Source organism: Sminthopsis crassicaudata, chromosome 2, assembly GCF_048593235.1.
Source record: "Sminthopsis crassicaudata isolate SCR6 chromosome 2, ASM4859323v1, whole genome shotgun sequence".
Classification (NCBI taxonomy): domain Eukaryota; kingdom Metazoa; phylum Chordata; class Mammalia; order Dasyuromorphia; family Dasyuridae; genus Sminthopsis; species Sminthopsis crassicaudata.
Window position 1 is genome coordinate 659333876 of NC_133618.1, and position 133082 is coordinate 659466957.

Sequence of the window (133082 nt, forward strand, 5' to 3'; positions counted from 1 at the left end):
AGGAAATAAGTGTCAAGTTGAAGAAACAAAATTCAAATCTGCTTTTCTACTTTCTATCCTCTCCAGTCGTTCAGTAACTCAATAATTTAATAATTACCCCTCCCAATATTTTTTGGAGTGGCCCCTCTGTCCACACTTTCAATCTCTCTTACTATCTGCCTCTCTGTCAGGTGTAGATACCCTTCTCAATTCCAAAGCAGCAAATGCATTTTCATAAGAGCTTGAAAGCAATTTAGGAAAAGGAAAAAATGCATAAAACAAGAATTGTAGAAATATCAACTATTGGAGGATGCTACCCTAGGAACCTGTCATCTTCTCAGATATGCCTCAGGGAACATAGTGACTGAACCCACTCCTACCCATTCAGCAATGCTGAATCTAGCATTTACAGGAAGCTTGGTCCCAGGGGATGGTGCAACATCTGTCTAGGATGACCCAATGGAAATTGAGAGAGCATTTCCTTCCACCAACATCTGACTCTGCCATAACTGCCACATTAGCGTAACCCTACCCTCTAAAATAAAGGCCTCTTTCCAAAGTCTATAATATATGTAAGTGCAACAGTAATTTCTATGATACATTTTATCTCTGTGGTGGACATGGGACCCCCTTGAAGTTTCTGAAGTGGGAGAACAGAATTGTGAGACACTAGAAAGTAACAATGTTTTTCCTTCCTTTCAACCATGAGAGACATTTGCTGATGGCAGTGATTGATTGCTGTTGCTACTGTGGCAAAAGCTAAAAGCAACCCCGATCTTAAGAGATGCTTCCTGCTCACCATGCTAAGTAGCAGTCAGAGTCACCTTTGGGGTTAGGACTGTGGATAGTGGCAGCGACCCCATTCCATTGCTGCTGAAACGTGCAACTTGTTCTTCCCTTGGACAGCTCCAGATAAAGAAGAGGCAGATATACATAAAATAAAAGCCATTCCCCAGCTAATAAATGGTCAAAGGATATGAAAAGGAGAAACCAAAACTACCAACAGTCATGTGAAAAAATTCTCTAAAATCACTGATTAGAGAAATTCAGATTAAAACTCTGAGATACCATCTTACATCTATCAGACTTGCTAACATGACAGGAAAAGAAAATGATAAATGCTGGAGGGGATTGTAAAAATTGTGACACTAGAGCATTGTTGATGGAGTTGTGAACCAGTTGTCCAGACATTCTTGAGGACAATTTGGAACTACATTCAAAGGGTTATAAATCTGCATACTCTTCAACAGCAATAATAACACTATTAGGTCTGTTTCCTTAAGAGAACAATGAAAAAGGGAAAGGACCCATATTTATTATAAATATTTATAGCAACCCTTTTTGTGGTGGCAAAGAACTGGAAGTTGAGAGGCTACCTATCAAGTGGGGGGATGGCAGAACAAGTTGTGGTGTAGGATTGTAATGGAATACTATTGTTCTATAAGAAATGATGACAAAATTTCAGAAAAACATGGGAAGACATGAATGAATGCAAAGTGAAGTGAGCAGAACCAGAACATTGTACATATAACAGAAAAATTCTGTTATCATCAACTTTGATAGGCTTCACTACTCTAATTAAAACAAGAAATCAAGGCAATTCCAAAGATCTCATGATATTATCTACTTCCAGAGAGAAAATTGATGAACTCTGAGTGAAGATTAAAGCATATTTTTAATTTTTTCTTTATGTTTGTGTTTTATTTTGTTTGTATTTTCCTTTGCAATGTGGTTTATGTGAAAACATATGATTCTACCTGTATAATCTATATCAAATTGCTTGCCTTCTCAAAGAGGAGAAGGGTTAGGAGGAAGGGAAAGAATTAGGAACTCAAAATAGTTTTTTAATCTAATGTTTGACAAACCCAAAGATCCCAGCTTTTGGGATGAGCTCACTATTTGGCAAAAAATAACTGGGAAAATTGGAAATTAGTATAGTATGGCAGAAGTTAGATATTGATCCACATCTAACATCCTATACCAAAATAAGGTCAAAATGGGTTTATAATTTAAACAAAAAGAGTGATGTTATAAGCAAATTAGAAAAACAAAGGATAGTTTACCCTTCAGATCTGTGGAGAAGGGAGGAATTTGTGACTAAAGAACTGGAGTACATTATTGATTACAAAATGGATAATTTTGATTATGTTAAGTTTAAAAGTTTTTATACCAACAAAACCAATGCAGATAAGATTAAAAGGGAAGCAATAAGCTGGGGAGAATATATTCATAGGTTCTGATAAAGGCTTCATTTCTAAAATATATAGAGAATTAATTCAAACTTATAAGAATTCAAGCCATTCTCCAATTGATAAATGATTTTGGGTTTGTATCCCAAAGAGATCATAAAGAAGGGAAAGGGACCCACCTGTGCAAAAATGTTCATGGTTGACCTTTTTATAGTGGCAAGGAACTGCAAACTGGGGGCATGCCCAATAGTTGGAGAATGATTGAATAAGTTATGATATATGAATGTCATGGAGTATTATTATTCTATAAGAAACAATCAGCAGGATGATTTCCGAGAGATCTGGAGAAACTTACACAAAGTGATGCTAACTGAAGTGAGCAGAACCAAGAAATCATTAACCACAGCAACAGCAAAATAATGTGATGATCAATTCTGACAGACATGGCTCTTTTCAAAAGCAAGATGATTTAGGCCCAGTTCCAAAGATCTTGTGATGAGGAGACCCACCTTTACCCAGAGAGAGAACTGAGTGTGTTTTACAACATAGTATTTTCACTCTTTTTGTTATTGTTTGCTTGAATTTTGTCTTTCTCATTTTTTTTTCCTTTTTGATCTGATTTTTTTTGCACATGTTTAACATATATTGAATTACTTCCCATCTGAGGAAGGAGTGAAGGAAAGGAGGGAAAAATTGGAACATAAGGTTTTGAAAGGGTGAATGTTGAAAATTATCTGTGCGTGTGTTTTGAAAATAAAAAGCTTTAATAAAAAATTAAAATAATTGTCCAAAAATTTTACATGTAATTGGAAAATGTCCAATAATTTTTTAATGGAAAGGCCTCCTTGTCCTTAGGGAGTAACAGGAAAACAAATGGCAATGCATTTTTAATGATATTTCTACTTTCTGATATTGAAAAAAATCCTGTCAGCTGATGAGATTAAGAGGATTGATGACTTATTCCCATAATCACCTCACATTTCCTCTGCTTCTCTTTAGTATGATCCCTAACCTTCTAGAGGGGTCCTAACCATGCAACATTTTCCTTAATCTTTCCCACAATTTTCAGATAGTTTGCAACTATTCCCCCAAGTTTCTACAGATCTAGGAAGATAAGTGAGAAGACTTTCAGGAGATGGTGGAAGGAGGAAAGTTGCATTTAGGGAATGCTGTTGTTTTTTTTCATTTTTGTTTTAATTAGATTTAATATTCTATCTGGTCAACATATGCTGAATAGCAAGATCTTGCTAACATGAGAAGTTTTTTGACAATTAGAGGAAATTCTGGATATAGGATGGGAAGAGCCATAGATTTCTTATTTTTAATATTTATGCAGCATTTCCTATCCTCTCCCAGCTAAATGTGAACTTGATGAGGTATATACCTAATGATGATGTATATACCTAAATAAAATTAGCATTAATTGAGGTCCCTTAGGATTTGGCGCAAGGATATACAGTTAAATGAGGTCTAGCGGCGGCACGAGAGTCCCTTGTAAATGAATTTACAGGCCCAAAAGCCTAGATTGATAAAAAGAGGTTTATTGTAGGGTTTGGAAGCAAGGTTAAAGTCTAGTTAGTAAAAGGTATTAGATAGAGGAAGAAATACACCAAAAGTGGCGGGACAGAGAATCTGTCATGCAAAGGATGGTTGTTGGCATCTTTCAACTCTGTGCCAAGGGATGATTCCAACTTGGCTCTTTTATTTGCTTCAAGGAGCCTAGGGCAGTGGCCAAATTCTTGGCGGGCTTTTCAGATAATGAAGAAACTGTTTTGGAGAAACCTGAGCAGATAGTGGGAGGGGGGGGTGAGAAAATCCAAGCCAGCTCAGATCCAGTACAAGCCCAAACTGGCTCAGATATGGATCTCTGCCCTTGGAATACAGAAGGATGGTTTTGACCAGATCTTGTAAATCAAAGGTCAGTCCCAAAGGAAGTTATAGTTAAAAAAAGGAATCCTAAAGAGGGCTACGCCTGCATCAAACTCAGTGAGCAGTTAACTTGCTCAGTGCTGCTGCTCAGAATTGCATGATGCATCAGTGAGAGAGGTTTTCCTACACATGTGCCAGAGAGACTCTGATGAGTCCACTTGGCTGGTGACTAGAATAGAACACCCTCTAATAGACAAATTAGATTTTACATTCCTCACTGGATAAGTGATATAATGACAAAACATCATCCTATGGGCTAAATAAAGCCAACATATGACTGTCACAACTGCAGGGCCCCAAGTTGTCTCATGCTATACTCACAAAGTGGCAAATATAACTCACAGATGTCACATGAGAACTGCATATCATCTGTTCCTCAACTGACTCAGGAAGAATAATTTCATGAAGACTTCTCCTTCTTCTGTTCTCTCCTCTACTTCTCTCCTCCGAAGTTGGACCAGATCACCTTGAGCCATCATATTTCTGGCTTGAGATCAACCTCATCCTCCAGTTTCCCTTAAATTACTTGCAAGTGGACAGCTCCCTATGAACACCAGAAGCAAGACTGTCTCCAAGCTGACTCTGAGTGATAATAAACTGACTTACTCCTTTGTGGACCCCAGGCCAGAATGTCCTCTTGCACTCCTGAACATTCCCAAACTCACATAAGTATCCCATAAGCTTCAGCTTCCTTTCAGATAATCAGCAAGCTTCACATGCAAATGTCAGACTCCAGTGATAAATCCATATTTCTACATAAGGACTTACATCTCCCTCTCCCCTTGTTGAGGGCGGTAGCCCCTTTGGTATTCCTTGTTTGATCTCCAACTTCCTTTGGGACTTGGACCTTTGATACAAGATGTGGTCATACTAGTTTGGGCTATCTGAGATGGCCAGGGTTTTACAGCCCCCCATTCCAAATCTGCTCAAACAGACCAAATGTCACAGCAGGGGAAGAGACTTCTGTCTGTCCCCAAAAGATAACAAGAGAGTACTTATCTTAATTTACATCACTCTCAGGAACCTCCTTACATCACTGCATAAAAGAGAGAGCGGGAATCTTCTCTTTGCAAATGGCCTTGTGCCATGCAACCATTTTGCCCACTGGCTCCAGTGTTTCCATTCTAATCAATAAAGACTATGTTTCCATACAGCATTAAGTAGCAAATTCCTTTGCTGCCGAACCCGCCATTGGTTACTTTGGGGAAGGAAGGAGAGAGAGAAAGGAACTGATCCATCTTTGTTTAGACCACAATTTACTACTCATCATTTACTACTCATCACCCTCAGAAATGAACGAACCTTGAAGAACTTCACTCTGGAACAATCCTTTCTATTATTATCTTTATTCAGTTGTTTCAGTCTTGTCTGTCGCTTTATAACCCCATTTGGGGATTTTCTTGGCAAAGATACGGGCCATTTCCTTCTCCAGCTCATTTTGCCAATGAGGAAACTGAAGCACCCAGGGTTAAGTGACTTGCTAAGGGTCACACAGCTAACAAGAGTCTGAATCTTGATCAGGGAGGTGAGTCTTCCTGGTTCCAGACCCAGTATTTGGTCAATATATATCCAAGATCAAATAAAGTTAATTCATTTCTCCAAACCTATAAGAGAGAGGGAGGAAGAGGAAAATTCTTGTAGAATTGAACTGAAGATGGGAGAGATCTAAGAGGGGGAGAAAGGAGATATTCTAGCCTCTAGAACAGAAGGAAAGGTAATACATATAAAGAGCCTTCACCCCTAGCTGGAGCATTCAGACCTAGCCTTTGTCAGATCTCCCATTTATTCCCAGCAGGCAATTCTCACCCCAGGAAGAAGGGAAGGGAAGGAAGACAGAGAGCCAAGAACCTTTTCCCTGATTCCACAGGGCACCGAACCAAGACTAAGAAGCAGGAAAGCTGGGACTTCTGATTCAAGGAATTAATAACCATGTACAGAGAAGCTGGACAACCTGGCATCAAAAGCCCAGCCTTAATTAGGGAGATTCTAGCATGGTAGGTTGAAGGAGCTGAGAAATGGAGCCTTGGGTTCCCAACATTCCAGCAAAAGACTATGGCTGCTCGTGCTGTCACCTCCACCAATCAAGTGACTGGACCAGAAACACTCAAAGTAATCTTCTCTTACTAATCCATTGAATTCTAATAAATCCTTTACTTCACTGAGTCATAGAATCCAAACAATTGAAAGGGACCTTAGGCCATCAAGTCTAATGCCTTCATTTTATGGAACAAGCCCAGAAGGGCAAAGTAACTTTTGCTAAGTGGAATTGTATACAATTTGAACAACTCCATATACTTATTTGTATTCCATCCTGTCTTCTGGGGCCTGCCTATCACCTAATTTTCTCTGCTCCTAGGCAAACAACTCAGTCTTATAATAACTTATAGAAAGTAGACATTATTTTATTAGGATCATATCTTTCTTCAAATTGTTCATTCATTAAATAAGCAAATATTGAGTACCTGTTGTATATGTAATATGCTTTTATAACCTTGTGCCCCCAGCTAGACTACAATAACTAATAATGATGATTATCAGTCAGTTAACAAGCACTATGGACCAGGCACTGTCCTAGGCAGGGGATGCAGAGACAAAAACAAACAGTCCCTGCTTTCAAGGGGCTTACTAATAAGCTCACCTGTATCTAGGATCCTTAAGTTTACAAAAATTCATAATGCATTTTTATATAGCCTTACAGAGTCACAAGAGGCAGCTAGGTGGTGCCATAGTTCATATAGTACCAAGCTTGGAATCAGCAAGACTCATTCTTGAGTCCTAGTGGCTTCAGATATTGATGAAGCTGTGTGACCCTGGGGAAGTCACTTAATACTGTCTGCCTCAGTTTCCTCATCTGTAAAATGAGCTAGAGAAAGAAATAACAAATCGCTCCAGTATCTTTGCCAAGAAAACTCCAAATGGGGTCACAGAGAGTAGTATACGACTGAAAAATGAAACAACAATAAAATAAAAACCTCACTACCAGCCTTTAAGGTAGGTAGCCTAATTGTCAAACTCATTTTACAGATTTGGAAACCAAAGCTCAATAGTGACCCTTAATAGTGACAGCTAAAATCCTACATGTACAAAAAAAAGAGCAAAAAAGCTCTTTTTGTACAAGTAGCAAGAAACTGGAAATTGAGTGGATATCCATCAGTTGGGGGATTTAAGTTATGGTAAATGAGAGTAATGGAATATTATTGTCTTATAAAGAAATGATGATCAGACAGATTTCAGAAAGACCTGAAGAGACTTACATGAACTGATGCTGAATGAAGTCAGCAGAACCAAGAGAACATTGTACCGGCAACAGCAAGATTATGGTGATGATCAACTTGGGATGGACTTGGCTCTTCTCAACAATGAGATGATTCGAGGCAATACCAATAGACTTGGGATGGAAAATGCCATCAGTATCCAGAGAAAGAACTAGGAAGACTGAATGTGGATTTAAAGCATAGTATTTTCATTTTTTTTCATTTGTTCATTTATTTTTTTCCTTCTCATGTTTTTTCCCCCTTTTTGGACTGACTTTTCTTGCACAGCATGACAGATATGGAAATATGTTTTAAAGGATTGGACATATTTAACCTATATCAGATTCTTGCTATTTTGGAGAGAGAAAAGGTAGAGGAGGGAAAGAGGAAACACAAAAATCTTATAAATCCCATCTTCTCCAAGGAGCCTCACCTAATCTCACTTAGATGAGTCATGCCTTCCCTTTTTGATTACTTCCTATTTATCCAGTATATATCTTATTTGTTCATATCTCTCCCATTAAATTGTGCACTCCTTGAGGGCAGGAGATTTTTTTTACTTTTTTTGTATCTTCATCAGTTAGTAAAATATCTGGCACATGATAGGCTTTTAATAAGTGCTTGGTGACTTCGTTGTGGTCATGCAAATAGGTAGTATTGGAAGCAAAGCTCCTACCCTCGTCTTTCCCCCAAGACCCAACTCCTCAAAGACAGGCAGGGACTACGTCATACAAACATACTTTTATATTCATGTAGTCCTTTAACAAACATTATTAACTCATTTGATCCTCATAGCCCCATTCCCTAGATGAAGAAAGTAAAACCTGTAGCAGTGACACGATTTGTTCAAATCCTATTGCGACTTGGTGGCAGAGTCAGAACTAGGTCCTGCCTAGGACTGCTGCTCTGGCTTCTTTCCATTACTAATTTTTAGCCTCAGACCTCTTACTGTACCTAGCGCCATGCTAGGCACATAAAGCACGCACTCTATAAATACTTGTTGAATTTCATTTAATTCTGCTAGTGAAAATACATAGCTTTCTTTCTCTCAGTCTTCCCAGCTTCAATCATCCTTGGTAGGCTGCCAGGAATAGCAGAGTGAGGGTTAACAGCTTGAAATAATATTTAGAAATCCTCTCTTCCCCCCTCCCCTTCATCCCATAAAAAAGAAGAAAAAAAAGCAATGAAAAGACACAGAGTGAGTACAGCCATGTCTAACCATGTCATGGTGTCCGGAGGCCATCTTTACATGGTATTGCACATGTATGTACACTAATTTCTTGCTCACTGTGGGGACAGAGAGGAGCAGATGTTATAGGGGACAGGCCTACAGAGTTTGGACTTCTGTCTCCATTACTCTCGGATTGGGAGTAACTTGGAACACTTTCTGGCTGGGACATCCATTTCTCCTCCCCCTACCCCCCCCCCAACCTCATTGGCTTCCTCGCCCCAGCCTGGGCCCCCGGAGTGCAGCAAACAGAACCCGTTTGCTCCTGAATTGTGTAATTGTTGGGAATAAATAACCCTGTTGAAGTCTTAGTCCCCCACCATCACCCCCCTTCTCTAGGCTGACTGAGTGAGGGATTTGTGTCAAACTTGGAGAGAGCCTCCTGTGGTAGTTTCCATCTGAGAGTAGGGTGTGGGGAAACCGAATACAGAAGCCTTACTGGCCTCCAGGGAGTCTCCTGGCCCTGCTTCATAGAATTCCCAGCTAAAGGGGTCCAGGAAATGGACTCAGACGTAAGCCATCCCAGACCCCCACTCTTCATCTCTCCAGGCCTTCATGCTCCAAGACTTCAGTCCCATCCAGCTTTTAAAGCATCAGACTTTCACTGTACCACAATTCCAACCCTCAACCATCCCAATCTTAGCTCTCCACATAGCTCCCAGACTTTTCTATAATCAATCCCCAGTCTCTTAGCTCCCAATCACATCCTTCCCTCACCGTCTACCCTTGACCACCAAGCAACTCTTCCAAACCAAGATCTTCCAACCTTTAACCATAACTCTTCATGCATCCAGCCCCAGTCCTGTGCCCTAAAGGTCAACAAAATGAATATTGGATATCTCAGCCTCCTTGCACCTCATTAGAAGAAGGCACCAGTCACTTATTTAGTGGTTCAGTAAATCTTTTCTGAGCTCTGAACTAGTTCTGAAGAGGATGACAAAAGAATAAGCTTCCATCTCTGCCCTCAAAGAATCCAAAGTGGGGTTGGAGAAACAGCATCAAAACGTAACTCAAGTCACCAGCCAAGAGAGGAGTAGAAATACTGAAGGTTGTGGGAGAATGGAAAGGGGACAGATAATCGAAGGCTCTGATAGTGAGGGAAGTCTCCCAGAAGGAGATAGGGTTTGATCTGGTCCTTGAATGCCACTGATCCCCTTCTGAAGCATAGTACAGAGGCTTGAAGAAGGGCAAGGCTCATTGATCCCTCGACAGCAAACGGTTAAAGCAGTCTTCCCAAAGAACATCTGACCACCTCCCTGTGCTATTCAATAAAATCCAATGGCTCCTCGTTCCCTAATGCCTCTTAATTCCAGAGCTTTCCCCCTCTTAATTATTTCCTATTTATCCTGTATCTAGCTTGCTTTGTATAGATGTTTGCAAGTTCTCTGCCTCTATTCCATTGTAAGCTCCTTGAAAGTAGAGGCCATATTTTGCCCCCTTTTGTACCCCTAACACTCAGCATGGCACCTGGCACATAGTAAGCACTTAATAAATATTAACTGAATTGAATTAAATTTTTGGCTTTTAAAGCCTTTTACTGTCTCTAGCTCTCTACCTTTCCAAATCTCTTTTACTTTATTTCCCTCCATGATCTACCTTCACTGGTCTCATTGTTCCTCCAACATAACACTCCATCTCTTGGCTGCCAGCATTTTTATTGCCTAACTCAATGCCTGAAATGCTTTTCCTCCTCTTGGCTTCTAGAGCTTCCTTCGAGTCTCCTTTGTTGAGAAGCCTTTCCCGATCCCTTTGAATGCCTGGTGCCTTCCCTTTGAGATTACCTCCAACTTGTCTTGTTTGTTCAAGACAGATTTTTTCGCGTGTCATGATTTCTTCTCCTCAGCTAGGTGGTGCGTTAGAGAGAGTGCCAAGTCCGGAGACAAGTAGATCTGAGTTCAAGTCGATTCAGATACTTACCAGCTGTGTGACCCTGTTAGATTGTCAACTTCTTGATACCAGGGACTATTTTTTATATGTTCTTTGTATCTTCAGTAGCTGAGACTTGCTTAGCACATAGTAAGCACTTAATAAATGATTTTTGACTTGAATCACCAGTTCCTAAACTCTATGATTCTAAATGAGGAAGCATTTATACAGTGCCTTCTATGTGCCAGGCACTGGGCTAAGCACTTTGCAAATATCTCATTTGGTCCTTACAACAAATCTTCAAGTTATTATCCTCATCGTATGGATATAACTGTAAAGTTATTACTCTCCCTTTACAGATTAAGTGATTTGCTCAGCATCTCAGGCCATATTCCTGACCTCAGACTCAATGCTCCATCCACAGCGAGCCATCAAACTGTGTCACCAAAGGCTACTCTTGATATAGCCTCCTCTCAGCTACTCAATTCCACCATGATCATTGTTTAAATTCATATCTCATTGATTATATAATCAATCCAGGTCTTCATACTAGATGAAGGCAGAAGATATATGATTTTGAAGCAAAGAATTAACACAGAGCAATAAGGTAATGTCAAATATCCAATACTCTTGGTGTCCATTTCCATGTTACCATCCCCAGCATGTCTCCTGGACTGCTTTCAACCCTACTGTACCCCCACATGGAAAGAAAAGGCAACACCAGTTCATTGGGGGAAAGCAGTCATTGCAGCAGGCTGAACTAGTTACTTGCCTTTCTTACTCTCCACAACGTTGGGTGGGACACAACGGAAAAGTGTCCTAGAGCCTTAGTTCTTATGACCCTGAAGTCTAGATTTTAAGCTATAGATAACCCACCAACCCCATTTGACTGAGGAAAATGTTGAGGGCTAAAGACAGTAAGACAGCCAAAATCACCCAGGAAGGGAGTAGCAGAGCTGGTCTCCCTGGAGAACTGGAGGTGAAGCCTAAATCTATACCTCACTGTCTCTTGACCAATGCACCTTGTACCACTTGCACTAGCATAGGCAGAGTCTGGAAGTGACTTTTTTTTTCACACTTCCCTACTCTAACCTACTTGATAAGACTTCAACATTTTTAAATGGCATCCACTGGAAACATTCCTATCTAATCACAGGATGTACTAAGTAACGTCACCACACTGGGGAGCCCACGAACAAGCTTCTGAGACACGTAGTACAAAGAGAATTTCCTTTAATTAGCAAGAATTTCTTGGCCACAAGCCTTGTGGGAATATTAGGTCCATGAATGAACACACATCCCTACACGGTGACACAAGTCTAGTCACAGACTATTATTGAGAGACAGCAGAATACAATTTACAGAGAATGTGGGTTCACATTCCAGTCATTTACTACTTGTGTGACCTTGTGTTGTTGACCTCTATTTCTCTTCTGACTTTATTACATCCCTCCCCTAATACTTTGTTTCCTCTCTCCCATCATGATTTGGTATTCTCAGTTAAGTGGTTCAGTGGAGAGAGTGCTGAGTCTAGAGACAAGTGGATCTGAGTTAAATCCAGATTCAAATATTTGCTAGCCGTATGATCCTGAGCAATTCACTTAACCTCTATTTCAATTTCCTCAGCTATAAAATGAGAATGATAATAGTAGTGCCTACCCCCCGGGTTGGTGTGAGGATTAAATGAAATAGTATCTCTGTTACATTTGGCACAGTATCTGCCACATAGTAGACACTTAAATGCTTTTTTCCTTCCTTCCTTCCTTGCTTTTTTCCTTTTTTTCCTTTCTTCTTTCCTTCCTTCCCTCCTTCCTTCTATCCTTCCTTCTTTCCTTTCTTCCTTCCTTCCTTCTTTCTGTTTATCTCTGCACTTGTTTTCTCTCTTCCTGATGATAAACCTTGGGACAGATATTCCAGGGTTCTGATCTTTGTGGCGGCTGGTGATCAGTTTGCCAAGCCTGAATCATACTCAGGTTGTAGTTGATTGTATATTTTGGAAAGCCCTCTGTGGAGCACAAAAAAATCATCAGAGTAATCTCTGCTTTTTGGAGGCGAAATCTGTGTCTTGAAGGTAGGTGTTTGGGGGTAGGAATAATAGTTTGGGGAGAAGGGAATATATGCTCCAGAAGTTTTCAAGTTCCAAGGAGCAAAACCCTAAGTTTTCCACTTGTATTTTTTTTTGTTCCTAAAAAGAAAGTTATTTTGGCTTAAACATCTCATCCCACTAGCCCCCGCCTCCAACTCCACTCCCCTGAGCCCAAACTTGGCTGGTAATTAGCATTTAATAAAGACCATGTGCCTGCTGACATGGAAAGAGGGAAAAACAACTAGAGAATTGTGGAATTAATGAAGTTATTGATGCACTGGCCTGCCATGTGCTGCTGGGCTAGGGGAAGTTCCAGTTACACGTGGTATCCAGATGGGGATGCTGAGTGACCTGGAACCCCTCTCGGGGGGACCCCCCAGATTTACTTGGAGCCAGTCTCCTCATGGCACTAGCAAGAGCCCTACTCAAAATTAATTACTGACATCTACATATTGTTGGGAAGATACCAAGAAAGCATGACGTGGGGAAGGAAAAAGCAGACACAGGACACTGCTCTCCAGCTGCCATCCCAGCACAATCGGAAAGATACAGACAGAGACAGACACACCCAGACTGCAGAAATTTCCCAGGAAATCTAGGCAATGGAACCAGAATCTTCTAGAGCCTACCTGCATCTCTAGAGCAAGGTTATGGCCAGTTAACTACTCACCAGCAACTAATGACCACTCTTCCCTCTCCTCCAATGCCCCCAACTAATGCCATCTCTGCACATCATGGATGGGGGGCGTGGGAATTGTTTCTCATTAATTTCATTTTTTATGCCTCCAGGGCTTCTTCAATTTCATTCCTAACAGACATGACAAAAGCGCTTTCAGAATCATAGAATCTCAGAGATAAAAAGGATTTCAGAAACTATCTAGTCTAAAGAACCAGTGTGGAGGAGTGGATGGAGAACAGACTGAATTTGGAATCAAGGAGAAATGGGTGTAAATCCCATTTCTGACACTTAATAGCTGTATGATCTTGAACAAGTCACCTAATCTCCAGGTCTCAGTTTCCTTTTCTATAAAAGGAGAGTTATACTTGATGAACTCTCAGGTATCTCCCAGCTCCAGATTTAGAATGTACAGTAATTCATCCCCACATAGGAACTCCTTCTACGATGTCACCCAAGAGGGGGTCATTTAATTTTTTCTTAAAAACTTCCACTTCCTAAAACCTACCACCTTCCAAAATAGCCAGTTCATCTTTGGATTAGTTCTATCAAGGTTTTTCTCCTTCCACCAAGCCTAAGTCACTGCCTCTGAAACTTCTACTCGTTGTCCCTAATTCAACTTACTTTAGCCAAAGAAATCAGTTCTAACCCTTTTATCATATCTTTCAATACTCAGACAGCTACCATGTCCACCAGAAGGAAGTCTTTTCTCCATACTAAATACCTCTAGCTTCCCAATTTGATCCTTTTATGGACTGCAGTGGAAAGAACATTGAATTTAGAGTCCAGGGAATTGGATTCAAATTCTGCCTCTATCATCTCCTATTAGTGTGACTACAGCTAGCTCACTTAGATTCTCTGGGCTTTGATTTCTTCACTTAAATAACAGGGCTAAGGAGGGGAGCTCCCTCTGCCAAGCTCCCAGAGTGCTGGACTTGCGCCTGTGAGGACCATCCCATGGAGAATGCGGAGAACTGGTCCTGTTTGTGCCGGGACCGCTGTGGAGAAGAACATGCCCTGGCTCAGTGCTGGAGGAAATGGACCTTGGGAAGACGGATCAGACCCTGTATTGTTCCCAGTGAAATTGTGTTTTGGGGATGACTCAGAAATGCCTAAATGGTACCTTGGCTCCCATGACAGAAAGAAGAGACTGAGCCAAAGGGAATTAGCCCCTGAGCCAAGAGGAACTTCCACTCAGGACATTTTAAGAGGAGTGACTCCATCTTCTCTTATTCTCTTTCTCTATTTGTATCTGTATCTCTGTCTCTCATCTACATCCGTGTCTCTATTTCTCTCTGTGTATCTATCTTTGTATGTGTGTCTATCTCTCTGACTCTGTATCTCTTTGTGCCTGTCTCTATCTCCCTGTGTCTCTGTGTGTCTCTCTATCTCTGTCTCTATTTCTGTGTCTATGTCTATCTCTGTCCTTCTGCATCTCTCTGTGTCTCTGTGTGTGTGTATCTGTCTGAGTCTGAGTATCTGTGTGTCTCTCTGTCTCTCTATGGGTCTGTCTCTGTGTCTGTGTCTCTATCTCTAAATATTCCTGTCTCTGTTTCTCTCCCTGTCTCTCTGTCTCTGTCTCTGTCTCTGTCTCTCTCTCTCTCTCTCTGTCTCTGTCTCTGTCTCTCTCTCTGTCTCTCTCTGTCTCTCTCTCTCTCTCTGTCTCTCTCTGTCTCTCTCTCTCTCTCTGTCTCTCTCTGTCTCTCTCTCTCTCTCTCTCTCTCTCTCTCTCTCTCTCTCTCTCTCTCTCTCTCTCTCTCTCTCTCTATATATATATATATATATATATATATATATATATATATATATATAGCCAACTCCACAGCAATGCTGAGATGGATGTACTTTGTTAGCTTTGGAGGCAGATATCTGTTCAACAATCTAACAAAATGTTTCATGTTTTACTGTTTTCATTGTTAAGTACCTCAGAGAGTACATTTTACATTTTTTGTCAATGAATGCTTATGAATCTTTTGTGTGCTGCAATCCCTTTTGTGGTAGAGAAAATAAATGGTTGTCCTTTAGTTTATCTACATTGTATATTAAATATCTTTCTAGATAACCCGTTTTGGGGAGATCCTAGACATGAATCTTTCCTAAATTTTGTTTAAGAAATTTTTCCTACAGTTCTATTCTGGGGTGAGGGCACAATAATCCCAAATATAGAAGAAAAAGTTTAATGTCCCCTTTTTGTAGAGGTTAAGCTTCCCCCTCTTCTAACAAAGATATGAATCTAATCCATGTGTGCCCAAATATATGTTTTCTTTGATGGGAAGAGCCTTCTCACTCCCACAGCCCCACAGCCCCACCGCCCCCGATCAGGTCTTATACCTGTAAAACGAAAGAGCTAGACTAAGTCCCTCCCTCCAAATAGAACTCCGGAGCTTTTATTCTACAAGCCTATGACCTTTTAATCGTTCTGGCCACCTTCCTTTTTGTGCTCTCTATTTTACTAATGTTGTTCCTAAAAAATGGCACCTGGAACTGAATGAAATACACCTGGCTGAATGAAACACCAGATGAAATACACCTGGTCTGGCCAAGCAAGCCCATAATGGGACCATTACTTCCCCCAGTCTTGTATCATACACAGTCCTCTAAAACTGCCAGATCATTTTCTCTAACGAGTCCTTTTTTAATATTTATCCCCATTAAATTTCATTTTATTAAATCCCTGAATCTTAGAGTTGAAAGATCTAGGCCAATCTATACCTAAGGAAGAATTCTCTCCACAGCATACCAAATTTCTCATAGATTTTTAAAACTAAACTGAAGTAATTAACTATAAAATCCAAGAAACTCAACTCTTTTTTGGGGGGTGGGGGAACACTGGGTCTCCCCATCTCACTTGGGCTAGAAGTCATTCATAACTTAATCTCACTTCTAATTGCCATTCTTCCAACTAAAGCTGGTTCACTCCTCCTTGGGCAACTTCTTGGTCTTCTATTCTAGGGATGACAGACTGTGGTGCTAGACAATGAGGATACCAAGTTGGCTTTAGCCCAGCGTGCAACTCAGAAGTTTGAAACTCATGGGATCCAGCCTCAGCCTCTCTAAATACCAAGGAGCGCCATCCCACCAAATTCAGCTCTTTCTTTTGAGGTGTCAATATTAAAGCAAAAGTACAAATATGATTGATTCTGAGTGGATTTGTTAGTATATTCAAAATACTGATTTTCCTCCCCCATAGCACTTTTTCGAGATCTATTAGGGATGCTGTAAAAATCTTCTTTGATAGCAATACTTTCTTCCTTCCTTCCTTTCTTTTTTTGAAGCAAACAGAGTTAAATGACTTGCCCAACTAATAAATATCTGAGACCAAATTAGAAGTCAGGTCCTTCTGACTCCAGCACTGGTGCTCTATCCACTGGAAGACCTAGCTGCTCTGATAACAATAGTCACCAGAAGTTTCCTGGAATCTCAGAGTTTCAAAATACCTCAGTGGTGACCCATCCAATAATTCCCCAAATAAGAATATTCTTTATTATGTACTCAACAACTGATCTCTAAGGCTTTTATACTCCATAAGGGGATCATTCACTCCACATCAAAGACCTATCCAATTTTTAAATGATTCTGAGTATTAGGAAGTTGTTGGAGTTTTTCTTTCTCATCAAAACAAAAATCCACCTATTTGCAATTTCTACCCTATTGTTTCAGGTTCTCTTTTTCAGAAATGGGAAAGATTGATGCAAAGGAAATTGGAGATAAAAAATATATAACTTATTCAAAGTAAATAAAGAAATAAAAGTTATTCAGTGAGGAAGGTGAGAACAAATCTGTAAAGTGATTCTCAATTCTACATTTCAAGTGGTTAAAAAATGTGCTTCAGAGGATATGAATATTTGAAAAAAAATAGATGATGCTATTATAATTTCTTTGAGTACAATCTGTCAAAACATTCCATTATTGACAAAATATTTCACCATTATACTTTCTCCTGGGCAAATCTCTTAATACGGTTTACCTCTGTTTCCTCATCTGTAAAATGAGCTAAAAAAAGAAAGAGCCAAGCACGCCAATGCCTTTGCCAAGAAAACTCCAACTGAAATGATGAAGAACTAGACACATCTAAAAATGACTAAACAACAAAAATTGTATTTTCTTCAACTATAATGATTCTATCAGATCTGAATGCCCATTTCCCATTTCAAAAACAGGAATAAGTACTAAACCATTCCTATTCTCAAAGATAACAAAAAAAACTGAGAACAATAACCTTTTATAATATTGAGGTCTTTATACATGGACTATTTGCCCTCTTAAACCTGCTTTCTGATTTTATCCTATTATTTAAGACTCTTCCCCATCTGATTTCAACCTACTTTTCAAGTCTCATTTCATTTCATTCCCTTCCTCACACATTGCATTCTGGCCAAACCGGAAGTGTTTTCCAAATTCAGTATTTCAGTTTTCACACCATACCTTCCAGAACCTCCCCCTTCCCCCACCAAGGATAGACAGCCTCAGTATCTCTGTCTTTCAAAATTCCTGTCTCTTTAAGGATGATTTCAGGTGCCTTTGACATTACAGAGCTTTCCCTGATCCCCATCCTTTCCCTTCAAATTACCTTGTTTTTCCTCATCTGGTACAGATTGCATCCACTCCACAAAAGCTCTTTAAGGAAGTGACTATCTCATTTTTGTCTTTGAATTTCAAGCACCTAACACCGTCCCTTGCTTAGAGTGAACAACGCCTGAATCATGTTGAAATAAAATGATATTGCCCACCAAGTTGATAAAACCTGGACAACTCCTAACCTAAGCCACCTGTCTACTGGAGACTGCACTCTCAAAGGCTATGCCAGCAGAGGGCAAGCTCTGACAGATTGTGCCATGCTGGAATGATATCTAATGTCATGAAGGGCTGGCAATAGGCAGAGCTCCTTTGCCTAGAGCCCACCTACCTGAGTAGAATAAGGCTCATCACCAATGGACCAGCCCATTAGTGGATTGACTCTTTAGCCATGGCAACCCTTAAAACAACAACAAAAACACACAAGGGCTGTTAGTCCTTCTTCTGATTCTGCCATGAGGGTGATGCAGTGATAGAGGAGGGAGGCAGAAAATACGAAGGATCACACGGTTTCCTTGTCTAGGGACTGAGAAATTGAGTTGTATTAGCCCCGGCCTTCTCACTGTCAGTAAGCATTTATTTATTTTTCTTGTTCACAAAAAGCTTTATTGTCTAATGAGACATATTAAAACATACAAAAACCTACATGATCCACTTTACATGCAACAGAACAATTTTCACTTTACAATAAGTGTCAATTACTTTATATAATGGTCACATAATTATATCATTATATAATAAGTATAACTTAACTATGAGTAGTTATATAACATATTATAATATAACAATTTACAGTTATATAATAATATTTTATAAAATAGTTGACACTTACTGTAAAGTGAAGATTGTTCTATTGCTTGTAAAGTATTCCGTGTAGATTTCTGGATGTCTTACTATACTAAATTAAGACATGTGAGACTTGGGAAAGACTTTAATTTAGAAAGACCAAGATCATCTCTGCATCCTGGGCTATCACCTGTCGTCTTGATTTATGTCTTGCCACTGGACTCGGCTGAATCTGGAAGAAAGAGTAAGATGATGACTTTGTACCACTCTGTCTCACTTCAATCTAATTCAATCTCAAAAGTCAAGACATGACCCTCATGATTGATTGTGATTGGCCCTTTTCAAAAAGGAAGGATGAAAAAAAAAAAAAAAAAGTCTTCTGTTTCCAGCTACATACATATGTGGATCAGATCAGAACAGATAAGAATGTAGTCCAGATAAAAAGAAAATAATAACCTTATTTTCTTAGCATTTTTATTTGTCCAGATAAATAAGTTATGGATGGAGGAGAGGAGAAGAGAGAGAGAGAGAGAAGAGAGAGAGAGAGAGAGAGAGAGAGAGAGAGAGAGAGAGAGAGAGAGAGAGAGAGAGAGAGAGAGAGAGAGAGAGAGAGAAAGAGAGAGACTCCATAGATGCAATTTGTGGGGTTCCATTAGCAGAACTTCTCAGAACAGGTTTGAGGGTACAGGATCCTCATAATGAAATTACACAGGAGTGACAAGGACTCTCTAATCCTAAATGAAATAGAAACTTGGGACAGAGAAGTGGCCTTCTTTAGCAGGAGAAAAGTAGATATCAAAGTCAGGCATGGGGCACTTAGCCATGTCTTTTACCAAGTTTCCTGTAAATGTATTTTCTCTCCATTACTTTTCAAAGATAACACTGTTTATAATCTTCCATCATCTTCCTCTATAAGATTTCTTTCAATGACTTTATATTCTGATCTGACTTGGCTCTTGGCTTTCCTATGTCTTCACCAGGAAAGGAGGTACAACAATTATTTATTAAGTACATATTGCAAGAGTTGTGCTAAATGCTAAATACAAAGGCAAAACCAAAGCCATTCCTGTCCTAAAGGAGAAAATTTACCTCCATCCCTTCTTTGTAAAGATCATGGCTATGGCTCTAGAATACTGTATTTGTATCATTATCAAACATATATATGTACATGCTTATATATTTTTCCAAAATATATTCTTTTCCAAAAAATATTTACCTTGAGTATATTTTGTATATATTTATTAATGCATATTAATTCCCTGAAAGAATGTAAAGTTCATGAAGGCAAGTATTTTCATTTTATATCTTTGTTTTCTCAACACCTAGCAGTGCCTGGAACAGAGTAGGTATTTAATAAATGCTTATTGAATGATTGATTGATTGTCAGATCTGGTTGTTGTACTAGTTTTGCTGAACTGATTTTTTTTCTCCTCTTTTCTATGCTTTGTGAGAAGAACAAGCTATCTGAGTGAGAGGGGGTGGGGAAGAAGGTATTTATATGGAAATGAAGGTGACATGAAAACAGAAGATATCAATAAATTTACCTTAAAAGGGGGAAAAAAGGCAAAGTAAAGTGCCAGAACTGATGAGGAACTGTGGCACACAATGGCAGAGGCAAAACATGTGACATGACTGGAATGGTTGTGTGGTACAGTAGATCAGGGATTCTTTTTGACCTTGAGTTGAGTTGAGTCTCTAATTCCATGATTTCATACAATTAGTGGAAGGAGGAGGAGGAAAAAGATGAGGAAGAGGAGAATGAAGAGGAAGATGAGGAAAAGAGGAGGAGAAGAAGAGGAAGGAAAAAGGTAGAGAGCAAGGAAGAGGAAGAGGAAGAAGAAGCAGAACTAACATTTATATAGTGCTTTAAGGTTAGTATAGTATTTTACAAGTTCATTTCTTTTGATCCTCATAACAATCCTGGGAGCCAAGTGCTATTATTATTCCTCTTTACAAATGGATATACTGAGGCTGAGAAAAAATTAAATGACTTACCTGGGGTCACACAGAAAGTGTGGAAGGTGGAATGTGAATTCGGGGTCTTCTGAATCCACCTACCCTATTCCACCTTACCTCTAACAACAGAAAATGGAAGATCTCTAAGGTACCTCCTGAATCTGAATTTCTGCTCAGCTGCTTCATTCAGCACCAAGGGGCACTTGAAAATATTCAATGAATGTTAATCAAGCAATCAGGCAAATGTCCAGACCCACTGAGCTGGGACTCTAAGTCTGACCTGAGCACCTGAGCCTCTCACTCAGTTATATATTCCTGGTTTCTTTAAAGCTTCATTTGCATGTTTTCCTTCATTTGCATCCTGATTTACATTTTCATTCACTTGTCCTTCAGTGGCCAGGAGTCCTAACCTTTTCTCTTTTTATCTGGTTAGACAAATTGAACCCACCTGGAAAAATAATTACTTGGGATTTGCTGAAACATGAATTAGCTTGTTTGGCTAACTGGTGCCCAAGTTAGCCTTGACCATGACATGTGAGGAGCACTAAGAAGGCTCCCCTTCAGTCTAGATGGAACACACCCTCCATTGTCACACTGTCTAACATTCCGCCATTAAGGCTTCATTGTGTCTCAACCCTGATCATTAATGCTCCAAGACATGATCCACAAAATTCCCAGGTAAGTCCTTGGGGTCAAAGGCCACTGAGCTCAGAATTCCACTTCTTCCTATTGTCCCCCATTAAATACCCCACAGAAGAAAGCCCTCCCTCATCGTACATCCATTCTTCCCAAGTCTTCTGTTTCTTCCTTCCCCAGTGGGAAGAAGGATGGACAGGGGCTGAAGGAGCAGGAGGAGATAGAATGATCCATATTTCAGGTATCTGATCATATTACCTAAGGCCCAATATGGAGAGGAAGATCAGGAAAAGATGGAAGCAGACTCAAAGAGGAAACTTCATCATTGCCTGCAAAAGGACCAATTGTCCAAGGATCATGGGTCTAGAACTGGGAGGAATCTTAAAGACCATGATATCCAAGCCCCTCATTTTATAAATAAAGAGACGAAGATAAGAAAAAGTAAAATGACATAGGCGGTCACACAGATAGCAAACACCTGTGAGGACTTGAACCCAAGTTCTTTAGCCCCATTCTACAGGTGAGAACATGAGAGCTCCACAAAACAATAGAGATCACATGGCCTGAGATCCTCATTTTACAGAAAAGGAAATCAAGACCCAGAGAGTGGAAAGGTTTGCTCAAGATTTCACAGCAAAGCTGGTGCCAGAGCTTCTGATTCCCACCCCACACTTTTTCCCCCCTGCTTTTCCTGTATAATGGCTAACCTGTGAGAATCCATTCATTAGTTCCCCTTCCCCTCCTCTCAGAGGAGATTAATCCATCAGCAAATATTAATTGTCTTAATTTTTTTTCAGTTCTGCATTTATTTTTTCCTTCCCACATCTTCTCCTTTCTGATAGGAAAAAGGGAAAAAAAAAGACTTTATAACAAATAAATATAGTCAAGCTAAACAAATTCTCATAAATGTATCTTTATCCTAAGTCCACCATCTCTTGATATGGAGGTGAGTAACATTCATCAGTGGTTCTCAACCAGGATTTATTCATGAAGTGCCGACCAAAGGTAAGGCATTGGACTATACAGGAAGAACAGAAGTAATATCTGCTCTCAAGGAGCTCACATTTTAATGAGAGGGGGGGGGGAAATCACAAAAATAATGAAGTGCATCCAAGAGATATACACAATATTCAGGAGGTGATCTTAAGGTACTAGAAGTTAGCAGGCACAGGAAAGGTCTCCTGTAGAAAGCAGGATTTGAGCTGAGTTTTGAAGGAAGCCAGGAATTTTAAGAGGCAGAGGTGAGGAAGATGTGGACTATTAGATAATAATATGGAACCTGAAGGACTGAGTTCAAATCTGTCCTCCGATACTAGCTGTGTGAGCCTAGACAAGTCACAATTTCCTCATTTGTAAAATGAGAATAATAACAACAACAGCACCTCCCTTTCATAAAAAAAAATAAAGAAGAATCAATTTGGCAACTGAGTCAAAATAGGGAATGAGAGACTTGGGTTCCCACCTCCAACAGGGAACTGGCCAAGAACTACAGCTCCCCCCTCCCACCATCTCTACCCCACCCTTCACACAGGGCCCGGCCTTCATCTCTACCAGCCGAGAGTCTCACACCAATGGACTTTGGGATAGGGGTTCCATGAGCATCCTTACACATATACCAGACAGATACGATATCACTTAAGGGGAGACACAAGCAAATGGGGGATCAGAAAAGGCTTTGTGTAAAAAAGGGGGTAGTTGAACCGATTCCTGAATGGAATTTTGGGGTCACAGACCCAGAGTGATAAGGAAGAAATGCATTCCAGGTATGGGGACAGGCAGGGCCACGGTGAAAGCTGGAATGCGATTTATGAGGAACACTAAGAAAGCCAAGCTGGCTGGATCGCAGTGTCGGTGAAGAGAGTCAGTGTGTAATAAGACTAGAAAGAAGGTTTGTGGCCAGTTTGGGAAAGGTGTGCACTGTACACACACACACACACACACACACACACACACACACACACACACACACACTAAGGCGCCATTCATTGGCCTTCACACCCAATTAGGAACACACGTACACATTCAAGGCCAAGTTCATGAGCAGACACACAGACGTGTGAAGTTTTAGTTCTTAGTGTCTAACCAGACCATTGCACAGAACATATCTGGGCATACACACTGCCCAGGTCTGGGAGGGGCTGTGTAAGTGGGGGCATGAGCAAGCGGAGCTTTTTGACCTAGACCCTGGACCTGAATTACAGATAGAGTCCTGGGCCACCTAGTAGGTGGGCAAGAGTGGTGAACTGCAGTATCCCTGACAGAAAGGCTCCTAGCTCTCACCCACGGTTAAGGTTAAGGGGAAAGTCAGCCCCCAAGCCCCAAATACTTTCAGGACACACTGGATATCTCGGAGGGAGGGGATTCCCAGGGCCCTCTCCCCATTAATCCCCCACACTCCCTCCCCACGTCTAGCTGCAGCCAGGAAAAAGGGGAAAACCTTTCTCAGTTCCAACTGGCAAGCCCTCCCCTCCCAGGGGAAAAGAAACCCAATTCTAGATCGGAGCTCTCCACTGGCCCTTTAAGAGGAGTTGGTGAGGGAGGGGGAGACCCAGCCTGAAATCTGAGAGGTGCTTGTTTGAACCCAGTCAGACTAGCGGGCCGCTGGCCCCTCCCCCTTGCTCTGAGCGCTATTAAATATAGTAGTTGTCCGGAGGAGCCCACTCCGCTTCTCGCCTCCCGAGCTCTCCCCGGGAATGCTCCGGGCATCGATCTGAGGCGCCCAGCAAAGATGCTTCCAGCCCCGAGCCCAGCCGAGCAGCGGCCGCCGCGGGGCCCGCGGCCCCGGCTTCCCGCCGCTCTGCTCCTCTGGGCGCTCCTGGCCAGCCCTGCTTCTGGAGGTGAGCGCTGGAGGCTGGGTCTCTCCTCCCCGTCCCACTAAAACTAGCGCCGTTATTGCGGGACGGGGCAGGGGGAATGGCGAAGCTGCGGACGGGGACGGAGAGGGGCGCCGGGCCAGGGCCGGGGGACAAGCGCAGGGAAGAGTCCATGTCGGGGCCGTCTCCCCAGATTTCCAGACACCTCGCTCCCTGGCCCCGGGTCCCGAGCCAGAGTGGGCAGACGGGCCCCAGGCCTGCTCCCGTCAGGGGTATAGGTATAATCACCTTAGATGGGTGATTACCTCAGGGAGGTGGTCACCTCAAGGTGAGGAGGGGGGGGAGATTACCCCGGCTTTTTATCCTGGAAAAGCCGAAATTGGAGAGTAGCTCTGGAGGCCCACCTCGAGGGGTGGGGCGCAGGGAGGGAGCCAGCGGGGGCTCCTCGTCAGGTGCCGGAATCCATGGAGGGTGGTGGGCTGGGCAGGAACAGCCCCGGGGCTCTGAGCCAGGACCACCGGGCAGGACTTGCAGTCTACTCACTTTTGCTCCTGTCAGGGCATCCGCCACTACCCCTACCCCCCCCTCCACCCCACCCTAGCCGAGCCCTACCCCACCCCCAGCCATGTGGAGTTTAGAAGCTTCTAAGCCCCAGAACCAAACAGATGTCGCTCTTTGCTCTCTCGTACTGACAAGCTGGGTCCCGGCCCGCCCCGAGGTCAGCTGGTTTATGAATGATCCTACTTGATCCCTAACTCAAGGGGCTGAATGGCGGTCTCTCTGGGGGCCAGGAACGCGCACTGCGGGACACGAGATGAAGCGAGTCTCCGCCTGTTCTTAGGACAGCGGTACTTGGCGCTAGATGATCCGGATTGTAGTTTGTTCAGGGTGTGGTTTGTCCGGCCCGTGGCTTATCCGGGCGGAGGATTGTCCAGCCTGCGGTTTATTGGGGCTTAGAGTGAATCATAGCGTGGTCGGGACTAAAATTGGAAGAGACCTCGGAGGCTAGCTGTCCAGCCACAGGAGAGGAAACTGAGGCAGGGAGAATGGAAGCGCCCGAGGGCAGTGAGCAGAGAGGCCATTCCGCCTGTGATTTGGCTAGGCTGTGCTTTGAGTCAATTTCACTTTCTCCCCCTCCCCAATCCCCCACTCCCCACCTCCCCAACCTGTCCTGTGCTCTCTCTACCAGAGAGGTCCGGGTGGGGGAGGACTGAGGAAGCAGACTCTAAATCCACTTCTTGACTTCTTTTGTGTCATGAGCCTTTTTGACACTGGGGAAGCCAGTTTTAAATTCATAAAATGAAAGGCAGGGGACTACAAAGGAAATCAATTATGGCCATTAAAATATTTTTCAAAAATAAATTCAAGGACCCTAGGTTAAGAACCCCTGCCAGTATAAGGAAATAGTGAATTTATTGGAAAACTTTGGAACAAAAGGATGTTGCAGTGCTGAGTACCAAAAAGATTCCCTCCCTGGCCTCAGATAATGGGGAATGGCTGCTCCCTCTCCCCAAGGGGCACGGAGGATGTGAAGGGGTTGGTGAAGGGCTGTGCAGTCCAGTGGGTCCAATGCCCCAGGTGGTGTCCAGGGACTGGACCAACAGAAGGGTCTATGGGAGCTTTCACCAGCCTTCCTCTGAGTTTACTGGCCTGGATGGTGTGATCCTGGTAGCCTCCTCAGCTGCTGAGGGGGTCTCTTAGCCCCCCCATCTCTCTCCTCCCTGAGCCTTCTGCTCTACCCCACCTCCCCAGTCTCACTCCGATCACTGTGTGTCTATGGCTGGCTGCCTCTCTCTCTCTCTCTCTCTCTCTCTCTCTCTCTCTCTCTCTCTCTCTCTCTCTCTCTCTCTCTCTCTCTCTCTCTCTCTCTCTCTCTCTCTCCTCCTTTCCTTCACTCTGCCTTCTTTCACTGTCTTGTCTCCTTCTATCTCTTTCTGCTACCGTCTTTTCCCTCTCTCTCTGGATTCTCCTTTCTCTAGCTCTAATACAGCCCCTTGCTCTTTGTATATCTATCGGCATCTGTGTTTCCTACTGCCTCTGCCTGTTGCTACCCTCATGTCCCTCTTTACTGGCCTCCTGACTCCCTCCCCCTACATGCTCTCCTTAGGAAAGCCTCTCCAAAGCAGGAAGAAGCCTTAGTGACCTAGGAGACCACCCATCCAGCAGCGCACTGGGTGGCTCCAGCTTCCTAATGCCCTTAGGCAGGACCCTGGACTCCCCACACACAAACCCACATACCATGGAGGACTCACCTTGGAGGGTGCTGGCCAGCAACCCTACTCAGAGATCTCCTCCCACCCCCACCTCTGGCAGTGCTTTTTGTAATTCTCCATCCCTGCTGCAGGGATGCACCACCTCAGACCGTGCAATGGATGACCTCTGAGAGCTTATACATACAGTGCAATGCGGGAGGGTCTGGGAAGACTCCTCTGATCCCCCAATTCTTTCCTCACTTCCCTTTCAGTTTCATTTCTTGTATGGCTTTGGTCAGTTCAAATAAAACAGTGGTCCGAACCAGCACTACCAACTCAAATATATCAGATACCTGAGTATCAATACATTTTCACTCCAGGCTAGATCTAATGGGTGGAGTTGGGGGCAGAATTGGATGGGGGACCTTACACAGATGAGCGGGTACCAACCCTGGGCAGCGAAGGAGTGTAAAAACAATGCTCCTTCCACCAGGCCTGGGGGGGAAGGAGAACCACACCCTTTTGACCACTAATCAGATGGGGAAGCCTCAGTACCCTGAGTGCTTGAGGGGAGAGGGAGAAGAATCATGAGTTTCCTCCAGGGGAAATGAGTCAGGGTAGGATACCCCATGAGTCAGGGGTAGGAGAGCCTTGGACTCCCGGCCCAGAGCTTCAGTCCTCTTAAGGAGCCCCCTGCTTGTCTCAAAAAATCAGACAGGGTCAAGATGAATGAAGATGTAGAGTCATGAAATTATTAGCTATGAATTGGGAGTAGTTTTATCCAGACCCCTGCTTCTAGTTTGATAGAAAAAGTAAGAATATTAGGATATACAAGGAAGAGACTAGAACTCTATATCTCCCTCCTTTCAGTTCTGGTATTTGACGGAGGGATCTAACCATCATGCCTCCTGCTTTGATTTAGACTCATTTGTTTTTATTGAAATACAATTTTATTTTTGTTTTTACATCACCTATATTCTTCCCTCCATCCTATCCCATTTTGAACAATCCATTATAAGAAAAAAGAAAAAAAGAAGGAAGGGAGGAAAGGAAGAAAGAAAAACTCAGAAGGAAGAAATAAGAGAAAGAAAGAAAGCAAATAAGGGAGAAAAGGAAGAGAAAAGAAAGAAAAGGAGGGAGAAAAATAAAAAGGAAGGAAGAAAAGAGGGAGAAAGAAAAAATAAAAAGGAAAGAAAGGAGGGAAGGACAGAAGGAAGTTCAGCAAAACTAATCAACAGTTGGAAAAAGTGTAACATTCTTTGTAGTTTTCCATATCCATAGTCCCTCACTTCCATGTGTGTACACACACACCACACACATACACACACACACACACACACACACACACACACACACACACACACACACACACACTTTTCCGGCTCATTTTCAATCAATGTTTTATTGAGTTTCTGGTACTTCTCTCTGTCCCACCTTTCCCCCACTGTTACTATCACCATGTCTGCCTTTGGCCAGCTCTGTCTGTATTCGTCTTCTTTGTTTCTTCTGACATAACCCAAAACCCAACCTGCTGGATCCCAGAAGGATTTCAAACCATCCAGTCTGGTTCTATAGCTCTCTTTCCTTTCCATCCATTCTATGATGAAATTGGGAAAGCTCCATTATCCTCTCCTGCAGGATCCTATCAGCTTAGTTTTCCACCTCAATTCTACCTTCTGCCCTTTCTGATTGAAGGGTAGAGCCATGAACTCTAGCGCTCAGCTCAGAATGGCTCCTCCTGGATGCCCTGCTCTGGAACTCCTCCGGTTTCTCCACCAGCCCCCTAGTCCCATCCCTCACCCTCCTTTTCAGCATCCTTTTGTATTTGGTCTTCCCAATTCAATTATAAGTTCTTTGAGGATAAGAACTGTCTTTCTTGTTTTGTACTAGTACTGACAGCACTTAGCACAGTGCCTGCACATCATAAGTACTTAATGAATGTTTATTGACTAATGTTATTGACATGGCCCATATAGCTGATCCCTCAATCTGCTCCTGGCTTAGTGCATTCTTCCTTTCCTGCAGTTCACTTCCTCCTCTGCTTAGAACTCAAAATCTTTCTCCTTCTGGCTTAGTTCAGGCCTTATCCCTTTCACAAAGCCTTCCCAATTCTTCCCCCAACTAAACTTTACTCCTCCGCCACTTTGGTTACAGTACTTTTTCTGGTTTCTCCTTTACTCCTGGGGTCATCCCACTCTGCTAGTGTGTAGTATACTTCTGTATGTATGCAGACCCATGTACAGTCCTGTTGGCAGTCACAGAGTTCTTGTCTTCCCATTCTCTTGTACATAGTAGGTTTTAAATAAATATTTGCCTGATTCTTCACTTAACAAGGAATTATTAAGTGTTTACCAAGGTCCATGCACCATGGTGGGCCATTATTATAAAATCTATTCTTGACCATCAAATTTATAGCCTAGCTGGAAGACAAAACTCAAATGTGGAAAGTCCAAGGCCATGTGGATGAAAAACTGAAAGGTCCAAACATTTCCAAGAATAGGATTAGAAGGAAGAGATCATCATTGTGGGCTGAGGGTAGTCAGGGACAGCTTGCTAAAAAAAGAAAAGAAAAGAAAAAAGAGGACCTTATTTAGACACACACACACACACACACACACACACACACACACACACACACACACACAGTTAACAAAATGTACCCTGCCTTTACCAGATACCATCATTGTATAAACTCCAAATCAGTAACAAAGTCTGTCCTCAGCCCCAGCACTGTAACTAGAGCCAGGTGGCCAGAGCTTTGGCCCAGGGTATCAGAATTTGGAGTGCTTCAGGAGATAGTAACAACTAGAACCACATAGTGACTGCCTTGACTTGGTGACTCTTTCTACTTCCTGCCCTGCTCAGTCCCTCAGAGATTGATCTTAGTAACATCAATCAATCAAGTATTCCTGAAATGCCCCTCATGTACCAACCACTTTGCTAGGTACAGCACAGACCTAAAAGGGTTAATTGACATGCCCAAAGTCACACAGCTAATCAGTTTCAGAAGGGGATTAAGAAGGTTTGAGGAGATTCAGAGAGGAAAAATAAAAATAAAAGGATGGTTAGAAAAATAAAAGTTTTCAAAACTGTTATGGAGGTTGTTGTTTCTCCTATCCCATGAGTTAAAAGCTGTGTCTACCCCGCCTCTAGCTACCCAACCCCTACCCCTAGGATACGTGTTTATTGTTGAGGTTCCTGCCACAGACACGGTATTTAATTGCTGGGTTTGCTGGGTGTGTTCACTATAAATTTTATTTAATCTAGGGTTTTTGTTTGTTTGGGATGATTGTTTGAGGGTTTTTTGTTTTATTTTATTTTGGGTTTGTTTTTAAATACTAAAAAAATTTGTCAAAAACTGGTGTGAGGTATGGGAAGGAAGACTGATTCTCTTTTAGGGATTTTTGCATCAGATAGGAGATTGGACCCTCAAAGTTTTATGATGATCTAGTCCCTACCCCTAAGGTTTTTACAGTCAGTCTGTGAAGACCTGCAACTTATTGGGTTGGAGCCAGCACCAGTGGAGGAATCAGGAAACTTGGGTTCAGATCCCACATCTATCATTTGGAGTCATATACCATTCAGCAAGTCATTTCATTTCTTAAAGCTAAATTTCCTAATGTGGAAATTGAAAATAATATTTCTCATGCTGACCTCACAGGGCTGTTGAGATATAAAAACCAAAAGGAATAACGTGCTTTAGAAACTGGAAAAACCTCTGAGAATATAAAGGATTCTTATTATTTAAAGAGACTAGTGCTGGATAGCCAGAGGTATAAACAGTGAGGACTGCTGGAAATTAGGAGAGGGAGAAATCCCAGAAGCACTAGTGGGGAGTCTAAAGAGAAACCTTCCAAATAACCTTTGTGTTTCAATCATGACCAACCTTTGGGGTTTTCTGGGCAAAGATACTGAAGTGATTTGGCATTTCCTTCTCCAGCTCATTTTATAGATGAGGAGACTGAGACAAATAGGGTGAAGTGACTTGGCCAGGGTCACACAGCTAGGAAGTATCTGAAGCCAGATTTAAACTTACAAAGATGAGTTTTTCTGATGCTCCATCTACTGTGCCACTTAGCTGCCTGGGTTGAGATTTAAGCTTTGCTCCTTGCTAACCATGTAGTCTTTGTTAAATTATTCAACCTCTCTGGGCTACAGTTTCTCACCCACAAAATGAGTGGTTTGGATTAGATGAATAAAGAGTTTTCTTCTAGTTTTAAAATCCATTAGTCTACCATGATTGAAAAAAAATAAAGAAAAACTTCCTGGACCTTGAAGGATGGCAAGGATCTGAAACAGCAGAAAGAAAAGCAGATCACGTCAGGCAGCAATGATGCTGAGGCAGGAATGAACATGGCTTGGGCGGGTGATAATAAGGGGAACAGCCTGGCTGGAAAAGAGGGTGTGTGGAGGGGTGTAGTTGGCTATCAGCCTGGAAAGGTAGGCTGGCATCAGATTGTGGAAGGCTCTAAATGCCAAGCTAAGGAATTGGAAGTCAGTTTTCTTGGACCATCTTCATGCACCCCCTAACCCTGTAAATGAAGAGCTTTGAGCAAGAAAATGGTATGAGGAAAACTGATCTGGCATCAGCATGCTAGATATATTGGGAGAGAATTCAGAGATTAAGAACTGAAGGAGATGTGGGAAAGAATAGAATCTTGGGATCTGGGAGGGACCTTAGACATGTCCTAGCCCAACTCACAAAGGAGGACAGGGAGTCCTAGAGAAGCTTAGGGATTTGTCCAAGATCACACAGCTGTCAGCAGAGCTGGACAAGTTAGCTTGGACTTTTTAGAGGACTTTAGGATTAACCCTTTCTCCCTGGATCTGTCAGCCTGTGGTTCCACCTCCTGACCTCTCCTTCTCCATAACCAGCACAGACCCTCTGCAGCTGTTGTCCTCCCTCTCCTCTATTATCGCCATCCTATCTGTATCCTAGGGGGTCAGAACAAGTCCTCCTTCCCAGATTGGGAAAAGCCAGACTTATAAGGAGCCCTCTGAAGCACCAGAATATAAGCTCCCCTCTCCCCAAAAAAGTCTACACTAATAATAATAATAACCAACACTTTATATTTTATATGAGACTTAATGGTTGGCAAAACACAAATATTATCTCATCTTATTCTCAGAACAACTCTGAGGTCAATGTTATAATCTCAATTTTATAGGGGGGAAACTAAGGTAGGCAGAAATTAAGTAACTTTTCTAGAGTTAAATAGCACTAGTTATGTCTGAGTCTTCCTGACTCCAGGTCTAGAGCTTTATCTAGTACATCAACTAGCTGCCTCTAAACCACCCGTATATTTACAATCAAATCCCCCAGCTCCAAAGCCCCAATGAAACCATCCCCAGAGCCATCATTCCACTGCTCCCTCACTCCATTTTGTTTTCACACAATCTTGGGGTTGGAAGGGATCTGAAAGAACCCACTAAAAGTTCTCCTTCAGCTCTTCTTAGCCATATAGAACTAGCTCCTTGTTAATACATTCACGCCCCTCAGGCTCATGCCCTTGAGTTTAGAAATATGGGAAAATTTATAAGGAATATCCAAACTACTAGAGAGCATGGTGTAATGGAAAGAACATGAGATTCTGGGTAAGAAAACCTAAGTTTGAGTCCCAAGTCTGCCACTTCTTAGCCTCAGTTTGCCTATCTCTGAAATGAGTGAATTTGGACTAGGTAATCTAGGATACCTTTCAACTTTTCCCTCCCAATTTTTAAATATTTTTATTTGAAGTTTTGAGTTCCAACTTTCATCCCTCTTTCCCTCCCTTCTCTCCTCCCTGAGATGATAAACAATCAGATATAGGTTATATATGTATAATTATGTAAAAACATTTCCATATTGGCCATTTTGTACAAGAAGACTCGAACAGAAGGAAAAAAAAGAAAGAAAATTTTAAAATAGCATGCATCAGTTTTTTTCTCTGGAAGCAGATAGTATGCTCCATCATTACTCCCTTGGGATTATCTTAGATCATTATATTGCTGAAAATAGCTAAGTCATTCACATTTCTTCATTGAATGATATTGTTACTATGTTTCCATTACACCAAGCTCTCTAGTAGTTTGGATATTCCTTATAAATTTTCCCATATTTCTAAACTCAAAGGCATGAGCCTAAGGGGTTTGAATGGATTAACAAGGAGCTAGTTCTCCTGGTTCTGTTCACTTCTCTATCTATCAGTTCATGTAAATATTCCAGGTTTTTCTGAAGTCATCCTGCTCATCATTCTTTTTTATTTTTCCACTTAATAGTATTTTCCAATTATATGTAAAGATAGTTTTCAACATCTGCTTGTCATTTCTTATAGTATAACATTTATTCCATTAAAATCATATACCACAGCTTGCTTAGCCATTCCCCAATTAAGGGGTATCCCTTTGATTTCTAGTTCTTAGCCAGTACAAAAAGAGCTGGTATAAATATTTTCATACAAGTAGGTCCTTTTTCCTTGCTGGACCAAAGTATTTGCAAAGTTTGGTGGTCCTTTGAGCATATTCCAAATTGCCTCCAAAAAGGCTGAAACAATTCACACCCCCACTAATAGTGTAGGGTCCCAGTTTTCCCACATTCCTTACAACATTCAATATTCCTTTTTTTTTTTTTTTGGTCATAATAGCCCCTCTGATAAGTGTGAGATGATGCTTTGGAATTATTTTAAGTGACATTTCTCTGATTTAGAACATTTTTTCATATGACTATAATAGCTTTAACTTCTTTGTCTGAAAACTACATTTTCATATCCTTTGACCATTTATCAATTGGGGAACAACTTGTATTTTTATAAATTTGACTCAGTTCTCTATATATCTGAGAAATGAGGCATTTATCAGAGATACTTGCAGCAAAAAAATTTTTCCAGTTTTCTGCTTTCCTTCTAATTTTTGTTGCATTGGTTTTGTTTGTGCAAAAAAAAAAGTTTTAATTTTATGTAATCAAAATTATAGATTTTACATTTCATAATGCTCTCTATATCTTCTTTGGTCCTATATTCTTTCCTTACCCATAAATCTGACACATAAACTATTCCATGTTTTCTTAATTTGCTTATGGTATCACCCTTTAGGTATAAATCATATAACCATTTTGACCTAATTTTAGTATACAATGTGAGATTTGGGTCTATTGTCTAGTTTGTTCCATACTATTTTCCAACTTTCCTAGAAGTTTTTGTCAAATAATGACTTTCTGTTCCAAAAGCTTGGATTTTGGAGTTTATCATATACTAGATTACTATGGTCATTTACTATAATGTAATTTATACATAATCTATTCCACTGATCCATGATTCTATTTCTAGCCATTACCTGATTATTTAGATAATTACTACTTTATAGTACCGCTTGAATTTTAATATAGATAGAACATCTTCTTTCATATTTTTTCATTGATTCCCTTTATATTTTGGGGCTTTTGTTCCTTCAGATGAATTTTGTTATTATTTTTTCTAGAACTATAAAATAATTTTGATAGTTTGATATAGCACTGAATAAACAGATTAATTTAGATAGAATTGTCATTTTTACTATATTAGCTTGGCCTATCCATGAGAAATGAATAGTTTTACAATTGTTTAGATCTGATTTTATGTGAAAAGTATTTTTGTAATTATATTCATATTGTTCCTGGATTTCTCTTGGCAGTAGACTTCCAAATATTTTATATAGTTTACAGTTATTTTAAATGGAATTTCTCTTTCTATCTCTTACTGTTGGACTTTGTTGATAATATATAGAAATGTTAATGATTTACATAGGTACATTTTGCATCCTGCAATTTTTCTAATAATTTCAAATTTTAGTTGATTTTATAGTATTTTCCAAATATGACATCATATCCTCTGCAAAGAGTGAGAGTTTTTCTTTGTCTTCTCTTATTGTGATAGCTAACTTTTCTAGTACAATATTAAATAATAGAGATGATAATGGGCATCCTTCCTTCACTTTCATTTTATTGGAAAGACTTCTAGTTTATCCCCAATACATGTAATTCTTGCTGGTGGTTTTATATAAATATTACTATTTTTAATTTTTTAAATATTTTTTTTATTTTTATTAAAGCTTTTTATTTTCAAAACATGCATGGATAATTTTTCAACATTGACCCTTGAAAAACCTTGCATTCCAATTCTTCCCCTTCTTCCCCCTATTCCTTCCCCTAGATGGCAAGTAATCCAATATATGTTCAACATGTTAAAATCTATGTTAAGTCCAATACACACACACACACATACACAGATTTACACAATTATCTTGCTGCATAAGAAAAATCAGATCAAAAAAGGAAAAAATGAGAAAGAAAACAAAAGGCAAACAGCAACAAAAAGAATGAAAATGTTTGTGCTCTACACACAGTTTCCACAGTCCTCTCTCTGGGTGTAGATGGCTCTCTTCATCACAAGATCATTGGAACTAGACTCAATCATCTCAGTTGGAAAGAGTCACCTCCATAAGAATTGATCATTGTATTACTTATCATTTTAAGATAAGCTCCACTTATTCCTATGGTCTCTATTGTTTTTAATAGAATGAGTACTCTCTTTTGTCAAAGACTTATTCTGCTCCTATTGAGATAATCATATGATTTTTCTTAACTTTTTAATGTATATGGTCCATTATGCTAATAGTTTTCCTAATATCAAACCAGCTCTGCATTCCTGATATGAATCCTATGTGGTCATAGTGTATAAATCCTTGAGATACATGGCTGTAATCTCTGTTGGTATTCTATTTTAAAATTTGCATCAGTATTCATTGGAGAAATTGACTCTTCCTAGTTTGGATATCAGGATAATATTTGTATAATAAAGGGAATTTGATAGGACTCCTTCTTCATCTATTTTTCCAAATAATTTATATAGTATTGGGACTGATTGTTCTTTGATAGAATTTTGGTGGAATTTATTAATGAATCTATCTGGTCCTAGGAAATTTTTTAAAGAAAGCTTACTGATGGCTTGTTCAGTTTCTTTTTTTAAAGATTGGATTATTTAAGTACTTTATTTCTTTTTATGTTAATCTGGGTAATTTATATTTTTGTAGATATTCATATATTTTAGAGTGTCAAATTTATTGGCATGTATATGGGCAAAATAGCTCCTAACAATTGTTTTAATTTCCTCTTCATTGGTGGTGAATTCACCTCTTTAATTTTTGGCAATAGTAATTTGTTGGGTTTTTTCTTTCCTTTTTTAAAATCAAATTGACCAATAGTTTGCCTGCTTGTTAAGGTTTTGTTTTTTGTTTTTTTGTTTTTCATAAAACCAACTTCTGTTTTTCTTTATTAGTTCAATGGTTTTCTTATTGTCAATTTTGTAAATCATTCTTTAGATTTTCAGGATTTCTAATTTGGCATTTAATTGGGGATTTTTAGTTTTTTTCTTTTTCTAGCTTTTTAAAATTACCTGTCCAAATCATTGATCTACTTTTTTCTATTTTATTTATGTGATCAATTAGCCATATAAAATTTCCCCTATGTACTGCTTTGACAACATCCAATAAATTTTGACATGTTGTTTCATAACCATTTCTTTAATGAAATTATCAATTGCATGATTTTTAGGATTAGATTATTTAATTTCCAATCAATTTTGATCTCTCTATTGCTCATTATTGAATTTGAAAAGAATGTGTTTACTTTTACTTTTGCTTTTTCTACTTTTGCTTGCAAGATTTTTGTGTCCTAATAAATGGTCAATATTTTTGTAGGTGTCATGTAACTACTGAGAAAAAAAATGTATATTTTTTTCATTCCCATTCAGTTTTCTTCAGAGGTCTATCATATATCACATTTCTAGAATTTTATTTACTTTCTTAACTTCTTTCTTGTTTGTTTTTTTGGTTAGATTTTTCTAGGCCTGAGAGGGGAACATTGAAGTTCTCCCACTAAAATAGTTTTATCACCTATTTCTTCCTGTAACTTCAAAAATTTAGAAGCTATCCTATGTGGTGTGTGTATGCTTATTATTTAATATTACTTCACTGTTTGTAGTACCTTTTAGCAAGATACAGTTTTCTTTCTTAATTAGATCTATTTTTGCTTTTGTTTTGCCTGAGATCATGATTACTACCCCTGCTTTCTTTACTTTAGCTGAAGTATAATAAATTCTGCACCAGCCTCTTACCTTTACCTGGTTCAAATGTGTTTTTCATAAACAACATATTGTGGGATTCTGTTTTTTTAATTCATTCTGCTACCTGCTTTCTTTTTATGGGTGAGTTTGTGCCATTCACATTTATATTTATAGCTACCAATGTATTTCTGTCCATGCTATTTTTCATTTGTTTATCCCTCTCTCTCTTACTCCCAACCCTTTCACTCCTCACAAGTGTTTTATTTCTGACCACTGCCTTCTCCAATGTGCTCTTCCTTTTATCAGTTCGCCCTCTTCCTTTTATTACCCCAGTCCCTTTTTACTTCCTTAAAAAGTAAGATAGATTTCTATATCCAACTAAATTTGTATGTTATTTCCTCTATGAGTCAACTTGATGACAGTAAGGTTTAAGCTTTGCCTGTCACAGACTCTATTCCCTCCTGCTCATCTTCTTCTCCATTATAATAACTCTTTTCTGGCTCTGTTATGTGAAATAATTTATCTCATTCAATCTCCTTCCTCCTTCCAGTGTAATTTTCTTTCTCACCTCTTTGTTTTGTTGGGAAGGGAGGGTACCTGAGGGAAGAGTATCATCTCATCAAAGTCACCCTATATACACCTTCTGTCTATATATACTCCTTCTAATTACTCTTATAATAATAAAAGTTATTAAGAGTTACAAATATTATATTTCCATGTAGAAATGTAAACAATTTAGCCTTACTGAATTGCTTATGCTTTCTCTCCTTTTTATCTTTTTATGTTTCTCTTAAGTCTTGGATTTGGAGATCAAATTTTTTATTCAGTTTGGTCTTTTAATTAGAAATGTTTGAAAGTTTTCTATTTCATTAAATATTTATTTTCCCCCTGAAAGATTATATTTAGTTTTGCCATGTAGATGATTTTTAGTTGTAGTCCTGTTTTTCCTTCCAGCATATTATATTCCAAGTCTTCCAGTTCCATAACGTGAAAGCTACCAAATCTTATCTAATCTGACTGTAGCTTCACAATATTTGAATTGTTTCCTTTTGACTGCTTGCATTATTTTCTCCTTGACCTACAACTTTGGAATTTGGCTATGATGTTCCTAGGAGTTTTGATTTAGGATTTCTTTTAGAAGGGAATTGATAGGTTCTTTCCATTTCCATTTTGCCCTCTGATTCTAACATTTTAGGACAGTTTTCTTGGATAATTTCTTGAAAGGTTTTGTTCAGCCTTTTTTTTTGTTATAATGGCTTTTAGGTAGTTCAATAATTTTTATATTATCTCTCCTGAATCTATTTTCTGGGTCATTTGTTTTTCCAAGTAGTAATTTTCTTTTTAAAAAAATTTTAATTTTGTTTTATTGTATCCTGATGCCTCATGAAATCCTTAGTTTCCACTTGTTTAATTCTAAATTTTAAGAAATTGTTTCCTTCAGTGAACTTTTATGATTCCTATTCTATTTGGCCAATTCTATTTTTTTAGGGCATTATTTTCCTCAGTAAATGTTTATATACCTTTTCCCACACTATTGACTCATTTTTTAATTGTTCTCTTGCATTTTCTTCTTTCTTTTCTCAGTTTTTCTTCTACTTCTCTAATTTGCTTTTTTTAATCCCTTTTATGTTCTTCCAGGAATTCTTTTTTGGTCTGAGGCCAAATTACACTTTTCTTTGAGGCTTCACAGGTAGTCTTTTTGACATTATTGTCCTTTTCTAAATTCATGTATTGATCCTCCTTATCAACATAGTAACCTTCTATAGTCAAGATCTTTTTTGTTCCTTTTTGCTCATCTTTTCTGTGTTTTTATGTAAGAAAGTTGGGCTCTATTCCTACACTATCCCAAGTTTTTTATGCTGGGGCTCAGGGTCTTACTGCTAACTTTCACTGGGCCTCAAGGCTTAGCTGATTGTTTTCTCTAGAAGGGAAGCTTTCCTTCTAATTTTCCCTGGAAGCGGATGCCCCTTGTTGGCTTCTTCAAGCATGGAGTTTATCTACTCGGGGTGAACCTTGCTGTTGGTTGCTTTAGAAACAATGCTCTATTGGCAGACCTAAAGTTTCATTGTTGGCCAGCTCTAGGGCAGGGCTTCATTGCTGTTCAGCAGTGGGGTCAAGGCCTTATAGTGGCTTATGCTAGAGATGGGGTCTTGCTGAGCTCCACAGACTGTTCACTTGGTTAGGGGGCTTCTGCCCCTTAGGGGCAGGAATGCTACTGGTAGATTTTCCCAGACTTGGAACCATGCTGCCCAATCCTTGCTGTAAAACTGGCTGCTCTTTATGCTGCTCTTGGATCTTACTCCCTTCCCAGAGAGACAGACCTTTTAGTTTCCCTGCTACTAGATCAATTCTGAGGCAATTTTCTAGTTATTTGAAGGGGAATTTTGGAGGGCTTTATAAGGTCCCTTCCTCACTCTACCACCTTGACATTTGGAAGACCCCTTGTAGCTTTAAAGGTCAATTATTCTGAGACATAGAAGCACCAAATGCTAGACGTAAACATCTTAATCATCTTAAGTCAGTCCAGCCTCCTCATTTTCCATGTGATACAAGAAAAATACTTCCCCAAGCCCACCCAATTAGTTTGTGTCCAAACTAGGATTAGAATCTTGGGCCCCTGACTTCTAGTCTAGTGTTTTTTCAATATCTCTTTTGTTCTCATCTACATAATGGGAGAATCAGGAAAAGAAAACACTATTCTTTCCCTTACGAAGCTCCCAATCTAACTACTATTATAGAATTTACTCACATTATACAGTTAGGCAACAGCCAAAAATAGTATAGGAGCAAGTAGCAAAGTGAGATGCTGATTACCTAGGGCAGTGGGAGGTCAGAACTACTGTGATCTCCATCCTTGGTATTTGAGAAAGGAAATGGCTGAAAGTAAGGGGACAAATGAGTTGGCCCTTACCAGCAAAGTGATCCAGTCACCCTGTCCTACAGAGGGGAGAGTGCTAAGTCTGGGCTGAGATACCATAGAATTCAGTTTTCACCCTAGTTCTAAGCAGTTCAATGGCTAAAGTAACTGCACTCCCCACTACTCACCCTCTACTCTGGCCCCTTGGCCCTCTAGCCTGCCAAGGGTTGAAAAGGAGGGGCTTTTCACTGGGGGGGAGGGGCAGCATCAGGTGGGGCAGGCAAGCTGGCTCAATGCAGGAGTTGAGGACAGACAAGGAGCATGGCTTGTGCTGAGATCACAGAGGAAGTATATATGCTTGGAGAACTGGGCGTGCTGCCACCGGGTCGGGGGAGTGGTAGGAGGGAAAGGGAGAGGGAGGGAGGTAGGGAAGGAAAAACTGGAAATAGACATGTATACACAGAGAGAGACTTAGAAACCTTGGCTCCAGAGGTGGGGGGAAAAGGGGTTGTGAAAGATTTTTTACCCAATGTTGTGAATACAAGAGGAATCACTCTCTGCCACCCAGAGTCAAGGCTACCCTCTGGCTGAGATCTCTTGGATGGGAGCCTGGAAAGGCTTTGGAAGATCAGGGATGGGGACAGTCCAGGGACCAAGAAAGTCTTTTACCACCTCACAGGGCCTTTCCACACAGTAGGCATTGAGTGAATATGTGTTGAAATGAATGGGCTCTGTGAAAAGCAATGCAATATGGGGGATAGAATGCTGGCCCTGGAGCTAGGAAGATATGCATCTGAAGAGCAGCCTCAATCATCTGTGACCCTAAGTGCTTTCATCCTCAGTTTCTTCATCTGTAACATTAAAAGGTGGGCTCCATAACTTCTGAGTTCTAAATCTATGATCATTTGGCCTCAGACAAGACACTTTTCACTCTCTGACTCTCCATTCCTCCTCCTAACAATCAGGAAGCCACAGACCCATAAGGTTTCCTCCAGCACACAGTTCTATGATGTGGTCCCCTACAGATGCATTCCCACATCGTTCAGGCCCCTTCTTCCAAGAAGACTTCCCTGATCAACCCAGCCCATATTATCTCTGCCTTCTTGAATTTCTTCCAACCCATTCCTGCCTACATCATGTTATTGTTCGTCCTTCATTCTCAAAGTGGACCATAACTTCAGGAGGTGATGCCGTGACCTGCTAATGAATTGGATTTAAGTGAGGGAGGGCTGAGCAAGGTCACCTGCCTCACTTTCCCCTCCAGAGCCATCTGAGCCAAGTGACCAGATCTAGATCAGGATAATGGAGATGGTCCTGAATGCAGTGCGGGGAGAGAACTTGGCCTTTTTAAGCTCAGCCCTTCATCAGGTCTCAGTTTGACTGAGTCTGCACCCATTTACTGATTAAAATTGGGTAGCAATTGAGGCAAAGAATCTCCTCTTTAGTCTAGTCCCAAAAACTCTGCCTATACCACATATCCATCTATTTAATCATATGTTGTCTTATATTTTTCTCTATAATGTTTCATGTGTGGTTTCCGTTCTCCTCCTCCAGTTATGATGTATCTTCTTCTCTCATTTCTCCCTTTAATTGTCCAGGAATAAATGCCTACTTTCAAAGGGACCTTCCAGAAATGATAAATGTCTTCTTGCCTTTTATTCTAACATCTTCATTGATTCTCAAGGGGGGAACTTCAGGCAAGCTGGAATAGAGAGTGGCGCCATAGTAGCTAGATGAGGAAGAGATGTGGGGGCGTTTTGGAGCCCCTCGGATCAAACTCTGCAGGCAATCTCCTGCTCCACCTATAAATAAGACCAGATGATCATGGATTTAGAGCTAAAAAGGATCTCGGGACCAATCGTGCTTTACTACCCATCCAAGATAAAGTTTGACAGACTCCCCCTCCCTGTTTCCATTTCCCCATCTTCCCTCCTGCTGATCCCTTTATCTAGAATATACTCTCTTCAGTCAGGTCTCTCTAAATCTCACCCACCTCTCAAGGCCTGGCTCTTATCCTAAGACTACTCCAGTCCCTGAAGGCCAACAAAGCAAAAAACCCTGTTGCCTTAATTGAAAGGCTGGGTTTGAGTGCAGGTGGTAGGGAAAAAAGGGATGGGTTGGGATGGGTTTGGGGGATAATCATTGCTATCAGAGCCTTCCATCACATCCCAACAAAGGATGGGTCTGGCCTCCTCTGGGATGGGAGATTTGTGAATGGCTCGCACTCCCCTCTCCCCACCCCCATTCCCTTGGCCGGCTCCCAGATGAGAGCAGTCTGGGCCCTGTTCTCACCGAGGTCTGTTCTTCATCAGATTTCCTGCCTTTATCCATGGTTTAACCATTTCAGTGTGTGGGGTGTTTCAAATGCCCCATCTCCCACCTCTTACTTTCTGGGGGGCATTATTCACCAAGGAGAAAGACTCCACCACCCAGATGTCCAATTTCCTCCCATCAGAAGAGGGAGTAAAAGAAGAGAGGAGGTGACTGGGCCCACTAGGGGTATAATAACCCCAAATTCTGGTCCATTTAGCTCCACTAGAATTCATTCATCACATGTCTTTTAGGCCTTATGGCTTGCAAAATATTTTAAATGTCTCCCTGTGGTACCCTGCAAGGAGTTTTGGTCAGGGACTGGTTCATATCCTACTTCTGACACTTCCTCACTATGGAACTCAGTCATTTATTGGACTAAATTAGCTCTAATGACCCTTCCAGTTCTGATATTCTGAGATTCTCCTATTCTGTGGAGCTATAACCTCCTGTGGAGAGCCTGGAGGTTCCCCTTGGCAGAATCAGGCCTAAATTGAGTGCTAGATGGAGAGCTCTTCTTCCAGGCTACTTTGGAAAGTCCTAATGGATTTATCTGTTGGATGTTAGTGATTCTATTCTTCCTCCTTCTCTCCCGCCCTGATTGGAAAGTACACCCCATGTGTCCTGGCCAAAATTCTGAGCTACTTTAAGAGTTTCCAGCTGATGAGCAGCTCCATGTGAGCAAAGAAGGATAAGGAAGCCTTGAGCCGTGGGAATCATGCTAGGCCCAGGCTAGCCCAAGTCAGTATTTATAGCTCCCACCCCCCTCTTCCTGGCTGAGCCTGGGCCTCGGGGTCCTGATGACATTCCTAAATAGGGGAACCAGGGCAAAACTGTCTCTTCCTCTGCCAGAATCTGGGACTTCATCCCAACAGGGTCTGTTTTCTTAGGGTCTCCACGCCTGATGGGAACGGAAATTGTTCTCCTTTATTCAGCTCCTGCCTTACCTCCCTCCACTCTGACAGCCCTCCCAAAGGGACAGGCAGACCCCAGACAAATGCCTCTGACCCCTCTTCTGTTAAACGGTTCCCTGGGGACTAGCCCGGAAGCAGCAGGGAGGTGTGGTAGACTCAAATCCCAGAGACAGCCGTTAGCTTGAGCTCTGCTAGTAGCTCGGTCTCCTTCGATCAAATGAGAGGATTGCCCTCACTGAGCCCCAAGATGCTTTCCAACTCCAGCATGCTGCTATTTGTTCATTCAGCCCACCAGGAAGCCGTCCTAGGCTCCGTTGCTAGGTTTGGGGCCTGAGGGAAAGTGAGGAGGTTTCTTTGGAATGGGTTTTGGCGGGTAGGTGGGTGGGGTCCAGACTAGACTGGGAGATGGGCTGTCTCCCCTCTCAGTGAGCTGGGCTTGACTCCAGGAAGGCAGACTTCTTGACTGGGCTGATTGTATTGGGACTTAAGCCCCTGTACCTTCCCTCAGCCCTCCCCAGCTCCCCGGGTCCAACAGGTGAGTAACCAGTCCCCACCCATTCCCGTTACAAAAGAACATTTCTTCTCCCCATCGGGGAGGTTCCCATCCAAAGCCGTTTCCCCATACAAGGCAGCAACAGCTCGAGCCCCTGAAGTTCCCCAACACAGGGAGAGAGCTTGTCTCTCCTTGCACTGCCTACCCTTTGACGTGGGCAGGGTCAGCTCAGACTTAGAATCCACTTGTTCCAGGGATGTTGGTCTATTTTTAGGGCGGTCATGGATTTCTTTAACCCCACAGAAAGACTCCCTGTCGCCCAGCAGGGAGAGGTCTGGCTGGATGACTCCAAACATCTGCCCAGGGGATGTAAGCAAACAGGACCCAGGATGCTTGGTGGGAGTACAGAGGAAGTCTCCCTGGGCTGGGACCCAGAGGATTTTGCAGCCCCTGCCTCCAGCAGGAAGGAGGCCAGAATGGAGACCCAGATTGCTTCTGTTGCCCTTTCTCCCATCCCTCATAGCCTGGTGAGGTCATTTGGCCCAGCCCCTGCCTTTAGGCTGGTGACTTGTCAAGTCCTCCGGGACAGCCCTCCCTGAATGGATAGTCCAAAGCTCTCTATCCCAATAACTGACCTTTCCTGAGAGTCAGGGAGTTAACTCTTCCATATGTCTGACTTCGAATTTCAATCCTTTGGTCATTATGATCCCCTTACCATGTGCCCACCTCTGTAGTGGATAAAAAGAAAAGAATTGCTATTTATAAAGTTTGAGTGGCAATATAACATGGGACTTGCTGCCTGTGACAATTCCTTAATCCCTCAGTGCCCTAGATCACTCTCTAAGGAAGAACTTCTTAACCCTTGTCATCCTGATAAAGGCTACCAACTCCTCCAGATTTATTTAAAAATTCCTAGTTGAGGGGCAGCCAGGTGGTGCAGTGGATAGATCACCAGCCCTGAAGTCAGGATGACCTGTGTTCAAATCTGTCTCAGACACTTAACACTTTGTAACCCTGTGATCCTCCCAACAACCCCTTCCTTCATAGGCTCATGGCTGAAGAACTAGAAGGACCTAAAGCTCAGGTAGCCCAACCCATTTGATTTATAGATGAGGAAACTGAGGTCCCAAGAGTAGAAAGGCAATAAGTAGCAGAGCTAGAAGAGATCCAATCATTCCAAATTTGAGGCTCTTTGCATTACATCATTTCAGCTGTAGACTGGAATACGTGGCTCCAGAGGTCATTGAGGGTAGATAATCGAAGATATTATTGTCCCAAACTTAAACACATGAACACTTACATCTCTGTCACATAACTTTCCCTTCAAGGAGGGGAAACCTCATTTTAGAAGTCCCTAAGCATGTGTCTGGTCAGATTGGGCGGGTCCCTGGCTGACAGCCCTTTCTTTGCCAGAAGGGAAGGAATAGCAAGAGCAGAAATGGGAGCCTCGGACCCCCGGATGTAGATGGGATCTCAAAGAGACAGGAGAAGGGTATCTGCCGTGGACCAGGCTCCAAAACCAGTCAACTGTATCAAACAACTCCATTAAATGGCAGCCACTGGCTGCTGGTCTGTGGTCCAGCATCTTGGAAGGGCTGGTCTGTGGGCATGTGGGGCAACCACAGACCAGGGAGTGGCCCCATCAGGGTGGGGTGTGGGGTAGCTGAGGAGGGAGAGAAGAGGGGTAATGGCTCCATGACACATTCCCTCGGATCCCACAGCCACCACCAGTGACTCAGATGCTTAAAAAGGCATCGTTTATGTTCCGTGAGTCATCTGGAGAAGGGGGGCAGGGAGTCTAGGGGTTGGGGCTGGGCCCTAAATGTTGCAGTTTGAACTTTATTTTTGGCGGTGTGTGGAGCTAAGCCAATGGCACTCAGCTCTGGGACAGCTCCATGTGCCAGGACTCGGCTTCAGGGGAATCTTTTATGGATCCACTACAAAGCTGGGATCACTCAACAGATGATCTCATGCCTTGTAATCTACCAGGTTCTGTACAAACAACTTGGGATTATGGGAGCTGTGAGATCATCTAGATGAGAGCTCTCATTTGAAAAGGAGACCAAGAGAGGGAAGGTGACTCTCAGGTGAGGGGACAGTGGGCAGGTAGTAAATGAGAAGACAGAGACCTGAACTCAAGTTCATGACAGCTAAGAGCAGCCCCATGGCAGAGGAGGTAAAGCCCTGGATTACAAGTGAGGAAGACCTGCCTCAATACTTAATAGCAGTGTGACCCAAGTCACTCAACCTTGGTCTTCCTTGATTTCTTCATCTGTAAAATGGAGATAACGCCTCTCACGGTTGTTGTGAGTTAATTTGTTTAAAGCCCTCTGCCGATCTTTAAAAGCTAAACAACAGCCTCCCACCATAAGACTATAGTGCAGTCATTCAAGAGAACAAGAGGCTGTCACTCCAAGTGCCAGGTCTAACTCTGCCTCCATCCAAGTTGCTGGACTTCCCCGGGCATCTGGGAGGGAGATTGACCCAGACTGTGGCTCGAGCATCTTCAACATTTGCCCAGCTTGTGCCCTGAGAGGTAGCAAAAAGAACGTGCCAGACCTGGCATCAGGAAGACCCAGTGGCAAGTCTAGGAAGCTCTAGCTAAGTCACAACCTCTCCAAGTCTCAGTTTCCTCGCTTTTAAAATGGGTTGGACTCAGTGGCTTACTAAGGTCTCTCCCAGTTCTGAATTTGTGATCCTAAGTCACACCTCTCTGAGCCTCTATTTTTATGATCTATAAAATGGGAATTTTATTGTCTATCTTCTTCCCATTCATCCCACCTCCAAGTCAGAAAAACAGTAGTCTCTTTCTCTACCACATGCTGTGTGACGTTGCACAGGCCACTTACCCCCTGGACAACCCTGTGCCGGAGACATCTCTAAAACGCAGAACAAGAGGCAACCTGCCCTGCTAGATGGTACTCCTTACCCCAGTGATGTCCTCCCCAAGTAATAGTAACAGCTAGTGTTTTACTTATAGACAATACTTTAAGGTTTGGAAAGTGATTTGCACATGATATTTCATTTGAGGCTCACAGCAACACTGGGAAGTAGGTGCTATTATAACCATTTTATAGAAATCTGAAGTCCAGAAAGTGATTTTCCCAGAGTCACACAGCTGGGAAGTGTCTAACGCCAAATTCTAGCTAAGGTTTTTCCCAAGCCCTGTCTTGGGACTTGGGACATTGGAGACAACAGCTCAATCCATTGGGCTGCCTAGCTGCCAAGTCCCAGGACCTACTTTACAGGATGGTTGTGAAGCTTAAATAAGATATACATAAAGTGCTTTGCAAACTTTAGATATAAATTATAGATTTTATTATTGCCACCTACTCAACCTTAACTTTCAAATGAGTCTGGAAGAGAAAAGGAAAGAGAAAATGAGACATTCTGTGCTCTGAGTCAGAGTTATCATGCTTGGGTGCCCTCCCTTGCCACCTCACCGCTATCCTCCCATCCCTACATCACTATTCCGTTACATCAAGACTTATGGCTTCTTGGACCCAGGGACGAGGCAAAGTTGGGGTACTAAGGCCAAGGCTGTTCCTTTCCCCCTCACTCTCACAGATGCCAGATAATAAGATGCCCTGGCTGCCCTACTCTCTGATCACTGGAGGTAAAGAGCCCCACCCTTCCTTGCCTAGAGGTGTCAGCTGGGTGCCAGATGGATGGCATAAGACTAGGGGTTTCTCAAGTACATACTCTTTGTTATTCCTTTTTTTTTTTACATATTTTTAAAATGTGTTGTTTTTCCAATTACACATAAAACCAATTTTTAACATACATTTTTTTTATTTTGAATTTCAAATTCTCTCCTTCCCTCCCCACTCCCTGATATGGCAAACAATTTCTTATAGGTTCTACATGTCAAGCACATGCTATTGCAGAGGCCTCCTTGGCTAGGAGCAAGGGTTTCTGGATTACATTTAGGATTCAACCCAGTGACGTAGTAATATGCCATCTCTCTCTCCGAGAATCTCTCTTCTCTTCAGTCCAGCCTCCTACGATGCCAAAAGGAAATTTTTCCTCCTCTCCTCAGATGACCCAGGAAATATCTCAGAGCACCCTAAAAGGGCTGAGGGAGATAGGCAGGCAGTGTTCCTGCTAGGTTAGAAACATCCCACTCTGACTACCACATGTAAAGGGGACTCTAGATTGGAAGTTTCTACATGAGTTTCTTTCTTTATGGGATCTGTTCTCCACATTAAAGTAGAGCTTCCTGGCCCTTATCCCTTCCCAGAAGTCTCACCCTCTGCCTAAAACTCACCATCAAACATTTGTCTCCTTGGGTTCTATATTGCCCTCTTCTGGAAACTCTTAAAATGGAATCCCCAACTTCCCTTATAGAGAGAATATGTTTAACTTCTCCCATCCTAAGGGGAATGAGTATAGTAGATACTTGCTTCCCTAAGAAGAGGGGGCCCCAAGGAAATCCATAAAGTCCTGGGACCTTTAACAGGGTGAATAGACATAGACACAGGAGATAAATAAATGTTATAGCTATTACCATTTGGCCCCTGAATTTGAGGGTTAAGTGTCTATAAGGTGCTTTGAGATCCTTTCCAGCTCTGAGGCCAGAGAATGATGAAAAATGTCTCCATTTGTCTTTGGTCCATCATTCCTTCCTCTTTCCTCCTTTTAAGACTCCATCATTGGGGCAGCTAGATGGTGCAGTGGATAGAGCACCAGCCCTGAAGTCAGGGCTCAGATACTTAACACATCCTAGCTGTGAAACCCTGGTCAAGTCACTTAACCCCAATTGCCTCAGTTAAAAAAAAATCCCCCCATCATTCTCCCATATACCCTACTGGTGTAGCCAGTTTTGAGGTGGAATTTTGGGAAGGGGAAAATAGTTACAAAATCACCACCCTGCTCCCAAAAAGAGAGGCCATCTTTCCCATATTTTGTTAATTCTTTTCACATAAATGTAGGATGGAAAGAATTCAGGGGTCCCTTAAAATAATAGCCTTCTCCCACTTCTCCCAGTTGCCAACTAATGCCTGAAATTCATAGAATCATTGGATTTCAGAGTTGGAAAAGACCTTAGAGATCATCTATTGCCACCTTCTGCCTACCGTAGGCATCTTCCCTCTAGATCATTGATAAAGCATCATCTGGTGTCCACCAAATCCTTCCAGGGACAAGGAACCCGCTAACAAGATATCCTAACCTTCCAAGTCTGGCTTGCGATCGCTTACTCTCATTGTTCCTAGCTCTTCCCCCCGGGACAAAGCATAAGGCCTTTGGCCCCTCTTCCGCCTGACAGTGCCTCTGCTGTTTGGACACAGCTATCCCAACCGCTGCCAGGTCTTCTCCTCTAGCCTCATATGACAATAGTTTCCTTCCTCTGCACCCGGTCCAGCTTGTTAACATCCTTTCAAAAATGTGGTGTCCAGAGCTGGACACAGTGGTACTCCATATGCGTCTGGACCAGAGCAAGACACGAAGGAATTATCACTTCCTGCTTTCTAAGCCCTCGATTTCATTAGTTTTGGGGATGGGTTTTAAGTTGGGATGACTCATAAGGAAACTGAGAGCTCTGGAGTCTCCCTAGTCAGGGGAGAGATGTAGAATACAGACAATGGGAGACGGCTGACCTGACCTGAAATTGGTACTCTGACATCGCCAATATTGAGAACTTGAGAACAAGTGCTCATACAAATCATTCTCTCTTAGTGTTTTAGAATTTACACTTTTCTCACCTCAGACTCTCAGAGAGGAAGTACAAGCAGATTTTTACAGATGACAAAACTCAGGCTCCTTGCCTCGCCTTGGGTCACACAGCTAGTGTCAGAGCCAGGTCTCTTGACTTCAACACTTGGTTTCTTTTCACTCTTCCACAATAAAGGGGAGAGAACAGCAGGATCTTGGGAACATGAAGGGGTTAAGACAAAGGAGACAAACTTCATGGACTCTGTTTTGTGGTTAATGGCCTGATGCTAAGATTTCTGGGGACTCCCTTGCTCTAATCTCTCTGCTGCTTAGGCTCTGTGGCATTGTCCTAGAAGGGGAAGAAGTAGCCTGGATACCTCACAGAACCCCAGGGTGAAGCAGAGCTCCCAAAAGCAGATTCAGGGAAAGGGCCAGCTAGATTATTCTTAGGTAGTACCAGGATCCACTCACCCCTAGAACAGAGAGTCCTAGTTTAAAGAAGGGCTGAAAGGGACTTAAGAAATAATCTACCTCAATCTCCCTCTTCTATATAGAAAAACCTGAGACCCAGAGAGGGACAATGGTCTGTCCCAAGTCTGATGGGCAGTAAGCAGCTGAGCTGAGGGATAGCCAGCACGCTGCCCCTCTGCCACGCTGATTCTCATATTCCTATTTGCTAACTGCAAATAATACCTGTTGAATTACTGAAGCTAGAACTCCTTTGCATATCTCTTACCCTGTAGACCTCCTTTCCTTGTCCTTCCCTACCTTTCTCTGGATCCCTTCTTCCTTCCTCTCTCTCCTCTTTCTCTTTCTCTTCCCTATATGCTAAAAACAATATAATGACTCACTTGATATAGCAATTTATGGATCCTTCATTAATGTTTCATCTGTCTTCCCTTTTGTCTGTTTCTCATCACTCCCTTTTCCTTATTCTTTTTTTTTTAATCTCCTATTTTCTTTCTGTCTTCCTAAATCTTGCCTCTTTCTCTTTGGCTGCCTCCCTCCCTTTTCCTCTCCCTTTATCTCCACCCAAAGCCTTCATTCAGAACTAGCCAGAGCCTCTCTAGGGAATAGGAAAGGAAAGATTCATAGTATGGACTCTGCCCCAACTTTACATCCTCAAACATTCTCCCAAGCCTGAGAAGGCGGGATGGGGGCAGGGAGGGAAAATTGTTCACAGGACTGAGAAACCCAGAGAGAAGTTTCCCATCCCTTCTTCCTCACTCCCCCGTTCCACCCCCAGTCGCTCCCTAGAAAGCAAGCTATACATCCTGTCCCACGGCTCCCAGGGCAATTTCTTATGGGGCAAGAGAAAGGAGGGAGGGAGAAGGGACCTGAAAAATGTGCTCCCCACCCCCGATGGATCCCTGTGGATGGAGCAGAGGTGTTTGTAGACCAAACAGAAATAAGAGGCCCCACATTCCTTTCTTCTAGAAATAGCCCAATGGAGCCATGTTTTAAAAGGGCCTTCCCCCAGGCCCTTCCCTGACTCAAAATTATGGTATCCTGCCTCCAACCTCCACTAGAGTCTGACCCTCATCTACCCCGTAGAGAGCTGTGATTATTCTGCGTCAGTAAGGAAAGGATCCATGTACCCTGAAATCTCTGGACTGAGTCCTGTGCTCTTGGCATTGCTTCAGACTGCCCCCCCAAATTTCCAGAATTTTTGTGACTCTCCATTGGTCAGTAGAGTGAGCAAGGCCCTGAAGAGAATGTTAAAGAAAGAATTTGACCTTAGATTAGGTTCTCTCTGGCACTTTGGTGCTACTCTGTGCTGAGGCTGAGGGGGTGAGATTTAATCCTTCCATGAGTTTCAGAATCCCGGTACAGGCCCCTCTCTACCTCAGCTAAGAAAGCAGTGGATACCATACAACGGATAGATCATCAAGTTCAAATCTGAGCCTCTGTTTAGCTGAGTTTCCTCAGTTGTAAATGAGAATAATAAAAGCATCTTCCTTCCAGGGTGGTTGTGAGCATCAAATGAGATATTTGTAAAATGTCTGGCACATAGTAGGTACTATACAAATACTTACTCTTTTCCATTTCCTTCCTTTCCTGTAGAATGAGAGGGGAAAATAAGTGAAACCTAAGGGAATACACCAGAATATTCTATGAATCTAAAGATGGTTAGACTTGGGAAAGACCTTAAACATTATCTGGTCCTGTTATTTTATAGAAGGGCAGCCTGAACCTGGGAAGTACCTGGCACAAAGTCACACAGCCACAGCAGCAGACTTGTGCCTCCAACTTCAGCTATGGACTCAAAAGCAGGCTTCTTGACACAGAAGGCAAAAAGGTCAAAGGAATAGGGGCCTGGGAACGCCAGGAAGGTACCGGGGGCTGAAATGAGAGGGTGGGGAGCCAGAAATGGAGCAGGAGAGACAAGGGAGGCAAGCCAACTCAGCCTGACTATAACTAGACATTGAGATCAGAAAAATGGTCTGTATACTCATCCATTTCTAGGTTTTTGTAAATATTTTCTTTTCCCTTGGCTTCGTTGTAAAAGTTCTCCTTGGAAAAAAGCCCAAACTGATCTCCTTGGAAATAAGAAGGGAAAGATCTATTGGAACCTAGGGCAGAGGAGGAGCAAAGGGCCCCTGAGGATTGGGTTTTGAGAAAGGGGAGGGAAGCCACAAGTTCCATTCTGAAACTAAGAAGACCTGAGTTCACAGCCTGCTACATATACCTACTAGCCAGGTGACCTTGGACCTCAGTTTCCTCATCTGTAAAAATGAGTGGATTAGAAGAGATGATCTCCCATATTCCTTCTAGCTCTCAATTTGTCATTCTATGATCCTGGGAGTTGAGAAGGCAAAAGCTTTAGGTAAAAACAAGTAAAGAAGGGAAACTGGGAGGGTAAGATTTCTGCCCAGCGGAATATGTCGGTCCTTTCCTACCTGGATCTTCTCCGTAGCAGAACGTGAATTTGGAAAAGGTGATTCTCTGAGGAAAACATACCCTGCCTTCCTTTCTACTCTCATGGCACCCCCAAAATTCAAACCCTCATCTTCTGGCCTAGATTATTTCAATAGCCTCCTAACTGATCTCCCTGCCCCAGTCACTCCATTCACCAGGAGTCTCAAACTACGGCCCTTAGGCCAGATGCAGCCCGCTGAGGACGTTTATGCTGCCAGCCGGGTTATGGCAAATGGGCTGAGGGGGTGGAGACAGAGTGTGAGCTTTTGTTTTTACTACAGTCCAGCCTCCCACAATCTGAGGGGCAGCAAACTGGCCCCTATTTTAAAAGTTTGAGGACCACTGCTTCACATCAAAGACAAAGCCTGATCTTCGTACCTGGAAAGTGATCATATTACTTCCTTTCTTAAAGACCTTCAAAGATTCTTTTTTGCCGCTGGCATAAAGCACTGGTTCTTTAGTCTAGAATTCAGGGCCCTCCACAACCTGGCTCCAAATTCATTTTCCAGATTTATTTTACCGCCCTGCAGCCAAAGTGCACTACTCACTGTTTCCTAATCTCATCCTACTCTTACCGGCCTCCATGCAGTTATACAGATAACTGTGCCCATGACAATATCCCTAGCAGTCTGAAAACCAGGTCTCTTTCTACCTACCTTCTTTATCTCCTTCAGGGCTATGTCCTTCAGGATTTCTTGCATTCCCCACCCCATTTCAGTTCATCCTTTCCTTATTCACACTCTAACCTGCGTCATAATTATTTGTGTACACTGTCTGTCCCTCTTTCCACAAGACTGTAGTGAAGGCACAAGACTGTGCCTTGCTCCATATCAATGAGATGACGAGAGGAAGCTCAGTAATCTGACAGCTTTCCATTTTAACTCCTTATTCATATTAAGAAGGTTCTACTCACGTTTGTAGAGTTCCCTGGAAGTGTGCACTCCTAAAGCTAAGCACTCCCACCAGTGAGCTTCTCCCTTAATAGTCAGCCAGTAGATACAATTACCCCAAAGCAATAACATTTATTAGGCTACAAAGTAGTTTCTCTTGTTACTAGAGCATCATAATAAACAGAGGAGTCACTCTCCCACAGATACACACAGATTCCATGGAAAGATTGACTCAATTTAGTGAGGCACACAGGTAGAGAAAGAATGCAGTCTAGGCAACATAGAGCTTAAAACTTCAGGGCTTCGGTGTACTTTTTCTCATCATGGAGCACTTTCTGAAGCTCAACCCGAGATTACCAGGATTAGTCCTTCCTCACATCCATGATCAGCTCTCTTCTCTGCTGCCAGGGGTCAAACTCCTTAAAGGTGCTTCCATCCTTAAGTAATTGCCTTCCTCTGGTTCAGTGCCCTACCTGATTCTAATTCCTTCCCATGTAATGTGATGTGAAAGAAGGGCTTCAAAGAGCCATGAAATATAGAAACTGGAAGGGAACCTAAGGAGTAGGTTAATCCAATCCCCTCATTTCACAGAGTATGCAGTTGGAGCCAAAGAAGAGTAAACCACTAACCCAAAATCACAGAGCAACTGTCAAGCCTGGATGAGTCATAAGACCTGAATTCTATCACTGACATTTTCTAGTTGTGTTATCATGCACAGACCATGGGTCTTCTCAAGTTGATGAAACAGGAGATAGTATCTATACTACCAACTACACAGGAGTATAGTGAATAAAAGAAATGATGAAAAAGGTTAAAAGTTATATTTAAACATAAATGGGGGGAAATTAAATAGTTTAAATCTTTTAAGTAAATTGATAAAAAGGATTTACCTAGGAACTGTAGACAATTCTTCCATTAGAAATTCACTACTTTGGCATACGGCTACTGTATACTGACCATAACTCTTAAAATGTATATCTATAGAGGGATAATAGGATCATCCAATTGTTTTCATTGGCTATCAGAAAAAGAGTTCTTAAGAAATCAGAGTAGGTAGTGAGCAAGTGTTGATGGGATAGAAAGGGAAGGGGAACCTTCATGAAGAAACCACAAAGGAACACTCTATTTCTTGAGGGTAGCAAATGAAGAGTGTTGACAGGGAGAATTGGCCATAGAAAATGGAGAGAATGAAGGATACTTAGGACAGTTTTACTTACTTTATCTTTTTCCAATATTTGACTTCCCAGAATAGTCCTGGTCAACTTGCTCCCCTACAATTAGACCTTTTGTTCAGATAATATTTGTAAAGTGCCTGGTACACAGTAGGTGCTTAATAAATACTTATTCCCTTCATTCCCTTCCCCCAATTCATAACATTCATTTTCCTGGAACTTCTTACTTTTTATAACATCACCTCCACAGAGGTCCCTCCAAGCTTAGGCCCTCCCTAAAGTAAAGAGAACAGGATTCCTGGGGACTTACAGATTAAAGTAAATCAACTTTGGGGACAATTAAAAGCTCTCCATACAGATGAGCACAGCACTCCGTAGGAAGTCTCCCTCTCTTGGGAGCTCAGAGCTCAGCCAATACAATCTCCTCATTTTAGAGAGAGAATCAAAAGCTGTGAAGAAGAAATAACTAGTGCAAGGTCACTTGATGAGGAAAACACAGAACGCAGTCTCAGCCTTGCAGTGAAGAGCTCTTTCAGTTATGACATATTGCCTTGCCTCCTTTTGACAGTCCCCATCAGCCCCAGCAAAGCCACATTACCCAAAAAAGAAAGTCATTCCCCAAAATATCACCAATGTACTATTTTGAAAAACATGTCAGATTTCACTTAGAATGTTTAACTTAGGCAGGTGTTCCCACCCAGTTACTGGACAGAAACACCTTCCCCAGAGGAAAACAGCTGCATTAATAAAACGTCTGCCAAGTGGACATGGGCTTGTGAAAGCCATTATTATACCGGGTTTTCTCATCCCAGCAGCATTTGTGGTATCCATGTCAACAAAGAAAGGCTGGGGTGTGGCAGTGGTCAGAGTGTTACTTAACCTGGAATGGAGAAAATGGAGGTTGCCATCTCCCCCCGGACACCTACGAGCTGTGAGGCCCAGGAAAAGTCAGCTAATCTCCAGGAACCTCACACAAAACTCTAAGACATCTGCTACATTAGAGAAGGGATTCAATCTGTTTTTGGAGAGACTTCCCACAACTGAGAAGCCACAGATTCTGGATCAACAAAGGGAAATTAGTACAAGGGTTCAGAAATATCCCCAGGTGGTAGACCTGGGAATTAAAGCAGGGTTCTTTCACCTACAGACCAAAGTGGACAATAAAGGGTTTAGGGTGATAAGAACAACGGCAGCTTAGTGTTATAGAACCACCTGGGATTGGGGATCAGGAAGCTGGGTTTATCCATTCATCCATCCACTTAAACAATTATGTATTAAGAACACCTGGGACAGCTAGATGGTACAATGAGCACTGGTTCTGGAATCAGGAGGACCTGAGTTCAAATCTAGCTTCAGACACTTACATAGTTGTATTGTTATGGCCATCCCCTCTTCCTTGTCATTAGTTCTGGGAGAATTGAGTCAGAAAAAACCCTGGAGCTCTGATCACCTTTATATACCATTGTATCATAAAATCCAGGTGCATTGTCTCGATGCTGTGTTTGAGTGTTGTCCCTCACCTGGCTGTCTCCTGCCCTTAACCTTCTTGTCTTGACTGTCAAGATTAAGATATGATCTTTTCCTGAAATTATGGCTTGTCTTTGCCTTCCTGATCTGCCTTTGTTTCCCCCATAAGATTGTTTACATAGATAATATATTCTGTTTGCAAACCCTAGTAGCTAAAACTCTATATAAGTTCTCTGCTTCAGTTTCTCAGGCTGAAATGATTTGGACATGAGTCCCAACTGGCCAGCTAGCCTAAAACTCTCTACATTAAAAGATTAAACATCAATCTCTATCTTGCCTCATTTTCTCTGGAATTACAGTATGACCCCTAGATAAGTCACTTAACCCCATTGCCTCAATTAAAATAAAATGAATTAATAAAAGAACACCATGGTGTACCAGATACTATGCTAAAGGTCAAGTTCTCCCAATGCATCTAGGTCTATCTCCCTCCAGTCTTCCTGATCTCTATCTGACCACTAGACAGGGGAAAGTAAGGCAGGTAACCTTACACAGCTCTCACTCACTTAAACCCAATTCACTTGCATGTCACAGCATCACCTCCCTGATGTCATGGTCCACTTCAATTACAATGGACAAATAACAAGGCATATAAAGACAAGGAAACTCAAAGCAGTCCCTGACCTCAAGGTATTTATTCAACTGAGGGTAAATGTTAATAAATTTGTGAAGTAAATAATACTAGCCAGTATTTGCATAGGCTTTATGGGGCAAAGTGCTTTGGTTATCTCATCTAATCCTCCCAACAGCCCTTGGAGATAGGGACAATCATTTTACAGATGGGAAAACTGAGATAGTGGCAGTTAAGTGCCTTGTCTAGGTCACATAGCTGGAAAATATCTGAATTCAACTTTGAAGCTCAATCTTCCCAACTCCAAGTTTGGACCACTTATCTGCCACTCAAAGCAAAGGTACAAAGTAATTTGGAGAGGAGGGAATGGCGTCAGCTACTGAACAGAACAGGATTAGGTCTCCAGGAGGAGATAGCACTTGAAGGAAGCGAGGGATTCTGTGGAGACCATTTCTGATACAGAGAAAAATCTTTGAAGGAAGATGGTCCTAGAAGATTCAAGGTCATGTGAGAGGAGTAGCACATAGCCCAGTTTGGCTGGAACAGAGAATTTATGAAGAAAAACAATATGTCGTAAGCCTAGAAAGGTGGCATTCATTGTTTTTGAAGAGGACCAGAGATATCATGACTTGTAAGTGAATTAGATTCAAGTGAGGCAGAATTGTGCAAAGTCATCAGCCTTCCTCTCTCCTTCCACCTGGAAAGGTGAGCTGGGAAATGTTTAAAATGTCTAAGAGAGAAGTTCGGCTTTGATCCTTAGCAGGAGAGACAACTGGGAGCCGTTTGAGAAAGATTTCTCAAATAGAGGTCTGATGTGGGAGAGTCAGATCTGAGCCTTAGGAATAGTGTCTTGGCAGTTATATGGAAGGCAGGTGGGAAGGACAGCCTGATTTGGGTCTTTCTACAAGATATTTTCCATGAGAACTTTTTAAGGATGGCTATGAGTACTCAATGGCCTAGAGTACTCTATTTCACACTCACCCCTGCCCAAAACCTCCACCCAGGAGCTCTCTGAGCCTCTTTAATTCAATCCTAATCATTGACCAACTCATCTCCACTGCTCTGTGCCCTCTTTCACAGACACGGGAAATCCCATTGACCGGGATCCTGAGTAATTAACAAACACTATTAAAATGGCAGACCTATTGACAGCCACCTTCTACCTCCCATCCTTCGAATAGAAAATAGTAGAGCTTCTAAGTGCATTTTAATACCATTGGCTTTCTTTGTAACTCATTTATTTTATGAATTTAAGAACTATAGGCTTTAGTGGACTACCAAAGGCCTAAATGAGGCAAAAAAAAAAGTTAGGGAACTATAGCTTAGACCAGGACTTCTTAAACTTTTTCCACTTGCCACCCCTTTACACCTAAGAAATTTTGACTCCACCCCACATATATAGGGATATAAAATAGGCACACAAATCAAACATTTGCTGATAATAAATCATAATTTCATGATCCCCATATTCAGTTACATGATCCCATATGGGATGCTGACCCACAGTTTAAGAAGCTTTGAAGACTGAATGTGGATCAAAATATAGTATTTTGTATTTTTCATTTGGTTGATTGTTGTTTTTTCTTGTGTTTTTTTTTACCTTTGGTCTGATTTTTCTTGCACAACATGACAGATAGGGAATTTTTTAAATTGCATATATTTAACCTATATCAGATTACTTGCAATCTTGGGGAGGAGACAGATAAGGGAGGGAGGGAGGGAGAAAAATCATGAACACAAATCTTACAAAAATGAATGTTGAAAAGTATCTTTGCTTATATTTGGAAAATAAAATACTATTGAAAATTTAAAAGGGAGGAGGGGGGCAGCTAGGTGGTATAGTGGATAGAGCACCAGCCCTGAAGTCAGGAGGACCTGAGTTCAAATGTGACCTCAGATACAACCTCTATGTGATCCTGGGCAAGTCACTTAACCCCAATTGCTTCAGGAAAAAAAAAAATAGAAAGAAAAAAGAAAATTAAAACAAAAATAGAAGTAGCTATAGACTACCCAGCCCAACCTCCTCATTCTATAAAGAATGAAACTAAGATTAGCCTAAAGTCTCAGAGAGATAAGACCCCCCCAAAATCTGGGCTCTTTTCACAGAAGACACTGAAGCGTTCCAATTAAGCAATGAACATGAAGCAGCTACTGTGTGTCAGACACTTCACTAAGAATTCCACCCAGAGTAATATATCTTTCTTCTCTTCCCCCATAAGCATGACATACATTTCCCCTGGGACACACCTTCCCTTCACCCCACCCCACCCCACTTCCAGCTATATTGAAAAAGGTTTCATTTTCCAATTCGTACTTAGTTGTTAATGACCAATAAGTCCCCAATTAGGGGCTATCTGGAACATGAAATGGGAGAGGAGGGGAATGTTAGAACTCTGGAAGGGGATGATCAAGGCTCCCCCCTAAAAACTGTGACTATCAAACGTGTCCTCTCCCTTCCTCCCCATCAATAGTCCTTACCTTTCAGTCTGACCCAATCTAAATCTGCCCTGGAGAAAACAAATAAGTTTGTCTGCCAAAGGTCCTGATAAATCATTCAACTATTATAGCTTATTCTGATAAACTTGAGGGTGTCAGCAGCCAAGAACAACTTCCTATTCGCTCATTCCCAGGGAGGAGATAATGCCTAAGGTGCAGAAAGAGCATTAGACTGGAAGTGCAAAGACATGTATCTGAGTTCCCCATCTACATCAAGTTATGTGCCTCGGTTTCCCCTTGTGGCCCTTTATTTTACAAATGAGAAGACCAATCTGGGTAGATTCTGAAGTCTCCTCCAGTTCTGACTGTGGTTCTGCCCCAGCTCCCAGGTTCTAGCATGGATCAGATGGGGGCAGGTCCCTATGTAGAAGTTAGGGGGTGGGGAGGTCTCCCTCTGGGGCTCCTCATCCACGATGAGAACAAAAACGAGACCTTTATAACCATTTCATGGCTCCATGGCACCTCAGGCTGACACTGGGCACATGTGCTCTCTGAGGAGGCTGGACTGGGGGTGAGAATAACTACACCCCACCCAATACCCCCCAGGCCTGGCAAAGACTTGGGAGCCCTTCCCCTCAGCTGCTTCTCATTGCTTTAGGCGGCAGACTACTGTATGAGCAATAGGGTGGGTGCCCTGGTGATGGGGAGGGGGCGGAAATGGAGGAATGGACAAAACCTTTCCCTCTGAGTCCTTTGGAGATATGTGGAAAGACCCCAATTGCCTCTCTACCCCCAGCCTCCTGCCTAGATCTGAAATTCAGAATCTAGCCCCTCCCAGGGCCAGGGGACCTGCCAAATAGAAAAAGCTTCCTGCCCACTCCTTCCTCTGTCTCTATTTCTGTGCTGGAGAACCCAACCCAGGTGAAGGCACTCACAAGTACAGTTTGTTTCTTAGAACTGCAAGGACCCTCAGACATCTTGTCTGCAGGCTCTTGTTTGACAGACGAACAAAACTGAAGGTCAGAAAGAAATGACTGGCCCAAGATCTCATGGTCAGTCAGTGGTTGAGTTAGCTCAGGAGCCTCCAGTGCCCTCCCCCCAATAGCTCAGGGAAAGTGCCCAGGTAGAAGGAGCTACTTCTCTTCCCCAAGCAGCTCCTCCTTCCCCAGGCTGACTCAGGCCTCCTGAAGAGCTTCCAACCCAGAGGAAAGGCAGGAGCTGCTCAAAGAGCCCCCAGCTAAAACAGATGTCTCTCTCTTCCTCCCCTTGAACAGCCTGCTCTCCCAGGGGCCAGCCCTGGGGACTAGAGGGGGAAATGTTTTCCTCTCCTTCTTCTAGGCCCTATTCCAATTCTGACAGCCTCCTCTCCCCCCTTCTCCTCTTCTCTCCCAGAGTGGGTCAGAACCAGTCATTTTTTCCCCATTCACACAATAGTAACAGAACTATCTACACATGTGTAGACACACATATGTTCTCATTCATATGCCAAGGACCCACACACATTTAAGCACATATATAGTCACTGCCACATGTGTTCACAGAGCAACATAAATTCAGTTGAATTTAATTCAACAAGCATTTAAATACCTACTATGTGCCAGGCACTTGTGGGAAGAAGGAAGGAAGGAAGGAAGGAAGGAAGGAAGGAAGGAAGGAAGGAAGGAAGGAAGGAAGGAAGGAAGGAAGGAAGGAGGGAGGGAGGGAGGGAACTTTCATGAGATTTATATTCTATTGGGCAGCAGAAGTAGACATATAATATCTATGTTTCGGAGAGGCTAACTATGAGGAAAGCAAAGAGCTATGGAAATGTGAGTTCCTGACACCTAGCCCAGGTCCATTTGTGTTGGTAATTTCTCGTGGAGAAATTCCACCCATTTCAAGCTGATGGGCAACTTCTGTGATTTGTTTTCTTAGAGAGTTTTCTGGGGTGCTAAGGGGTTAGACAATTTTCCCAGGTCACACAGCAAATGTGCATCAGAGGCTGGATTTGAGCCCCAACGGCCCCCTTGTCACTCCGCCCAAGCTCCCTCTGGTTAGTCAACATGGAATACATTCGAAAGAATTTGGAGAGAGGTAGGAGAGATGAGGGAGGGCCTCCCAGCAGAGCTATGGAGTTCAGGACTCTACTGCCAGATCTATGTAGAAATCTATGTCTGATCCCATTCAAACACCCTTCTTCACTCCAAGCCCCTGAAGAGCTCTTCCTGAATATCTGTTTTGTCCCATTTTATACTTGCCCATTTTATAGGTAGGGAGGCTGAGGCACAGTTCAGGGACACTGAAGCTGACCAGAGGAAACCCTGCTGGGGAGGGAGATCTCTGCCCCAAGCAGGAGTGGAGTGTTTCCAGAGGGGCCCGGCCTTGGGGGTCCTTTCCCTGCGTTGAGCAATATGTGTCCCCAGGCTAGAGGGCCAGAGACTGCCCAAACCCAGCATGGGCTGGCTGCTATAATTTGACAAGGCCTGCAAATAGATGTACTGTTTTCCATCTCTGTTCTTCAGTGGCTCTTGTCCCTTCCAACTCTGTTCCAGGTATCCTGCGGACTGACCCCCGCCATTGTCCCCTCCCAGATCTTGGCCTTGGCCAGTCTGGGTGAGAGCGCTTCCCCTTGTGCCTTATTCCGCTCTGATCAGGAAAATAGGGGAAGAAAAGGGATAGACGCAGGGAGAGGGGACAGAGCCCCAAGGCGGGCCCGGAAATCCGCCTGACTCCCAAGACAGGGAGAAAAATTAGAAGGGAAGAAAACATACACTGGCATCATCCCCAACCACAGCAGCAGGCCCAGCCTCTTCCTGCCCTGGGGAAGCAGAGAGGGATTTACAAAGGCTCTATTTAGCTCCCTCCTGTCCCCCACAATCCTCCCTCCCTCTGCCTGCCTCCCGCCTCCTCCGTCTCTCCACATTCCCTTTCTTCCTACCCCAAACCCTAAGCGGGTGCACCCTGCAAATTTCCTTCCAAACCCGCTTATTTGCCCTCACTCCTTTTCCTCGTCCAGACCTCATGCCCACTGAGAAGGCTGAGATCCCTCCTTAGTCTCATCAGTCCATCACCCTCTGGTGGACCCTCCAAGACAGCCAAGCCCCAGGTAAACATCCCAGCATGTATGTCCGGCTGTGGTTTCTCTGTTCTGTGCACAGCGCGTGGAAGCTCATCCTTCCTGAAAGTCGGCAGGGCTCCCTTGCTTGCCGGGCCACTCCCTTGGAAGCAGAAGATCCTTGCTTTTCTCCTCTTGGGTGAATTCCCAGCACAGTAGCTGGATGTGAAGATCGAGCCCCCGAGAGATAACAAAGTCAGCACTGGGGGTGATGAGCCAGACACACAAGACCTCACCCAATCCCCATCTGGAGGCCAACATGGGGGAATTCCCCTTCCTTTCCCCTGTCTAGGACACCAGGCCTCAGAGCTAAGGGTTCACAGGCTCAGGCCTTGGCTGAACCCAAAAGAGATATCCTAGGTCAGGAGCCAGACTGAGCACCCCCAGAGACTGGAGCACTGGGGCAGCTGGGTGGGGCAGCAGATAGAGCACTAGCCCTGATGTCAGGAGCATCTGAGTTCAAATTCAGCCTCAGATACTCGACACTTACTAGCTGTGTGATGCTGGGAAAATCACTTAATCTCACTTGCCTCACAGAGAGAGAAACAGACAGAACAGAGACAGAGTCAGAAAGAGACAGAGATAGAGAGAAATTCAGAGAGCCACAGAGACTGAGAGAGACTGGAACACATCATTATAAAATGGCAATAGCTGTGAAATAGAGGGAAAGAAGGAAGGGAATCTGTCATCAATTGGTCAGGTAATTCTGCAGGAAAGGAAATCTGGGTTCCCTGCTACCCCCAGCTCTGAGAAGGGCCACAGGGCAGGACTCTCCCAGGCCTCTCTCCCAGGCTTACTCCCTGAAGCCTCCTTAGCCATCCTGAATAGGAACATCTCAAAAAATAGCTTCACAAGTGCCATCCCTCTGAATACCCACCTTATGTACCTGCTGTACAGCTTTCCATATGCACTGTTGCATGCTGGCTCCCCCCGGAGCAGTTGCTCCTTAAGGGTAAGGACTACTTTTGCTTTTTGCTTTGTATCTCTAGGGACTAGCGCATAGTAGGTACTTAATAAAAAGCTTACTGACAAATGTCCAGGACTGGAGAGCTGCCATAATCTCAGGTCCAGCAAATTCCAATCTTGGCCAAGAAGATCAGCCAAGACTCACAGTGATTCAGGGAAATGTTTGGCAGTGATCTTTACCTGGCTCACTCTGAAATGTCTCCAGCCATAAACCATCCGTACTCCCAGACCTAGCCCCCACTTGTGCAAAAAGACATGCACATATTAATCTATGAAATGGTTGAATGGGCTCAGTAGGTAGATTGCATTTACAGGTATAAGTGACCAGGATTAGAAGTTACCATTTAGGGTTGTCTGTGGCCAAGGATAGATCTCAGGAGCTCAGAACTCAAAAACAGTGACTCTTCCATCTGGCATGGGGGAAGCAGCCTTCCCTGCAAAGGTCCCAGAGATCCCAGAGAGGCATCCAACATTTCTGACTCTGTCCTGGGCTTTAACCCCCTTGTACTAGGCCATAGATGGGAACTAACAGGGTATCTCTGGGTCAGCAGGTAAAAGCATTGTGTCTCAAGATTTTGGAAGGAAGGAAGGAAGGAAGGAAGGAAGGAAGGAAGGAAGGAAGGAAGGAAGGAAGGAAGGAAGGAAGGAAGGAAGGAAGGAAGGAAGGAAGGAAGGAAGGGAGGGAGGGAGGGAGGGAGGGAGGGAGGGAGGGAGGGAGGGAGGGAGGGAGGAGAGAGGGAAGGAAGGGAGAGAGGGAGGGAAGAAAAGGAAGGAGGAAGACTTCATTCCTATTGGTAGGACTGGTATCTGTAGGGAGCCATGATCAGGACCTGCTTTTTCTGTGGGACAGAAAGGATTATGACAGAGTCAGAAGGACCTCATCTAGTCTAAGAGTTATTAACCTGATGACAAGGGGTCTGGAAATTTAGATGGAGGAAAGATTGACATCATTCCGTTCACTCACCTCCAGCTAAAATTGAGTGTTTCCTTTGATTGCTTCAAATCATGATTTTGAGGAGCAGGCCATCAGCTCTACCAGACTGTTCAAGGAGAGCATAGTGCAATGAAAGTGGAGACTCCCTCTTCTCTAGTCCAACTTCATTTGTTTAATCTGGAATCTGAAGCCTGGAAAGGTCACGTACCAAATTAGTGGCAAAGCTGGGACGTGAGCTCAGGTGTCCTAACTAACTTCTGGGCTCCTTCCACTCCACCAGGTTGCACATGGGGTCCGTGTGACATAAGAGGCCCTAGGAGGGCCCCCTACTCCCAAATATTCCTCACATTCAACAGTCAGGATACTATTATTCCAGTTTCAAAATTCTATTTCATTTAGGTAAAGATCCTTCCTCCCCTACAAAAACAAACACACCCAGGAATCAGAGGACAAGTAGATGTTCTCAGCCACTATACATAGTTTATCCGTCTTATCGGAGTGACAGCTACTAAGACCTTCAGGTCTGATTAGGAAAAAGAAGGAAGAAAACTACTGAAAATAAGGAAACCATAGAAAAAAGAGATCATATGAAAAGAGATTTGGAGAAACTAAGGCCAAGAGAAAGGTTAAGTGATTTTGTCAATGTTTCAGAGCTGTGCTGGAGGCGACTGGTAGGGTACAATGGCTACAGAGTTAGATCTGGAGAGGAAGATCCAAATTCTGAAACTTAGGAGCTGGGTGATATTAAGCAATTCATTTAACCTCTTTGGGCCTCAGTTTCCTCATCTGTAAATTGGGGGTGGCTATAGCACCTACCTCCTGGGTTGTTGTGATGATCAAAATAGACAATAATTGCAAAAGGAGTTTACACATCCTAAATCACCCCATAAATGGTAGCTAGCTAGCTAAGTAGTAGTAGTACTAGTGGTGGTGTTGGTGACAATAGTATTAATAGTGGATGTGGTAGTGGTAATAGTGGGAGTGGGAGTAGTAGGAGTGGAAGTGGGGAGTGGTAGTAGTAGTAATAGTAGTGATGGGGTAGTAGTAGTAGTAGTAGTAGTAGTAGTAGTAGTAGTAGTAGTAGTAGTAGTAGTAGTAGTAATAGGTATCTGAGGCAGGATTGAAAATCACCTCTTCCTGACTGCAGATCTGATTGCTATTCACTATACCCCACTACTTCTCAAAAGGGAGAAAAACAAATTTGCCAAACTTTAGGAGAAGGGGTTTCTGATCATGCATCCTCTTAATAATGGATGACATCCACAAGCTCTTTAATGTTTACAAAATGATTCACTACTTAACACACATTATTACAGGAGGACCTCCCAGGAGTCCTCTGAGGCAAGTGGCTGCAGATGTTCCTAGTACTATTTCACAGATGAGAAAACTGAGGCTCAGAAATAATAAGTGACCTGCCCAGGATCGCGCAGCTAATCTCAGCAGTGGGACTCGAACCTCACTCTCTTCCTCTAAACCCAAAAGTCTTTCCACACTATCAGACTTCCTTCCCTAAGTGCTCCTAACCCCCCACCCTGGCCCCAGACAGTGCATTCTGGTGATGGGGGTGTTGGAAATGCAGGGGTAGTCAAGTCCTCCCGGAGTAAGGGAGATAGAGAAGTCCATGTTCACTTGGATCGTGGAAACATCAAGTGTCAGAAAGCCATTCAGGAACTGGCTGGCTGATAAAACAGAATCAACTCACATAATTCTCATCTGGAAGCTAGCATGGGGGATCTGCCTTTTCTCCTTGTTTAAGATGCCAGGCCTAGATACAAGGGAAAGGCCCTTAGGAACGGCCCGGCCCAAGCCCTCTTATTTTAACGTTGGAGACCAGGAGGCCCAGAGAGTGGCAAAGGCTCGAGCAGAGATCAGTGGCAGAATTTGGAGCGCAGCCCAGAGCCCCCTGACTCCAAGCTTGGCTCTCAGCCCAGGGCCGGGGACTCCTTGTACTGTGATCTTTCCTTACACCAGCTGCCAACCGTGCATGCACACACATCACATAGTGTGGCCATGTATGGGCCTGTGTGGGGTGACTGTGTGTATTCACCCGCCCGCCCTGCCTGTGTTTATCTATGCTAGCAACTACAGCTATTCACTGGGAGAAGGGGAATAAGAAGCTCCCTTCAATGCCCCAGTGAAAAGGCAAACCCCGGCTTCCTGCTGCAAAGCCAAGGACCATTGGAGAAAAACAGTTTGAAGGCTCCTCAAATCACAGATCTGGGGATGGGAGGCAGTTGGAGGTCATGACATCTAAGGCCCTTTTTTGTAGATGAAGAAAGGAAGTTCCAGATAGAAGGAAGCACTCACCCACGCTCAGGAACTGAACCCAGACTTTCTGATTCCATTCCTTTTCAATAGGGACTGGGGGGGGGGGGCAGAGACGGGGGTGAAAACCAGAAAGATGAAAGAACTCAGAGCAGGAAAGTCAGCTGAGAGCAGAGTTTCTTAAGCTTCTCCGGGTCACGGCTTGGACCCTTTGGTGGGCTGGTGAAGGTGCCTAAGATTACAGGAGAAATCAACGGTTAGTGAATGTAAAGATCTACGTATTTTTTCCATCCAAGTTCACAGACCCCCTGAAATCTCTCCAAGAACCTTCGAGAGTCCATGTTAAGAAAGGAAGAAGTTCTCCCTAGAGAGATCAGAGGCAAGAAAGGAAAGGCAACCAGATAGAAAATCCCGGCTTTTTTGAAGAGCCATGAGAGAAGCTCCTTGGCCCAGACTCCGGACTCTGTGCTGGACAAAGGCCACCAGAACTCAGTAGTCTCCAGAGACACATCTTCTAAGTTAGAGACAGATGGTCTCTGACAACCTCCTCTGAGCCCATGAAGTCACCCTGAACTGAACTCGGTCCTCACTCTGGGAAGGAGGCTTTGTTCCTGGCCTGGCGGGAGGTGGCCAAGCTGAACTTCACAATTAGGCCAGGTTTCCCTCTCTTTTTGGGCAGCAGCCCTGCCCAGAGACAGGGGGCTGGAGCAAATGACATCTTAAGAGAATTAGGTCATCTGATTTGTGAGAATCGGTGCTCCTGGCCTCCACAGATGAGCTGGTCCTGTATCTCTGCACAGGGTGGAATTTCTACCATTTGAGCAGAGAGTCCTTGGACATCATTTGAGTCTTCCGTCTATCCCACTTGCCCCCTAGTTTAGTTTTCCAAAAGGGCATCTATAGTCAAGCTACAAGCCAGACTCCCTGAATATGCTGCAAGGGTCAAAAAGAACTATATAATGTAAGGACTGGAAGCACCTCCACAAAAATCCGGCCTAATTTACACTTTTTATAAAGGAGGAAACTGAGACTAAAAAAATAATGGCAACATATCAGTTCACATTTACATTGTGTTTTAAAGCACAATCAACAAAGTGTCTTTCTCACAGTCTGCTTATGAGGTGGGTCACAAAGTATCATTGTCCCATCTTAAAGATGAGGAAACTACAGTCCAGAAATACTGGAAGTCACATAGGAAGGGAACAGAACCTAAGTTTTCTGATACTCTGCCAAGCCAGGGATTTCTCTAAGAGACTACTTGCCTCTCCTGCTGGTTCTGCTGTGAATGTTATTACCGTCTGGGGGCCCAGGACAGAAGAGTTTAGAAGACTAGAGCCCTGGGAGCAAGGGGATGAGAAAATGGGAAGTGAAAGGTTCCTCTGGCACCTTAGAGATTCCATCTCCTCAGAGTCAGGGCGCAGAACTTGATCTATCTCAGCAGTTGGGATGGAGGCTGCAGAGGCAAATCCTACCCCCAGCTTAAAACCCAATCCAGTCTAGAGTTTGTTAATAGTAGTGAAATAATGTCATCTGACATTTTTATAGAGTTCTAAGGTCTGAAGAACACCTTATATATTCACATATCTTCACAACAACTCTATATAAGCTAGGTACCTTGAGGAAACTGAGGTTGAATATAGTTAAGAGACTTGTCTGAGGTCACATAGCTAGTAATTGTCTGAGGAGAAAGATCTTGAAATCTTGATCTTAAATCAAGTCTTTCTGACTCAAATTCAGTGATCTAGTCACTATACCCAAGCTGCTCTAAGAACCCTGCTTTCTGGTCAGCCTAGCCTATACCCCAGGCCTGATCAACCAATCCTGGTGCCCAGAAGTGGAGGGAAGACACAGTTCCTGGAACACTTATCCCCATGGGCATAGACCATGGAGTTAATGTGAAATAAAATAGTGGAAAGATGGGATGGGATTAAATGGAACACCAGGCTGGAGACATTGTGTTTGATCCTGTGGGTCACTGGGAAGCAATGAAACTTTTTGAACAAGAGAGTGCCCTTAAGAAAGACGGCAAAGTGGAACTTTAGGAAAATCACTTTGGCAGATTATTATGTGAAGAACGAATTGAAGAATGGAATACCTGTAGGCAGTTGCTTATTACAGTAACCCAGAAGAGAGGCAAGACCTAAACTAGGATGGCAGCAACAGGGAAGAATGGATGAGTGGATAAATGGATAAATGGATGGATGGATGGATGAATGAATGAATGAATGAATGAATGAATGGATAGATGAATGTATGGATGATTTTTTAAAAAGTATTTCCTGAGCACTTACTGAGTGCCTAAGCAAAGTAAAGACAATCCTTACCCTTGAGTTTACATTATAGTTGGGCAAACAAGGAAGGGGCAAATGGAGAAATATTACGGGCATGGATTAACAAGTGATTGTATATAGGGACAAAAGAAGTAAAGGGTCAAAAATCATTCAGATTTTGAGCCTGAATGGGAGGATTTACAGAAATAGGGATGTTGATCTATAAAATGAGGGAAGCTGGCCTCCAAAATCCCTTCTGATACAATGATACCATGGCTTTGGAGAAGGGACACGTGTTCCTGGAAAGACTATGAGTTCAGTGTTGGCCATTATTTAGAAATAGTTAGAGGGAAAATGAACATCCAGGTAGAGATGTCCAATGGGCTATTGGAGAGGCAAGCCTGGAGCTCAGTGGGGCTGGAGATAGTGACCTAAAAAGCAGGGAGGATAAGCTGGGCTGTAGGAAGGCATAAAAGAGGGAGAAAGAGAAGAGACAACTGAAGACAGAGACATGGAATCTACCTCTGTGAAAGTTGAGCAGAATGAGTATTGTACGATGGAAAGGGCTCTGGATTGGGAGGCAGAGGACTTTTCAGTCCTTGATTTTGCCACTTGTGTGACTTTAAGCAAGTCATTTCTCCTTTTTTATTTATGCTCTTTATAAAAGAGGGGGATCTGACTAAATGACCTTTGAAGTCCTTTCTGATCTATTAGAAGGAGTTCTAATATGCTAGAAAGAAAAATTGCAGAACAGGCTTCTTCCAAGGGGCCATCATCATCTATGCTTCCCCTTGTAATGCATCTTCCTTATTAAATGGGATCCCAGACCTACTGAGAAATTAAGCCATGGATGAGGCACTGTGCTAGGGAGAGAAAGAGAGACTGATAACACAATTCTTGACCTCAAGAAGACTATGGTCTAATGAAAAGAGAATTTATTTATTTATTATAGCTTTTTATTGACAGAACATATGCATGGGTAATTTTTTAACACTGAGCCTTGTAAAAACTTCTGTTTCAACTTTCCCCCTCCTTCCCTCCACTCCCTCCCCTAGATGGCAGGTAGTCCCATACATGTTAAATATGTTAAAGTATATCTTAAATACAACATATGTGTACATATTTATGCAGTTCTCTCATTGCACAAGAAAAAATTGGATCTAGAAAGGTAGAAATAACCTAGGAAGAAAAACAAAAAGCAAGCAAACAACAACAGAAAGAGTACAAATGCTATGTTGTGATCCACACTCATTTCCCAGTTTTCTTTTACTGGCTGTAGCTGGTTCTGTTCCTCACTGATCAATTGGAATTGAATTGGATCCTCTCATTGTTGGAGAGGGCTACGTCCATCAGAATTGATCCTTATATAGTCTTGTTGCTGTGAATAACAATCTCCTGGTCCTGCTCATTTCACTCAGCATCAGTTCCTGTAAGTCTCTCCAGGCCTTTCTGAAATCATCCTGCTGGTCATTTCTTGCAGAACAATAATATTCCATAACCTTCACATTCCATAACTTATTCAGCCATTCTCCAATCAACGGGCATCCACTCAGTTTCCAGTTTCTGGCCACTACAAAGAAGGCTGCCACAAACATTTTTGCACATATAGGTCCCTTTCCCAGGAAGGTAATTTTTAAAAGTACACATAGCTTTGGGAAATATACACTCATCAACACAGGCCTAGTACAAGGGAGAATCATATGGGGATGTCAGAGATCCCACTACTTGAGAAATGGAGGAAGAAGCATTCGTTTTCATGAGGGCCAAATCTGGGAAGGCTTTATGGAAGAGATGGCATATGGGCTGGGTCTTGGAAAAAACAAAGAATTCCAGGCTGAAGGAGGTGAGGAAAGGATGCATTCCAGCCATCCAGGGCAGAGCAAAATCACAGAGCTTAGGAGGCCAGGACACGAATCAGGGAAGGGCTAGGATTCCATTTTGGCCCAGAACATAAGAGCATATAAAAGGGGAATGGTGTTAAATAAATCTGGAAAGGTAGATGGGAGCCAAGCTAGCTCGTTAACACGAGCAGATTTCATCTGATGCCTCAGGGCTTGGACAATGGGAACCTGGGTCAGAAGAGGACCTGGGACAGTGCTTTCCTGTGGCTTTTTCTGGGATCCAAGTGGAGGGAAGGGGGGGTGGGAGGAGCAGGCACAGCCAACTCCAGATGTCTTTCCTGCAAGGTCTCTTGACTAACTGTCCCTCCTGGAAGATTGGTCCTCTCTCTGGGGTTGCCTTCTATTTATCCTGCATAGATCTCCTATATATTTAGTCATTTACATATTGTCTCTCCCATTCCAATGTTGAGGCAGGAACTATTTTTGCCTTTGTTTAGCACTGTGCCTGGCTTAATAAATGCTTGTTGACTGACCAACAGACTTAATTTTCCAGGCGTCGGGGCTGTGCCTACTGTCTCCCTGTCTTGGGATGTTTCTTTAATCGAGGATTGGTTATATATACCCAGTGAGATCTGAGAGCCCAGGCTAGGGGGGAGGGAGAGGAGGGGTGGAAGGATGTGGGAGGTTTTATCAACTAATAACCATCCCTATTTCTGACCCTATCCTACTGTGCCAGGCGCATCGGGGTGAGGGGTAAGGGGGCATTTGTCCTCTCTCTCATTGTTCACCTTTTATGTCTCTCTCACTTTTATCTTTTGAACCACTTGATCTCCAAAATTTTTTCCTCTTCGTCTCCTCATTTTTATTTCAGAGTTGGCCCCATTGGGTCTCTCACCCTAATTTCCATCCCCCCCAATGCCTTCCTGTGCCTTGTTCTTGATAACTCTGGGTCTTTTGTCTTTTAGAGCTTTGATGAGTCTTTTTCTATAACTCCCTGAATATCTCAGGGTTAGCGTTTCTTGCTGTCTGGCCCTTTCCTTATCCGAATTTCGGACTCTCTCCTCTTATTTGCGCCTCTGTGATCTTGGATCCATGCCTAACGTCTGTTTCTGTGTGTGGCTCTCCGTCTCTTGTCTCTCTACATACATGTTGGGAGTTTTCATCTCTCCGTGGGGATGGTTATCTATACAGATCTCTTTCTCTTCCTAACCCACGGGCACGAACCTCCCAGGCTGCCGGAAGGCTTAGCTTCCAGTCATGCCCGAGCCGCACCCGGCTCACGCTCCCAGAGCTTTCTCCCTTATAAAGTAACAAGGCCACCAGTGCCCAGGAATGCTCCTGTTGGGCTGCCAGGGGCCAGCCTGGCTGCAGTGGTGCAAAGAATGTGGCAGGGAGTGGACCGGCCTGGACAGAAAGGGGCCTGGGAAGCTGCAGGAGAGGCCTGAGAAACAGCAAAAAGACTCCTGGAACAGGGGGTCAGAGAAGTCATTCCACTGCAGATTCTACAGTGGCTTTTGACAAGTAATTTCCCCTTTAGATACCTCAGTTTGTTCAATCAAAAAAATGGGCACAGATACCTCCCTTTGTCCAGCCAAAATATGGGTATAGATATGTTTGTCCAGCCAAAATATGGATGTAGAAACTTGTTTGTCCTGTCAAAAAATATGCATCTCAGTTTGTCCAGCTAAAAACAGGCATAGATATCTCAGTTTGTTCAACCAAAAATGGACATAAAAACTTGTTTGTCCTCTCAAAAAAATGTACATCTCAGTTTGTCCAATCAAAAAATGAGCAGAAGTATGTCAGTTTTTTAAGCACAAAAATGGGCATAGATATCTCAGTTTGTCCAGCCAAAATATGGGCATAGAAACTTGTTTGTCCTGTCAAAAAATGTGCATCTCACTTTGTCCATCCAAAAAGCGAGCGGAAGTACATCAGTTTTTCCAAACCAAAAAAATGGATATAAGTTCCAATAATCTTAAGATAAAGAGAGCCATCTGCACTCAGAGAAAGGAACTGTGTGGATATATAATATCTTCACTCTTTTTGTTATTGTCTGTTTGCATTTTTGTTTTCTTTCTCATTTTTTTCTCCTTTTTGAAATTATTTTTCTTGTGTAGCATGATAATTGTGGAAATCTATATAGAAGAATTGCACATGTTTAACATATATTGGATTACTTGCCATCCAGGGAAGGGAGTAGAGAGGAGGGAGGGAAAAAAATTGGAACACAAGGTTTTGCAAGGGTGAATTTTGAAAATTATCTATGCACATGTTTTGAAAATTAAAAGTTTTAATTTTTAAAAAGCATGTATATTAGAAGAAAAAATGGACATAGATGCCTCAGTTAATCCAGTCAAAAAATGGACACCAAGACTCCCTTCTACCTAAATTGGTCATTAAATGCTTCCAAATCTGTGACTGGAAGCAAAGTATGAATTCTAACTATATCTTGGGGGCACTTCAAACCTTTACCTCCCCGCCCCACCTCCTGACTTGAGCTCTGAGGAATGGAGACAACAAGGGAAATAGAAGGCAAGAGATATTTACAAGAAAGAGACCTAGAGGGAGAGAAGAGAAAAATATAACTTGATAGGGAATTCATGGAAAGAGAAGGGGAAAAAATGAGAAAGTACAAATAGACACAGAAAAAGACAACGGGACCTAGAGGAAAGAGGAAAAAAGACATGGAGAGATAGAGACGGAGAGATTAAGAGTGAAACCAAGAGACAGAGACAGCCATACATGGAGAATGGCCAAGAAGTGTGAGCAGCTTCCAGGTTCTTGCTAACAGGAGCAGGGTGTGCCAGATTGCCCCTGGCCAGAGATGGGCAGGCTTACTGTACTTTGGCAGGTGGAGGAGAGAGTTGGAGACACTCTGGCTGCAAAGGCATCAAGTGTCTGTCTGTCTGACGGGGGACATCCCTGGGCAGGAGGAGGGATGGGTCAAGGGCAGGGCAGTCCTGCAGGCTCCTTCTCTGGGAGCAGGGAACAGCTGGGGCCCAGATTGGACACAGCTCCCAGCTAGATTTCTGGGGACCAACCTGATCGATTTTCTGGGGTTGGGCGGAGAGTGCTATGGCAAAGGCCAGGCCTAGCAGAGGGAGCCTCCGGGCTTCTCGGAGATAGGTGTAGGAGTTCTTCACCCATCCACACACACACCCAGGGAGAGCTGAGGGAGAGTTAGGCTGACCACGAGACTCAGAGATGACAGAACAAGAGGATTCCTCTCCTGCTCTAACACTGACTTGTATGGCCTTCTGGGAGTCACTGTTTTTTCTGAATCTCCTTTTCCTCATTCAAATTCATTGGGGGAGAGGGAAGCAAGGTAATGTGGGTTCAGTGATTTGCCCAGAGTCACACAGTTAGTGGCAAATGTCTGAAGTTGATCGCAGAGTCATTGCTCCCTCCACCATGCTACCTAGCTGTCCCCTCATTCAAATATTAGCCACATGTCAGGCCAGTTCAAGGAAATGATATTCTATTCATCTCCAAAGGGAGGGACCTGGTGTTCCTTGCCATATGATCAGGGGCTGGGTAAGAAAACACTGATGTTCATTGTATCTTCCCCCTTTAAAATATTAATCTTAATAATTAATCGGTAATTAAAATAATAAAAATATTAAATAATATATGTGGAAAGACATTGATTATATGGAGCCTTTTGTCCATATGAGAATGGACTTAAATCTCCTCTATAGTACTCTAAAATTTTCCCATTCTTCTTTCTCCTAGGGATATTTTATTCCTCAAGTTCCTTAAGAATCATTTCTAAGTTTCTTCGATGTAGACCAATCCGGTTTAGTGAAAAGCGCTCTGAGTTTTGTCATGAAAAACCTCCCTCTGCTGCTTACCTGATGTGAGACATTGGGAAAACCACTTAGCCTCTCTCAGCCTCAGTTTCCTCATCTGTAAAACGAATGGCTTGGGCTAGCTGACCTCCGAGATCCTCCTAGCTCTGAGACTGCCTTCATAGATGGTCCATACCTTCCGAGGTCTGGAGGTGGGGCTTGAGAGGGGGGAATATGGAAAGCTGGGGTGACTGAGGTGCAGTAGAAAACCTTTGGCATTTTCTCTAACATCAGTTTTCTCTCTTGGATTATCAGCAGCTGGTGGTCTGTGTGTGACTCCGGCCCCCAGCCCTCTGAGCTGACTTCTCTGGCCTCACGGCCCCCAGGCCAGCCTCTGGCCACTGCAGCTCTCCTGTCTTGGGAGAGGGGCCAGAACCCCAACCCAGTGAACATAGACTCCCTCTGTACAGCCGGGGTCTGTGCTGTTCAGGAAGGGGGTGGGGGACAGGAAGGACTCCACCTCTAACCCTCAGAGGTGGGCGGCCAGGCCCCAGACAAGCAGGTCTTGTGTGGAGCTGGGAGCTGAAGCCAGGGCTGCCCCTTGGCCCACCGGGGCTTTTTTCCACCTTAAACAAACCCCAGCTGTGAAAGAGGTGGGGACCAGCCTGCAACATACAGCCCCTTTCATGAAACTTAACGTGAGGAGGGAGAGGACGGAGGGGAAGTGACAGCCCAGATCTGGGGCCAGATTTTCCTGAATCCAGTTCAACTGTAATTAACTCCTGGTACCCAGATCTCTTCCTTACTCATCCTCACACACACACCCTGGGAGACACCCCCATAAACATATAGCCCCTTGTCCAAACACACACACTGACCCCCACAATCACACCTGCACCTTGGCTGTTCTCACACACTCACCAACGCCCACAGCCTCCCTTCTCATACATTCACACTGGAATCGCAACTGGGCGATCACAATCCCTATGTATCACACTCATACTGACACCCCCAACAAACACATCCCCTTGCTCGTCCCCCTGACATCCACAAATACACATCTTTGCATGTGCTCCTATTGCAGAGACTTTTACAGATGTCAGCCCCATGTGTGGGGGAAATACACCCACGTGTTCATGACAATCACACACACACACACACACGCATACACAGAGTCCTCACACCAGAGTGTGAGCACACAAGCTCAAGGTCATACATTCATATATATATACATGTAGAGACACACGTACACCTTTCTCTCTCTCTTCAGAATCTCCACCTGCCCTATTCCTAAGCCTCCTTTCTCTTAGCCCTCTCAAACAAAACTGCTCCCCAATGTCCCCAAGCAAATCTATTCACTCACCCATGGCCGTCTCCCCAAAAAGTCTGCGCCATTAACCCTCTGGTTGCCAGCATCAAGCAATCTATGAACAAGCATTTGTCAAGCACTTCCCCCGTGCCGGACACCATGCTGAATACTGACCCTGCCCTCAAGGACCTCACATTCTAATGAGGGAGGCTACCTATATATAGATCCATAAATACAAGATGAGTAACAGAGTAAATGGGAAGTAGAGTTAGAGGGGAACATATAGAAGAGCCGTCTCCCTGATTGTGAAGAATAAAGATGAGATTTCACTTCCTCATTACTTCACTATTTTATAAGGTAGTGAGCTCCCCAACTTGGGAATGTTCAGGCACCTAACAAACATATTGTAATGGGGGCTTTTATACTAGTTGCAAAATTGGACTAGACAAGAGATATCTGAGATCCTTCCAACTCATAGTTTGATTATTTTAGAACCAGAGAATTTTGGATCTGGAGAAAAGCTAGAAGTTGGAATAGCCCAACCTTATTTTTTTTTTAATGTTTTGGTGATTTATTTTTAACTTCTTTTTTTCTTTATTAAAACTTTTTTATTTTTTCAAAACATATGCATGGATAATTCTTCAACATTAACCGTGGCAAAACTTTGTGTTCCAACTTCCCCTCCTCCCCCAACCCTCCCCCAGATGGCCAGTAATCCAATATATGTTAAACATGTTAAAATAAATGTTAGATCCAATATATATACATATTTATACAATTATCTTGCTGCACAAGAAAAATCAATTCAAACCAGAAAATTATGAGAAGAAAAATAAAATGCAAGCAAACAACAAAAAAAGTGAAAATAGTAGGTTGTGATCCACACTCAGTTCCCACAGCCTCTCTCTGAATATAGATGGCTTTCTTCATTATATAACCATTGGAACTGGCCTAAATCATCTCATTGTCCAACCTTGTTTTAGAGGAAAAAGAATTACCTCAGCAAAAAAAGAAAAAAAGAAAAGAAAGTCAATTTTAAGTGGAAAAATGTTAAGATTTTAAACAATACATTGATTTTTTTATTAAGAAATGAAAAACTACTTAATACTTCCTAGCTGTGTGACCCTGGGCAAGTCACTTAACGCCTATTGTCTCAGAAAAAAAAAAAGAAAGAAAGAAAGAAATGAAAAACTTATGTATTAACAGTTGTGTGAACATCTTCATATTAAATAATGTCCATCTTTTGATAAGGAGTAAATGATAATGTTATTTGGACCAAAAATAAATGACTCGAATATTTTAGGATATTCCAAGTCCAATAAGAGTCAACAGTGAATTGTAGCAGCTATGAAACTCCTGAGATCTTATGGGATCTGAGAGGACCCATTAGAAGCAAAGCACCCAAATCTAAGGAGGGCTGGGTCCATGGAATATGTTGGATTCGATATTGTTTTCAGTTCTGGGTACCAGATTAAGACGATATGGACTAGCTGGGGAATGTGCAGGAAAGGGCATTCAGAGCCAGCCTTTTGGGAACTCCATTAGTGGAACTAAAGATATTTATCTGAGGAAGAGAAAACTCAGGGGGACATAAAAGCTTTGAATACCCAATGGGTTGTCACATGGAAAAGAGTTCCGATTCATTCTGTTTGGCCCAAACCAAAACCAGGGGGTAGGAGTTTCAAATCAACAAATATTAAGTGAATACCGTGTGCCAGGCATTGTGCTAAGTGCAGAGAATACAAAGAAAGGCGAAATCCAGTCTCCAGCTCTGAAGGGGCTCAAAATTAAATTGGGGGGGCAACATGCAAAGGATTAGGTGCTAATGAGCTACAGACGGGATACACTGGAGATAATTAACAGAGGGAAGGGTCTAGAATTAAGGGGAATTGGGCAACGCTTCTTGGAGGGGTTTTAGCTGAGGCTGAAGGAAGAAGCCAGGAAAGAGATGAGGTGGGGAGCATTCTAGGCGTGGGAGACAGTCAAAAGAAAATGCACAGAGATGATGGATCTCAGGCTGAACATCAGTGCCATTAGGTTGCAAGTGTTCAAGGACACTAGTTTGCTCTAAGGATAAATATCCTAACAGTAAAAGCCATGCCTCCAAAGCGGAGGCAGCTGGGAGGAGGGACACCCCCCCCCCATGGAAGATCCTCATTTGTCAGGTTTGGAAGGCTGGCAATTCTTTTTTCAGGTCCAGAATGCTTTTGTAGCATCTGTACTCTTCCTCTCTGAGATTCTCTAAACTCAGGACTGAAGCTGGAAGGTTGACCCCTTTAGCTCGGGCTCCAACTACTGGGCAGAACAGTCAGAGGGCCTTTGCTATGAATGAACTATAGAGGAGAGATGTAAAGAGAGAGATCCTTTTGGAAGGAGAAGCAGGGGACCACTGGCCATGAGACAAGCGAGCAAGAGCAGGGCAAAGGAGAAGGGGGCTGGAGGAAAGGTGAGAGAAGACATTTTCCAGAGCCTCCTGGAGCCTGAATTGGTCCATTGAGAGCTCCTGGCCCTGCCTCTTTCCTGTGGGTGGGGGCAGAGGGGTGCTTACAGAGGACCAGGTTGTGCTGTACCCCCAAGGGTGGGGCAGGGAGATGGGAGAATTAGGGGGCAATGGGAGCAGGAGAGGGGAATCGGGGGCTCCGCCCACCCCACCCCTTTTCACTGAAAAACAGCAGCTGAGGAGACCTGGACTTGGGCCTAGAGTCTGGAAACTGTGACGACCTAAGAGCCTGGCCTGCACTCACCTTCCGACTCCTCTTCTCTGCCAAGCCCACTGTCTCTTGTCTCTCACTGAAGTGATCTCTGTCTCTTTCTCTGTTGCTCTGTCTCTATTTCTTGTGTATCTCTATGTGTTTCTCTTTGTCTTTGTATGTGACTCTCCCCCACTCTCTTTCTTCCTCTCCCCCTTTCTTCTATTTCTCTCACTCCCACTTTTTCTTCCCCACCCCTCTGTTTTCTATTTTTCTGTCTTCCCCTTCTTTCTCTCTCTCCCCCTCTCTCCCCTTTCCCTCCTTCTCTATTTCTGTGTATGTGTGTCTCTCTGTCTGTCCTCCACTTTTCCTTCTTCTCTCCCTTTCTCCTATTTCTTTCCCCTACTTCCTTTTTCTTCCTTCTTTCTCTTTTTCCCTCTTCCTTTCCCCCACTCATTCTCTTGTTCTATCTCTGTATATGTCTCTCCTTTGAATCCCTTTGCTTCTGTCTCTGTGTGCTTAGACCCCTCTCATTCTCTTTCCTTCTATGTCTCTTCAGGCCCTCTGTCTCTAGCTTTCAGGATATCACTCTGTGACCTTCTTTCTCTTTCATTTTTACTCTTGCTCTATATGCCTCCTCTTTTCTCCCTTTAATGTAAATATCTCTAGCTCTGATTCTCTGTATATCAGCTTATCTCTTCAGCCACCAATTTTTCATTCTCTGTATCTCTGAGATCCTTGCTGAACTCTCCTCTCTCTCTCTCTCTCTCTCTCTCTCTCTCTCTCTCTCTCTCTCTCTCTCTCTCTCTCTCTCTCTTTCTCTCTCTCTCTCTGTCTCTCTCTCTTTCTCTCTCTCTTTCTCTCTCTCTGTCTCTCTCTCTCTCTCTCTCCCTCTCTCTCTCCCTCTCTCTCTCTCTCTGTCTCTCTCTCTGTCTCTCTCTCTCTCTCTCTCTCTCTCTCTCTCTGTGTCTCTGTCTCTCTTTCTTCTCTCTCTCTGTCTCTCTCTGTCTCTCTCTCTCTCTCTGTCTCTCTGTCTCTCTCTCTCTCTCTCTGTCTCCCTCTCTCTCTGTCTCTCTCTGTCTCTCTCTCTCTCTCTGTGTCTCTGTCTCTCTTTCTTCTCTCTCTCTGTCTCTCTCTGTCTCTCTCTCTCTCTCTGTCTCTCTGTCTCTCTCTCTCTCTCTCTCTCTGTCTCTCTCTCTCCCTCTCTCTCTCTCTCTGTCTCTCTCTCTCTCTCTCTCTCTCTCTCTCTCTCTCTCTCTTTCTCTCTCTCTCTCTCTCTTCCTCCCTCCCTTTCTCCTTCTCCCTCCCCCCCATATATATCTCTCTCTCCCTCTCCCCCTGATAAATCACAAGAACCTAGTTTTCTGTGCCATGAGTGTTAAGGTGAGGAGCATGAGGACCATGTTTAAGCTGGGCCAAGCCAGGCCTAAGGACACTTCCACCTCCAGGCACAGATCATTGCTATCTGCTCTGCCCCCAAGAAGCCCACAGGCATTATTGCCTCTGCAGGGCATAAGAGAAAGTGACTCTCCCATCCCACCCCAACTCCATAACAGTCAGTAGGATCTGACTGACCTTAGAGAAAGCCCATCAGCATTCCTGCTATCCCAGCACCAGAACTCCCCCAAATTCAGCCATCTGTCTTTCCCTCCATACCCCAAGATGAAGAATCCCTAAAGGACAGAAAGAAAAAAAAGGAGACAAGAAGGGACCACTTCTACCTAGAATAAGAACCAATTCTCTTCCTCCCAGAGAATTATTCCCCCTCCTGAGAAAACCATGGCAGCCCACCAGCCCAATGGCAGAACCTCAATTCAGCATTTCCTGAATCGCCTACTCTAGACAAGGCACTGTGGTGGGTTCTAGAGAATATTTTGATGGGGGTCTGTGCTTTCATCAGGCAGCATTTGGTGGAAGGAAGGTTTGGTCTGGAGTCCAAGTTCGGTGCAGATCCCATTGATGCTAGCTATGTACCTCTCCACGCTACAGTTCCAGACAATAAGGGGGCAGGTTTCAAAGACCTTCAAGGTCCCTCCTAGGTCCAGATCGATGCTCTCCTCATCATCAGGGTGGATCTCCTCTGTTACACAGATCCCAACCGGTCACACTTCCTTATTCTAGTAAATGTTATCCATGTCTTTCCAAGAACCACTGGTAGACAACTCTCCCAAGATGTTAGAAGTCTTCCTTCCTCTTGGTCTGTCAATATTTCATGCCCACCAATGTGGGGGAGGGTATCTTTTTCTGCCTCCATGACTGGCCTGCCCGACATGTCCTTAGCATGTCCCTAGACCTGTGAGGTTCAGACTTTTAAGGCGATCAGTCCCCATCATTTCAAAGCAGAGACCATTAAGGGGAAAAAAAATCAAAGTATCTGTAGTAATCTGCCTTTGGCAATGTCCACAGGGGGACAGAAAATGCGGGCATCTGTCGCCAAGGACCTCACAAAAGCCTAGAGCAGAGAAGTGAAGCTGGAAGGAGAGTTTCTAACCCAACCCCTTCATTTTACAGATAAGGAAACTAAGATCCAGGGAGGTCATAACTTTCCCAGGATAGCTCAGGTAGTAAATATCAAAGCAAGTATTCGGACTCCCGACGACACAGCCGAGATTTTGTATGAGGAATCTTATCACCCCAGCAGGAACGTGAGCTCCTCTCTTTTCCCACTCCCTCCCCTCCCAATGGCTTCCTCAGGATGGGGCATGGACACAAGTGCCTCACAATCAGTCTGTAAGAAGCAGCAAAGGAGATTTTCCCAACTCTGACAATCCCAGTCTTTGATTCTCACCTTGAAACCTTGGGAAACTAAGGCATCCCCCTAAACCAGGAGCTCCTAACTTGGAAGAAGGGGGATTTAAATACTTTGCTAACTATATCTTAATAGAATGGGTTATTATCTCATTTTATGTATTTAAGACATCCTTCTGAGAAGGGGGCTGCTGTTGAGGTCCATAACAAAGAAGAAAGAACCCCTGCTTTGACAAGACTAGGAGCATTGCCCAAACCTTTGGCTCTCACAGCTCCACAACACAATGTGATGGCCCAGTCACCTAACTTTTTCCTTACCCAAACAAATTGGGTGTGGGGCAACTAGTGGATAGAGCACCATCCCTAAAGTCAGGAGGACCTGAGTTCAGATCTGTTCTCAGATATTTAACACTTCCTAGCTGTGTGACCCTGGGCAAGTCACTTAACCCCAATGGTCTCCGCTAAAATAAAATAAAATAAAATGAGATGGGGATTGGGTCCCCTCCTATTTTAATAATACCTGATCTCAGATGATCTTTCTCAAATAGAAAGAGATGCTGATTTAGAAAATCCACTTTCTGTGCCCAAGGAAGGGATCTGTGCTAGGGGAAGGACACATGTATGGCTAGGTCCATTTTAAGGGCCTTAAAAAACCTGTTTGGGCCTGAACAAATACTTCTTCCTGGAGCCAGATGTCTCCCATGTCCCCACCGAGGACCTCTCTTTCCCTTATTCGGCTACTGGCACAGCTCCTGCCAGGTGGGGGGGGGTCATCTAGAAACAGGGCACATGCCAGTTCTAAAGGTAATCACAGAAAGAAAGCAGAGGCCTTGGATCTTCAGGCACTGGGAAGCTGGAGAGAATCCATCAGTATCAGGGACTGAGGGAGAAAGCCCTGGTCAGTGTTCTCAGGAAGCCTCCTCTCTGGGGGGGGGGGGGGAAGTCCAAGAGTCCCACCCTTCAGGCCACTCCCTGTGTAGAAAAGTGAGGTGAAACCATGGGGAGGTCACTGGCCTTTGAGCCAGGAGACTCCAAATCTGGACCTGCCTCTGACCCTTACTGTCTGTGGGACCCGAAGCAAGTGACCTCTGTCCTTCAAGGTTCAGGTTTTTCATCTCCAGGTGCAGGCTGCAGTCTCTTCCACCTCCAATTTTGTCTTTCTCAGGAAGCCTTCCCCAATCCCACCCAGTTATTCATACTTATCTTCCTCTTCAAAGGACTTCATATTTATTGTATACATGTACACACACACATAAACACATATACACACATATACAGTAGACTATAAGCTCCTTGAAGGCAGTCGATATTTCATAAATGTCTTTATCGCCAGCACTGGCACATAGTAAGTGCTAAATAAATAATAGGATTTAGAGGGGAAAGGGCCCTTAGGGGACAAATAATCCAAATCCCGCAAATTACAGAGGAGGAGATGGTCTCAGAAAAGCTCAGTGACTTGCCTAGGATCCTATAAGTAGCAACAAAGCCCAGATTTGAACCCCGAGTTCCTGACACAAATCCGGCCCTCTATCCATGTTGGGAAATGACAGAGCGAGGGCGACCTCGGGCTCTGCCGGAATGAGTCACTAGGGAAAGATGCCACTGGCTGAGTCAGGATCAGAGGAGAATGACTTAAAGAGAGGCAGGCAGAGAGGTCAGCGGAGGACAAAGACCTGCCAGGGATTTCAGAACCAGGAGCACCAGTCCAGTAGAGGAAGCTTGTGCAAGCTTGGAGCCAAGGTCCAAGGCAGACAGCAAGGAAGGGCAGCGAAGCTCTGGCCTTCACAGCCTTCTCAGGGCCAGAGTCACGAGGGCTTTTCCCAGCCCTGGAAACTTTCTTCATTGTTCAACCCAGGCCTGGTTGTGAGTAGGGATAAAGACAGACAGGAGTCTGAGACAGGTTTGTTTATTCCTGGTCCCCGAGCCCAGGATCCTCCAACCAGAGCACCAGGATGTCCATATTGGCCAGCCTTCCCCCTCGAGGTGTCACCCCCACTCAGCCGCAGACTGACCACTGAGCTGTGGCCACAGGCGGGCTTCTAGACACAGGTTCCGTGTAGTCTGTTCTCCCAACAGTAAACATCATTCAGCACTGACCTCTCTGGAGGAGATACTCCATCCCCTTCCTAACGTTCTGATAAGGGTTGGTTTGGAGCCTCTGGAGGTGCCCGACTCTGTTATCTCCTCCATGAGGACATTTAAAGCCAGCCTGGGGCTCAGAGCAAGGCTTTTAACAAAAAGCCAGGCCTCTCTTTCATTTTCACTCCTTGGATGACCATTTCTTAAGTAGCCACCTTTCTCAAAGCACAGTGCTAGGCACTGGAAATAAAGAAAAAGGGGGGAGAGAGAAAGAGAGGAGGAAAAAGGGGGACAGAGGGGGGGAGAGAGAGAGGGAAGAAAAGAAAAATCAGCCAACACTGAAGGGAGGGAGGAAGGAAAAGAAGGAAGGAAGGAAGGAAGGAAGGAGGGAGGGAAAAGTCCCTGCCTTCAAGGAACTTATGATCCAATGGAGGAGACATATGTAGATAACAAGCTATCTGTAAATATACATATACATATACATATACATATATATATATATATATACAGAAAGGTCTTTTTAGGAAGACACTCAGACTTGGGGGGAAATAGGAAAGATCCCCTAAAAAAGGTGGAATTTGAGGTGAGTCTTAAAGGGAGACAGAGAAACTAAAAGGCAGAGATAAGAGAGGAGAGCTTTCCAGGCATGAGGCACAGCCAGTGGACATGAATGGAGAGGGGAGATTGCATCATGTTGGAGGAGCAGTAAGTAAGCCAAGGTCATTAGAAGGATTAAGTATAAAAAAGATTGGAAAGGTAGGAAGAAGCCAAGTGATAAAAAGCCTTAAATGCCACATAGAGAATTTTATTTTGGATCCTGGAGGTCATAGGGAACCACTGCAGTTTATTAAGAAGATTGTTGAAGCGGGCAGATCTCTGCTTTAGGAAAATCACTTCAGCAGCTGAGTGGTGGCTGGATTGGAATAAGGTGAGACTTAAGGCAGGTAAACTAGTTAGAGAAAAGTGATGAGGACCTGAGCAAAAGTGGTAGCTGTGTGAGGAGATGCAGGTAGAAATCAGCTGACAGAATGGCTATGTGGAATAAGTGTAAGGGGTCAAATGCATAATTAACTGTGAGCCTGGGTGTTTGGGGTGATGGCAGTGAAGGGGGGAAGTTTGTAAGGCAGGGTGGTGAGTTTGGTTTTGAACATGCTGAGTTTAAGCTGTCAGTGGAACATCCAGTCTGATATTTCCAAAAGGCAGTTGGTAAGGGACTGGAGTCCAGAGATAAGGAGGATAGATAGATAGATAGATAGATAGATAGATAGATAGATAGATAGATAGATAGATAGATAGATAGATAGATAGATGGATGGATAAATAGATGGATAGATGGAGATAGAGACAGATGTAAATCTGAGTGTCAGCTAAATAGAGGTGATAGTTAAATCCATGATAGCTATGGAGCTTACCAAGTGAAATGAGAGACAGAGACAAAGAGAAAGAAAGACAGAGACAAAGGACAGAAAAAGACAAAGATAAAGACAGGAACAGAGACAGGGACAGGGAGAAAGAGAAAGAAGAAATCATAGGACAGAATCTTAGGGATTATTCACAGTAAGTGGAGGGGACAGTTATGAAAATCCAGCAACAGATCTGAGAAGGAGCAGTCAGATAGGTCCTGTGTCATGAAAACAGAGTGAGAAAAGTATCAAGCAGAGGATGATAGATAGTGTTAAGTTCTACAAAGGAACCTGAGAGTAAAAAGCCTGAGCAAGAAACAAGAAAAGGGCCAATTGATTTAGTAATTAGGTCATTAGTAATCTTGGACAGAGTGGGCAGGTCTAGCATTGGAGTTAAATACCAATCACAGGAGACCCAGAGGTGAGATGAGGTATAGGGTTTTTCCAAGCGTCTGTCAGTAAAAAAAGAGGAGAGATATAGGATGATAGTTGGAGGAGGAGAAAAGTTCCAGTGAAGTTTTTTCGAGGATGGGGTGGACCTGGGTACATTTATAGACAGCAAAGAGAAGACAGTTGACAAAGAGAGGTGGGGGGTGAGGGGAAGTTGGGGAAGAAATAATCAAAGGAAAGAACTTCCAGGGAAAATAAGATAGGATGGAATTGGGGCAGGAGTAGAGACCTTGATTTTGACAAGAGAACTTTCCGCTCTTCCTTTGCTGTAGTTTCTGAAGAAAAAACTGGATCAAATGAAGAGAAAATGGGGGATGATGATGTCAAGGGCCTTTGAGATGTAGAATAGGGGGGGAATAAAAGGAATTCTGTGCAGCAGTGAGGGCCTAGCTGGAGTTAGAGACCAGGAATTTCTAGTGGATACTCTCAGCTCCCCTGTATCTTCTACACTACTGAGCAGGAATTGTAAAGGTGTAGAGTAGGGATAACCCAGGGCTTTGGCAAGGAGGGAATGGAAAACTGGGACAAGTCTGGGACTGGATTGAGTAACTAAAAGGTCAGGACTGAGAAGAGAGGCCAGAAGGGACTAGAAAACAGGAAAAGGAGTTACGTGAGGAGGAAGAATCAATTTAGGAATAAGGCAGAGGGAGAGAGAGACAGAGAAGAGACCAGTATCCAGAGTCACAACAGACATGGCCAAAACTGGTACTCAAGGACAAAGAATCCTGATACCATATTGCTTAGGTCCAACCGTATCACCTTCCAACTCAATAAACTCCAGTAGGCTCAGGATTACCTCTAAGACTGAATACAAATCCCTCTGTTTAACTTGTAAAGCTTTCCACAATTTAGATCTCACCGACACTGTGCCTAACAAACACATTCCTCTAATCCAAGGACTCTGTGGTCCAGCCATACTAGCCTACTTCCTCTTTCTCAAACACACTGGTCTGTCTCCCACCTCCATGCCTTTGTTTGGGCAGTGCTACATGCCTGGAATGCCCCCAACGGTACTGAGAAAAGAGACTATCTGTCATGAGCAAACTCTTCGCCCCCTATCTTTGTTCTTTCCTTTGATTATTTCTTCCTATTTTCTCTGGAAGTTCTTTCCTTTGATTATTTATTATATCTTTCTGATATTTGATTATTTTCTTCTACAACTTCCCCTCACCTCCACCTCTCTTTGTCAACTGCCTTCTCTTTGCTGTCTATAAACATGCCCAGGGCCACCCCATCCTTGAAAAAACTTCCCTGGAATTTTTCACCTCCTTCAACTATCATCCTATATCCTCTCATTCCAAACCTTTATCATATAAAACCCCTTTAAAATTCTTTAAAATTCAATTCAAGAGCTACCTCCTCCAAAGAGGCTTCTCCCAGGCCCCCACAGCCATACTCCCTTCCCTTCCATGGTGGTTGTTGTTATGTAATCATTTCCAATTCTCGATGACCCCATTTGGAGTTTTCTTAGCAAAGATACTGGGGTGGTTTGCCATTTCCTTCTCCAACTCATTTTATAGATGAGGAAACTGAGCCCAGCAGGATTAAGTGCCCTTCCTAGGGTCACCTACCTATCCAAGACTGGAACTTGGATCTTTCTGTCACCAAGTCCAGCTCAGGCCATCTCACTGCCTCGAGCCACATTCTGATCAGCTCCACAGAATAAACCCTTTTTGTGTGCAGGACTTGGAGGCAACCAAAACAAGGTGGAAAAAGTCTGTCCTCATCAAGCTTATAAACTAGTACCTGGGATACATAAGAGATAACACAATAAATATGATACAGGGTGGAATAAATAATAAAGATGGACAAAGAGTTCTAAGAAAAGGAAGGAGACATGACTTCCAACTGTGGGTAAGAAGGAAAGCTTCTGGAAAGAGAGACAGGATGTTGAATGTCAAGGTCGGAGAGCTGGTGGCGGGCTTGCACTGGAATGTAGCCTGTAGGAGAGGAATAGGAAATATGGTTGGGGAAACAAAAGAACTCAGACAAACAGGGCAATTTTGTAGGTACCTTATTCAATTTAATGTATATTTTTAAAATAAACTACATAATACAAGCTCACATATATAATCTTTCTTTCCTATATAACCTTCTTTTTTTGTGTTTTGTCTATTTAAATGTGCCTGTTTGTTAATGATTGCTAAATTCATAGGCTCTACTTTTTGAGACCAAGTATGTAACCACCCCCGCTTCTTCTTTGGGACTCTTAAAGGACTGAGGATTCTCTTCCTCCTGGCTCAAACCCCCATCACTGTGTTCCCTGTTTTAGGAGCCAGTGACCAGCACCCTAGTTCCATTTCACTATTTAACATGCATAACTTTTACAAGGGAATATTCACTACCAAGGCATAACAAGAACAGAATTCCATTTTGGGGGCATAATCCCCTCAATAGCACCTGTCTCTGGGGAGAATAAAGGGATTACACCCAAGGCTTAACTCAATTCCTACATAGCATTAGTCTCATCAAGTTCAAGTCCAAACCCTACTGAACTAGCCTTTCCCTGCAGGATTGGATGTAACACTTGGCCTGGAATACTGGGATACAATATCCCCATAGCTCCAGCTCCAGGGTCAGGGGCTGCCCTCCCTACATATAGAAATAAAAGGACAAATGAGAGAAACTTAAAACCCTAAACTTATTTTCCCAGGACTTAAAGATGGGGGTGGGGATGAGACAAATAGCAGGGCATACCTGGTTCTCCAGATCTCCAAGGAGCAAGTCCCCAGTGTTTTCCACATGGGTGCCACCATTTAAGATGATCTTGGCATTTGTCAAACACCTATCATATTAATTTTTAAATGCTTTTAAAAAGAAAAGGTATGTTGAATTCAGATTCTGAAAAGTCTTAAATAACAAGGTAAAGAGTTATATTTGATCCTTTAGCCAGGGGTTCTCAAACTACTGCCTGCCAGCCAGATGCGGCTGCTGAGGACGTTTATGCGGCCGCCGGGTTATGGCAAATAGGCTGAGGGGCGGAGACAGAGGGTGAGCTTTTGTTTTTACTATAGTCCGGCCTCCCACAGTCTGAGGGACCGTGAACTGGCCCCTAGTTAAAAAGTCTGAGGACCACTGCGTCTAGACGGCAAGTTGCTGCTAAAAATTTTTGAGCAAGGGAGCAACACTTAGAACTTTGCAATGGAAAGATTATTTTAGCAGTGCAGTGAAGGATGAGGTGGATGAGATTACAGAGATTAAAGGGACCAAAGCCAATTAAGAGACAAGAAAAAAGATGAACTAGGATGCTTGTGGTATGAATGGGGGGAAGGGAGACAGAGATAAGAACTAGTATGAAGATAAAACCAAATAATTCTTGACAAATGATTGGTTATGTATTATTAGGGAGAGAAAAGGTTCTTCAGTGACTTCAATGTTCCCAGTCAAAGTGATTAGAAAAATGTCAGTGCCATTAACAAAAATGAGAAAGAGGGAGGGAGGGAAAGACAGAGACAGAGAAAGAGAAAGAGAGAGAGTGAGAGGGAGAGAGAAAAGGAGAAAAATTAGGGGAGAGAGTTATGAGTTTTTCCTGGGACATATTGACTGAGATGTTGATGGGATGTCATCAGATAAAGATAGCCACCAAGAGCTAGAAATACAGTTGGGGAGATGCCAGAATTTGGGTAGCTTCTACAGTTAATAGTTCATCCAGTAGTTAATAATAGACTAGAATAGTAAATTAATAGAGATTGCCAAGAGAGACACTATAGAGAAACAAGAGGTGGGGCAGTTAGGTGGAGCAGTTAGGTATCGAAGTGGACAGAGCACCAGCCCGGAAGTCAGGAGGATCTGAGTTCAAATGTGGTCTCAGACATATAACACTTCCTTCATGTATAATCCTGGACAAATCACTTAACCCCAATTGTCTCACCAAAAAAAAGGGGGGGGGAGAAATAAGGAAAGGGACTTCAGAAGTTATGTAATGGAGCCTCCTTGTTTTATAGATAAAGGAAAGCTAATAATCAGAAAGATTAAGTGACTAAAGCCATAGGATATAATCCAGGAACTGAATTCAGAGCCATCCAATCACAAGATCATAGGATCAAAAGCTTCAAAGAGACCATCCCAAGTATTTCTCTCTGCCCAAAAGATAAGATTGGTCCCATAGCCAAGGCTGCAAGTAAGGATCGTGTGGGCCCCCCCTTGGAAAAATGTCAGGACAGGAAGCCAGCCTAGCAATGAGAACATCTTATCCTCCTCATTATCAGAAATGCTTACCATAGCTTACTTCCTCCATCAGTGCGAAAATCTCCATTTTTAACCCCATCGTTTCAGTCAGTCACTAAGTGGGGACCTAGAGGGAAATCTAGACAAGGTTCTCACCCCGTCTTAATAAAGAGAGACAAGATAGAAAAATATACATGGCAATGCATGGCTCCATATTCAAATCCTGCCATTTCCATGTGCAGGCCCCTTCTCCACAGAGAAACAGTTAAGTGAGTAATTCTGACTAAAAAAGCATTCATTCTGTGAGCAGCTGCCCAAGGTTATCCAGTTCTTACAGATGAGAAAACCGAGGACCTAGAGAGGTAATGTGGTTTGCCCAAGATTCTGCAGGTAGCAAATGAACGGCAAATCTTAGATTGAGCCGAGGCCTTCTACCTGCATATTCTGCCTTCTTGCCATGGTTGCACTGCCTTTTGGAACAGGATGACTGAGATGGTCCCAAGGTAGCAGATAATATATTTTTAAAGCAATAAACTGGGTGTTTAGAATATTTAGAAAATATTTAGAAAATACTGGAATTGTAGATTAAAAATATGCCAGATCCTAGACCAAGAGCTAAAAAGAGAGAAAGACTAAAAAGAGAGAGAAATTAGTCAGTGGAGAGAATGTTCCAGATGCTGTCAGGCCTCTATACAGCTTGAATGACAAATTAGTAGGTGTCCAGGAGGTTCAGTGGTTAGAGCACTGGAGTTGAAGTAAAGAAGACTAGAATTCAGATACTTACTGGCTAGGTGATTCTGGTCACTGCAGTAGCTGGCAGACTGCAGGTATCCCCACTTAACTCTCTTAAGTTCAGTTTCTTACATCCATAAAATGGGTATGATAGTGATGGCACCTAAACACGGAGTTTTAGTTGAAATAAAATATATAAAATGCAGTTAGATGGTACAGTGGATAGAGTGTGGACCCAGGAGTCAGAAAAAACTTGAGTTCAAATCTAGATTTGGAATAAAGAAGAGTACAGTTCAGATATTACTAGATGTGTGACCCTGGCCAAGTAACTTCACCCTGTTTGCCTCAGTTTCCCCATCTGTAAGATGGCAAACAACTCCAGCATCTCTGCCAAGAAGACCCCAAATGCATTACAAAGAGTCAAAAAACAACTGAATGGCAGCAAAATACATACAAAGCACTTTGTAAACCATAAAACGCCATAAATGCTACCTGTTATTGTTGATTTAGGAGAGAAGAGGTAAAACATGCAAATCATATCATCAAATAGGCACGCAACCCATGAAGCACCTGAGGCGGGGAGTTCTTGTAAGCTCATGGCAGAGATGACCAGGGGGCACTGCTGGGTTGGGAGAGAATGGAGTTAATCAGAGGAGGTGACTTAAAGTCAGGGGAGAAAGACAGGCTGCTTTGAAGGAAAAGAAGGATGTCAGGCAAGACCACGACCGCCTGGACACAATGCTCCACAATATGTGACATGACAAATTCTGGCTTCTCTCCCCTGTCCAGAAGGCAACTGAGACCTAGCTATTCTCCTTGGTGTAATCAGGAAAAAAACCTCTGCATGGGTCTGCTTACTCATCAGGGGATTCTTAAATCATTCAATAACAGGAAATCATTTCCCACAATGGAGGAAATTCTCTCCAGAACCGGGCATTGAGCAGACTCATTAACTGCCTTCTAATAAACTCTCTCTGGGGTCTATTGTTCGCTAATTCAGGCCAACTTTCTAACCCAACAGCAAAGGTTTTAGAGAAGCCAGATCCTAGCCATGGGACCTCCAAGCCCTGAGAGGAGGAGATGAGTGTTTGCCCATACATGAGCCATCCTGTCTAAGCTCATTCTATTCAGAGTCTCAACATTGGAAGAGAGTTGACCAACTTTCATCCCTGCATGAACAGGAATCCCCTTATTATCCCTGACAAAAGTCTTCCAGACTCTACTTGAAGACCACCAGTGATGGAGGACTCACTATCTGTTGAAACAAAACTCTATGATTTTGGAGACCGTTGCTTATTAGGAAGTCATTGCGCTGTTTGCCCCCTAGATTGAACTTTTCGGCAACTACCCCATGGGGGTGAGCAAAGCAAATGTAGCATCCCCTCCATGTGACTTCCTGCTACTGTGTTCTCTTTTCCAAGCTAAATATTCCCACATCCACATACTAGTTCAAAGGGGGATTCTGAATAAGGCCTCTGCCAGTTCCAATAGACTAGGAAGTAGTGTTCTAAACCTCCCAGGATTCCCATCCAGCCTGATCCACATCTAATCTTTCTCCTTCCGCAGCTTCCTTCTTTGGAGAGAACCACCTGGAGGTGCCCCTCAACGAAGTCCTGAATGAGATTCATGTGAAGCTCCAGTTCTTTACAGCCCAGGCAGATGCCCTTCTCCTCCTGTTGGCCGGACCAACTGACCACCTCCTAGTGGAACTCCACGCTGGCAGACTTCAGGTCAGTATCCCCACTCTCAACTCCGGACACTCACAGGAACACCCCTGAGACATGGCCAGTTAGGGGGTGAGAGAGGCCCCAAACTTCAGGACCTAAGAAATCACCGTTAATTCCCAGTGTCTGAAAGGGTGGAGAACCAGCCTCCTGGTAGGAAGAGAGCAGGAATGGGAGTCAGAAAATCATGGCCCAGCCATCAGTTAGCCCTATGATGTTCCACAAGGGCCTTTACTTCTCAGGGATGCCCATTCCTCCCACAAAATGAAAACAAGCTTCCCTGCCCTATCCCTGAGCCTCCCTCATCCCCGTCCCTCCCACAGCCCTTCTCGGAGGCCTCATCTGATCCTGGGGTCACAAAAGCTCCCCCTGCCAGGGGGAAAGACCGAGCAAGACTTTGTACATGTAGTGCAGGAACCGGCCCTGCCTCGGACTTCAGAGGCTCCTCCCCCAGTTGGCTGTAGGGAGATTAGAGCTTACCCCAAAGCCTCCCCGAAGAGCAGAAGTGGCTTTGGTGAGCCAATGTGGAGCAGGGATCCAGAAAGGCTTGAGTTCATCCACCCCGACACGTGCTGGGAAAGACACTCTATATTCTTTATGTGCCTCAGTTTCCTCTTTTGTAAAATGGGGATAACAGTAAGGTTTGAATGAGATGTCAGTGATGTTCATTAGGATTATGACCAAGAAGTAGCATGGGATAGACTCGGGACAAGACGGCCCAGATGCAAGTCCCGCCTCTGACCCACACTGCTTGTATGACCCCAGGCAGGTCATTTCCCATTGCCCCAGAATGCTCTCTAAGATTCATAAGTTGCTGAGCGAGGGCTGACCTGCATTCCTTCCACTGATGAAATCCCAGGTCCAAACTTCAAAAAGCTCTTCGCCATTGCCCATCCATAGAGGTGTCATGACCTGCATCAGAGAAGGGGCTGTCCCAGCTGAGAGCCCAGGCCCTTGAAGGATCGATTGCCTGCTCACTTCCAGGGCTGCCTCAGAGACTGCCCACTTGCCCCCTTGCCCAGGGTGCCCTTTGGGTAGGGAGTCTGGCCCTGGGAATCACCTCGGGGGGCAGCCTGACCCTCTTCCTCACTCTGCTTCCTCCCCTGCAGGTCCACCTGGTCCAGAGAAATGAAGAGACCCTTCTGCAGTCCCCCGAGGAGATGCCGCTCAGTGACTTGGGGACACACGACGTGGCAGTGACGGTGGCCGATGGCCAGGTCTCCCTAACCGTCGATGACCTCTTCAACTCCTCGAGCACTGTGGCCCAGGCACCCCTCGAGGCCTCCTATGGCATTTTTGTGGGAGGCTCCGGGGGCCTGCACCTGTCCTACCTAGCTGGGGCCAGCCGCCCACTTCGAGGCTGCCTCCAGGAGGCCTCCCTCAATGGCCTCGATCTCCTGGCCCGGCTGACCGAAGGAGTGAGGGATGGTTGTGCCGCCGAGTTCTCGGCCAGTGAGGACGAGGCCCTGGGCTTCACGGGGCCCCGGGCCCTGGCCGCCTTCCCCACCTGGAGCACCCGAGATGAGGGCACCCTGGAGTTCACGCTGACCACGCGGGTCAAGCGAGCGCCGCTGGCATACCAGGCAGGCGGCCCCCAGGGAGACTTCATCTACCTGGAGATCTTTGATGGGCACCTGCGGGCCATAGTAGAGAAGGGCCACGGTGCCGTCATGCTGCACAACAGCGTCTCGGTGACCGATGGGCAGCCCCATGAGGTCAGCGTCCATGTGGATGTGCACATGCTGGAGATCTCCGTGGACCAGTACCCCACTCGCACCTCCAACCGCGGCGTCCACAGCTACCTGGAGCCCCGAGGCAGCTTGCTCCTCGGCGGTCTGGATGAAGAGGCCTCCCGCCGTCTGCGCGAGCACAGGCTGGGCCTGGCATCTGCCATGGCCAACGCATCCCTGGTGGGCTGCCTGGAGGACCTGATCATCAATGGGGAGAGGCAGGGACTCCAGGGGGCCCTAGTTACCCGGGACGTGACCGCGGGCTGCGGGCTCCCTGAGGAGGAGTACGAGGACGACGCCTACGAGGTGTATGAGGTGCCATCCACCTTGGTGCCCGAGGGCTGGCCGCTGCTGGAGATGCCCGAGCCCTGCACCCTGGAGCCGGGGCTCCCAGCCATCTTTGCCAACTTCACCAAGTTGCTGACCCTGACCCCCTTGGTGGTGGCGGAGGGGGGCACCGCTTGGTTGGAATGGAGGCACGTCCAGCCCACCCTCGACCTAAGCGAGGTGGGCATCCGGCAGTCGCAGGTACTGTTCAGCCTGGCTCGCGAAGCCCAACACGGGGAGCTGGACTTCAGCAGCATCCCTGGGGCTCAGTCCCGGAAGAAGTTCACCCTCCTGGATGTGGTCAATCGGAAGATCCGATTCATCCACGATGGCTCCGAGTACCCTGAGGACCAGCTGGTCCTGGAGGTCACGGTGATGACCCAGAGCACTGTGCCTCAGTGCCTGCGCCAGGGCCAGACCTACATCCTGCCCATCCGGGTGAACCCCTTGAACGACCCTCCCCGGGTGGTCTTCCCTCATGGAAACCTGATGGTGATCCTGGAGCACACCCAGAAGGCCCTGGGGCCCGAGGTCTTCCAAGCCTACGACCCGGACACAGACTGTGAGAGCCTCACCTTCCAGCTCATCGGCAGCCAGCACCTAGAAGGCGGCACCGTGGAGCGGGAGGGCCAGCCGGGAGAGCGGGTGGCCGAGTTCTCCTGCCCAGAGCTGGAGGCGGGCGCTCTGTCCTACGTCCACCGGGGCGGCCCCGCCCAGGACCTCCTGTTCCGAGTCACTGACGGCCTGGACACAAGCCCCGTGGCTGTGCTGCGCGTGGTGGCCATCCAGCCCGCCCTCCAGATCCTCAACAACACCGGGCTGCTCGTGCCGCAGGGCTCCTCGGCCGCCATCTCCACGGCCAACCTGTCGGCAGAGACCAACGCGGTGAACCAGGAGGTGACCGTCTTGTACCGGCTCAGCGGGAGTCTGCTCTATGGGGAGATCCAGAAGGCAGGCGGAGCTGCCGGCAGCGACTGGAGGGCCATTGACGCCTTCTCGCAGAGGGACGTGGAGCAGGGGCAGGTGCGCTACCTGAGCACGGACCCCCAGCACCATGCCCAGGACATCACAGAGAAGGTGGTGCTCCAGGTGCAGGTGGGACAGAAGGTCCTGGCCAATGCCACCTTCCCGGTCACCATCCAGAGGGCGGCCATCCGGATGCTGAGGCTCGCGCCCCTGCTGGCCCACCACACCCGGCAGGAGGTGCTCAGCACCGAGCACCTGGAGGCTGCTCTGGAGGACGAGTCGGGCCCGGGCCCTGCCTCCTTCCACTACGAGATCGTGCAGGCCCCCAGGAAGGGCAACCTGCGGCTGCGCAGCCTGCGCCTGACCGAGAAGCAGGGCTTCACCCAGAAGGACCTTGAGGAGGGCCATGTGAACTACCGCGCCACAGCGCGGGCCTCTGAGGAAGCCCAGGACTCGTTCCTCTTCCGCGTCACGGCGCCCCCCCACTTCTCCCCGCTGTACACCTTCCCCATCCGCATCGGCGGTGACCCCGACGCCCCCATACTCACCAACGTGCTCCTCTCGGTGCCCGAGGGGGGCAGAGGCGCCATCTCCCGGGATCACCTCTTTGTCCAGAGCCTTAACAGTGCCAACTACCTCTACGAGGTCATAGAGCAGCCTCGCCACGGCAGCCTGGTGTGGCAGGGCTCCGGCCCCAAGGCCGCGCCCGTGACCACCTTCACCAACGACGACCTCCTCCTGGGCCGGCTGCTCTACCAACACGACGACTCGGAGACCACGGAGGACGACATCCCCTTTGTGGCAGTGCGCCAAGGCGAGGGTAGCGGGGGCATGGCCTGGGAGGAGGTGCGTGGGGTCTTCCGCGTGGCCATCCAGCCCATGAACGACCACGCCCCAGTCCAGACGGTCAGCCGCGTCTTCCACGTGGCCCGAGGCGGGCGGCGGCTGCTGACCACAGAGGACGTGGCCTTCACCGATGCCGACTCGGGCTTCACTGACGCCCAGCTGGTGCTGACCCGGAAGGACCTGCTCTTCGGCAGCATCGTGGCTGCCGACGACCCCGGCCGGCCTGTCTACCGCTTCACCCAGGAAGACCTGAGGAAGAAGAGGGTCCTGTTCGTGCACTCGGGAGCTGACCGGGGCTGGATCCAGCTCCAGGTGTCGGACGGCCAGCACCAGTCCACGGCGCTGCTCGAGGTCCAGGCCTCTGAGCCCTACCTCCGGATCACCAACAACTCCGGGCTGGCCGTGCCCCAGGGAGGCCAGGGGACTATCGACACGTCCGTGCTGGGCCTGGACACCAACGTGGACATCCGCAGCAGCGAGGAGGTCCACTACCGCGTCACCGCGGCCCCCCGCTGGGGGCAGCTGCTCCGAGCCGGGAAGCCCGCCACCGCCTTCTCCCAGAGAGATCTCCTGGAAGGGGCTGTCCTCTACCAGCACAATGGCAGCCGCAACCCCCAAGACGCCCTGGGCTTCTCTGTGGAGGCTGGACAGGTCACTGCAGAGGACACACTGAAGGTGACCGTCACCCTGGACAGGCCCCTGGCCCCACTGCAGATGGTGCATCAGGAGAAGATCTTCGTCTTCCAGGGAGAGGCTGCTGAAATTAAAACGGATCTCCTAGAGGTGAGGATCTTGTCCTGGGAGGAGGCTGGACTTGCCTCCCAAAATGAACATCTCCAGGGTGTGTGCAAGGACCAGGGGTGGGAGACTTTGGAAAGAAGGAAGGGAGAAGAGAGAGGAGAGGAGGGAGAGAAAGAGGAGGAAAGGAGGGGAAAAGAAGGTCGGTCCTGGTGTTTCAAGAAAAAGTTCTTTGGTGAGTGGGAAAGAGTTTCCTTTGGCTTCCAAATTTCCCATCAATCCTACTGCCTCTTAGGATTGTACTTTCTCTGTCTCTGTGTCTCTTTGTCTCTGTGAGTGTGTCTGTCTCTCTGTCTCTGTGTCTGTGTCTCTTTGTGTATATCTGCCTCTCTTTGTCCCTCTGTCTCTGTATATCTGTCTCTCTGAGTCTTTGTCTCTCTGACTCTCTCTCTCTGAGTTTTTGTCTCTCTGACTCTCTCTCTTTTTCTCTCTCTCTCGCTCTGTCTCTCTCTCTCTCTCTGTCTCTCTCTCTCTCTCTCTGTCTCTCTCTCTCTCTGTCTCTCTGTCTCTCTCTCTCTCTCTCTCTTTCTCTCTCTCTCTCTCTCTTTCCTCTCTCTCTCTCTCTCTCTCTCTCTCTCTCTCTCTCTCTCTCTCTCTCTCTCTCTCTCTCTCTCTCTCTCTCCCCCTCTCCCTCTCTGTCTCTCTCTCTGTCTCTCTGTCTTTCTCTGTCTCTGTCTCTGTCTCTGTCTCTCTCTCTCTCTCTCTCTCTCTCTCTCTCTCTCTCTCTCTCTCTCTCTCTCTCTCTTTCTCTCTCTCACACACACACACCATGCATTTATGCCTGTGGCAATCCAAGGACCCCAAAGTTTGAGCAGCAAGGGAGAGGGCTCCTCACAGATAGGAGAATGCAGTAATCCTGAATTTGGTACCAGCCGTCTGGTCTGTGTGACCTTGGGCAAATGACTTCTGGGCTTCAGTTTCCTCGTCTGTATGATAAGGAGCTTGACATGATGGACTCGGAGATCCAGTCCAATCTTCTCCTTCAGAGAGCAGAAGTCGGGGCTCGGAGGGAATTGGTGCAACCTGGAGCTGGGGGGACTGGGATCAGAGGCTGATGCTAGCTAATGAGGAAGCAGCTCCCTTCTTCTGAGCCCAGGATTCATAAGCAAATCTGTCCAAGTTCCCTTCAGGACTGGTAGTGGTAGTGAGTAGAATGGGTCCCGCAGCCGCCTCCAACCCTCCTTATCCCAAGATCTTTCTTTTTGTCTTTTGTGTAAAAACAAAAGTGCAGCCTCATTTTCAGACTCAGCCTGAGAAGAGGAAGGGCACCCCCTTGTGTTTTGAGATGGAACCCCCAGTTGTGTTTACTAGCCTAAGGAGGGGAGGGAAGGAGGGAGGGAGGGAAGGAGGAAGGGAGGGAGAAAGGATGGAAGGAAGGAAGGAAGCAAGGAAGGAAGGAAAAAAAGGAGGGAAGGAAGGAAAAAGGAGGAAAGGAAGGAGGGAGGGAGCAAAGAAGGGAGGGAGGGAGCAAAGAAGGAAGTTAAGGGAAGAAGTGAGGAAGGAAGGGAGAGGAAGGGAGGGAGGGAGGAAGAGAGGGAAAGAGAAATGATGGCAGTTCCTCCTCCCTCTTATTAAATGCTCCATTTTTTGCTGCACCCCTCCCAATCATCAACCCTCCCTCTCCCCACAGGTGGCCCAGGAAGATGTGCCTGCTGCAGAGATTGTCTACAAGGTGACTGACTCTCCAAGAGCTGGCTACCTAGTGACTGTCTCTCAGGGAGCCTCAGCTAATGAGCCACCCAGCCTGGACCCTGTGCACAGCTTCACTCAGGAGGATGTGAATGAGGGCCGGGTCCTGTACCTCCACTCGCAGGCAGATGGCTGGACTGACCGCTTCACCTTGGATGTGGCTTCCAGCGTGGGGGACCACACTAGAAGGAGTCCAGGTTGAGTTACAGGTGCTGCCTGTCACCATCCCCCTGGAGATCCAGAACTTCAGTGTGCCTGAGGGTGGAGCCCATACTCTGGCCCCTCCAGTGCTGAGGGTCACTGGACCCTACTTCCCCACACTGACTGGCCTGGAGTTCCTGGTCCTGGAGCCACCTCAGCATGGGACTATCAAGAAAGGAGACACACCCCAGGATGAAAACCTCAGCACCTTCACTTGGAAAGAGGTACCATCATCCCCAGCAAGAAAGTGAGACTCCTTACCCAGCAGGAAAGGGCAAGGGTCAGAGGCAATATCCAGTTGGCCCCCAGAGTAGATATTAAAAGATTCCCTAACAAACCAATCAGTAAAACAATTCTGAGCAGCAGCAACAGCAGATATGTATTGGGAATCTATTGTGTGCAGGATAGGAAAAAAAAAAAGTTAGGTCAGATGGGGTCCTTTCCCTCAGGGAGCTTACATTCAGATAGATAGATAGATAGATAGACAGACAGACAGACAGACAGATAATCAGACAGATAGATACATAGATGAATGGATAAGATGATGGATGGATGGATAAATAGATATAAAAAGATGTCTATATGTATATTTAGATAGATGATAAGTAAATGATAGATAAGTAGATGGATAGATGGATGAATGGATAGGTGATAGATAGATAGATGGATAGATGATGGATGTATAAATAGACATAAAATATGTTTATATGTATATTTAGATAGGTAGATGATAAGTAGATAGATGGATGGATAGATGATAGATGGATAAACAGATATAAAAAGATGTCTATATGTATATTTGGATAGATAGATGATAAGTAGATGATAGATGGATAGATAGATGGATAAATGATAGATGATGGATGGATAAATAGATATAAAAAGATGTTTATAGATAGATAGATAGATAGATAGATAGATAGATAGATAGGAAGATGATAAGTAGATGATAGATAGGTAGATGGATGGATGATAGATTGATTTATAAATAGATAGATAGATATAGATAGATAAAACATCAATACTGACAGCTACAATATAGAATTGCATGATAAATACCTTAACAAGTAAAAAAAAAAAAATGGGAAAGGGCAAGGCTCACTAGTGATGGGACAATCAGAAACAACTTCCTAGAAGTGGCATCTGAGCTGGGCTTTAAAGCGGGGAGAGTTCAGTGTAAACCTAATGAGCTCAAACGTGGGTAACCAAGAGTCACCAAGTTTGATTGGAGCAGGCTGATGAGAGAGAAGTTGAGAAAGGTGGAGGTCACCAGACCCCCTGGGGCCTCGACTCCAAGGAAGAAGAGTTTGGGGCTTGGCCCCACACAGGGTACTCTGGTAATAAGAGGCATAGACATGGTCTCTGTTCCTGGGCTACTACTCATCTGATTGGGGAGACAGGACTCATACCTGGAAGGATGTGTCCATAAGTTTGGACAAGTCCATAAGGACTCATACCTGGAAGGATTACTAGTAGGACAGGAAAGGATTTGCTAAGCAGCACAGGGAGTGAATAGTAAAGGTCTGAGAAGGAAAAGGTGATTGTAGTTTGGGGTGCTCAGGGAAGGCTTCCTGGAGGAGGCAGAACTGACCTGGGCCTTGAAGTATGGTTTGGGTTGGGCCAGGCAGAAGAGAGAGGAGAGGAAAGGGAAAGGAGGGAGATTCAGCAGTGGAAGGAGCCTGGTATATGTGAAGGATAGTGAACAGCCCAGCCTGAATGAAATGGAAGATTGATGGTGGGAGGGAAAAGAAAGGGAGGCTGGAGAGGTAGAAGGAGGCCAGATTGTAGAGGGCCTTGAATGACAAGGTAGCACATTTCACTTGCCCACTGTGCTGGCAAGAGACACCGCTGAGAAAAAGGGGAAAACAAATGGTGGCGAGGAGCAAGAGGATAATTGGTGAGGTGATGAGCAGTTACCCCCACAGAATGGGGCAGCTGGATATGATGCAGCCAAAGATGAGGTCAGAGGGGGTGGGATTCCCAGAGGGCTCCTGAGAGGAGAGACCCTCATAGGAGGAGGGAGGTTAGGCTGGCTCTGACGCTTGTCTGTGTGTCCTCCTCAAGGTGGAGCAGAAGCTGATCCATTATGTCCATGACGGCAGCGAGACCCTGATGGACAGTTTCGTCCTTGTGGCCAACGCCTCCGAGATTGACCGACAGAGCCAGCCTGTGTCCTTCAGCATCACTGTCCTGCCCCTCAATGACCAAGTCCCAACCCTTCCCGTCAACACCGGGGTGCAGGTAAGGCCTCCAGGGGGTCCCAGAATGGCTGAGAAAGCTATGGGAGTCAGAAAATTCTCCCAGAATCCTTCCCTGATGCCCTCCCACGTGCCCAGAGTAAAAGTTCAGAGGTCCTGAGAGCAGAACAATAGCTTTCAGGCAAGCACTCCTGCATACACGATGAAGGGCTGTCCTTAAACCAAGCAGCTAACAGCCATTCACAGAATCAGTGACCAAGTCAACAGTGTCACCAACCTGAAGCACTCTGATAGACACCTGAGACTCCCATTCACATGATTGACTTTCTGAGACTGTTAGAAGGACTTTTAAAGCAGGACCCCACCCACCCACCCAGCTCAGCTGGGCTAGACTCAGGAACAGGTTCCTCTCACCTTTCATTTATTCATTCCCTAAGCATTTATTAAGCACCTACTGTGAGCAGAACACCATTCAAGGTTCCAGGTGCGATACAAAACTTTAGATAAATTATGATCCCAGCCCTTCTGTGGCTCCTAGTCTGGGAGTGATGAGATACGGACAATTGTAATACACAATATTACATGATTAGTAACCCGTTGCACTCTGATCCTTGAGCCCACTCTCCTGTTGCTATTGCTCCCTAAGGTCCATAGGTCCTGCAATTTTCCCTGAATTCTTCCCAGCCTTTCCATCTTCTATGAGCTGAACATGAACTTGAGCCCTCCTTTATGTGAGCTCTGCCCATTAGAATGCAGCTCTCCTGACAACAAGGATTGGTTCCAGTTTTTCTGTTTGCATTATAACCCCAGGGCTTAGTGCTTGGCGCATAGTGAGTGCCTTTTCCATCCATTCCATTAGAATGCTGCAAAGCAAAGCCTTCTATGAGATCTGAAGAGTCCCATTGGGTAAGGGATGGGGGAAATGAGAGATGATGTCATGGAAGAAGTGACATTTGAATTAAGTTTAAGTATGGGTAGAACTGCATTCTAGGTTTGAGCAATAGACAAGTACAGGCAGTATTCTGAGATTGTGAAAAGTAATCTGGTTTGCCTAGATGGACTAGGACTATGAGACAAAGAAGGAAAGATAGGACCCTGGAGGATTGTGGGAGACAAAATAATGGGACTAAAGTCATGTACGAACAGGATGAGATAGGGACATGTCATCCCTATTATCTAATCTGCTACCACAGTTGTAGCTGAGAGCTAGGTGGAACAGTGGGCAGAGGAAAGAGCTTGGGGTCAGGAGTTCTGAGTGTGAATTCTGCGACTGATTCACTGTGTACTCTGGACAAGTCATTAATTCATAAAATGAGGATTATAATAGCACCTCCTTTGTGGGATTATTATAAGGAATGCTGGTTTGATAAATTTAACATATACTTACTTGCCATCTAGGAGAGAGGGTAGAGGAAAGGGAGGGGGAAAAGAATTGGAATATAAGGTATTACAGGAATGAATGCTGAAAATTATTTATGCATGTGTTTTGAAAATAAAAAGCTTTAATTAAAAAAAAACATTTGATTGAAAGATGTTTCCCATGAAACTGCTGGAAATAACCTTTCATCCCAGAATACCTTTGCTCAATTACAAAAAGTGGTTATCTTATCCCTCTGGGCCAGAGTCCAGAGAACATCCAGTTATATATATATATATATATATATATATTTATACTTTTATATGTATGTATATATTTATTTTCATAAATGGCAGAAGATTAACTTGTCCCAAGACTGTTTCTATCCAAATTCCATTGAAAAGATGAGCAGAACTAGATAATAGCAATAACGCTGTCCTATGTCCTGATTATTTTCCCATCTCTTCCTTGGAGTGATCATCTCTGAGATCTTCAGGGCAGTCATTAAGCTGATCACTTTACAGCTGAGAAACAGGTCTCCGGAGCGCTGAGAGCTGCTCACGTTCCCAGACTAGGCCAGTGACAAAACTGGGCCTGGAAAGCAGGTCCCTGGAGAGCCCGCCCAGTGAATCCCCCTTCCTGCTTCTGAGGAAAATGAGTCATTTTCTCCCAAAGTCTCTCTGGAATAGACTCAGTCAGGAAGTCTAGGGTAGGCCAGGATGCAGGGGGTGTTTTGCTATTCCTGAAGAAGGATGTGCCTGAGTGGGGGAGGAAAACTCACCCACAGAGGGGAGGCAGCCCATAAATCCACCAAAAAGCATTTGTTAAACACCCACTAAGTGCCAAGCACTGGGCTGGATGCTAGGGATACAGAGAGAAGATGCAAGAGCCGGCTTGAGTTTCTGCAGCAGAAACTTGTTTCCCCTTAATCCCTAAAGCCAGGAGGAGAACGGGAAATCAGGTGTGCCAGCTGGGGAAGGAGGAAGGCTGCCGGCCAAATAGACCCAGCGCCAGCTCTCGCTGGGAGAGCAGAGGATGGTTAATACCTCAATATGACCACACGGTGGCAGGCTCAGCTCATATGTCAGAGGAGCTCTTAAGGGGAGAAACCCCTCCCATTCTCACCTCCACTGAGGATGGAGGAGAGGGGGAAGGATAACCAGCCTCCTTGCCTCTGCCACCAGGGCCATGGAACCCTTACTCCTTCAGATCTGTCACTCAGGCTTTCCTGAGACCCCACATCTACTTCAGTCACCCTCACATTATAACCGACATGAGGGAAATTCAACATCTTGGCCCAGGGTCCTGCACTCAATCTGTAAGGGACCCCCCCCCAGCCATGTAGTCCAATCATTTAATAGATGAGAACCCAGAGAGTCCAGAAAAGGTCATCTGGGAGCTGGGGGGGTAGAGGACATAGAGTCAGGCAAGCCCAAGTTTGAATTTCACCTCTGTGTGACACAGGATAATTCTGTGCCTCAGTTTTCTCATCTGCAAAATGGGAGTAATAATAGTCCCTGTACCACATGGAGTTGTCGTGAGCATCAAGTGAGATAATATATGTAAAGTGATTTGCAAATTTAAAAGTGCTACATAAATGTTACATCATTATCGTTGTTGCTACTATTACTACTACCACCATTATTACTAGTAATAGTACTACTACCACTACTATCAGTACCATTACCACTATTATTATTGCTACTAGTACTACCACTATTACTATCACAACCGCTACTACCATTACCACCACTGTTATTACTACTACTATTAGAGATGAGGCAGGAGATAGAGGGCTAGGCTTGGAATCTGTTTGCCTCGATTGAATTTAGCCCCACCTCCCAGGTGAAGCTCAAATGAGACAATATTTGCAAAGCACTTTGCACAGAGCCTGGAAGACAGTAAGTGCTATATAAATGTTATCTGGGGTGATGGTGATTGTTATTATCATTATTATTATCGTGATCCTAGTATACCATCAGGTTTTAGAACTAGCTAGGACTTTAAAGATCACCCAGACTACTCTCACACACACACTTTCAGAGCACTTTCTTTGCCTCCTCCTTCCCCGCCCTTTACCCCCAAGCAGGCCCCTGTAAGCCTGTGCTCATTACTCTTCCCTGTACCTCCACTCTACTCTCTCTGGGGGCCTGGGCCTGATCCCTGGGTCCGACTCCATCCCTGCGTTCCCTAGCCAATGATTGTGTACATTCTGGCTGAGATCTCCCTGGAGAGTGAGAGGCTCTGGCTCCTGGGAGGATCTCAGCTCCCAGTCAGAAGGGAGAAGAGGGATGGGGGTGGGGCAGTGGGAGGAAAGATGGGGGGCAAGAGAGGAAACAGACAATGGGGCCTCCTGAGCTTCCAAGTATCGTCTTCCTCGGGTATACTCTGCCTTTGAGTAAGACCGTCCCTGGTTCTAGGGAACCACCCTCTCAGGCTGGGGATACAGTGACTAGGAAGGGCAAGGAGAAAGGGGGCAGGTGCATAAACCAAGTTGTGGAGGACAGGTGTCAGTAACATGAAGGAACTGGAACTGGCAGCCACACGGGTCCCTAGGGAAGCTCCACTGACTGACTGGCCCCAGCTTGGCGCCTGGGAGGGGGTGGAGGGGACAAGGGCTAGTGAGCTCTCTCTCCCTTTTAGCTTTCACCTAGATGTGCATATTGGAGTCCCAACTCTTCTGAGGTAGTCACAGTCAGGGATGCACTGTCTCTGTCCCTTCTCTCTCTCTCTCTCTCTCTCTCTCTCTCTCTCTCTCTCTCTCTCTCTCTCTCTGTTGTCTGTCTCCTCTCTCTCTCTCTCTGTCTCTCTCTATCTATTTATCTATCTTTCCTCTCTCTATCTTTCCTCTCTCTCTTTCTATCTTTCCTCTCTCTCTTTCTCTCTATCTCTATCTCTATCTTTCCTCTCTCTATCTTTCCTCTCTCTCTATCTCTATCTTTCTTCTCTCTCTATCTATCTATCTATCTCTATCTCTATCTTTCCTCTCTTTCTCTCCTCTCTCACATATACACTGCTGACCTAGTTTCATCTCTCTGTATCTCCATTCCCATTCTCTTTTAATTAATTTATTTATCTGTTCATTTATTTTCTTATTACCAGGCAATCAGGGTTAAATGACTTGCCCAGAGTCACATACTTCATGGGTCTGAGATTGAATTACAACTCAGATCCTCCTACCTTCAGGGCCAACTGCATCACCTAGTTCCCTCTTCTTTTAATTTAGATGTGAATATCTCCATATGTATTTCCATAATTCTATATGTCACCCAGTAAACTGCCTCAAATATTTTGGTTTCTTAAAAAAAAATTAACTTTAAGTCTTTTTTTAAGTCATAGAATTTCAGACTTGGAATGTGCTTTAGCAGCTACCTCCTCCAACAACCAATTTCATATACAAGTAACTTAGAAATCACCAGGGTCTTTTTTTGTTCTGTAATCTCAATCAGCCTCAAAGTCTTCATTTATAAAATGAGAAGATTAGATTTAACAATTTCTAGGATATCCTTAAGCTTCTAGTTTCTATGATCCCTTAATATCATCACACAGCTTGTCATTTCTTCAGAAATCAATCAACAGGTATTTATTAAGCTCCTACTGTGTGCTTGGACATTGGGGAAGAGGATGAGTATACAGAGGCTCTAGTCTGTACACCCAAGGAGTTTACATCAGCATCAGCACATGTCAGAAGATATATGATATGTTCAAAAGTAATACAAAATAATTTCTTAAGGAAAGAATCTAGCTTTGAGGAGGGAAAGGCATGCTAAGGGAGGAAGCTCAATTAGCACAGTAGATAGGATATTGGACCTGAAGTAAGGAAGATATGAGTTCAAATAAATAATAAGCAATAAGTAATAGAGACAGCATTTGAACTGGTTCTTTTGAAGTTAAATGTAGCACTCTTTACTTTGTATCACACAAAATATGGGACAGGACTGTCTTTTGCCTCTTTGTATTCTCAAAATCTGCACAATTTCTAGCACATAGTGGGAGCTTAAAAAATGTTGGTTGGTTAACTGAGAGGAGCGGTACTATGAGATAAGGTTTCAGAAGAGACTTGTTAGGCTATGGGGATTCAATTTTTTTAAATAGGCAATGGGGAGCCATTGAAGGGCTTTGAAGAGAGGAGTTACCATTCTGATACTTTGTAAAGATAATAAGGCAAATCTATATGCAGAAAAGAATGATACAAGGCAGTATGTGATCCAGTCCTGAGTATTGTGGCCAATGGTAAGCATTACAATATATATCAGAGGAGGGGAAAGTCAGTCTGGGCTGAGTGTTCAGGGAATGCTCTCTGGAAAAGGTGGGTCTTGAACCTTGGACTTTAGGAGATGATGGGATGGTATTCTAAACAGGAAAAAGCAAAAAGCACCAAAGCAGAAATGAGCCTGGTGTATATGATAGATAGGAGCTGGATCTGGCTAGAGAGCTGAGAGGGTTAAGAATGAAGAGATAGCATGACTACTGGATCAAAGCCAGAAGGTACTTTAAGGTCCCTTCTTCCTTCCCCATCATTTCACAAGCAAGGAAACTGAGGATCAGAAAGAATGACCGGCTCATTGAAGACCATATAGGTAATGAGTGGAAAAGTCAAGATTCAGACTTAAGTTCTTCAAATTCATGATGCTCACCATGGGGCCATGGCCCAGATCACAAAAGATTTTGAATGTTGAGCTGAAACATCCAACTCAATTATTTTATCTGTGGAAAGTTCCTGGAGTTTGGGAAGGGACAGAAGTAGGAGAGGAGGTGATCATGTAAAAGAGGCAGCCCTGACTCCCACATAAATAAGAGAATGGTAAGCAGCATCACCTATGTTCTTCCTCTCATCAAAAAAGACCACCATCTTAGTTAGCAATAGGCCCCCAACAATGGGCAACTGCCTCCTATTAGCAAGGGTCCTAGGTCTGCTAACTGGGTGAGCTAACTGTTGGGATATGCTTACAGATGTGGGAAGGAGCCATAGCCCAGATCACCCCTGATATCCTGAAAGGAGAAGATGCTGACTCTCCACCTGAAGATTTGGTCTTCTCCATCGAACCGCCGACCAATGGGAAGCTGGTGCTGAGGTTGTCACCAAGGACGGAGATCCAGCAGTTCACTCAGGCCCAGATCAATAATGGGCTTGTTCAGTTTGTCCATGAAGGTTAGTGGAGATATAAACCAACAGAAAAACAGACAGACAGAGAGAGATAGACACAGATAGATAGAGATATACATACATTTAAATACAAAAGCATTTACTATGTGCTAGGCACTTTGTATATACACTGATGATACACAGCACAGTAAACAAAACAGACCCTGCTCTCAAGAAGCTTATATTCTTTTTCTTCTTTCTTTCTTCCTTCCTTTCTCTATTTCTCTCTATCTTTTTTCCTTCCTTCCTTTCTTTCTTTCATTCATTCTTTCTTTCCCCTCAAACTAGATCTCCCTATCTGGTTTTCCTGAAAATACCCAGGTCCAATCCCATTGCTGACCGTAATGGAAGCTTTGACCTGTTGTGTTTCTGACCTGAGCAGATTTACCCCCTCGAGGCAACTTGGCCCTCACTCCTGATGATGCCATACTGGTACTATGCTTAGTTTTGGGAGATAACCTGATCACCTTTAGTACAACTATAGCTCAGACCTTCTGAACCCACTCAATGAACCAGCCCCAGCGTCCCCAGGAGCAGGGCTTCCAAAGGTTCACAACCATCCCCAGCCAAGAGCCTACATTCAAATAAGGGCACATACTTGGGAGCTGAAGGGTTGAGAAGAGTTACACACATGATGGTATAATGATTAGCCCCTCCCAACCCTGTCTGCTCTCTCCCCTACCCCCATCTCCCACCTACCACCACAGCCCCCATCTCCTGCCATCTTCATAGAGTAGGAGGAGAAAACAGTTACTTCTACATTCAGAAGTGAAAGTCAGAAAAATAAAATGGCATGTCAACAACCTAGTTAGAACTAGAACCCAGGCTACTTGTGTTCTCGGTACTCCTTCCACCCGCCTCACAAACTTTCCCACCTCCCTGCAGCCCCACTGCAACTCCACCATTCCATCAGAAAGGATCTGATACCTACTGGGGAGCCACTAGGTTACCATCCCTTGCCATCTAACATCTCTACCCATCACAACCACAGGGTTTTCCCATCCCCCGGGGTCCATGTCTAAGGAATAATGAGAAACCAAAGCCGTATTCATGGAGCCACTTTCTGTTATTCCCCAGGGCCCCTGGATGGTGGATTCCATTTCAACCTTTCCGATGGAGAGAATGTCTCCCCAGGACACTTCTTCTCTGTGAAGGCTCAAAAGTTACGACAAATCACTGTGGAAAGCAATCAAGCCCTGACCATCTGTCCAGGTGGGTCTGATTTAAAACCGACGGTTAGTTTATTTACTCTCTGGCTGTTGTCTTTATTGGGGCTATCAGCCTGTCAGAATGGTGCTGCTGAGCCTGGCAAAGTGATGGATTAGGTTTCTGCTTACTCCTCTTACCAGCTGAGAAGAACAAAGAAATCCCTTGACCTCAGCCAATCAGATTCAGAGCCCTCGTTGTCCTTTTGCCTGTAGCTACCACATGGTCCCTGGACAGTTTGTCACTGTGGAATATTGGAATCTCCCTGCATTTAGAGTCAAAGGGTATTGGTTCAAGTTCAAGGTTCAGAGGGCAGCTGGTGGCACAGTGCATAGAGCACTGGGTTTGAAAATCAGAAAGATTCATCTTCATGACTTCAAATCCAGGTTTCAGACATTGACTTGCTGTGTGACTGTGGGCAAGTCACTTTAATCCTGTTTGCCTCAGTTTCCTCATCTATAACATGAGTTGGAGAAGAAAATAGCAAACCATTCTAGGATCTTTGTCAAGAAAATCCTAAATGGAATCATGAAGAGTGAAACATTGCTGGAAACCACTGATCATTTTGGTTCAAAAATCCCAACTCTATTATTTAATATATATGTGACCTTGAGCAGAATATTTCTCTCTGTGCCTCAGTTTTGTCATCTGATATAAGGACTTCCAGGTTCTTTTCAAGCCCCAAATCTGTGGTCCCATAACCACCCAAAAGCTGATGGGCTTCCAAATTGCTTCTCACAGGAAGCTTCCAGACCATTACCAATCGGAACCTGAAAGTGACCACCAATGAGGATACAGATCCCCAGCACTTGTTTTACCTAGTGGAGCGAGGTCCTCGGCTGGGGCGACTGGCCCATTCTCGGCTGGGGAGCAGTGGGGATGCCCTGAAAAACTTCACACAGGCAGAGGTAAGTGGAGAATCCATTCCTGGGCCCACCCTCCACCGCCTTGACACCAAAAGATTTTCTGTCTTTGTTCAGGCCCAGAAATCCAATAGAGAAGAGTCCCAAATCTGTCACATCCACTTATGTATATACTGACACAGCCCTGACTGTATCTGCACAGCCTGTGGAACATTCATTCCTTCACCCAACAACCTTTTGTTAAATATCTAATTGTGCAAAATGGGATTGCTGGGTGACTAAATGAATAGAGTGCCAGACCTGGAGTCAGACCCAACTTTGAGTTCAAATCTAGCTTCAGACACTTACTAGCTTGTGACCTTGGGCAAGCCATTTAACCTTGAGTGCCTCAGTTTCCTCATCTGTAAAACGAGTTGGAGACGCAAACTACTCCAGGATCTGACAAGAAAACCCCCAATAGATCACAAAGAGTTGGACATAACTGAAACATGTGTAATCAAAATGGGAACTTTCCAAATAACTTGCTATAATAGCAGAGTTCAAATAAAGCTCAGCAGGAAAACTAGCACTGAAGCTAGTGGATAGAGCACCAGCCTTGATTCAGGAGGACCGAGTTCAAATCTGGTCTCAGACATTTAACACTTCCTAGCTGTGTGACCCTGGGCAAGTCACTTAACCCCAGCCTCAGGAAAAAGAAAGAAAGAATGTTTTTCATTGGACAGAAAGCCAGTTTTTGCTAAGAGACTGACTAGTATAGTGGCAAAGTCCTATTAGGGAAATGGAGTCTGGCACTGCGAAGAGAATGTCTTCTCAGTGGGCAGGGTCCTAGCAAGCTGCCTGGGCCTCTGCCAAGAGTAAGTTTAAAAACTGCTTTAAAAGGGTCTTGAGGCTTCAGGAAGCCAAGGTTCCCAGGCCTAAATGCTTATCAGTATCTGGCCAGATCTCCTATTGGAATTAGAAGTGCTTTTTGACCAGGATTTCTAATTGAATCAAAAGCTCTGACATCCTCAAAAGATAACTTAGCTAGGGGGACATGCCTTCCCCAGGAGGGGCTGAGACTCCGAAAGGGATCAGTTTCAGAGTGATAATCTTAAAGGGAACACAGCTTCAGTAAAAGGAACAGTTTCCCTCCACCTTCAGTAACTTCTTTATTTATTTACAATGGCTGCAGACCCATCAGAGGCTATTTATAGTTTTTAAACCATAATTACCCTTGGAATGAGAGTTAATGTAAACCCGATCTATATTTTGCCAGGTTCATAACCACTCTTCAGGCTGAACTAAAGTACCCCTAATTAATAGTAAGACTTAATAAATGTTTACTGAATACAGACTGGCCAGAATCATCCATTAATGAAACACACCATTGTCTTTTTGTTTATTTTTTTAAGGAGGATGGAATAAGCATTTAGATAATACACGTATATATATATATATATATATATATATATATGCATATATGTGCATATATATATATAACAGTAGATCTTCATCACAATCTTGGGAGGTAGGTGCTATTAATATTCCCATTTTACAATTGGGGAAACTGAGACAAGCAAAAGTTTGTGCCCAGGATCACCCAGTTTATGCTAGAGGCTGGGTTTGAATTCAGGTTTTCCAGACTACAGGTCCCCTGTGCTAGCCACTGCTCTACACCTATTAAAGGTCAGCATAATCCCAAACTACTAACTCAGTGATTTGTTGCAAAGTCTCACTCAGCATTACTAGAAAGTCCATCTCATTCATTTTAACTGGAATTCTAGAACTTTGAGATTGAGAAAGTTGTTTTCCTAACAAAGAATGCTGTGAGCTTATAGGAAAGAAGTTATTGCCCCTATCTTACAGATGTGAAAATAGTTATAGAGTTTCTATGTGTTGCTAGAAGCAGAGTTCTTCCTATTATAAAGCCTGCTTACTTACCACTTATGAAGAGGTCCCAAATGTTGCTCTGTAGAATGAGGCTTCTTAAACTGTGGCTCACTACCCCATATAAATGTGGGGATTGTGAAATTATGGCAAAATGTATGATTTATATACTTATTTTATATGCCTGTATACCCAGGGTCATATAAAATTTTTTTGGTTGAAAAAGAGTGACAAGTGGAAAAAGTTTAAGAAGCTGTGGAGGACTCCAAGAAAGGCTACTATCTTTTAAAATAGGGAAACGCTATTAGTTAATTCACTCATTTGTCTTCTGTCTTTTAGTTCTCAAATGAAGGATAATCAGGAGACATATTTGTGACATTCAGATTCATTCTCTCTTATGGAAAGGCTGTACTGGTAAATGAAACCACAGATTGTTATAGAGGTGGACATGAGTGGTACAGTGGATTGTTTTGGACCTGAAGTCATTAAAACTTGAGTTCAAATCTAGCCCCAGACCCTAACTAGCTTCAAGAAGCTGGTTTAATCTTTGCCTCAGTTTCCTCATCTGTAAAATCTAACATTTACCTTCCAGGTTTTATTTAAGAATCAAATGAGATAATAATTGTAAAGCACTTAGCACTGTGCCTACACATAGTAGTTGTAGTATAAATATTAGCTGCTGCTACTATTGCTACTGTTACTACTATTGATGCTATTGCTACTGTTACTACTATTGATGCTGTTGCTACTGTTACTACTACTGCTGCAACAGCTGCTGAAGCTACCATCACCATCATCTACTATTAACTACTACTTGTATTATGTATTACTATTGTTAATTACTCCTGCTACTGTTAATTACTACTACTGCCGCCACCTAGTAACTATTATTAACTACTATTATTACTATGTATTACTATATCACAGTATATTACTATCATTATTAACTACTATTACTACTATCATCTGTAATACTGGAGAAACTGAGGCAAGATAGAGATTAGAGAGTTTTTAATATTTTGTTTGGATTTCTGAGAGGGAAAGGTTGTGCTAGGGCATGTTGCCCCCAGGGCTGATGTCCAAAGCATCCAGCAGCAAATGTGAGTTCTCAATGACATATTTATATAACTCTAAACTCGGGTAGATACACAAAGGCAGGGGGTGGAGTCCAAACTCTGGTGATTGGGAATCTCCAGGCAGAGACCATCAATCCAGTTCTGACAGGTAGGACCATAAATTCTTATTCTAGTTAGAGGTGTTTAGCTAGAACCAGGAAGTCTGAACTTAAAGGGAACCAATGGCAAGTAGGTATCTGAGTCTTATCTTCTAGAAGGCCAGATCTCCACAGCCCTAATTATCTCAGTTCTAAAGAGATGAAAAGGAGGGGGGTTCCAGCCAGGACAATTAGGGAAACTGAGGCAGAACAATTCAGGGGAATTGTGGCACAACACACCTAGTAACTTATTAACGAATTATTGCTATTATCATCATACATTGCTATTACATTAGTGCTATGTATTATTATTAACTACTATTACTACTATTAACTTCCTGTGAGGAGTAGCGAGGTGTAAACTGCTTGCAAACCTGAAAGCTAATTAATATTATTCCAGGTTACCCAATGTATTGACTTGATCTAAGCTTCCTAGTTAATCCAAAGTCATCCCTGATACCTGAATATTGGGGGTGACCCACCTATCCTGAATGGCTGTAATAGAGTGGAAAATGTTTTGGAAGTGACACTGAATAGATGTTGGACATGAAATAGATTCAAACATAAGTCACTTGACTGATCTCAAACTTTGTTTATTGGTTCAATGGGGGCCAGCTGTAGGCTCTTGTGAATAATCAGCAATAATACAAATATCAAGTCTTTGTAAACTCCATCACCTATGTACAGGCTAGCTATTATTAGCTCAGAGATTTTTAAGATCTAGGAGTGACTAGTCCATCCAATCCCAGCCATCCATGAAAGGGAACCACACTATTAGAGGCCAGATGTATGATCATCCAGCCTCCTCAGCTTCAAGGAAGGGAAACTCACCAGCCATTCAGTCGGCTTTTACTAAATGCCCACTCTGTGCCAAGCACTGTGCTAAACACTGGGAACTCCAAGAAAGGCAAATGACAGTTTCTGGCCTCAGAATTCATGAGAGGCTGGAGTGGTTTGCCATTTCCTTCTCTGGTTCATTTTGATGAAATGCCGAACCCAAAGCATATTGTAATTCCAGGACCCTCCCCATATGGACCACCAAATATGGGGGTAAGGGATTGAACCCAAAAATATATTAGTTTTGGGCCAGTGTTGTGAGATATTAATTGCTAACAAATAGAAAAGTCTAATCCCTCTTCTAAATGAGATATTTATAAAAAGTGCTTAGCCAGAGCACATAGTAGATGCTCCATAAATCTTCCTTTTCTACTTACCAGTCCTTTTAATACTTGAAGACAATTATCCCTTCCCCACCATCCCCACCCACCCCTTCTCTTCTCCAGGCTAAACAAGTCTAGTTTTCCTTCTTGTTAATTTTTTTTTGTTTTTTTATTTATTTATTTATTTTATTAAATCTTTTCCAAGCCTCCAGGGTCACCAACACATGTCTGGCTTCTCCCCCTTTTCACTCTCCCTTCTCCTCCTCATGAAATTTTCAACAGAGCTGCCTTAGCAACTATTGTTTTCAACTCTGTCACAAGAGAAATGGAAGATTTCCCTGGGGGGTTCCTAGGATCTTGAGAAGAAGGAGAGGAAAAAGAATTTTGACAACATAACTCTCACTTTCCCCAGAGGCCACCCAAATTACTTCCCCTTCAACTATACCTAGAGTTCTGAGCCGAGGGTGTTTATTTAAAAGGAAAGACACCCCCTAGAATAGCAAGATGAGGAATTTCTGTGACATAATCTACCCCTTCCTGAATAGGACTGCTCTCTACAATACTCCCAAAGTAGTCAACCTGACCTTAGTAGAAAAACCAGCCCTCTAGTAATGGAGGATGCCCACAGAAGTAGAGAGCTAAAACAATGGTTTTTCCCCTAATATTTGAGACAAAATTCATCCTTCCACAACAGCTTTCTACCCATCATAGTATATTCATCAGAACCCAGTAGAACAAATCTAATCCCTTTTTCACATGACAGATTTTCAAATATTGAAGACATAGTACCAAAGAATAAAAATATTCATACTCTATTCTATATTTTGGGCACAAGTCTGCCAGAAACAATTTTGTTAGATTTAATATTAGTCTAATATTCAAACCATTTCTTGCTTAGATAGACGTCCAGAATAGATCCTCCATATCCTCCAATATATCTCTGTTCCAATAAAAATTTAGATAACATAAGAATTCTTTTTAACTATCTAATAGTATTTTATTGTTTTCCAGTTATATGTAAAGAGAGCTTTTATTCACTTTTATAAAATTTTGAGTTCCAATTTTTTCCACCCCCTCTCCAAAATAGCAAACAATCTGATATAGGTTTTATACACACACACACACACACACACAAACACACAAACACACACACACAATAATATTAAACCCATTTCCACAATAGTCAGGTAACATAAGAATCTTGAAGAAGAAAATCACAAAGTATAAAAAAAAGTGAAAGTTAACATTCCAGTTGAGTAACTAGTCACCATGCTATTCCTTCTGGACCACTCCCCTTAAAGAATCACTTGGACTCCTCCCAAAAGGCAATTATCTTTAGAAAAGAAGAAGGCCCTTCCCTTTAAAGGGAATAGAAGGCACTTCCCATGAGTAGCTCTTTGGGGAATTCTTTCTGGGAATAAAAAACTAGAGATAGTCTTCGGTTGATAGCCCATCCCTTCTGGGGTGGAAAAGACAATGTTGTCAGTTATTCTTTGTTCCAAATTTGAATTATCTTTTTTAACCTATTTCCTTACGCAAGACCTTTCTATCCTCAACCTATGACTTCTTTCCAAAGGGTTTTCTGCTCCCTCTCCCTCATTCCCCAAGGCTAGGAATGACTTTTTGGACCAAAGAAAAGTATTATTTCATAATATTTTCATAAACAAGGAGTGACGTGCTTCTAGATCAGCCGTCTCCCCATCACAATCTTGCCTCTCTTTCCTAGCACCCTACATGCCGTGGTCTCCAGTCCTCCCATCATTTTGGTTGTGTCCTTCCCCAGGGGCTTTTTTTTGGGGGGGGTCTCCCACATTCCTCAGACGTAGTGTCCACAATACTCCAGATGATATCTGACCAGGAAGTGAGCCTTATCACCAACCTAGTCCTAGCATGCTGCTGCCTTTCCTAATATGATCAAAGATTGTGTAAGCTCCTTTTAGCCAGGAGTCCAGGAGCTGAAGAGTTACTGGATCAGTCAAGAAGCATTTACTCTGTTCTTGGCACTGAGATGGTATAAGATTTGAATGCTAACATAGTTATTTGCTCAACTAGTTGGCTTCCCTAGCCCCTCCCAGCCTCCTCAAATGCTCCAGCCTAGCCCGCCCTTCTCTGTGCAGAAACAGGTGTTCTGGCCTTCCCTTCTCCAATCAACCCTTTAAAGAAGGATCTAATAAATCCATTTGCATTAAAGATTTAGTAATGTTACTGTTACTTGGTACTTAGTATTGGCTACAGATCTCTGTCTTGGTTATTGGAAAAAACAAATGGAGAAAGGAAAGACATTCTGGGAAACATTCTACTTCATATTCTACTTAAAGAGTCATAAAAAAATAAAATTAAATAAAAAAATTTAAATAAATTTTAAATAGATTTTTATAAAGAGTCAGCTCTTTCCCTTAGTCCAGGATCAATTCTGAGGGGAAAACCATCCCAACTCTGGAAGCCTGATGAGGAACCATAGAAACTCTAACTACTTAATTTCCCAGTTTGAGAGAGGTACCCGCTTGCTTCCAAACTCAGAAACTATAAGCTTCCCCCCTGCCAATCACACATCCAAAATGATTCTCCTCTTCTAGGTGGATGCAGGAGAGATTCTTTATGAACACGAGATGCCTTCGGAACCCTTCTGGCTTGCCCAGGACACCCTGGGCCTCCGGGTATCCTCACCTCCAGCCCGAGATGTTGCCATCAGCCTTTCTGTTGCTGTGTCCTTTGAGATCCCCTGCTCCCAGCGTGCCAGTCGCCTTTGGAAGAATGAAGGTAAAAGCTACTTGCAGGTTTTTAGGGAAAGTGCTGCCAGGTTGGGGAAGGTGGGGAAGATATGTTAATTAATGGGGAGCCCTTGAAAGTCAAAGATCCCAGAATATTCAAGGAAAGGATCTGTTGAGGAGTCTGAGGTGGTGCTAAATGTGTGTGGGAGATCCGGGACCAGCTACCGCCCCGTGATGCTCCCTGCACTCTTGTTCTCTGCCTCAGGGACTCTGTGGATAGAAACAAGCAATTCTGTGGCTACCAGAAGTTTCCCTCTCTCCTCCTCTCTTTATAATCCTGCTAGGGACAACTCTGCTCCTACTCCTAGGCCATCAGAAAGCCTCACAGAATATCCCATCTTCTAAACCCACTAGGGAAGAAACCCTGTCCCTCTCTTCAGAGAGATCCCAGGCTGTCAGGAAAGACCCTGTCCCCAGAGAGCTCTCAATCAGATGGACTTTACCTTCAAATTAGCTTAAAAGAAGAGGACCCATAAAAATGGAGATCTGGACAGAAACAACTACACCCAGAGAAAGAACACTGGGAATTGAATGTAAATTGTTAGCACTACTGTCTATCTACCCAGGTTACTTACACCTTTGGAATCCAATACTTAATGTGCAACAAGAAAATGGGATTTACACACATATATTGTATCTAGGCTATACTGTAACATATGTAAAATGTATGGGATTGCCTGTCATCTAGGGGAGGGAGTGGAGGGAGGGAGGGAAAATCTGGAAAAATGAATACAAAGGATAATGTTATAAAAAAAAATTACTCATGCATATATACTGTCAAAAAATGTATAATTATAAAATTAATTTTTAAAAATGGGGATCTTCAGGGATCCTCTGGTATAAGAGGCAGAATGAGTGGTTCCTGCCCTCTAGGAGTGCAGTAAGAAGATCTACTCACTTTTCCCCCTCTTAGCTAGCCCCAATCTGATGGGGAAACACTTTCCCTGCCCTCCAAGTGGCCAGTCAGGCAGGGGCTGCCCCCCAAACAACAGTTCTTCAGCCAGTAACAGTTAGGCTGCACTCACATGTGCCAGGCCTTGTGCTAGCCTGGCAATTCCAAAGCATAACTGTCTTGGGGAAGAAATGAGGTTCTCAATACAGTAAGCATCTATAGGAAACATACAAAGCAAATGTGAGATAATTGGGTAATTAAGGTGGGAAAGAGAGGGAGAGCACTACCAGCTGAGGAATCGGGAAATCCCCAGTTTACTAGGCCCTGCTTGAATGAATAAATTCTTTCACTCGTTTATTCCATATCTGGGACACACTCCCACCTTCCTTCAGTCCTTGCTTTCCAACCACTACTGCTCCCTCCCCTCCAAAGATCCAGAGCAGCACTGATCTCTTCTGGCTTTCCCCCTTTTTCCTAGGTCTCTGGGTCCCGGAGGGTCAGCGGGCAGAGATCACCAGGGCATCTCTGGACGCCTCCAACCTCCTTGCCAGCATCCCAGCCGCAGATCGGCCCTCCCACAACATAGTCTTCATCGTGACAGAATTGCCTACCCATGGCGAACTGTGGGTGGGCAACAATCACCTGGGGGGTAGCCAGCCTTACTTCCTGCAGTCTGACCTGGCCAGGGGGCAGCTGGCCTATATCCACAGGGGCTCAGGGACCCAGAGAGATGGCTTCCACTTCCAAGCCTCTATCCAGACTGGACAGCGAGACTCGGCTCAGCCCCCCATCGCAGACCATGGGCCTGTGATCTCTGAGACTTTCCAAATCACGGTGCGGGATGTCAATGAGAAGCCTCCTCAGCCCCAGGCCTCCAGACCTCTGCAGATTGTTCGGGGTACACAGGCCGCACTTTCCCGGGCTCAGCTGAGTGCTCTGGATCCAGATTCTTCCCCTGAAGAAATCGAGTACCAAGTGAGGAGGGCCCCCCACAATGGCCACCTCCTGCTGGTGGGCAGCCAGCCTCCCCCCGTGGCCCGATTCACCCAGGCAGATGTGGACGCCGGAAGGCTGATCTTCGTGGCCAATGGCAGCAGCACCCTGGGTATCTTCCAGCTGAGCGTCTCGGATGGGGCAAGTCCCCCTGTAGACACCTCCCTTTCCGTGGACGTCCTGCCGTCTTCCATCGAGGTCCGGACTCGGTCGCCACTCGAGGTACCTCAGGGCTCCAACTGGGCAGTGGTGACCCAGCAGCACCTTTTTGTGATATCTGATCAGGAGGAGCCGGACGCCACGTACTCCCTCACCCACATGCCCCAGCACGGACATCTGCTGGTTAGTGGGCGGCCCCAGACAAGCTTCAGCCAGAAGCAGGTGGAGCAAGGAGAAGTCGCCTTTTCCTTCACCAATTTCACCTCGGCCTCTGACCACTTCCGCCTGCTCTCCCTTGCCCGTGGCGCCAACGCTTCCGCCGCAGTGAACGTGACCGTGCGGGCACTGGTGCAGACACGGGCTGCTGAGCCCTGGCCACAGGGTGCCACCATTCTTCTGGACACAGGCATCCTGGATGCTGGAGAGCTGGCCAACCGGACACAGAGCATGCCCCAGTTCCGGGTCCTGCAGGGACCGCGGAGAGGCCGTGTGGTGCGGATCCCCGAGGAGAGGGACCAGGAGCCTCGGGCACAGCCGGTGGAGCTGTTCACACTGCAGGACCTGCAGGAAGGGCGGATCGGGCTGGAGCTGAGCAGGCCAGAGGGCCGGGAGCCACCCAGGCAGCACGACGGCATTACCTTCGAGCTCTCCGCCAGGGGCGTGCCTCCGGCCGTGGCGTCCCTGGACTACATGACAGAGCCTTATGACGCTTCTCGGCCCTATGGAGTGACCCTGCTCACCTCTCCGGGCTCCTCTGAAGCCAGCAGCAGCTCCCGGGGAGAGGACAGCTCCTCCCGGACAGTCACGGGGCCCAAGGGGCCTGAGAGACCCACCCCCGACAGCAGGGAGGCGGAAGCGGTCCCCACTAGCGGGCAGGGCCAGGCAGCACCCACGAGCGCCGCACCCGCAGAAGGGAGCACCTTCTTGGGCTTCATCGAAGCCAACATGTTCAGCATCATCATCCCCATCTGCCTCATCCTGCTCCTGCTGGCCCTCATCCTGCCGCTGCTCTTCTACCTGCGCAAGCGCAACAAGACGGGAAAGCACAACGTGCAGGGGCTGTCGGCCAAGCCCCGCAACGGCCTGGCCGCCGACTCAGAGACCTTCCGCAAGACTGACCCCAGCCAGACCATCCCGCTGACCTCGGTGCCTGGCAAGGGCCCGGAGGCCAGGAGCCCACAAGACCCAGAGCTGCTGCAGTTCTGCCGGACACCCAACCCTGCCTTAAAGAACGGCCAGTACTGGGTCTGAATCCCTGCCCACCCGGGACAGCTGACAGATGATCTTTTCCCTCCCTGGGGTCCGAGGTCCCACTTCTACCTCCCGCTTCCATTTTCCTGACTCCCTTTACCCATTCTAGCTCTTCTCGATCCTTCTTCTCAGTGGGTTTCTCAGATTGACCATGGCGCCCGCTCCATCCTCATCATGTCTGAGGAGAAAGAGAAACTCAGTCAGTTGTGGGAGGAAGATGAAAGGCCTAGGGGTAGAATGCAGACCTCAGGGCTCAGGGTGAGCATCAGGGATCTTCCCCTTCCCCACCCCCTACCTGGGAGCTCAGAAGGGTTAGTAAGAAGAAAAGAAAGTGGGGGCAGGATGGGAAATTTGTGCCAAGGAGATGAAGCTGGCCCCTCTGCCTGGCCGGTTAGGAGGCAGGGTAGCCTATGGGGAGACCGGTGGGAAGAGGGGCTCTTGGGTCTATCAAGTTCCATCTCTAGTTCCTGGCATGACGTTGGATAAGTCATGTTCCCCTGTCAAGGGAAGGGCAAAGAGAGAACGCTCTCTCCTCCTAGAGAGCCTTGGCGAGGGTGGAGATCGGACAGATGGATTATACTTCAGGGGTACTCGCCTCAAGGCTCCACCCCCCCACAGCCCTCCTGCAGGCCCGCCCTTACTCGGGAATGGGGGTTCCAGTCTGACTCACTTGGGGTACTGGGAAGGGGCTTCCCCTCAGGGCCCAACAATGCTGGTGACCTGGGCCTTCCCTCTCATGGTGGGGCTAGTGAGGATGGGGAGAAGGGAGCGATGATTCCTCCTCTGCAGGAGGGGCCATAGGGTCAGTAAGATAATATATTTAGGGTTTGTGGGAGGAGAGGGAGTTCCCTGGGGGAGGGTTCCACATTTATTTAAAGGACATTGCACAAAGATCTATTTAACACATTGCTAAAATGGACCAGGTTGGGAGCTTGCAAACAGCTTGGGGAAGCCGGCCTTCTGGGCTGGCAAAAGCACCAGGACCCCAGCCCCGGGTTCCAGGTCTGGAAGTGAGCGCCCCACAATGTGACAGCAGGGGGTTGCCTTGCCAGCTCACAGAGCAGCTGAGCCAGACAATAGACCAGGTGCCACCTCTGGCATTGGGGTCCTGAGAAGATGCCACCAGAAAGACCTCATCTGCGGGGGACCAGGGACCAAGCCCATGGAGAAATCGGGGTCTCCAAGTGTGGGCAGAGCTCCCGCAGGCTCTTGGGATCTCCCACCTGGGGGAGAAAGTATTTCTTGGGACTGGGTGGGGAATCCCCAGGGCCTCTATAAATGGTGCTTTGGTTGGTTCCCAACATCTTGGTGTCCACACTGCCTTTATTTCCACGATGGGAAGAGGGCAGGGGGAGGCAACACAGATGACCCGTTCGGTGCCGGACCGGAGGGCGACTGGGCCCAGCACAAGGGCCAGACAAATCACAGACTTAGTGCTAGAAGGGCCAACTTCCCCACAGCATCCATCATCCACAGAGGGAGAGTCATTTGCCCAATCATGGGGGAGCAGGCTGGGACTGCAAGCCAGGTCCCCTGACTCAGTGCTCTTCCTACTTATCTTGGCCTAGGAAATAATAAAACCATCACTGGCATTTTGTGTGTATTACCCACCTTGATCCTCCCCATCCTGTGAGGGCAGTACTATTATCCCCATTTTAAAGATGAAGAAACTGTGGCTCAGTGACTTGCCCAGAGTGATATAAGTAGCATTCAACTGACACAGGATTTGAACTGAGGTCTTGACTCAAGCTCTACCCCCTGTACCACTAACATACAGAAACATCCCCCACAGGGAACCATTTTCGCTGGTGATGCACCCAGGGGGGCAAAGAAAGGTAAAAGGCATCGCCCGCCCTCGAGGAGCTCACAGTCCAAGGAAGGCAACCTGCAGCTGTCTGCGTACAAGCAAGTTCTATAAAGAATGGACTGCAGAAGTTCAGCGAAGGGGCGCGCTAGAAGGATGAGGGCTGAGGAAGGAGTTTTATTTGGGATGTGAAGGAAGCCTGGGAAGCCGCTGGGAGGCAGAGGCGAGGAGGCGGGGTGTTCCAGGCATGGGTGACAGCCAGGGAGGATGTTCAGAGACAAAGGCAAATCGCCACATTGGAGGAGCAGCTTGAGGAGCGGGGCATGAGCTGTAAAAAGGTACCTGCATAGGGTGGAGGATTGGAACTCAGATCCAGGGCATTTCCCACTTCACCACACAGCCTTAAAGCCGCCCTTGCCTCCAGACATCCGTTGGGTCCTAAATCCAAGGTTTTAATGTTTCAGATGGTAATTCTGGATGGCAAATGGCACAGGCATTATTATCCCCATTTCACAGACAAGGAAACTGAGGCAAATTGACTTGTCCCAAGTCACACAGCAGAGAAGTGATGGAACCACAAGTGTTGATGTTCAATATTCTAACTTCCAGTCTAGCACCAGAGGGGAAATGGAAGGAAACTTCCGTCTTCTCTGCCCAAAAGGGATTTTATATGAGACTAAAATAGTAACTGACCTTTCAGCAGCAGCACTTTGATCTTCATAAAGTACTTTTTCTACATGGTCTCTCCTCCCCTCCCCCCACAGGTCTGAGGTGGTCCTGAAGGTATTATTAGCCCCATTTCACTGATGAGGAAACACGGGCTCCCAGTGAGGGAATGGCTTACCCAGGCATACTGTCATAGCACAGCACCTAGCTGCAATGACTGCAGTCTGTCACAGGGAAGAGACAGCAGAGACCCAAAATAAATTCCTGGAAAACTTGCAGAACTGTCTTGCTCATTTGCGGGTTTTGCGAGTGCTCTCGCCCCCTGACCCCCTGGGCTAGGAGTTAGGACCAGACCAAGCACTGCACCAACCCCAGAAAGTCACAGTACTGTTGACTGTTAGGGCTGAAATGAGTCCAGTTCAGCCCATTTTACAGATGGAGCTGAGGTTCTGAAAAGCCTTTCCCACCATCCTTCTCTATATCCAATCCCATTGTGGATTGGAAAGATGGGCTACGGGGAGGAGGAAGAAACTGGCCGGCAGCTTTACATGCACACACACACTGCTCTTGGCCTTGATTCCCCACAATCCTTAGGTTAGAATCGTGGAAAATCAGAGCTGGAAGGACCTTCAAAGCTACTTTAAACTGCTCATTTGATAGAAGGAGAAACTGAGGCCCAGAAAAAAAGGAACCTGTCTACGGTTGTCCTAACAGTGAATGGATACCAATTTTCTGACACTCAAGGTCTGTTCCATCCACCTACCTGCCTCTGTGAGTTCAAAGAGTGTTCGATTAATTCCTATATGACACACCTGTATTGTGATAGGTCGTCCTCCCTAATCCCTGGGGGCCAAGTACAATTTGGTGCCTGTCCCTCCTCTATAAGTTCGGGGCCAACATTCTGTCCCTGTCTTATAAAAATCAAATAATCTTGGCATATAGTAGGTGCTTAATAAATGCTTATTGATTCATCACCCAAGGTCAATCACCCTTGCCCCTGGCACTCATATGGTCCTCTGGGTTGATTCCAAGGGTCATTGCTGATGGACTAAAGCTCATATGATGTTGGGGAACTAAGCCTAGGATTCACATTCAAGGAGGAAATGTGAGGGACAGAAGAAACAGTATTCACCCTAAAGTCAGAAACCTGGATTCAAATTTACCACTACCTCTGATTCCAAGAGCCCATGTCCTATAGCAAATGACTTAGTGGCAGCTGGATAGAGCACTGGGCCTGGAGTCAGGAAGATCTGAGTTCAAAGCCAACCACAAATGCTGGATGTATGACCCTGGGCAAGGTTTTTTAATCTGTTTGCCTCAGTTTCCTCATCTGTAAAATGGGGGTAATAATCACATCTACTTCCCAGGGTGGTTATGAGGATCAGAGTAAATATGTGTTATTTTTATATAGTCTCCTTGGGACTCAATTTCAGCCCCAGTCATGACTTTCCCTGTGGGACCTTGTGCACCAAGTGCCTTCTGTGCTGAGCACTGTGCTGGGCTATGTACCCAATTACAAAAGTGAGATGATCCCACCTCCAGAAGTTTACATCCTATAGCAAATCACCAAATAGATAGATCTTGGTCTCAGTTTCCTCCTGCAAGAACTAGATGAAGCAAGTAGTCTCTCCGTTTATCCCAGGTCTGATGTTCTATGATTCTAGTCTGAGAGCATTTGGAATTATTAAGAACTATTGGCCGGCGGGTAGGAGATCCAAGTGTGAGGGTTAAACTGCCAGATGCATTCCTCTTCCTTCTCCCTGTCACTTCTAGCAAAGGTACTTCAGTGGCTTTAAGGAACCAAGGGAAGGTCATGGGAACCAACTGCTCCCCACTTCCCTCCTGCTCAGCCCACCAACGTCCTGCTTCCCAGAAGTTCCTGCTCAGTTGCAAACTGATCTCCCTCTGTTCCAGAACCATCCCTGGTCCCCTGGCTTCCCTGTACACATCACGCTTCTAAGCTGGTACTCCTGTAACCTTCCCTGTGGGCAAATGAGGCAGTCAGCATGATCTGAGGGGCTCTGAATGGCCTCTGGGCCTCAAAAGGCCCATCTTGTCCACCCACCAGCCCAAACTCCATTCTTAGAAGGCTTAGCAGGCCACACAAAGCACATGAGCGAAAATACTTATGAGCAATTAAAGCAATCCACAAATGCAATGGGTTCATGCATTGGTCGTCTTGGGAGGCCATTAAGAAGGAACTCTGTGAGTCTTTGTTGGGGATGTTATAATGTGGGCTCTTTCAGGTGTAAAACTAGACAGGATGTCAGGCCCAAGTCCTGCAAGTAGGATCCAAGCCATATTAAAAGATAATTGAGAAATAGTTAACAAAATTTTAAAAATATAATAAAACTTGGATATCATTACATTTTGAAACAAAATCAAAATGTGGCCTGTCTGGATCCTCATGTGTGTATTCATGGCCCTCATTTCTATCTGACTTTGGGCCCACTGGACTAGACCACCAAGGTCTCTTGTAATTCTGTGGGATCACAAAGAAGACCTTATGTCCAGAAGACCCTCCCCTCTTTAAACATCACATTTGTTACCCGGGGGGATTTGCCCTTTCCAGTTAGCACATGGCAGAGCACAGATTAATCTTAGACACAGAAATTATCTGATCCAATCTCCGTGTCTTTCTCAGAAGGAAATTGAAGAGCAGAGCCTTCCTTGTACAAGCAGACGTCCTGATTTGTAGTCATCGACTCAGGAATATGGGGGCATCCTGGAGGACACAGAATTTCAGGCCTGCTACTGGGAGGCTGAGGCTGAACTGTGTCTTAGGTATAAGAGGGTGAAACCTATCAGTTGTCCACCTTAAGTGTGGCAACAAAATGGTGAACACCCCAAAATTCAAATACTCTTACTCCAAGGTTAAATCAACAAGCTGCTACATCCTGCTACATCCACTGTGGACGCAAAGAAAGGCAAAAACAGACGCTGCTTTCAAGGAGCTTATGGTCCAATAGGAGACACGTCATGCAAACCACTACAAAGGAACAAAACATGTGTGAGAGAATTTGGAGATCAGCAGCAGAGAGAAGGCCCTAGAATTAAGGAGAATTGAGAATGTTGCAGAAGGCGAGATTTTAGCTGAGACTGGGGAGATAAGCAAGGAGAGAATCCCAGGCATTGGGCAGTGGAAATGCACAGAAGGGCCTGGGTACAGTGGCAATTATTCATAACCTCTGTCAGGGGAAACTGAGGCAGGAGGATAGTTTGAGCTCCAGGGAGTTCTGTGCTAGAGGAGGCCTAAAGCTGATCACGAATTTTACACCTAATACCATTTAATAAGCTCTGGAGAGTAATAGGGAAGATGGGGGCCACCAGACTATCTAAGGAAATGTGAACCAGGCAGCCTTGGTCAGAAATAGAACAGCTCAAAACTTTCCCACAGCTCAGGGGTGAGAGAAGGCCGTGAGCGGCTGCCATACTTCCAGCCTGGGAGAAATAGGAAGCCTCAATCTCATTTTAAAATATATTGGGGGGGGGTGCAACAAGGTGGTACAGTGGATAGAGCACTAGCCCTGAAGTCAGGAGGACCTAAGTTCAAATCTGGTCTCAGACACTTCCTAGCTGTGTGACCCCAGGCAAGTCAAGACCCTAATTGCCTCAGCAAAACAATATATATTTGGGGAAGCTTTCCCTACATTGGTACATGATTCTAAGATATTTCAAAGAGAATTTCTAAGCTTCCACCTGTATCAATCACAATCTGACTTTGGGGAAATCTTCCTTCCCCTACTCCCTTGGGTTCTCTGCCTTTGGGGTCCAGACAAGTCAGTCTCCCTCAGAGCAAAAAGAAGGTCTTATTCTAGGAAACGCAGGAGGCAGAGACCTTGGTGAAGAGCTTCTCAGGGCAATCAGTGTCCAGCCAAGCTTCTAGCCCCCGACTTCTTTTCTTGCCCTTGGAAGGTCAAGGTGGCAATTAAGAGACTCAGGCCTGGGCCAGACCCAAGTCCAAATGCACTCTGGGGTAATGAGTATCCCCCAAATCTAAAGGAAATCTTTCTTCCATCTTCTTCCTCTTTCTCTCTCTCCTGATCCCTTCCTCTCACAGAAATGAATTCCTCTGGCCTGCCTATCATTCTTTCCTTGGCTCCATCCTGCCTAGAGCCTAGTCCCCACCCCTTCTGGTTCCTGACCTCTAGCCTCTGGTTTCCTCTGCCCAGAATCCCCCGGGCAATGGAACGCCCTGGCATCAGCTCAACCCCCCCCCCAGGAGCCCATTCCCTGGAAGGAATCTCAACCACCTTGGCTTCCTCTGCCAGCCCCTGTCATTTCCATTCCCCTTTCACCAAACCCCAGGGGCCCAGCACTACTCTCACAGTGGCCCAGCCCGGCCCAGAACTTTGGGAACCAGGGATTTGGCAGGAAGGAGGCCAGATGCCTGCTGGCACCGAAATCACTGGCCCTGGGTGAGAGCCGGGTCAGTCCCCGCCCTCCGGGGAGAATAGCCAGTTTCAAGGGAGACAGTAAATGGAACCGGCAGAGGGAGTCTGACCCGCCAAACAGGATGTAGCGTCTTCTCCCGCTTTCCTAAGGATGCTGTGTTCAATCCTGGGGCCTCAAGCCCTGCTGCCCTGAGCTAGACGGATATCAGGCTGGATGGCCTGCCTTCCCCTAGCCAAGAGATCAATGGCTACCTCAGGATCTCCCCTGCTCGCCCTAAAAGCCAAAGCCCCCAAGCAGCAGGCTTCAGTGTGAGCAAACCCAGTATATGAAGTGAGGAGGGAGGGGAAGAGTTACAGAGCCCAGTTAAGAAAGGGTTGGCTTAATGGTGGAGTTCCTCCAAATACACTTCAAAAGGGATGTTGTAATGCAATCAGCTGTGGCAATCAGTCAGTCAGTCATCAGATATAAAGTAGGGGGTGTCCCAAAACTCTTAGGACACCAAAATGCCCTAAGATTTGGGGGACATTCGGTGTGTCTGTATGGTGGTAGCAGCAGCAGCTGGCTCACTCTCTAGTATCCAACTTGCTTCCATATATGCAGCCATGTGGCATTTGTAAATAAGTGTCACAGAGGCAAGAGACTCATATTTGGAATCTTAGGTTCAAATGAGAGCTCTAACACTATTTAAGTGTCAAGTCACTGGCACTTGGAAGTTCATTGATCTACTTTGTCAAACCTGAGGATAACATGAAATGATTTCTAACTTGTAATTGACATTCCAAAAATATTATATTAATATGTTAATTGTGTAATATGATAACCAATATCCTATCAGCATATCATATTATAATACATAACATATTGTATTTTAATAATTGATTATATACTATTATTAACTAATCCATAAAACCCAGAGACATGTACATGTGCACATGCTAATAGACACGCATGGATAAATGCATATATGAAGGTCAGGACCTGACTTCAGGAATTCGAATCTTGTCTCAGACACTTAATAAATGTGTGATTATAAGTCACTTAATCTTTCTGAAACACAGTTTCTTCCCCTGTACAATGAGGGTAGCATCCAAGTGTGGAGGCACGGTTCTGAGAGGAAGATTGACATCCTAGGCTGGCATATACTCATTATTATAGGACTTGACATCTTGGGGCCCCAAACAGCACTCCAAGATTCCAACAACTATAATAGTAGTAGCAGCTGACCTTTAGGTAATGTTGTCAAGTTTACAAAGTACTTTGCACATATTATCTCATTTGATCCAATTAACAAAGCTGGGAGGAAGGGTTCTAATTATCCCCATTTTACAGATGTACAAACTGATGTTTGGTCACAGTTATAAGTTACAGAAAAAGAGGTCTGCCTTGACAGAAGTTTCTTTTGTGGAAACTCCCTACACAAAGGATATCACAAGTCCAAAAAATTTAAGGTGTCTTCCATTAACATCCTCCTCGAGATTTCATTGAAACAAGGAAATAATCTGGGTTTTTCAAGGTTATCCCAGTGGACCACAAGTTTTGGCCAATTCAATCTGAAAAGGCCACAAGAGCAGGCCCTGGGGTGGATTTCATGACTTTTGCCTCGAAAAGTTGTACCAAACTAAGAGGCTTTTGCCAGCTCAGGACAGGCCCCTCTCAAAAAGACCATTTATGTGCTCAGCTGCAAGGGGATGTCCAGCTGCATGAGGGAAGGGAGGGCTCATCCTAGGGAATCACAGATAATTAGAGCATCAGTGTGTACACAGACACACACACACAATTAATACTCAATTCAACAAGCGCTCCTCAAATAACTGCCTCATTCATCATCCTCTGTATCATCCGGTAGAGTTAGACGCCTCATCGTAACATGTATTGACCCAGAGCCTCTGCCCAAAGAGTGGAAGGGGGGCCTACTGAGAGAGATTTGGGAGAATGGCACCAGCAATGGACAACGTGCCTGTCATCTGGGCATCAGCCAAATCAAGTGTCCTGGGATTTATCATAAGAAGTTGGTACCTGAGTGGGGGATTTGTTATCTGTCAACACAGTCTCCAGAATAAGAGTCTTATTTGACACCTCGTCTGGGATGCCATTGCATCATTTTGAAATTTTTCATCTCTCTAGAGATCTCAAGATCCAGGAAATAACCCAAAGATAGAGATAGATGGTATAAAAATTACGAGATACTATTAGAATTGACTGTCCCTACTCTTACACTAAGAAACAGTTCTGCTCTGATCTTGCTCTGGGACAGAAAAACATATTCATAGGGGTGCCATGTATATCTAGGAGGCCTTCATGTGATTTCTAGTCTTCTGTCCCCTCAAAAAAAAAAAAAAGGCAGGGGGGAAATGTGAGAGGATCTCTAATATGCCGGAGGAGGAGAGTGGAAGGGTCAACCCCTTCTGCCAGGATGATCAGAAATTACCCTGCTGAGTATTTGTCTCCATGAGTCACCTCCTTAGAAGCAGAGGGAAACAAATAAAAAACTTAAGTACTGGAGAAGGAGAATACTCCTACATATTTGCAATGACTGAGCTCAATTGGCATCCCTTGTAAGCACCTTAGGTCTACTATGCTGTGTTATAGTAAACTATTTAACATATATTATCTCATTTGAGTGTCATAACAACTTCAGAAAGTAAGGATAAAAGCTTATATTCACTGGGCTAGGTGCTTTACAATTATCTCATTTGATCTTCACAGCAACCCTGAGAGATAAAATGCCAGAGAAACTGAGGTAAGACAGAGATTGGTTTTTAATCTTTTTAATGTGGAGAGTTTAGACTAGCCAAGTTTGGGATCAGCCGGCTGTAATGGGACTCTGGTCCAAAGCATTCAGCACTGAGAGACCGAAGTAGGGAATTTTTATAGGGCTTTAGCCATAGGGGAAACAAAGGCAGATAAGGGAGGGGAAGACTGGGTGAGCAGACATAATTCCAGGAAAGGATCATAACTTAATCCTGACAGGATAAGGATCAAGATAAGAAGGTCCAGGGCAAGAGACATCAAGGGGAGGGGCAATACTCATCTTAGCAAGGATTGAGATAATGCACCTGGAATTTATGATACAATGGAATGTAAAGTGGCCAGAGCTTCTAGGTTTTTCCTGACTCAATTCCCTCAGTTCAAATGGCAAGGAGAAAAGGAGTGGGGCTATAATAATTTTATTCAGGGCATAACAATAAGTGTTATTACTATCCCCATTTTATAGATAAAAGAAACTGGGACAAATAGAAGTTAAATTACCCAAGGTCACACAGATAATAAGTATCTGAAACTGGATTAAAACTCAGGTCTTCCTGACTTCAGACAGGGATTGCTATCCACTGCATCTCCTAGATGTCTAATTTTATAGATTAGGAAATTAAGGCTCAGAAAGTTAAGGTGATGATGATGTTGTTAAAGTGCTGCCCTCAATATGCCAACAAATTTGGAAAATTCAACAATAGTCATTGAATTGGAAAAGATCGGTTTATAACAAGGTTAAACTTAAGATTCTATAAACTAAGCTTCAGCAATTTGTGAACTAATAATTACCAGAGGAGCAGGCTGGTTTCAAAGAAGCAGAAGAGCTAAAGACCAAATTGCCAACATTTGCTGGATTATGGAGAAAGCAAGGAAGTTCCAGAAAAAAAAAAAATCCTTTTCTGCTTCATCTACTACACTAAAACCTTTCACTGTGTGGATGACAACAAAATGTGATTAAATCCTCAAAGATCATCTCATTTGTCCTCTGAGAAACTTGTATGTGGATCATGAAGCAACAATTAGAACCCAACAGGGAACAACTGATTACTTTAAGATAGGGAAAGGAGCATGACAAAGCTATATAGTGTCCCTTTATTTATTTGACTTATATCCAGAGTACAGCATGCAAAAGGTCAGCCTGGGTGAATCAAAAATTGCTTTTAAGGTTGCCAGGAGAAATATCGACATCTCAAATATGCAGATGACACCATTCTGATGGGAGAAGTGAAGAGGAATTAACGGGATAAAAGAAAGGAGTGTAAAAACTAGCTTGAAGCTTAATATTTAAAAAAAAAAAAAAAAAAAAAAACTAAAATCTTGGCAACTTGTGCCATCACTTTCTGGCAAATAGAAGGAGTAGAAATGGAAGTAGTGTCATATTTTCTATTCTTGGGCAAAGGTTAAAAGACACTTGTTTCTTGGAAAGAAAGTGGAGGCAAATCTGGACAGCATACTAAAAAGCAAAGTTATTCTGCTGACAAGAGTCCATACAGGCAAAGCTATGACTTTTTGGTAGCAATGTATGACTGAGAGTTCAGAAAGCTGAGCATGGCAGAATAGAAGCTTTGGAATTCCAGTGCTATAAAAGGCTTTTGAAACTCTCTTAGATCTTACAACTCTCAGATTGACTAAAATGATAGAAAACCATCATGATAAATATTGGAAATATGGAGATAAATTATTGAAAATAAACATTGACTCTTCTGGTTTTGGCTCACCATCCCCCCACCTTTAATTCATCTAGAGATTACTCTTTAGCTCACCATCCTCCATCCTTAATTCATCTGGGGATTATTCTCTAGCCCCCAAACCCTTGATTCATCAGAGGTTGTTCCTTGGCTTTAAGAGATGGGTGATGAGATAAAGCTGTATTCTGTCTCTCAATTCCCTGCTATTTTCCTAATCAGGATTCTAGCCTAGAATTCTCCACATCACAATAAAATATTTTTTGACAACTTGGAGACTGGGACTGGTGACCCCAAATGCTGTTAGGTGTCTCATCCCTCCACAAAACTGTGCATACCTTTTGACTCAGCAGTGCTATTACTGGGTCTGTAGCCCAAGGAAATCTTAAAGGAAGGAAAAGGACCCACATGTGAAAAAATGTTTGTAGAAAGCCTGTTAGACAGCAAGGAGATCAGATCAGCCAACACTTAAAGAAATTAAATAGAGCACTGTGATGTCTTGTTTGGTTTTCTGGAGGTCTTTGGGCAGCCTTCTTTTCAGTTCGGCAATCACTAAAGGAATAGCCAGGTGTTAAAGTCCAAAAATCCTTATTGTCTCCTTCCATTGATGCTCAGCTAGCTTTCTTGCAGCCTTCAGAGGGGACTTAGTTTCAGTGCAGAAAATGCAGGAGGACAGGCCTGCCATCACAATGGTGTGAGATGAAGTGAGTCTGAGTCCAAGGGTTTGTGCTTCAGCCTCCAGCCACCACAAATGTGAACAATGGAATGAATCTATTTCTGCCTCCTTTGACTGAGTTTGTCTCGGCTTATATGCTCTACACTGAATAGAATATAAATCAAGCATTATATCACTAGGAAACCATTATTTGTTGTAAGAGTAAATCAATCACTGAACTTAGAGAAGTACTAATCACCATGCAAAACTAGATAAACATTTTCTTTATCAATTCCCCTGACTTAACATCTTGTAAGAATCCTTGTTTCAGAGTTCTGGCCCATAACATCTCCCGCTTTCTTTTGTTTTAGAACATAAGGTGATCACACCCTCCCTGGCTTCTCAAGGAGGTGAGAACCCCCCAAAAAAGGTGATCATGCCTTCCCTGACTCCTCAAAAAAGGAGTGAAAACACCAAAAAGGAAAGTTATCATGCCCTTCCTGACATCTCAGGAAGGGAGATAAAAATCAAAGGAAAATGGGGAATCAAACCAGATTAGCAGGTTTCTGAAGGGTCTCACTTGAAATAAGTATACATAAATTCATCAACATGGGAGTTATTACATAAACACATAGCAATATAGCACAGGCTAGTAGTGATTAAACAAATAACATGAATCAACATGAGGAATTATACATGTCCATACATGCTAGAAATAGTCCAAAACCAATCTATTCTCCATTACTTCATGTCTCAGGGAATCCAATGATTCCTGCTGGTTCTGAAGTTCTGGAATTGAAGTTCTATATCAGTCTTATCATGAATCAGGGAATCCAATGATTCCTGCTGGTTTTCAAGTTCTGCAATAGTCTTATCAACAATTTTTCATCTCAGGGAATCCAATGATTCCTGCTGGTTGTGAAGTTCTGCAACAGTCTCATTATCAGTCATGCTCTTTCAGTGTTAGATGATTTTTAGGTCCTCTCCTTTGCTTCAAGATTTTCCCCTTTTTCTATCTCCTATGGACAAGGCAAATATGGCTCATTGGCACCCATCTGATTCTTTCTCCATCTGTAGAGATACAAGTAAATCCTTTCTCCCAAGCAGCTAACCTATCTGATCCCTTCCATTCACCACTTTCTAATCTTTCCTCATCGCCTGGAGAGTACATTGGAGATGCCTGCACTGGACACTGCCCTTCTGTTGGGTTAAAAAGCCTGTATTTTCTCCAATTGTTATCCCTTTCTTCCATTTGATTGCTTTTTGGCTGATTGATCATGTAATCCCTTTTTTCCATCTGATTACTTTTCTGCTGATTGATCATATCAGAGTCCTGAACTTCTAAAGACTCTCTGGGTGTAACCTGGGCTGCCATCATGCCCCATCTGTTTTTTGTGTGATGTCTTAGAGCTGGACCCTGCCTCTCATTTCCCTGGGTCAATCTACATTCTGAGGCCCAGTGGAAACCCTTGTTGCATTTTGGAATGGGGTTTTGGGTCTTGTTCTCCCACCCTGTCCTCTTACTCTATCCCTATGCCAACATTGAGTTTTCAGATGCCCTACTTTATCACACTGAAAGCATGGATGAGCTTCTCTGGGAGTCCCTCTTGGCAAGGGACCCTGTCTTCCCATGTTCTACATCATAGCCTGGGTATAAAAAGCATTTGTGCCCACTGTGGCACAGCATCTTATGATCTCCTTTAAAGGAGCATTCTTGTGTAGTCCCAGAATAATTCTTCTACAAACCTTATTAGCATTTTCCTTAGCCAATTGTCTTATCATAATTCTTGTGGCTGCATTTTCACCAATAGTTCTTGTGACAGCTGTCTGCAGACATCCCACAAAATCAGCAAAGGGTTCATTTGGATCTTGCTCTGTTTTTGTGAAGGCTTCCCCTCAATCTTTTCCTGGGAGGGAGTCCCATTCTTTGATAGCAGCAGCAGCAATTTTCTCACATGCTATCTAAGGGTAATTAATCTGTACTGAAGTGTCTGTATACTGACTTATACCTGCTAGTTGGTCAAAACTGATTTGTATGTTGACTCCAGTTTGCCTATTTCGTTGGGTTTGTACCCTACAAAGTTCACTAGACTCAAAAAGCCACAACAAGTTTTGTCCAGGTTCTAAACATGTCCTTGCTATAGATTTCCAATCACTAGGAGTTAAAATTTCATAAGCCAAATTCTCTAATTAAATCTTAACATAAGATGATACAGCCCCATAAAGAGTGAAAGCCTTTTTAAAAATCTTTGATAATTTCCAGATCAAAAGGAATGTATCTTCTCCTGGCTTGACCTGAAGAATCAAGCTCTTCAAATCAGATATATCCTGTCCTTTTTTAGCTTTAACTAGTGCCTTTTGTAATCTTCTCATAGGGGGTGGACAAAGCTCCTGCATGGATGGTGCTGATAGTGTCACTGCCCCTCCCTCTCCTTCTTCTTCCTTCATCCATGAAGGGTTAATTGAGGGGAGAGGTCATGAGATGGGGAATGCCCCAATAGCTCCTGCTATGAAGCACCACACTCTTTAATTTCATCAGAATTGTACTTAACTCCATTCTTGTCTAATTCTTTACACTTTTCACCTAGTTTGTCAGTATCCTCCCCCTCATTCACTTTCTTCTTTTTCCTTATATACTTATATACTTATATAATTTCTTAAAGACAATTGTTTTAAGTTACATATAGAGAGAGTGTGTTTCTTTGAGAATTGAATCAGGTTCATTATCATTGTAATATTCACATAGTTGCTCTCCTACTAATTTCCACTCATCTGGATCTAATTCTTTTTCCCTAGAGAACCAAGGAGATGTATATTATAATATTTCAAAGAGTACAATGATCTGCATTCAAGTTACAATCAAACCTTGATTTTTTTTATCAGTCTAGCCAAGCTTTCAGCACATTTTTCTTGAGGTGGAAAAAAAGGCTCCTTTCTAAACATTTGTCCCATTTCAGCTGAAGCACTAGTTTAGCCCTTTACAAAGTTTCCTACTTGTCTATTTTTGTACTTACTCTAATTTCTGGGTCACAGGTTCTTAGTCCCATGT

At 44.4% G+C, this 133082-nt stretch overlaps 1 protein-coding gene across 1 annotated transcript; it reads left to right on the plus strand.

The window, feature by feature from the left end:
- Positions 1 to 23800: 23800 nt before the first annotated feature.
- On the plus strand, positions 23801 to 119378 carry CSPG4 (chondroitin sulfate proteoglycan 4). Its single transcript, XM_074296918.1, is given in 11 exon segments — positions 23801 to 23997; positions 90288 to 90451; positions 91555 to 95097; positions 96743 to 96973; positions 96975 to 97226; positions 99067 to 99243; positions 105511 to 105709; positions 106781 to 106915; positions 107651 to 107817; positions 114588 to 114771; positions 116153 to 119378. Coding segments are annotated over 11 exon segments (7086 nt in total). The 5' UTR covers positions 23801 to 23888; the 3' UTR covers positions 118078 to 119378.
- The last annotated feature ends 13704 nt before the right edge of the window (positions 119379 to 133082 follow it).